At 45.9% G+C, this 134,680-nt stretch overlaps 2 protein-coding genes across 2 annotated transcripts; one reads left to right on the plus strand and one right to left on the minus strand.

Moving 5' to 3' along the window:
• Nucleotides 1-507: 507 nt before the first annotated feature.
• NIPAL4 (NIPA like domain containing 4) lies at nt 508-15,877 on the plus strand. Its single transcript, XM_060144125.1, has 6 exons — nt 508-744; nt 3,886-4,125; nt 7,581-7,637; nt 8,804-8,894; nt 11,110-11,270; nt 12,455-15,877. Exons 1-6 carry the CDS (start codon nt 708-710, stop codon nt 13,078-13,080), a joined length of 1,212 nt encoding a protein of 403 aa, XP_060000108.1. The 5' UTR covers nt 508-707; the 3' UTR covers nt 13,081-15,877.
• Nucleotides 15,711-104,381, minus strand: ADAM19 (ADAM metallopeptidase domain 19). The gene is made up of 23 exons (XM_060144122.1): nt 104,267-104,381; nt 101,543-101,628; nt 97,064-97,134; nt 70,638-70,716; nt 65,327-65,403; nt 56,112-56,304; nt 55,371-55,436; nt 50,556-50,627; nt 47,026-47,192; nt 44,788-44,872; nt 43,961-44,100; nt 41,659-41,836; nt 38,105-38,194; nt 35,444-35,639; nt 34,058-34,166; nt 32,648-32,852; nt 31,829-31,906; nt 31,607-31,715; nt 30,424-30,568; nt 29,499-29,583; nt 28,984-29,208; nt 20,156-20,308; nt 15,711-19,340 (listed from the first exon to the last, which is right to left on the minus strand). The coding sequence occupies exons 1-23, from the start codon at nt 104,331-104,333 to the stop codon at nt 19,287-19,289; spliced, it is 2,730 nt and encodes a 909-aa protein (XP_060000105.1). The 5' UTR covers nt 104,334-104,381; the 3' UTR covers nt 15,711-19,286.
• Between the last annotated feature and the right edge of the window lie 30,299 nt (nt 104,382-134,680).

Below are 134,680 nucleotides of genomic sequence, written 5' to 3' on the forward strand. Positions count from 1 at the left end.
ACAGGGAATATGTTTGATTCATTTTGGTCTCCAGTTACTTCATTTCCTTCTTTCATTCAATTTACCAAGCTTGTATCACCCATTCATTCCATATTTATGTATCGCCCTTTATTGAGCACCTACTATGTGCCTGTTGCATATTAGTGCCCCAGTGCAGATCAGACCTACGTTAAATTAATAAATAAGGCAGGGAGGTAGGAAGCCAGGAAGGCAGGCAGGAAGGGAAAAAAACCCAATGTCCTGGATGCCCATGGCCCGAGAGAGCCCCAACTGGCAGCAGTTTCCCCCTTTTAGTCCCCACGTTCCCACTTCTACCTCAGCCAGAAAAATTGAACCCTCTCCAGCCACCCTGGAGCCCATCAGCTGTCTAGGTGATGGTCCGGCGTCTCGAGGAGAGGCGGCGCCCGGGGACCCGCCCCCTCGCCTCCTGCCTGGGGCGAGGTGGTGACGCCCGCTCCGGGATCCAGGCAGCCTACGCGCCCCCGGAGGGCATGCGCCCCTCCGCGGGCAACTCGAGCACAGGGCCCCAGGCCCACGGAGTTGCCCAAGAGGCCGGGCGGCTCCTCCCCGGGGACCCTCCCCTTCTGGGGCGCGTCATTCTCCCCACCCCCGGGTCCGACCCCGGCTGCTCCTCGCACGCCGGCCAGGCGGGGGACAAATCTCAGCCACCTGCTCCGGAGCCGGGGAGCCGGGGCACCGTCCGCCCCATGGAGCTGCCGGCCAGCAACACCAGCTGCGAGAACGGTGCGTGAGGCCAGCGGGGACCCCGTGCGCTCTGCGCTTCGCCTTCCCTCCCTGCTGCTCCTTTCCTCTGCGTCCTCTCCTGCCAGGGGGACCGAAATGGGGAGGGGGTCCGCATGCGTCGTCCCCCACCCAGTTCTCAGGCCCGTCTTGGGAGGGAGCAGGGTTCTGGCTGACTTTCCCCCTCTTTGGAGCTGGGTAGCTGAGGGGGGAATGGGAGAAAGGGGGACGTGCGTGGGAGGAAAGAGGCGGGATTTATCGATTGGAGCGGGTCTACCAAGAGGGGTGTGTGTGTGGGGGGGTGTCTTTTATGTATAGCTGCTTCAGATTTTAGTACCTGCCCAGGTCTGTCCCCCTGGGGCTCATCAAAGACAGGGTAGAGGGCGCAGAGACTCACCACCCCCAAACCCACATCCACCTTTTAGGAAAAGGAGGGAAAGAACAACCCAGGAAAGGATAAGGAAAGATTCTGGGCTTTATGCTCAAGTTCTTATTATGAACCTGGGTAGTGGACTAGGCTCTTTACCTGCATTATCCCAGTTAATCCTTAACACAACTCTAGAAGGCAGGTAGATATTATTACCTTCCTGTCATCATTCTGGAAGTAGGGAAAATGAGGCTCTGAAAAGTCTGATGAACTTGCTCAAAGTAGTACAGTGGGGAAATGGAATATAGAACCAGGGCTCTTGGATTCTAAAACCTGTACTGTGCTCATCTCCTTTCTTGGTATTTCTCCATTTTCCTACCTGGTCTTGGTATGCAGCCTGTGGGATATCCCTGTTTTTCTAACTTCTTCTCTCCAGTGAAGCTTTCAAAGCGGACCTGTTGGGTGTTAGCTGGCTTTGGTTTTCTGAACAGTGATGCGGTCCATTTTCAGCCTCGTCTTCCCCTGGGGAAAAACATGTTCCCCAGTCTTAGCATATTCAGGAAGAGAAGCAGGAATCATCTGGCCCAACGCCCATTTGTCAAGATGAGCACGCTCCTCAGAACTGGATTTCCTTTGGCCATCAGCCCTCTCTCCTTTTCTTTTTACCCCTGTGGGAGGACTTGACTCAATGGAGGGCACTGTGCCCCTTGGATGCCTCAAGCCTCCCCCAAAGAGCCAGGCCCACCCTTTGGCTCCACCTGCTGGAGGTGAACCTTCAGGAGGGCGGGGGAAGGGGGTGGAAATGGGCTTGGCCTTCCTCTTGGGAGTCGCCCTCCTTGGCCCACATCCTCCCAGGTTCTGGCTCTTTTCCTGAACTCAGGGAACTCCCAGGATTTGACTCTTGCCCGAACTGAGGAACAGGAGTGAGCAGTCAGAACAAGTTTGATTAGGGACCCAGATGGTTTCTTGTCTCATCTTCTCTGGATTGTGACACAGGTGTTGGAAAGAGAGGTCTCCCACTGCAGAAGACACATGGGCGTCCCCTGGTGGGTTCCAGACCCAGCTCTGCCACCAGGCTTTTATGAGACTCAAGCAAATCCTTCCCCACCTCAGGGCCTCAGTTTCCCCAGCTGAAAAGAAAGAGGGTTAGACAGGATGCCTTCTAAGGGCTCTTCCAGCTCTGCTGTTCCATGCTTCTGTGCCATGGAAGAAAGGTCAACAGTGCCCTTCCTTTGTTATGCCAAAGTGCCACTCTGTGCTCTAGATATGCCAAAGCTAAAGCTGCCTGACCTTTTGGACTTTGGGCCCTTCTAGTGCAGGCCTAGAGATCTAGCTTGGTTCAAGGAGAAGTGCCTGGCCCGGGCCTACATCCTTGGCACACGAGCCTGGGTCTTTGTGACCCACAGTTTGAAAAAGACCTTCTACTACCAAAGGTCACAAAGTCAGATGCTTATAGGGGCCGAGCACATAACAAAAATGACTGAAGGGAGCCGCATGTGGACTCAGGGGAATCGCAAAGAGCACATCCTGTCTAGGGGTAAAACCACTGCTGAGCCACAGCTTACTGTTGCCTGTGGGACTGTGTGCCCAGCAAAGTAAGCAAAGGCAGCCCTGAAGCTGGACTTTCATGGGAAATCTCCTGATTTTTAAATGTTATCAGGGAGCTCATGTTTTAAGGTAACCTTCAAGAGGCTAAATGACACCCCATCCCCCTTGCCACCTGCTGTGTCTGTGTGTGTTGTGTGTGTGGGGGCGGGGGGCACTGGTGACTGAGAGCATGAACTTCGGTATGATATGGGCTAGGGAAGCAATTCTGGCTTCACCACTTACCACCAGTGTAGCCTTAGGCAGGTTACCAAGCTTAGCAGGGCCCCAGTTTCTTCAGCTAAAACCCTGGGCATGACCACTCTGCCGTCTCCATGATAAGGGATGCTCCTGAGAAGCCCCAGGGTGGTGGGCCCTGGGAGCACCAGAGGATTATTGCCTGTGCTTTGTACTGTCTCCTTGAACTTGGGCAGCTTAGTTCTTCTGACTGAGGGTCTGCCCCGCATGCCCAAGTTTGTCCTGTTGTCCTTGGTATTTGCCAGAAGATCCAGCAAGGGTGTGCTGGCTCAAGGGCGTGAGAACTGATTGACTCTCGTGGACTCTAGGACTTGGAAGGAGAGCTAAAGACAGATCCTGCATGGGGTGGCAGGGACACTGATCTCTCTGAGGCCTGAAGGAGGCCTCAGCCCTGACCACAAGCACCAGAGGTCTTCAAAGTAAGGCCTGGTGATGGTCGGTTCTGACAAGCAAGGATGCTCGTATTTCATCATCTTCAGGCCTAGGAGGGGCTGTGGGCTCCAGCCTCACTCCCTCCTGTTACCTGTCAGGACTCTGCACCAGGGCTGCAGTTAGGGATACGTAAGTGAAGAGGCCTCTGGGAGGGGAGAATCCCTGTATGATCCTGAGCTGTTGGAGGCCCATGTGCCCAGAGGCTGGGAGGGGATTCCTGTGGAGGCCGGGAGGTTGGATTCGATGAGGCCTGAGAGCTGTGGGGCCCTATGTGGTGTGTGTGGGGGGGTGGGGGGCATCCGTCTGACTTAGTGGTGAGGTGCTGGAGTTCTGGAGTCAGACAGCCTGTGTTCTTAGGCAAGGCCTCCATTTCCACATCTATGAAGTGGGAATCAAAGACAGCACTTACCTGACACGTGGTTGGAAGCACTTGATGAGTTCACGAAGGTCCCCAGCCTGCATGCAAACGCCGCCAGCGTGACTCTCACCGTGGTCTCCCCTAGGTTCCCTGATCAGCCTGCACTGCTCCTCCCAACAAGTCCTGTGCCAGATCGTCGGCGACCTCAGCCCCCAGGTGCCCAGCAGTGTCATCTCCAGCAGCTGGCAGGAGGGGTTCAGGCAGAACTACAGCTTCTACGTCGGCCTGGGGCTGGCCATCCTGTCCAGCTTCCTCATCGGCAGCAGCGTCATCCTCAAGAAGAAGGGCCTCCAGCGACTGGTGGCCTCTGGTGCCACGCGGGCTGGTAGGCTCCCGGGGGGCGGGGCTGGATGGGGCGCTGGGTGGCAAGCCCTCGGCCAGCCCCGTGAACCTCCCTTCACGGGGTCCACTGTAGCGGCTTGAGAACCTGTCCTAGATAGGCACAAAAGGCTCATTGTCAGTCCCGTTGGGAGGCCGATCCACCACCAACAGGAGACCTTCCTTTATAATCCAGTAGTTCCTGAGAACTACATGATCAGTTCATTGGGGTGAAGACAGGGAAAAGTCTCAGGGCCAAGAATCCGAAACCCCAGGTCTAGTCCTGGTTTTATTTCTTACCAGTTGTGTCATCACAGGCAAGTCACAATCTCCCTACAAAATGGGAATATAATACCTTTGCCCAGAACAATGTCAGACACGGGTGCGTCCTCACGTACTATCAATCTGAGCTCCTTTATAGGCAACAAAAGAATTACGGAGTCTCTGTCCACAGGGATTTGCTTGTTTGAAAAATTAGACGTGTATCCATGAAACGCTTGTTGAGAAAAGGACTCCTATGTTAAAAGATTTGTTCATTTAATCATCATTCATTGTGTACCAGCTGTGTGCCAGGTGCCGTGCTAGACCTGGGGACACAGTGCCCTTGTGGGGCATTGAGTTGAGTGGAAGAGACAGGCAAGTCGATAAACAGTTGTTCTGTAGCATGTTAAATGCTATCATGGGGAAAATGAAGAATGTTATGGCAATATTTTGGAGGGCCATGTAAAGCCAGGCTTGAGGGGTAGGGGAGGTTTTCTGTAAGAGTTGATTTAGAAGCTGAGACCTACATGGTGTGGAGATAACAAGGTGAGGGGAAAAGAGAAAGAAGTAGTATTCCAGGCAGAAAGAACAGCATGTGCAAAGGCCCAGGGGTGAGAGAGCATGAGTGATATTAGAAGCTGAAACTGTCTCAGGATGGCTAGAGCATGGAGGGGTAAGAGATGGGGTGAGGGCCAGCTCATGAAATGTCTTGTAAACCGGGCTCCAGAGTTTGAGTGTAATTGTAAGTGACAAAAGTTTTAGGCCAGGGGAGTGACATAGTTCGATTTACGATTTGAAAAGATCTCTGGTTGCTGGGTGCAGAGTGGATTAGGAGACAAGACTGGAGGGTGGGAGACCAATCTGGGGAGAAAAACAACAGAACTTGGGCCAGGAAATTGCAGTGGGAATGGAGACAAGTGGTGAAGTCCAGAGATAGATTTTGAAGGTAGGACTTACTGGGTTTGGGTTTGGTGTTGCCTGGCCCCAAGGGGAGGATGAAAAAATGAGTCAAGGTGACTCAGAGCGCTCTGCTTTGAGCAACCGGGGAGATGATGGTGCTATTTTCTGAGACAAAGAAAGCAGGAGGAGCAGGTTTACAGGAAGATGATGTGTTCAGGTTTGGACGTGTTCAGTTTAATGTTCTATGGGACACTGAGCTTTGGAAGCAGACTATTTGTGTTCCAATTCTAGCTCCTCAATTCCAGGTGATATGATCCTGGGCAAGAAAAATAGTTTTTCTGCCTCAGTTTCCTCATCTGAAAAAATGGGGATAGGAATAGTTCCAGCTATATCTTGTTGTGAAGATATGTAGTATGTTTAGAAAGATGCTTAGCATGGAGTAAGCACCAGTTATTAGTTTTACTGTGATCTAAGTGGGAGAGCCTGACAGACAGTTGGATACCCAGGACTAGAGCCGGGTGTGCTCTAAAATGGAGAGATGTGAGGTGTGGGCATGAAGTCAGGATCAGTGGTCATTGCTGCTCTATCTCCTCTTCTGGACAAGGGTTTGAAAGGCCAGAGACCTCCCAGAGTGCCAGAAAAATAGCTGCTTCCACTCAGAAGAGAGCAGAGCAAGTATCACTGACCATTCAGAAAGGCAGCTTCCCCGGAATCCATTTTTTCTCCAATCTGCTCTTTCAATATCTTCTGAGATTTCAACTCAGAGTAAAATGCTCTCAGAGCACTTTTATGGGAGATGCTGACTGCTTGCGGAACCTGATGAAAGTTAAAGACCATCTTAGAAAAAAAGGGCATTCACAAAAAGCAACATACAACTTTGGGATTTTCACAGAACTGTCTAAAACCCACGCTAATCCTCATCATCCTCATTGCTAATACTGAGTATTGACCATGTGCCAGGCTCTGAGTCCGTCATGTGAACAAAGCAGACACAATTCTTGGCTACATGGAGCTTCCATTTTAGTGGGGGAAATTTCAGAAAATAAATAGATCAAATTATAAATGACAAGTGTCATTAAGGAGAAGAACTGAGTGTGACGAGAGAGAATCCCGAGGAAACAATAAAGATAAGGGGACCAGGGAGGGCATTTTAGTGGAAGCAGCATTCAAGCAGAGACCTGTAGAGTAAGTGTAGATATAGGCAAATACTGTTAAGAAGACTATTCCAAACAGGGAAAAGCACATGCAAAGCCCTTAAGGCCAAAAAGAGCTCATCGTTTTTGAAGAACTCAAAGACAGCCTGACCAGCTAGACTGTAGTAGGAAGTGTGGCAGGAGAAGCCTTTGGAGAAGTGAGCAGGGTCAACACTATGAACAGGCTTTAGGGATTCTGGTCTTTATCCTAAGAGCATTTCGAAGCCACTGGCCAGCCAGAAGCTGAGGAGTGACATAATTCTTAAAAGACTCCTGGCTGGGTTTCCCCGGTGGCGCAGCGGTTGAGAGTCCGCCTGCCGATGCAGGAGACACGGGTTCGTGCCCTGGTCCGGGAAGATGCCACGTGCCGCGGAGTGGCTGGGCCCGTGAGCCATGGCCGCTGAGCCTGTGCGTCTGGAGCCTGTGCTCTATAACGGGAGAGGCCACAACAGTGAGAGGCCCGCGTACCGCAAAAAAAAAAAAAAAAAAAAAAAAAGACTCCTGGCTACTATGAAAGGAATGGGTTATAAGGGACAAGAGAAGAACCAGAGGAGTCCTAGGAGGCAGTTGCCTCAACCCAGACCAGAGGTGGTAGTGCCTGGGAGTTGGGTGGTGGGGTGGCAGTGGAGTGGACACACGTGAAATGCATTTTGGAGACAGAATCAGCAGGATGGAATGGATGCAGAAGGTGGAGTAGTGGGAGGGTCAGGAGTGATTCCCTGGTTTCTGGCTTAAGCAACTAGGTACACGGAGGTGCCGCTTACTGAGCTTCATTTGGTGGGTAGGGAGCATTTAAAAATCAAGAGTTCCATTCGGGACAGAGTTTGAGATGCCTGTGCGAGACCCAAGAGTTGTCAAGTAAGCAACTGGATATACATCAGGGCTAAGAAGAAAGGATCAGGGTGCATATATGACATAGGGTATCTAGATGGAATTTAAAGCTTTGGAAGGGATGAACTCACCCAGGACAGGGCCCAGAAGAAGGCCTGGAGGACTCACCACAGCTGACATATACTGAACCCTTAGAGACTGGCGAGTGAAGGTAGAGAAGGAAAGGTCCTGAGAAAGTACGGCCAACCTCTAACTTCATGCCCATTCCTTTCTACAGTGGACGGAGGCTACGGCTACCTGAAGGATGCAATGTGGTGGGCTGGATTTCTCACCAGTAAGTGGGATCTTTGCTACTAAGGACAGTGCCCTATTGATGACAGAGGCAGAGATGAAAGGAGGGGTGGACGGGGCATTTCTGTCTCTATTGTGCAAAATGTGAATCCAAGGCCCAGATTTCTAGGGGGAGAATCTAAACAGTCTTTGCAGGTAGAACATTTTACCTGCATCTCAGGCCACTTTCTCCATCCAAAGTCAGTCTTTCATCCATAAAGCATCTGTCCCCAGAGAGGTTTGCCACAGAGCTGGTAGTGATAAAGGTGTAATTTCTCAACTTCCCCTGAAATTCAGGGAGCTATGACTGCCCGCTGGAGTCTTCTGGACTCCTGCAGGGCACAGCCTGGGACTCCTAAGTCAGCTGCCCCATTCCACAGGCAATTGTTGGCTCACTTAGAACATGGCTGGTCTGCCACCTAAGGTTTGCCCACATTCACACATTCCTTTCCACCCACCCTCTCTGGCTTTCAAACCCTAATTCTTTGGGACGGAAAATTAGCCAGCTTTCGATTTGTAATCCCCTAAGTCAGGTTTTGATCCCTGTCTTAGCCAGTTATCACATTCATCATCTGCTTTCAAAGGGCAGACCCAGGTCATTCCCTACGAGCAGGGAGACAGAAGAGGCACTTGCAGGAGTCTGCAAACTGGAAACTCATATGGGGAGAGGTAGGCCCTTTGGGAATGTCTGACTTTCTAACCACCGGCCTGTCAATCTAGACTATCCATAACTCCTCTGGGAAAGACGGCTCCGTGGACCATTTGGTACCTGGAGAATCAGTAACTGTAGCTGTGTCTTTATTTGATAATTAACACTTTCTAGAGCTTACCTTGAAGATACAGACCAATCATTCGCAGTCCCTGAGATACACTTAACCGTGCCTAGGCTAGAAGCCAAGGGACCTCAAGAACCAGAAAGCACCATGTGACCCCGGACTCCAGGCCACCTCCCTATCTTTAACATGGGAGGATTTGGTCAGGATCATCTGGGCCTGACCTTCAGATCAGGTTCTGCAGGGAGACAGCATAAGGGTGGGGATTTTAAGGAATGCTGGTCTGGGATTCTGTGAATGATTGAACACTGAATGAAGCCGTCTCCACCCAGATTCATTTGGGCTGGAGATGGCACATCAGAGCCACTGTGACCTCTCTTCCCCCTTAACTTCCTAGTGGCTGCCGGAGAAGTTGCCAACTTTGGGGCCTATGCGTTTGCTCCTGCGACAGTCGTCACACCACTGGGAGCGCTGAGTATCCTCATAAGGTTGTTGTCACCTCTCTTGCTGTCTCTTCCTATTTTCAGTTTGTTGATGTCCGGAACTGCAGATGGGGTCAATTGCTACTTGTAGTCAAGGACCTGGGTCAGGCTCAGCTTCCAGAAAGAGGCAGTGTGCTGTTCAGAGCTCCGCACGCTTGGATGGTTTGCTGCCTGGGCGGTGAAGGGGCAGGCCAAGCCCAAACCAGGTGGAAGGGCTTCCCCTGCCGCAAGGCTGAATGTCTCATGTCAGTGTCAGCCTGCCCCAATAGGAGAAGCACACAAGTTGAAAGTACAAGCCCTAGATGAACCCTCCCTCTGCCACTTTGTAGTTACATGGCAGGTCACTTAACTACTCTAAGCCTCAATTTCCCATCTGCTAAGTGGGGATGTTCATAATACCTGCCTGAAGGCACTGATTTAAGGACTAAATGAGATGATGCACAGAAAGTGCCTAGTACAGAACAGGCGCTGAAGAATAATCCCAGCTAACATAGATTGAGGGTTTACTCTGCGCTAAATGTTCTAAACGTATTCCCTCATTTAATCCTCACAGCATCCCTACTAGTTAGAAAGGAGGGGAGACCTGAGGCCAAGAGGGGTTAAGCATCTTGGCCGAGGTCACCCAGGTCCCAGGAGGCTGGGCCAGGATTCCCTCCCAGGCAGTCTAATTTCAGAGTCTGGGTGCTTAACCACTAGGCCCCATGGCCTGGAAGATGTTTGATGGTATTAAAGATAGCTGATATTAAATGTGTGTGCTTCCCATTGCCCCGTTCCTCCCAAGCTACAAACACAGTTCCTCTGTGGGGGTCCTGAGCCCCATTTGAAGCTGGCTCTGATTGTCACCCTAACCTTGGAGCCCCGGTAAGTCCCTAGCCCACCACACCCAGTACCTGTAATTTCCTGTTTTGTTTTACCAGCTTGATGACAATTGTGCAGCATTTATGCAGTCAAAAACCAGATAGAGCCGTGACTCACATGGCACGGTTGGCTGATGTAGCTGAGATACCAGTATTGCGTATCTGATTAGTTTACAGATTCCCATCCCAGGAAGTTGGGAGCGGCAGGGGATCCTCCACTGTGTGACCTCTGCCTTTGCTAATGCTACCGGGTGCTGATGAACAGACATTGTGGGTAAAATGGTTTTGGGAGTTTTAGAGGAGAGATGGGAGACATTCAAAGGAGGTTAGACATCAATCCCCTCTTTGCTGATACCTTTAAGCAGGACTCATGAGGCTCATTGGGTTACCTTAGGTCAGCCAACAGGTCTTTGCCCTAAACTAATGCCACCTGTTTAAAGAAACAGAAGCATGCCCCAGCGATTGTACCTGTCTGGTCTCACCACCCTTCTTCCTTCACCTTTGCTGGCTCATTTGGAGGATGTGACGGGAATGAAAGTCACATCACCAAGGAACAGCAAGGAACTGGAGGTGTTTTGTCCAGAAAAGACTCAAGGAAGTCAGGAGAATTCTTCTCAGTGAGGTGTAGAGGAAAAACCATAGGCTTTATAATTAGACAGAACTTGAGTTCAAATCCTGGCTCGTGTCTTACCAGTTGTATGATCTTGCCATCATTTAAGCTTCTATGGGACTCAGTTTTCTCATCTATAAAATGGACATATTTTACTTCTCAGAGTTGCAAGATGTTAGTGAGATAATAAATGGGAAGTTCTTAGCACAATATCTAGTATGTAAAGTGTGCCCAAGTGTCACTGTGGTTGTTTATATTGGCATATACAAATGGAAGAAGGAATGGATTTGTTTTGTATGGCTCAAGGAATAGATATGGGATGAGTAGAAACTACCATATTTTGGGTTAATAACAGAATGAACCTACAGGGAATTCATTTGCCTTGTGAAGGGGGGAGCTGCTTGCCACCAGAGGTATACAAGCCAAGGCTGAAAGCCTCCTGTTTGCAATGTTAAGAGAAGATGTGCTCATTGGGTAGGAACTTAGACAAGAGTGCTTTGAAGGGCTCTTCCAACTCTTCTCTTTGGGGATATTGTCCGTCTCTAAAATGAAAGAAGTTCACATGTATGTTGTCGATTCCTCCAGCCCAAACTGTAACCCTCCCCTAAATAAGTTTCTATTTCACACATTTCCTAGGGGGTCTAGAAGAGCTTCCACGTGTGAGAGTAGTGAGCCCTTGCTCAGCCCTCACTTTTCTCCAGGATGCTGGGACTGGGCTGGCTGCTGTAATCCCTTTCTCCACTTTCACACGCAGTGCCATCCTTTCCTCATATTTCCTGGGAGAGAGTCTGAACCTGTTGGGGAAGCTGGGCTGTGTGATCTGTGTGGCCGGCAGCACGGTGATGGTGATACACGCCCCCGAGGAAGAGAAGATCACCACCATCGTGGAGATGGCTGCCAAGATGAAAGACACAGGTAGGCTCCGGGCTCCCAGTGAGCAGGAAGGCACTGGGCGTGAACCATGTTAAAGGTCTGACTGGGTTCTGGCCATCTCAGGTGCTGCCATGTGGAGGAGGAGGCAGCAAGCTCAGGGAGGAAAGCTGATGGGCTGGTACTGAGGCTAGCTTACAGGTTCCCAGCCTGATAGGTAGCGATGCTATTATTATGTATTTGTTATGTGCCAGGTACTGTTCTAAATGCCTTGTTTGCATTGTCTTAGTTCAGGTTGTTTTAACAGAATATCGTAGATTGGGCGGCTTATAAACAACAGACACTTAGTTTCACAGTTCCGGGGATCACGATCAAGTCCTAGGTCAAGGCCCGATAGATTTTGTTCATAGATGGCCAGCTTCTCGCTGTGTCCTCATCTGGTGTAGAGGGCAAAGGAGCTCTGTGGAGCCCCTTTTATAAGGGCAGTATTCCCTTCCTGAGGGCTCTACCCTCATGCCTGAATCACCTCCCAAAGACGTCACCTCCGAATACCATCCCATTTGGGATTAGCACTCAACATGTAAATGGGGGGGTGGCATTCCGTCAATTGCGTGTATTAATTTAATCCTACAAAAAAGCTCCTATGAGGAAGGTCCTAATATTAATCCTATTTTACAAAGAGGAAACTGAGGTCTTGGGGGTTTAATTAATAACTTGTACAAGTTATTAAAAAGTTGTGTTTCTGGAACTGGGACCCATGTTTGACTCCAGAGCCCACGTTCTCTTTTTTTAAAATTTTTGGCCACACCAGGTGGTGGCACGTGGGATCTTAGTTCCCTGACCAGGGATCAAACCAGCACCCTCTGTCAGAAGCACGGAGTCCTAACCACTGGACTGCCAGGGAAGTCCCAAGCCTAGGTTCTTTCTTTCTTTATTTATTTATTTTTGCGGTACGCGGGCCTCTCACTGTTGTGGCTTCTCCCGTTGTGGAGCACAGGCTCAGCGGCCATGGCTCACGGGCCCAGCCGCTCCGCGGCATGTGGGATCTTCCCAGACCGGGGCACGAACCCATGTCCCCTGCATCGGCAGGCGGATTCTTAACCACTGCGCCACCAGGGAAGCCCCCAAGCCTAGGTTCTTAATGAGACATCCCGTTGCCATGAGTGGAGGGCTCTAGAGGCTACTGGCATCCTCCCAGGTCAGGTTACCTGTCTCCATCCCCCACAAAGGGTACATCGTGTTTGCTGTGCTTCTGCTGGTGTCCTGCCTCATCCTCATCTTCGTCATCGCCCCACGTTATGGACAAAGGAATATCCTCATCTACATCGTCATCTGCTCTGTGATCGGGGCCTTCTCCGTGACCGCCGTCAAGGGTCTGGGCATCACCATTAAGAACTTCTTCCAGGGGCTGCCAGTTGTGCGGCACCCTCTCCCCTACATCCTGTCCCTCGTGCTGGCCCTTTCGCTCAGCACTCAGGTCAATTTCCTCAACAAGGCGCTGGACATCTTTAATACCTCCCTGGTGTTCCCCATCTACTACGTGTTCTTCACCTCGATGGTGGTGACCTCCTCCGTCGTCCTCTTCAAGGAGTGGCACAGCATGTCGGCCGTGGACATTGTGGGCACCCTCTCTGGCTTTGTCACCATCATCCTGGGTGTGTTCACGCTTCACGCTTTCAAAGACCTGGACGTCAGCCGGACCAGCCTGCCCCACATGCACAAAAACCCAACCCCGCCTCCCGCCCCAGAGCCCAGCATCGTTAGACTCGAAGACAAGAATGTTCTTGTGGACAACATAGAACTCTCCAGCGCCCCATCACCAAAGAAGCCCGAAGTATTTATAATCCATTCGTAAAGCTTGGAATACATGAGTGAGAGGGTGAGCCCTGTGGTACAGCCTGACTGCTCAATTTCAGAGCCACCTGGTTATTTTCAACACAGCTCTTACCAGTGGGCTCTCTTTTCTTGAGACGTTAATTTATACCTCACCGCTGTTTCCGGGAGAAAAGTCCCTACCCAGTGAGCAGTGGCGGCAGAACCTCCTGGAAACACAGCCTCAGTGACCAAATACCCTACTACACGTTGGTGCCAGCAGGTCCCCGGCCCTCCCGCCCTCCTCGTTTCCTCGGTGCCACCTCTGTGCTGTTGGGAAGAAGATAGGATTTGATCCGTTGAATGTAGCACAAGCCAAGAACTTCCCTGAAACGTTGGTCATCAGGAAATCCTCCGCACTGGTTCTCCTCCTGAGACGGATTCACTGTTCCTGAGCCCAAGACTGAAGTGCAGCTGGCCCTCCGAGGCCCGGAGAGCAACTCGCCGCGCCTCCCACCCGGAACCAACAGACACACAACTACCGTAAAATGTCTTGTTGCCTTTGCCACCTCATCTTCGGAGACAGAGGCGGGACCTCAGCTGACCTGCTTACTGTGAAAGCCACCTGACGTCTCAGGGAAACACTTCCACCAGCCCCGTTCCCGGGAGCAGCCAGCCTGGAGGTCAGCATCTGTTTCCATCCGCCCGACCCCTTCCCCACCCTTCCCTCTCTAGACACATCCTAAGGAGTCAGTCATGGAGACATTCAGGCAGTTATCTAAGAACTCAAAACAACACAACAACAACAAAAGGTGCTTGCTTCCCAGCCAAGCTCTGCTGGCCAAGCCCAGGGTTTCATTTTGCCTCACTCTCCAAAGAGAACAGCGATTGCACTGCTCTTAAAAGTAGCCTGGCTGTCGAGCAGAATGCACTTTCCTTTTCCTCAAGGAGTAAACCAATATGATTTGGGGAGATGGGGAGAAGAGTAAGGGGCAGTCAGGAAAGCAGACACAGGCTCTCTGGAAACCAGGGGCTAACTTTTGTGTTTACTCTGGTGGTGAACCAAGAACCCAGGTGGAAAAGGCTCTGGGTAACTTGTTTTTTTTTTTTTGGACACACTGCGCGGCACGTGGGATCTTATTAGTTCCCTGACCAGGGACTGAACCCGCACCCCCTGAAGTGGAAGTGCAGACTCTGAACCACTGGACCGCCAGGGAAGTCCCCTCTGGGTAACTTCTGGGCTGAAGCCTTAGAGGCTTGGCCAGTGGGATCAGCTTTGAACTTCAGTGACCAAGTCGGGGGGTGTAAGCTCGGCACGGGGTGCAATCTGGCTGTTGACCAGATCGCCACCAAGTCCCCAGCTCCACTGATGAGCTGCCCACACTGGGAAGCAGTGTGTCACGACTGCTCCACCACCACCTGCTTTGGGGACTGCCTTTGGTCCCCTCACCTTTGACCAGAGGCAGTCAAAAAACAAGAGCAGCTGGAGAGAGACATAATTAATATCCCCTCCCTTCCTGTCTTCTCTCCAGCAGCAAGAATGTGAGAGTTGATATGAGGACCATTGACAGGGAGGTAAGGGAGCCAGTATATCTGTAAAGAAGGAAGACCTGGCCCTCAGCCCCCAAGCTGGTGCAGAGCCTCCCCTGTGTAACTCCACACCCGTGCCTGTGTTTACGTCCTGTGCCCTAAGCATAGCCAAGCCCAGGCCAAACTGTTGCTGGCCTTGTAGCTCCAAGGAACAGACTGGCTTCCTGCACCACCAGGCTCAAAGCCACAGTTTTTAATGAATGTGGATTTCTCTCTGTAACTAAAATCAATGCAACATGTTGGATCTTGAGAATGACTGTAATCTGAAGGCCCTGAGAGCGTGGTCTGCAGGGTCAGGAATAAAGACCTCTGAGTGTGTTTACTTGATACTTACATCTTGGCTTTCCTTGGACACGGAACAATTAAAGTGGTTCCTCTAGTGCCGGGGGGCCAGTCCCCAATCTCTGGAGAGTTCTGGCTGCCAAGGAAGTCCCTCCAGTGCCTTCTACAGCCACGCCTTCAGTAGAGAGGGAAAGGCTGTTTGGGGAATAGCGTCAGTGGAAGACACCCATCCCATGCCTGAGCCCTTACGAGAAGCCAACCACAGTGCTAAGAGCTTCACGTGAATACTTTTTTTTTTTTGCGGTACGCAGGCCTCTCACTGTTGTGGCCTCTCCCGTTGCGGAGCACAGGCTCCGGACACACAGGCTCAGCGGCCATGGCTCACGGGCCCAGCCGCTCTGCGGCATGTGGGATCTTCCCGGACTGGGGCACGAACCCGTGTCCCCTACATCGGCAGGTGGACTCTCAACCACTGCGCCACCAGGGAAGCCCCATGTGAATACTTTTAAGCTCTCACAAATCCTCACGTCGATCTATATCATTCATGCCGTGAGTGACCCCCAGACCTATTAAAACTAGACTGGCCTGTGTCCAGGTGCAAAGACAAACAGCTCCCTCGACTGGTCATGGGAAAACCCAGGGCTTCTCTGTGGCTCAAGATCTTCCATGGTGGCCTCGCAGGCTGGACAGACGGTCTCTGTAGGAACTCTTCTGAGGAGTCCTCGGTGATGGATCCTATCCAGGCTGGCCAGTGCAACGTTAAAACAAAGAAACAAACAAGAGTTGCCAAACCAGACAACATTTCAAATGACAATTTAATTAAATACAAACAAGGAAAAAAGGCACCACAGCCCATTCAAGTATTTTGCATAGATATACAAATATTGTAAACAATTAATAGGTGGACGAGAGAAAAGAGGATCTGTTTTCTGTGAACAATCTCCCAAATAAAAAGAAAATTCACATTGCCCTGGATCCCAGACGCACACGTACGTACACACAGTGGATGCATGGAAGGGTGACGTTGGGGGCACTTGGCTTGGATTCTGCAGAACCTCTCCTTTGCACGGTTCCCTAAGGATGGGTGGAGCACCTTTCCAGTTGGCATACTCTTTGACTTTCTTGCGTGTCCAGTAGAGCTGTTACATACACATTTAACGCCATCACTGACTTTAGAACTGGTCCCCAATTTAAAACGCGCAAGTTTTCCATGCCCTCGGCCAAATAAGAACAAATTCTGACATAGGTAAGGGGAGGCTTTGTTCAAAAGGATTATTGCAAGGGGCCATGGCCACAGGGGGATGGGGCTATGACAGTACTGTAAGGTCTACAGTGAGACCCTAAGATCTGCGAACCTCTCAGAGCTGGGGCAGAAAGGAGCTTTTCTTTCATAGGGAGAAGTCAATAAGGCTAAAAAGAACCCACGGCAAGCAGGCAGTTACCACTGGAGCCTGGTACCTGGGCTAAAACTCCCACTGAGACAGGGAGAGAGGGTGCAATCCCCCTTGATGTCCCTTGAGGTTTACATTTCAGAGATGCCTCCTAGGCTCTTAAGGAAAACACACCTACCAAAAAAAAAAAAAAAAACCAAACGAACAAACAAAAAAACACACCTAGGGTTGAAAAACTGGCAGGAGGCTAAGTTAGCTTCTAAAAAGATGTACATAGTCTCCATCTGAACAGAAGGCTGGTTAAGTCACTCCACCAAGCCTCAGTTAGGCTCCCCTCCTACCCCCCAGACCCTGAGCATGGACTCACCCTTGGCCAGAGCCAGCATACAGCCCCTCCCCCAAAGGCTAACCACAGAGATGGTCCCTGAATGTGGTTTTTTCCAGCCATGCTCACTCCTTCCTATAAAAGGCCCCTTCCGTCTGAGCTGTGGGATGCTCATAGATCTTGAAGCTGCTCAGCTCACCTGAGCATTCTCCTAATGCAACTGCCCCCGCTCCTATCGCAACACTCCCTTCCCCAGTCTTGCAGTAATCCTTGAGAATAAAGTGCCTCTTTCCCTAAGTCCATGTTGGTTTCCGTCACCTCAAAGCAGCACATGGACACAGGAGGGGAAGAACGGGCTATGACAGCCAGGCTTGCTCCTGGGCAGACTCCCCGCCGGCCTGCCGGAACACAGCCAGGAGTCAAACGGTAAATAGAACCGGCTGCTGAAAGTCTTATCAAATTTAGAAAATTCAACCATTTTCCAGTTCACAGTACAATGTTTATGGGATGGAGGTGGTATTAAAAAAACTGAAAACAAAAACGGAAACAAACAGGAAAGCAACAATCCAGGTCTCTTTCTGGTATGGTTCCAGGGAGGGTGGATTTCAGGTTCAAAAGGCTCATGCAGCCACAGTGGCTGGGGCATTTTCACTTCAGAGCCTTCAACCTCCTGACGTTGGGGAGAAAAGCTGGACATGCCACAGGAATGTCAGTGAGGCAGGGGGTTGAGTTTAAGGGTGATTTCAGTGGAGAGGTGTTTCCACCGTTAATTTTCTGGGGCCCAGCCTCGAGGCCTGGGGCGTTTCGAGTAGCACACTTACATGGAAGGCCGTCCCCTGACCTCAGGAGGCAGCAAGGATGGTGGACATCGGCTGTGGGGAGCAACCAGGGCCCTTGTCGGCAAGACAGGGGTGTGAACATCACCAATAACACAACCTGACTACCTGAGGAAAGAGAACTTCATTTTCCTGAGCTCTTTCTAAATCTATCCCAAGTGCCCCCCCGCAGGTGCACAGCCTGAATATCCCACTTGTCTACAAACCCAAGAATATCTAGTGAGCACCTATTGTATACAGAGAACGATAAGGGGGCCCCGGGGTAGTGGTTGGGAGTGAAGACTCAAGCCTCTTCCTTGCACTGAGGTTTTCAAGAGCAAACGTCTGTTCACTGCAGGAGGCGGGGAGGCCCCAAGCTGCCCGCCACCTTTCTGGGGTGGGAGACCATCCCAGAGAACAGCTCCGGTGGTTCTCTGAAAATCCTCCCAGCTAGCAGAGCACCACACAGCCCCCATTCCCTGCTGCGGGGAGGACAGGACCAGAGGAAAGAACACAAGGAAGAGGATGAGAAAATGTCTGGCTGGTCCCGGCACAGACTCTGTTCCGTCAAGGCTGCTGGCTGCTGCTTCTCTAGGGATCTCTAGAGACAGGTCTGCTCTCTGCTCAGAAGACAACGGCCCTGCCTCAAGCCAGTGACTAGGTCTGGAGACAGGCTGGGGCTCCCAGGATGTCCACTCTCCTCCCTGCACCCACCACTGTCCCTGAGGACCTTACTCAGATTCAGGTCAGGGAGTAAAAGGAAGACCCACACTCTGCTGAGGTCACCACACACCATGGAAAGTAAAGCTACGACCCCACAGCCATGGCCCGAGTCTACCCGGGTCAACACTCTTGAGAACCAACATAGGAGATCCCGTGGCCAACCCGCAGGCAGGACCCTGACTTGCAGGTCACAGCACCAAGTCCCAGGAAGTCGGGACTGCTGGGGATTCACTCTTCACAGCACCACACATTAGGCGGGTCCCAGCGGAGAAGGAGAACTCAGAAGCGTGAGGCACTTGGAAAATGCAGAAGAGAAAACAAGGAGCACTCAAGAACAGTGGCGAGCAGAGTCAAAACCTTTGGCTTGACGGCTCAGAGGGGGCCGGGGCTGTGCTCCCCCTGCTGTCTACACTGCCTGCAAATAGTACCTGTCTGAGTCAGAGTGACCCTTGGGAGTAAGGGGATGCGGGGGCTTTGGTGGGGGGAGGGGGGCGGCGTGAGGAGGGAACTTGACGTGTTCACGTATGGCCACAGAGCCAGGAGCTGTGACCTCAACCAAGCCCTGGCTGGAGTGACCCCTCCTGATCAGTAAAGCTAAAAGGGACAGTAAGTGCCCAGCCTCTGTCCAGCCTGGGACCTCTGAGGAAGATGGAAGCAAAGGAAAGCTCTCATGCGTACCCTCCTCCATAGGACGTGGATGGATGGCTTCTCCAAGCTGAGTCCTGGCCTCAAGGGCTAAACAGACTTTTCCCAGCTGGGCTCGCCAGCTCAGACAGCCTGCACCAGCTCGACTGTCACCTCTGGGGTGAGGGGCCAGCTGAAGGGCGGATAGGGGACGAGCAGCCATTCAACCTCTTCGGCTCTGCCCTCCCTACCTGGGGCTGAATATTGCACAAAACAACACTTGGATGCCGTTGATGGTAGGCACTCTGGGCCTCTGTGGAAGCCGAGGTGGCACTGAGTCAAGGAGGAGATTTTTCAGAGATGCAGTCGTTCCGGGAGGAGGGGAGGGGGGAGGGGGGGCTCAGAGGTGGCCAGGCATGCTTCCTCCAGATTCCGTGGTCACGGCTCCTCTGTGGTGTTCAGAGCCCTCACAAGAAGGGAGAAGCGCCTTCAGACGGGTCTAGATTTTCGAGCTAGCCATCCCCACAGCCCTCTGTGACCTGTATTCAGGAAACTGCAGGGAAAAAAGAGAGGGAGAGAGACATCAGCTCCGTGCTATCGGTGGGGAGCTGTCCTCTGGCTTGTGACAGGTGGGCATGAGTGGCAGACTGTCACCTGAGAAGAAGGGTTTCCGCAGAAGTCTGTCCACATGTCTGCTCGTCCAGACCATCAACTGCAGTAAGAGGCATGGTGGCAGCCCCCAACCCCCAGCTGACAAGCCATTCCCCTCCCCCCTCCCAGCAAAGCTGCAGCTCAGTCTGCAGAGTTCCCAGGGCCTCGTAGGAACACAGGGCAGTGAGCCAGCTTCCTCACCTGCTCCCCTCTGCCCCAACTCCCAGGACTCAGACTAAGTCCCAGGACTAAGTCCCAGGGAAGATGTATTAAGAGGGGCCATTTGTGCACAGCCTACCATAGGCCAGCGGTTAATGTAAATTAACTGCCTTCACAGTAACCCGATGGGGTTGGCTATTTCTGCTTCGTAAAACCTCTTTCTAGATAAGGAAACGGAGACTCAAGAGAGTGATTTGCTCAGGGCCGCTCAGCTCAGCTCAGCTCATCAGTTGCAGACCCAGGTTTGAAGCTACCATAGCTCAGCCTCCTAAACATCACCTTTCACATGAAACCAAAAAAGGGGGTGTGCAAGGGTCTCACCAATTTAAGGGACAGTCATGCAGGCACCAAGAAATGCCAAGCTTCTGTCCTTTGCTTTTGTTCTGGAAGTTCAGCACTACATCAAGAAGCATGAACTGGTCTGTTTTCTCAACTCTTATTTTTGTCCCCTGGATCCCTCTGCCCCAGCTTCCACCTCGAGTGTTTCTGAAGACTCACCTTTGGGGTAAGCACAGCCAGGGGCCGGGTCTGCTGAGGTCTAGAGGCAGGGGGCCACAGAATGGAGACACCACCTGGCCTGGGGAGACTCTTGCGGCCTGGCACCGGGTTAGCCGGGAGTGCCTTCTGGGGCGGCCGAGGCCTGGAGAAATCCTGGGGAGAAAGCCACAAGCCTCACTCAAAGGCCAGAGGGGCCTGTTCGAAAGAAAATGTTCTCAATATTTTACAGGTCAAAAGCAGATGAGAAAAGGGATATACTATTTTAAAAGAATGGTCCCTCTGGAGCCTGTGCTCCGCAATAGGAGAGGCCACAACAGTGAGAGGCCCGCGTACCGCAAATAAATAAATAAATAAATAAAAAGAAAAAATAAAAAGAATGGTCCCATTTAAAAAGAAATTGTGTGCATACATGTTTACATGCTCAGGAAAAAGCCTTTTTGGAGAGCAATTTAGCAGTATCTATTAAGATTAGAAATGATCATTCTCTGACCTAATACATAATTTCATTCCCTCTGAGAACTATTTGCACAGGTGCACAAAAATGAAATTGCAAGGATGTTCCTTGCAGCACTGTATGTGACAGCTAAAGTAAACTATAAATAACTAAAATTTCCATCAACAGACAAATTACTAAAATTATACAGTGATATATAAAGCAGCATTTCAAAAGAAGGAAGTAGGTTGATACGTGCTGAGGTGGAAAGATGGTCAACAGTCATGGCAAGCTGCAGTACAAGCTATACAGGATAGTTTAGAGAAAATAAGTCACCCCACTACCCCCCACCAATGTAAATGCAGAGGTACAGAGGAAAGTCAGGAAGGATGAAGACCAAATTGATAACAGAGGTCAGAGGTTCAGAGTGGGCTGTGCATAGGGAGAGGGGTCGTCCAAGTGAACATTCAGTTTTTTTAACAAAGCATATATGTGTATTACTTGTGCAAATAAAAATAAAAATTGTAAAAAGAAGAAATCTTATTTTCCGTATTGTTTGTCTATGGGTGGCACAGTCTTTCCTTTGTGCTTTTACATTACCTTCATGTTTTGCCCCCTTCTCAATAAGGCCTTCCCTGATGACCTTATTTAAAATTATAACACCCCCAAACACAACAATACACAATCAACAGGATGCAGCAAAAGCAGCCTAAGAGAGAAGTTCATAGCGATACAGGCCTTCCTCAAAAAACAAGGAAAATCTCAAATAAACAACCTAACCTACCACCTAAAAGAATTAGAAAAAGCAGAACAAACAAAACCTAAAGTCAGCAGAAGGAAGATCAGAGAGGAAATAAATAAAATAGAGATTTAAAAAAATAGAAAAAAAAATCAATAAAACCAAGAGCTGGTTTTCTGAAAGGATAAATAAAATCGACAAACCTCTGGTCAGGCTCACCAAGAAGAAGGAAGAGGACCCAAATAAAATAAGAAATGAAAGAGAAGAAATAACTACTAACACTGCAGAAATACAAAAAATCATAAGAGAATACTATGAACCATTACATGCCAACGAATTGGACAACCTAGAAGAAATGGACAAGTTTCTAGAAACACACAGCCCACCGTAACTGAATCAAGAAGAAACAGATAATTTGAACAGAATGATCACTAGAAGTGAAGTGGAATCTGTTAAAAAAACAAAACAAAACAAAATAAAACTCCCTGCAAACCAAAGGGAGTGGCTTCCAGGATGGCTTCACTGAGGAATTCTACCAAACATACAAAGAAGAGCTTACACCAATCCTTCTCAAACACTTCCAAAAGATTGAAGTGGAGGGAACACTCCCTAAGTCATGCTATGAAGCCACCATCACCCTGATACTAAAACTAGACAAAGACACTAACAAAAAAGAAAACTACAGACCAATATCTTTGATGAATATAGATGCAAAAATCCTCAACAAAATATTAGCAGACTGAATCCAACAACATATAAAAAAGACCATATACCACGACCAAGTTGGATTCATCCTAGGGTCACAAGAATGGTTCAACATATGCAACTCAATCAATGGGAAACACCACATCAACAAAAGACAAAACTCACATGATCATCTCAACAGATGCAGAAAGAGCATTTGATAAAATTCAACATCAACTCATAATAAAAACTCTCACCAAAGTGGGTATAGACAGAACATATCTCAGCATAATAAAGGATATTTATGACAAACTCACAGCCAACATAATACTCAACAATGAAAAGCTGAAAGCCTTCCTGCTAAAATGTGGAACAAGAAAAGGATGCCCATTCTCATCACTTCTATTCAACATAGTATTGGAAGTCCTAGACAAAGCAATCAGACAAGAAAAAGAAATAAAAGGAAATTGGAAAGGAAGAGGTAAAATTGTCATTATATGCAGATGACATACTATATAAAGAAAACCCTAAAGACTCACACAAAAGCTACTACAACTGGGACTTCCCTGGCAGTCCAGTGGTTAAGACTTCATGCTTCCAATGCAGGGGGTGTGGGTTTGATCCCTGGTCAGGTAACTAAGATCCCACATTCTGTGCAGCACAGCCAAAAAAAAAAAAACTACTAAAACTGATAAATGAATTCAGCAAGGTAGCAGGATACAAGATTAACATACAGAAATCTGTTGCATTTCTTTACACTAATAATAAAATTATCAGAAAGAGAAGTGAAAATACAATCCCTTTAAAAATTGTATCCAAAATAAAAATACTTAGGAATAAATCTGACGAAGGAAGTGAAAGACTGATATGCTGAGAATTATAAAAAACATTGGCAAAGGAAACTGAAGATAATTCAAAGAAATGGAAAGATGCTGTTGGATTGGAAGAATTAATATTGTTAAAATGGCCATACTAACCAGAGCAATCTACAGATTTAATGCAACCCCTATCGAATTACCCATGACATTTTTCACAGAACTAGGGCAAATAATCATAAAATTTATATGGAACCACAAAAGACCCAGAGTTGCCAAACGATCCTGAGGAAAAAGAACAAAGCTGGAGGCATAACCCTCCCAGACTGCAGACAGTACTACAAAGCTACAGTTATCAAACAGTGTGTTATTGGCACAAAAGCAGACATATGGATCAATGGGACAGAATAGAGAGCCCAGAAATAAACCACACACCTATGGTCAATTAATCTCAACAAAGGAGGCCAAAATATACAATGGAGAAAAGACAGTCTCTTCAGCAAGTGGTGTTGGAAAGCTGGACAGCCACATGTAAATCAATAGTTAGAACACTCTCTCACGCCATACACAAAAATAAACTCGAAATGTCTTAAAGTCTTAAATGTAAGACATGACACCATAACACTCCTAAAAGAGAACATAGGCAAAACATGCTTTGACATAAATCGTAGCAATGTTTTCTTAGGTTAGTCTCCTAAGGCAAAAGAAATAAAAGTAAAAATAAACAAATGGGGCCTAATCAAACTTACAAGCTTTTGCACAGCAAACGAAACCATAAACAAAATGAAAAGACACCTATGAAATGGGAGAAAATATCTGCAAATAATGTGACTGACAAGGGCTTAATTCCCCAAATATACAAACAAACAGCTCAATATCAAAAAACAAACAACCCAATCAAAAAAATGGGCAGAAGACCTAAATAGACATTTCTGCAAAGAAGACATACAGACAGCCAAAAAGCACATGAAAAGATGCTCAACATCGCTAATTATTAGAGAAACGCAAATCAAAACTACAATGAAGTATCATCTCACACCGGTCAGTATGGCCATCTTCAAAAAGTCTGCAAACAATAAATGCTGGAGAGGGTGTGTAGAAGAGGGAACCCTCCTATACTGTGGGTGAGAATGTAAACTGGTGCAGCCACTATGGAAAACAGTATGGAGGTTCCTGAAAAAGCTAAAAATAGAGCTACCATATGATCCAGCAATCCCACTCCTGAGCATATACCCAGAGTTTTATGGTGTCATGTCTTAATTCAAAGATACACGCACCCCAATGTTCATAGTCGCACTATTTACAATAGCCAAGACATGGAAGCAACCTAAGTGTCCATCGATAGATGAATGGATAAAGAAAATGTGGTACATATATACAAGCGAATGTGCCATTTGCAGCAACATGGATGGACCCAGAGATCATCACACTAAGTGAAGTAAGTCAGACAGAGAAAGACGACTATCACATGATACCACTTATATGTGTGGAATCTAAAAAATGATACAAATGAACTTATTTACAAAACAGAAACAGACTCACAGACTTAGAAAACAAACTTATGGTTACCAAAGGGGAAGAGGCAGGAGGGATAAATTAGGAGCTTGGAATTAATAGATACACACTACTATATATAAAAGAGATAAACAACAAGGACCTACTCTATAGCACAGAGAACTACATTCAGTATCTTGTAATAACCTATAACAGAAAGAATGTGAAAGAGAATATGTGTGTGTGTGTATATATATATATATATATATATATATATATCTGAATCATTTTCCTACACACCAGAATCTAACACAACACTGTAAACCAGCTATACTTCAATTTTTAAAAATTGCAACACTCCCCCAGTCAGCATTCCCAGACCCCTTTATCCTAATCCACTTTTTCTTTTTTGGTATATATCACTTATCCCATTCCACCATACTATACAACTTACTTATTTTTTATTTCTGCCTCTCCATCCCCCACTATATAAGAAACAGGGGCAGGGGTCCTTTTCTGTTTGATTCAGTGACACAGCTCAAGCTTTAGAACAGTGCCTACTATATACAGTAAGCACTCAACACGTATTAGCTGAAAAAATAATAAAACTCTGCACCCGTCAAAAAAATTTAAATAACTATATTTATTCTGTGAGCCAAAAAAAAATTTTAAGGGGCAAAGAATGGATCTCATGCCACCACCCACAGATCCCCAAGCTGGTGGGGTGCAAGAGAGAAGCTGATTCCACAGGTGAGAGTTCCAGTGCCTACTGTCCTGGATCGCTCCCCTTCCTGAGAAGGTCACTAGCAAGCATAAAAATGGCTCAAAGGCAAGCATGGGGAGAGAATGGGAGTAAATCAGAGATCTTCTGAAAGCAGCTTCTCAGCCAGCAGAACAGTGAGAGCAGAAATGAAAAAGAGCAGCAGATTCTCATGACCAAAGCGCCCCGTTGTCCAGCGCCATCCCTTCCCGGAAGGACAATGCGATCCCACACGCTTCCAGCCCAGAAAGCTGTCAAATCAGTGGCTGCTGGAGGCCAGGACAGAGACCTTCTGGGGGAAGCAACAGCTGGGGGCAGATGTCAGGATGCCGTGGGGAAATGCTGTGCTCCCTTGGCTGCTTTCTGTGCCAAACGAACAATTCGTGTGTGTGCAAGTGCACACGCAGGGCGGGTGATCTGGGCAGAAGCCTCATCAGCATGGCAACACTGGGCCTCCCAGAGCAGGGTCATGCCACTGGCCACGTCTGCTTTGACCCAGCTCGGCTCTACCAGGGGCCTCACCCAGCACTGTTTTCTAGAGGCAGAAACTGTCCTTGAACCGCTCTGGCCCACTGCTCCTGTCCTCAGCGGGTGGCACCTCCATCAGTCAAGCTGCAGAAACCAGACACTGGGCAGTTGTGTGGGGGGGTTTTTTTTGGGGAGGGCCGGTTGTCATTCCCTCCCAACCCTCATCAGCAACTGTTCCCCTGTCTTTTCTCTTCTACACATCCCTCATCAGCTTCACCCCATCACCGCTGTCACCCCCCCTGCTCCAAGCTACCATCACCTTTCCTCTGGACGCTGTTTAAACTTGTAACCCCTGCACCCAGTCTCATCCCTCGGATCACAATGCCGCTACAGTGAGCCTTTCATTCTTTAAAACTGATTTTTTAATTAAAGTATAATATACATAAAAAGAAATGAGTCATACAAGCAGATGAATCATCAGAGTGAACACACCTATGTAATCCTCACCCAGGTCAAACAATGGAAGATTAATAGTCTCAGAAGCATCTCTGGGCACCCTCCCAGGCACTGTGCCTCCCTCTTGCCTAAATGTAGCCCAAAGTGAGATCCCTGTAGATGGCAAATCTGTAGGGAAATTTCCCTGTAGATGGAAATCCCTGTAGATGTCACCCATGCTCCACCACTGCCCTGTTCCCATCAAATGCAGACCAAATTCCTAGTCCGTGCCTGTGGCACAGTCTGGCTTCCCCTGGCTCTCCATCATAGCTCCATGGGCCCCAGGCAAAGGGGCCTTGAAGTTCCTTCCATCTGTGGGCTCTCTCCATCACAAAGCTTCCCTACCATCAGGTCCCTGGTCCAAGAACCTCTCCCACCCCTCACAGCCTGCTCACCCCGCAGGTCTCAGCTCAAATGTCACCTCCTCACGGAAGCCTTCCCAGATTTCCCAGGCTAAGTCAAGTCCCCCATAACTCTCTTTGTAAGAATGCTGAACCTCTCCTTCATAGCACTTACCACTACTGTCACTACATGTATACCAGTCTCGTCCCCAGCAAGCTGTGAGCTCTGTGAGGCGGAGATGGCATCTGCTTTGCTAACCACTGCCTAGTACAGAGTAGAAGTTCATACACATTTGTAGACAGAATAGAAGAGGTTACGAAGCTTCACCCTCCACCTCTCCAGAGTGGTCCATGTCACCAAGCTAGGAGGTGGTGGAGCTGAGATCTGGAGAGCGTGAATTCCCCCAGGGCAAGTGGTATCTCAGCTCTGGGCTCCAGGGCCTAAGCCAGGACCTGACCCACAGGGTGGTGAAGGGTTTGGAGTCAGCCCTGGGTGCAAGTCCTGGCTACTCCACTTACAAACCGCCACCTTGGGGTAGCCCCTTCAACTCCATGAGACACAACTACCCAACACCGAAAATGAGGGCAGCAGAAACTCTCTTCTTGGAATGGTTCTGAGGAAGGGGGCGGCGCCCCGATTTAATCCCCGCCGCCTGCTCAGAGAAGCTGCCTCCCACTCCCCGCCCTTGAGAAACCCCCATCTGGGCCCGGGCCCAGCAGAAGCCATGCTTGGCATGTGTTTTGGGATAACTTCCACCGGCCAGGTGGCCCTCTGAGCTCTGGATTCCTGCCAGCAGCCACCAGGGAAAGTGGGAGTCAGGGCGGGATATGGAGCCTCCAGGCTTCCTGTCCCCCCAGCTGGAGTCCACTGCCCCTGGAGACCCCTCCCCCAACCTACTGTGCGGCACCTTGGGGTGAGGCTGACACCATCTCCACTGAACAGGCCTCCAGTGTGGGTTTTTTAGGACCAGTGGTTTCAATGGACTGCTCCCTCCTCCTACACCTCTGTTCTTCCCACACCCCTGTCTGCACGTGGCTGCTTTCTCCCCTCTTCCTCCCTTTCTCTCCTCTTTCCTTCTGTTATGGGCTGAACTGTGCCCCGCCAAAATTCATACGTTTCCGCTCTAACCCCCAGTACCTCAGAATGTGACTGTATTTGGAGACAGGGCCTTTAAAGAGGTGACTATGTTGAAATGAGGCCGTTAGAGTGGGCCCTAATCCGGTCTGACTGGCGTCCTTATAAGAGGAAATGTAGACACAGAGAGACATCAGGGTGCACGTACACAAAGGAAGGACCATATGAGGACACGGCAGAATACAGTCATCGGCAAGCCAAGGAGACAGGCCTCAGAAGAAACCAAGCCTACTGGACTTCCAGCCTCCAGAACCATCAGAAGATAACTTCCTGTTGTTTACACCACCCGGTCTGTGCTGTTTTGGCCGCCCAAGGAGGCTAACGCACCCTCCGTCTCCTCGTCCCTCCTCTACTCCTCTTGCTCTTTTCCCTTTCTCCTTCCCTCTTCTCTCCCTGTCAGTCTTTCCTTTCCCTTTCTGCATGGAATTTTCTATCCCCCCGCTGCCCCAGATGAGAAAAGTGGGATAGTAGCAGCTTCGCATCATCAGAGAACCAAAACTGATGCTCTCGGCTCTGCTAAACCATGACACTGCCATGTCCCAGGGACCCCCCCAAGACCCGGAGCCAACCACAGTCCTTAGGGGCAGAGACAGCCTGGGCCCCATGGAGCCCTCTGGACTATGCCCAAGAACAGCAGTCCCAGGAGGAAAATGGGCAAGTCCCCTACCCCACCTGAGGCGCTCCACACCAAAAACACAGGCCGCTCTGGAAGGCACCATGCCTGGCCACCGTCCTGGAAACATCTGTGTCTGTGCTACAGGAACTTCTGCCAGAAGGTAGAGCTGGAGCCATCAGAGCACAGACACACCGGGTGAACAGACTGCTGGGCAGGCAGCTCTGCTTCCAAAGAACACCAGTGGTGGGGGGATAGCCCAGCCCCTACTCAGCCCTCCCAGAGGCCCGGCCCCTTGACCAGCCTCCCAGACGAGCGAGGCATCACCACCGTATGTCCCTCAGTAAGACTTCCCAACTAGTGCAAGATACCAAGAGGCACAATTTGGTGGAATAAGTACTATGATGAGAGAAGTACAGAGGCACCAAACTCAGGCTTGGGGGTCAGAGAAGGCTTCTTAGAGGAAGTGGCATCTAAGAGGAGACCTAAGGATGAACAAGAGCTGGCCGTGCAAAAGGAAGTATATGTGGCAGAAGAAACAGCATTTGCAAAGGCCTAGAGGAGAGAAAAAAGACCATGGGGAACTGAAACATTAACTGAACATTCACATTTGGGGTGGAAGGTGGGTAGTGGCTTGTCACAGAAGAGGCCAACCAGGAAGGAAGTCCTCGGTAGTGTATTTCCTCATGCTCATCACCCTCACGCTCTGTGTGCCCTGTATCTACCAGAATGCAGAAAAGGCAGCCAGCCCATGAGCCAGCAAGCTCCCTCTTCCCAGCCTCTGTCATTCCTCATGGCTGATGGCCTGAAAAGTGATGCTTCCGGCCCAGGGTTGCTGAGAAACCACTTACCTGGGAGAGGATGCACTTTGGTGCGGGCGGCACTGGCCGGCTTGGGGGAGGCCTCCTGGATGATTCTTTCCTCTCTACTGGGGGTCCGGCCCCTGGGGAGTTCCTAGCAGTCCTGCTGAGGTGCGCTGGCAATGGCGCAGGTGGGGACCCACCATGCAGATAGTCCGCAGGGGGCCTGGGAGGAGGCTGGGAGGGCTTCCGTAGGGTTTCAGGGGTGTTGGTCACCTGTATGCGTAAGACGAGGAATGCCTGAGACACAGGAACCCTTAATGCACTTAAAAAGTCAGGGGTGGTCTTGTGTGTCTCACTGACATGCACAGAGGCCTAGGATCCCAGAGGTCAGATGCAACGTTTAAAGTCATTAGGGGATGGCAGAACCAGCTGACCATCTCTCAAGCCAAGAAAGTGTCTTTTATCACCAATCCCGTGGGCCCACAGAGGCGCTTAGGAAAATCTAGCAGAGTCCTGAGGGACAAAGCTCAAGTGGCAAAGTTCATGGTGCCTAAAGCCCTTACCTTTCGCTTGCCCTGGGGTGTCTGCAACTTGAACGTTGGGTTGGCGTGGCCAGTTCCACTGTTCTGAGACACCCTGAAGGGACAACTAGTAACAAGGAAGGAGAGAGGAAGAGTAAAGGGGTGTTGTTCATTGAGGATCAGTGCCTGACATCCCTCTGACCGAGGCATGGCAGTGAGCAGCTCAGTCATCCCAAGTCTGCTCTGGTGGAAGTGGGATGGGTCCTCCTGAAGCCCAGCTCCCTAGGCATGGACACGGTGGCCAATGGAAAACTCCCAAGGAAAGACAACTGGCCTCATACAAAGCAGAGTGTTCCTCAGCACCTTTCCTTCACCCTTTTAAGACCTTTCTCCCCCAAGAAGACGAGGATGTCACCAGCCATCAACCAATCTCCCTCAGGCGTCGTGCCAGGAGGACCTGGGATTTAAAATCCCCTCCGGAAAAAGTGTCATCTAATAGAGGACTCAGAGACTATACACCTTCAATATTCAAAGGAATGAACTGCTTAGGAAAAAAAACTACTCTGTCTTGAGCTGATGTCCAGCCACCCCTGTGATTGACGAGCTAGTCAGTTTTTCTCTGTTGCCTCAGTTTCCTGCCCTTTAAAATGGGGAGCAAATCAATTAGATAGATACACGCTAGCAAAGAGGTTTCATTTCTATTCCAACTTGAATTGGTGGGGGCATTCTGCTGAGAAGGATTCTGAAGTGATGACCAGGCTCAGCCAAGCTTACTTATTAATAAAAATCAGCTAGTAATGTCTGCCACGGTCAAGGAGCATGGCAGCAGCGGAGAGAGCGGCGTGTACCTGGCATTTGCCTTCCCCGAATTAGACCCACCACCACCAACTTTTTCACCAGGTACTGCTTATGGAAAGCTCTGTGATCTCCAAGTGGACCCCAAATCCTTCACGGTACCCCATCATACCTGAACTGTTGCCTCAACTTGGAAGGGAGGGCTAGGGGCTTGAGGTAGCCCAGTTTGTTGTTCTGTTTACAGCAGTGGTACATCAGCATGAGGACTGCCAGCGCAAAGATGGCCGAAAACACACCGGCTACTACAGGACCAGCACCTTCCAGAAATAGAACCCAAGTGAAAGACTTAGAAGCGGTCTGAGCTTTAGCTGTGGATTTCAAATAATGTATTTCTGACACTCTTCAGATATTTGATCTTCATTTACATTGTATTACTTACTTTAACTTAAAAACTATAATAAAAAAACACATTATGTCCCACTGGGAAGCCACTATTATTAGCTTAAACAACCAGGTCAACTTGCTTGGCACAGATCTCATAATAAAGCTTCTCCGGCTACTTCTGCCTAATTGAAGAGAGTGCCTTTTAAGGCAAGGAGTTTCAGCCCTATTATTATTTACCACTAGTTTTCAGCCTGAATCATGATGTTCCTGGACACAAAGCAACCAACACAAAACACTGAGAGTCATAAATTGACGTAAGATTAGAACTTTCACACATAATCCACAATTTCACATTGGGTTTCACCAAACTGCCTCAATGTTCTCACAAATTATAAATCTAAATGCACAAAATATATAGAGACCAGTGACCCACTACTTTTATGTTTTACATGTTGAGGTTTCTTCCTTAAAAAAAAAAAAAAAGTTCTCTATTACTTTTTAAAAGCTTGGAAACCAAAGAGCTAGAATCCCTTAGATTTCCACTAAAAAAAACTGTAACATTTTCTGAGTTTCTGGTTCCTCATTTGAAGCTTTGTTCATCCAAGGAGATCTGAGCCACTATAACGTGCCCTAGGTTCGTGATTATTTTTAAGTGGCCGAGAAGGGGTAGTCGCCTCCACCGCCCCCCAGAAAGAATGTGATTATTCAGTAACCTGTGGTCTGTCTGAATCTCTCTCTAAGCAGAACCATGCCCCTCAATAGCAGGGACAGAGGAAGACCAACTGAGGCCGAGCCCCACACCAGGCTGCTAGCCTGGGCCACTCCTCCCACTCGGTCCCTCTTGTTCTCTCATCTACAAAATCAGGAGAGTGATGCTGACTCGTCCTCTCTCTGCATCATGCCACCCGCCCCCATGGCACCCACCCCTCCTCACAAAGGTGGGCAGAGGCCCACACAGGCCAGGCACTCACTCTCGGGGGGCATGGGCCCGCTGTCGATGCTGCCCCCTTGGCCCGGTGTGTTGCAGAAGGGCGGGGCCCAGCCCCGGAAGCAATGGCAGTTCTGATTGTTGTTGCAAACCTGGAGCAAGGGCAGGGCAGAGGCGTCAGCACCCTGGAGAGCTCTGGCCTCCCATAGGGCCTGCCCCCTCAGTCATCATGGCAGAGGAGCCCCAAAACCCCAGGCACGCGTACCCCATGGCCGTGACACTTCTTCCCACAGCCTTCTGTTTCGAAGAACGAGGTGTTCCTGCACTGCCCCTCGAAGCAAATCTGTAATGAGGAAGAAGCCACTCAGTACAACGGAAGGGACACTGGTTGGCAATTAGGAGACTGGGGTTTTGCACTCAGAACTTACGGGACTCAAAAAGGCAGCCTACTTCAGGTTATTACTGTGAAAAATTAAAAACAACCTAAAGAGCCAAGGACAGGATGGCAGTTAACTAAATTATGCTATCACTTGTGTGATTAGGGAGAAAAAACCAAATATTATATTTTTAATAAATATGTGTTATTCCACTCTATATTACTATATGTTGGTGATATGTTAATTACTTAATTGTATATTAATAGGCACTAATTGAAATATTATACTTAAAAATAATGACCATGGTGACAGCTGTCTGCTTTGTGCCAGGTAGTATACCAAGTGCTTCAAATGTTTTTTATAACATCATTCTCATAGTAAACTCTGAGACGCGGCCATTATTTTCCCCAGGCTTCCCTGACTCCTAGTCTAGTCCACTTCTCAATTCATAAGATAATTAATGATAAGGACAAAAGAGATAATAGCCAGCCTTCTAAATGGTTTACAGGGATTATCTCGTTTAATCCTTATAACAATTCTATGAGGTGGGTCTTGCTCTTACTAACATGCTTATTTAACAAAGGAAGCAAACCACAGGGCCAGAGAGGTTGGGGAAGCCGGGACTTGAGCCCAGGCACCCTCGCTCCAGATTCACACTTTAGTCACTGCAACCCAGCGACTGAGTGAGGCTGGAGAAAGGGACTCACGTGGTGATGGCCGCATTTGGTCCCGGTCATCACCAGGCCTGGGTCCAGCATGTCACCCTCCTCCTCGGGACCTCGGTAGACGTGGGTGCCCCGACATCGGATCTGCCTCCCGTTCATGATGATGGTGGTGTCGATGGGCACTGCATTGGACTCCAGGGGCCGGGCCTCAGAACTCTGACACTGGATCTTCCCACACTTGGCATCTCTGGGCCCGAGAGAGAAGGAGGGAAGGAGATGGAATCAGAGGCAGGGGAAGAGCTGGGGCACCCAAGAGCTTCAATCTTTCTTGACCAGGACAGCAGGCTTGGATGGGGGAGAGGCAAAAGGGCAATGAGTGTGCTGTAGGGACTCAGCAGGAAAGACCCCATGTGGACTGAGACCAAGGATAGGATGCTAGATCTTTATCCCCAAGCAGATCGAGGCCAGAGAGCTGGCCTTGGAAAGTCCTCTTTACTGCAAGGACAGCTGCCTGACCTGAGCAACCTGCCCCCTTATGCTCCTTGCACCCCCATGCACTCGAGTGCTGCAGCCAGAAGCCTGGTGTCATCCCCGACTTCCCATACTCCCTCCCTCCTATACACCTACTCTAATTCACACCACCATCCTTCCTCACCTGGACACCAGGAATCTGTCTCCCTGCCTCCAGTCTTGCCCTATAAGAGTCTAATTTCCAAACTGCTCTCAAGCCAAAGTCCAAACTCCCCTAGCCATGCATTCAAGGCTTCTCATGATCTGGTCCCTGCTTAACTAGCTAGGCTCATTTCTCAGAAGCCCCCTCCCCACTGCACCCCAACATTATACTTTAACTATATCAAATTGTTATCAGTTCTTCCTACCAAGGATTTTTCTCTACTCATCTCTCTGCCTGGTACACTCTCCCAGGTACCAGCGCCATTCCCCATCCTGTTCAACTGGATAATTTCTCCAAATCTCAGCTTAGGCATAACTTCCTTTGGGAGACCACCTCAACCCACTAACACTTCCATTATTACACCGTATTGTTATGTTCCATGTACTCAGCACAGTATCTGGCACATGGTAGAGCCACAATAGATAGTGGATGGGTGGGTGGGTGGATGGATAGATGTTTGAAATGAATGGGTGAATAACAGGCTGTTCAGATGAGGGTATAATTCGTACCCTGTGGAAATGACCCAAGAGGGCTGATGCCCCACCCTACTGTAAGAAGGCCCCAGAAGGAGGTTGGACCAGCTTTCTAGGAAGCATTGCCATCTGTGCCCTCCCTCGGACTCCCTTGGGGCTGAATGGCACATTGCCAAAAGGGCCTGGAACAGATTTATGTAAAGGCCCAGTTTGGGGCCAGCCAAGCTGCTGAGAGGGCGGGAGTGAGGACGGAGCAGGAATTGCTTTGTCACCCTCATCTCATGGGGTCTGCCCTATGGTCATCACCTCATGTTGCACTTCTTGTATTTCCCATTCATGTCCTTCCCACAGTTTCCAAAGGTGTCCCCTGCCACATTAACCTTCTCGAAGCAGAGATCTGGAGCGGGCCGGGCTCCTGGGTGGGCAAGAAACATTTATCAGTACACTAGCCAACGTTAGCAGAAGCCAGAAGCCCCCAAAGGGCAGAGCTAGCCCTTGGCAAAATCAGAAGGTTAAGAAAGTTTTAGGGGAGGGAATACTCAGCCTGTTCTTTCTTTACCCCTATCAGTTATTCGACCCCCACCTCCTCAAGACCTACTCATAGAAAAAGGTTTTACATCAGTTCTTTATACCTTATTGGGGTTTTATATCTGTGGGAGGTTTGTGTGCTAAGCCTTCTCTCTAATGAAGAAGGCCTGTCCCACTTCAGGTTTTTTACTAAAGGTAATACCTGCACAACATTTTAAAGAATAAAGCATGTCTTTCAGTTTTTTCTACCTAGTCATTCCAGTTCCTACTTTCCTACAACCTGGTGAAGCAATCTTAATTAACCATGTATCTTCTAAAGATAATTTTATCTCTACCGTCTAGATACAATTCTTGTGTATCTTCTAGAGATAATCTATCTAATAAAGAGTGGCAGCATAGTCTATTCACTGGTCTGCATCTTGCATTTTTCACTTAATTTATCGCGAGAGATTTTTTTTTTAATTCAGTACATACAGAGCTGCCTCCTTTTATTCAGCTGTATAGTGTGGAGGTACCAGAATTACTTTAATTGGTCCCTACTGAAGGATTTATAGGTTGTTATTGGTATCACTAACAATGTTGCAATGAATATCGTTGTAAATCTGTCTTCACATAAATGTGCAAGTGCAAATGTAGGATACATCCCCAAGGAGTAGTGTGGATGAGCCCAATGACAGGTGCACTTAAAATTCTGGTATCTCCAAACAGCTTTCCATTGGGTTTGTACCTACCTGTTTTCCCACACCCTCCACAACTATATTATTATTGTTCTTGTTGTTATAGTACTATTACCTTATAATATTAATTCTTCAGTCTTTGCCAATATGATACATGAAAAAAATCCCATCCCTCAGTTGTTATAATTTGCTTATAGCTTAAGGCCATTTGCATTTCCTTTTCTGTCTCCATCCTCTGCCATTTCTGTTGGATTATTCTTATCCACTCACCCACTCTGAGAATTTAAAGCATCAAAGAACAAGGGAGAACACTGCCTACTGCCTCTCCCTGAAAGTCTACCCTGAGGCAAGGGGTTTGAAAAAAGGTAATATCTGGAGATGTTGTTTTAAAGCCAAGGATTCTAAGCTACCCAGAGTGCCTGAAGGGGGAGGCTGGCTAGGAAGCAGTGGGGTGGGAGGAGGGCCGTTCCCCCCAGGAGAGCCTTACCAGGACCCCACAGCTGCTGGCACTGCTCCTGGTAGGTAAGGCACATGCCATTGTAGCAGTAGGCCTGGCCACCCTCGCAGGGGGTGCCGTCCCTCTGGTAGAAGTTGGTGGGGCAATGGGGGGACTTGCCCGTGCAGAACTCCGGGAGGTCACACTGCCGCGCCTGCTCACGGCACAGTGTGCCAGGGGCCAGCAGCTGAGCCGAGGAACGAGAGCAGAAAAAAAGGTCAATCTGCCACCTGCCCTCAACCCTCCCAGCAAGGGCTCATGAGCATCACTCTCGTGGAACAGAATTTCCCATTACCATTATTTCGGAGTGCTTTTTACATGACCTCATTAGCTCAAATCACCATCATTCATCTAATATGAATAGTGACTTAGGGTTTCGAGGTGTTTTCACAAATGCTAACTCTGCATAGCAGTCTTAAGAAGTAGGTAAAAAATAATATTTATGCGACAATTTACACTTTACTAAGTGCTTTAGTAATCACAGCTACTTTATGGAGCTCCCACTTAAGTGCAGTACAAATATTACTTCATTTAGTTTTCATGATAGTCCTATGTAATATAATTATCCCTATTTCACAGATTATGAAACCTGAGGCAAAAGAGGTTAAATAATGTCTCCAAAGTCTCATGGTTAGTAAGTGGCAGAAGAGCCAAGCCCACTAATACATATGTAGAGATACATACACACACACACACACACACACACACACACACAGAGTAGCATTCATACGTCTTTTTTTTTTTTCATTCATACATCTTTGAATTTACAAAGCACTCTGGCAATGATACATCCCCGTTACTGAGCCAAGCGCCAGGCTAAGTATGTTACACCTACTCAAGTCATGAGATCCTCACAATATCCATGAGCTATATATACTGCTATTTGCCTCATTCTGCAGATGAAATAACCTGATCAATAGCACACCTTGGGCAACTGGTAAACACTGAGTTTCCACTTGAGTCTTCCAGCCTCCCAGGGTGGTCAGAGTTATTAGTACTCTTCCCGTCTTACAGATAAAGAACCTAGGCTTGGATGGGTAATCGGCTGCCCCAAATCACACAGAGGGCTTGAATTGAAGGCCTCAGACTCCAAGCCTCATCTTTTCCCACACACTTCTCTCCAGGAACTCCTTTTCAAGATCCAAGCTGATATCCTGGGACTGGGAGATGGGCGCTCTCCACACTCACTCTCAGGCCTCAGCCTGAGAGTTGAGGACCTGACCCCAGCTAGCACAGCCTCCCTGGGGGACGCCGGGTGCATCCTAGAGTCAAACCAGATGGCGTGGGAGTTCCCCTGAGCCAGGCAAGGAGAGCTACGTCTGAGAACAGCGCCCCTCCACACTCCCGGGTGACTCCACGCCACCCACAAGGCCCTCCCAAGACAGAAGGCAAGAATGGGCCAGCTGAGCAGCTTTCTGACAGTCTCAGTTCAAGGGTGGCCTCAGGATGCATCTCTCCACCTGAGAGCAAGATGGAGGCGAAGAGGACCCACCATGGAGCCAGCCTGCCTGGGTTCAAATCCCAGCTCCTTAACCAGCAGTAGGACCTATGTTTATGCACCCGTGAGGGTAATAACCCTCTCGTGGTTATTGCTAGAAGGTCATGCTAGAAGGAATGTTCTAATAAAGTACTTGAACAGTATGCAGAACATCATGAGCCCTCAGCAAGTGGTAGGTGGAAGCACAGTCCACAATCCTATCCAAAACCCTGGGATCAGATGGGCTTCAGACTTTACAGATTTTAGAAAGCAGACACTACACTGATGTACATACATATGTGTGTGTGTGTGTGTGTGTATATATATATATATATATATATACACACACACACACACACACGTACACATTACATATGTATGTTACATAACCCACCAGTAAGGCCTAGGATTATACTTTTTAATCACACACATTAATATTTCTGCAATGAAATATAATATTCACTTTAAGTATGATTTTTTTTTAAGACTGTAATTAGACTCATGTCAATTCAGGTCAAATTTTGCCACCAATAAGTTAAAAAAATTTTTTTGAGTTTTCAGAACTTCCTAAATTTCAGAATTATAGATAAGAGACTGTAGACCTATAGTAATATTAGTGGTAAAAATGATGTGATCTTTCACATCAATATTAAGAGAGTGGGCTCCAGAGTCAGGTCAGCCTGGTTCAGCCTCCTCCTGCTGTGTGACCCCAGAGAAGCCACTTATCCCTACTGAGCCCCAGTTTTCTCATCTTAAATTGAGGATATTAATACACATCTCATGGGGCTTTTATAAGGATTGAATGAGATGACATATATAAAATTCTCTGTACCATGCCTGGCACCTAATAAGCAATTCATTAATGTTAATCAAAACTGTGATGAAGACTATTATGAGTTCCAAATAAAATCAAGCCTACTCTTTCTGGACACTTTTCTTTTTTTAACCTCCCATCTTCCAGGAGGCACACACAGCCCTCTGGGATGATCTGGACTCAGTGAGGCCCAATATAGAAAAAAGGTAAACTTTGTTCAAGGGCCCTTTCTAGCTCCATGTTTCTGAAACTTTGATGCCACCACTTCCCCAGGATAGAGGCTGAATCCTGGCCATTACCCCACAGCAGACTCTTGGACTGTTAGGTCAGAACCCTGGGCAGGGAGGAAAGGGCCACTTACCTTACACTGGTGACAGCAGGAGCCATGGGCACACTCTGCCCCCTCTCTCAAGGTGCAATTAGAGGCATTGCAGCAGGGGTTATCACATTCCTGGGGAGGCAGTGGGAGGGGGCGTGAGCCTCTGGGGCAGCAGGGCAGGGATACAGGGGACTAGGCAGGGTGAGGGCCTTTACCCCCTACCCTGCCCCACAGGCCCCTGGGAAGTCTCCACCAAAAAATCACTTTATAGCTTTATCATTAAGGTAATATGTATACATCGTAAAAACACACATATGCATAATCATCAGTAACACACAACTTGACACAACTACATTTTGTATTTTTCTAAGCACTTTCCTATACACACACATAGACATATACTCATTTTATAAAATCATAGTATCCATACTGCTTTTTTTATTTTTTATTTTTATTTATTTATTTATTTTTTGGTAAGCGGGCCTCTCACTGTTGTGGCCTCTCCCGTTGCGGAGCACAGGCTCCAGATGCGCAGGCTCAGCGGCCATGGCTCACGGGCCCAGCTGCTCCGCGGCACCTGGGATCTTCCCGGACTGGGACACGAACCCGTGTCCCCTGCATCGGCAGGCGGACTCTCAACCACTGCGCCACCAGGGAAGCCCCATGCTGCTTTTAACATAATATGCCCATTTCTCCTTGTAATCATGGATTCTTCTAAAACATGGTTTTTAGCATAGTATTACATTATATGGAAATTCTGTGATTTGGTTTTCTCATCCCCAACACAACATCTAGAGACCATGTCTTCTACTGCTGTGCCCCCCACACTCCTAAACCTTACTATCTGATAAAAAGAGGCCATCAGGAGTCAGGGCATGCTGGAACAATTCCTGAACAATTTATGTCAGCCCCCGGGCCTGCTTCCCCAGACTTCTCTTGCCATCTGCTGCTCCTCCTCAACCCTCGCTGGCCTGGACCCTTCTCTAGGGGTTCCATGCTCTCCTCTCTTCCTTCCTACCCTACGGATCCTGATTTGCTGACATACAGAATGAGATTTAAAAAGAGGACGGGACTCCCCTGGTGGCACAGTGGTTAAGAATCCGTCTGCCAATGCAGGGGACGTGGGTTCAAGCCCTGGTCTGGGAAGATCCCACATGCCATGGAGCAACTAAGCCCACGCACCACAACTACTGAGCCTGCGCTCTAGAGCCCGTGAGCCACAACTACTGAACCCACACACCACAACTACTGAAGCCTACATGCCCTAGAGCCCATGCGCCGCAACAACAGAGCCCATGCGCTGCAACTACTGAAGCCCAAACATGCTAGGGCCTGCGTGCTGCAACTACTGAGCCCGCATGCTGCAACTACTGATGCCTATGGGCCTAGAGCCTGTGCTCTGCAACAAGAGAAGACACCGCAATGAGAAGCCCACGCACCTCAACGACTGAGCCCACTTGCTGCAACTAGAGAAAGCCCGCACGCTGCAATGAAGACCCAACAGAGCCAAAAAATTAATTAATTAATTTTTTAAAAAAGATGACTTTTATCTACAAAACAGAAATAGAGTTACAGATGTAGAAAACAAACTTACGGTTACCAGCGGGTAAGGGGTAGGATAAATGGGGAGATTGGGATTGACATATACACACTACTCTCTATATAAAATAGATAACTAATAAGAACCTACTGTATAGCACAGGGAACTCTACTCAATACTCTGTAACAGCCAATATGGGAAAGGAATCTAAAAAAGACTGGATATATGTATACATATAACTGATTCACTTTGCTGTACACCTGAAACTAACACAACATCGTAAATCAACTGTACCCCAGTAAAATTGGAAAAAAAAAAAAAAAAAGATGATGAGATGCCCAGTGACTCCAAATGTCCCTATCACACCCCTACTATAGACACAGGCCCATCCATGGGTCCCTCACAGCAGGATTATGAGGCACAATTATGCCCATTTCACAAAAGGGGAAACCGCAACTCAGACAAGTCCAGTGGCTGCTCAAGGCACATACCTGGCAAGTGTTGGAGCCGAATTCAAGCCATGTCTGCCTGGGGCCCACCCCGTGCTTATTAACCATATCATAACCATCACTGTCCAGGTCTGGCTTGTTGGAGAGACACATGCCACTGCCTGACTACAGATACTCATCCACCTGTCTCCCCCTCAGGGAAGGAATAAGGGCACTTTGTTTCCATGAATCTCCTACCACCCTGGGCTGCAGGTAGACCTGTGTTCCTTCCCTTCTAGCACACCATGTTTCTTCTCACCCTAAGGCACGGTTCCTCCTCTAGCTGAAATGTGCCTTGGACTCCCTGCGCTCCTCGCTAACGCCTACCTCAGCCTTCGGCTATGGGGTCAGAGGTCACACTCCCACCTGAGTAGGGCAGTTCCCCTCACATTACATATACTCCTAGCATCATGCCATTGGCCCTCCTAGCACTTACCACAGTTGTATTTATACGTTTTTGCAATTATTTGGTCAATGTGTGTTTCCCCCACTGGACTATACCCTCCATAAGGACAAGAACCATGTCTATTTTTTCTGCCTATCTATTTTCCTATCCCTGGCACATGACATAATACCACATACTCAGTAAATATTTGTTGAATGAGATGCTCCTCTGAATATAAGCCAACTGGCCAAGCCCACTCACAGTCTGCTCTTCAACCCCACCGGGCCCTCCGTGATAATACAACTCTCTCCTTTCTGAAGGGTCTGGGCTGATCTCTCTGAACTCGTGGTGCGGATGGTGAGCCTTTAACTAGTTCTTGTTTTATTACAAAAGTTACGTGCTGGCATTAAAAAAAAAGTCAAACCATGGAGAGGATTAGAAAATCAAATAGTCTTATCCCACATATACAGACCCTCAATCTCACCCGCATAGTTTATTCTGAATACATAGAATACTCACGCATTCTCCCACAAATTATTTTGCATGTTAACGTACATATTTTCATCCTTCAAAAAACAGATATGAAACTATTCAGTTCTGCTTTCTGCAGAACAGCGAGCATCTGCTAAAAGTGAGAGAGTTATGCTGTACGCCCACTACTCTCATTCTGAAGATTATAAGGAAGGAAAGAGCTTGTACACCAAGAGTTCTGCTCCTTCTTCCTCCTAGAAGCCCCTTTCAGACTTGCCAGTACTTCCTACATCCCCTTCCTTTCAATCATCTCTTCTCCAGGCCAAACAGCATGAGCTTGTTACTTTAAGCATCCTCGTAAGGCCCAGGTTCAAGTTCATATACCTGGCTGCATGGCCTTCAGAATAAATTCAGTGCAGCTGGAGGGCCAAGGAGGCCACCTGTGGCTTCACTGGCAAAGACTGTGGTTTCTGGGTAGACCTGATACTCACAATCTGAACATAAACAATGTCAACTTCAAACCGGGAGAGTCCATAGACATGGTCCATATTTAAGGCTTACCCCCCACATCTTATTTGTGACGGGGCCTTTGACAGCCACGTGTGTGCAGGAAATGCCTATGACTAATTTTTCGCTTGCATTCTCTTTAACCTTGAGATTTGAAGCCAATGCAAAGTCTTCCCCTCCCACTAGCACCAGCACAACAGCTTACCTCCTCCTCTCCACAGTCACACTCTTCCCCATCTTCCAGGTACCCATTTCCACATCTCTGGCCTCCATACAGCGTCCTGGTGTCTGGCATGTTGGAGAGACACATCCCTCCTCCTGACTGCAGATACCTGTCCAGCTCCTTCCTGTTGCATCTATTGAACACTCTGGGAAAGGGGTGCCTGGGAGAAGAACAAGGTTGGAATTAGCTGGGAGTCTGAGCATCAAGCAGCCAGAACAGCATCAATCCTGCCGCCCATGAGGCTGATTCCAGCTGGACTCAGACCCCTATAGTCCCATATGCACATATATTCTGCCCGCCTAGAACATCACCTGTACATTAACATTCTAAGAATTAAGAAATATTAACCACCCCATAATGCTTTTTTTTCTCACGCCCCATGGAGGATTTACTTGAGAATTTGAAGCAACAATTTCAGCCGTTTTCATGAAGGAGTTGCAATAAATAAAGGATAACTAGTGTGTCACAATAGGTCTCTTGAGCCTTAGAGCTGAATAAAATACCAGCCAACCCAAACTCTTCCTGAAGCTGATATTAGATGGAGATTTTCTTAGAACAGAAGACCAGGCCAAAAAAGGCCAAGTTCAAGGGTTTAATTTCTTTGTTGGGCCAGTGATCTGATCTCTGTTCTAAGGATGCAGGCAGCACTCCAAACTCAACCAGCTAACTCACAAACACGTGGTCTTTAATCACAAGAATATAAAAGGTCCTGGATCCCGCTATTGGGAAAAAGAGTCAAAAGCCGCACACTCTCTGGCGGCAGGTCAGTACCACAATTTGGGTCTGTAAGGGAAGAGTTATCCTGATCCCAATTCTCTAAACCAACTAAAGGTTAAACACTGGAGGGTTTTCTTCAGTTGTCAGGAATGTCACAAAGAACTTGTTACTAATAATTGTTAAACTATTGTTTAACAATTGTTTAACAATAATTGTTAAACTACTAAATTTTGTGAACAGCTTAAAAACAAATATAACTCTCTCAACCATCTGTCTACAGATATGCTTTTTAGATTGAGAGAGAAAGAGGTGGACTTAATGGTGAGCTCACAGGGATTTGAGCATGACCCATGGAGTTGTCCCCTGCATGTCAACATCATCCTTTGTGTGTCACTTTCTCTGAGAAGTGAGGAGAAAGCAATGGACACTGGAGCTCCAAGAAAGCTGCATCTCCTATCTATCTATCTATCTATCTATCTATCTATCTATCTAATCTACTTATGTATTTAGGCTGCGTTGGATCTTCACTGCTGTGTGCAGGCTTTCTCTAGTTGCGGCAAGCGGGGGCTACTCTTCGTAGCAGTACGCAGGCTTCTCACTGCGGTGGCTTCTCTTGTTGCAGAGCACAGGCTCTAGGCGCACGGGCTTCAGTAGTTGTGGCACACGGACTCAGTAGTTGTGGCTCTCGGGCTCTAGAGCGCAGGCTCAGTAGTTGTGGCGCACAGGCTTAGTTGCTCCGCGGCATGTGGGATCTTCCCGGACCAGGGCTCAAACCCGTGTCCCCCACATTGGCAGACGGATTCTTAACCACTGCGCCACCAGGGAAGCCCCTGCATCTCCTCTTGGAGACACACCATTCCCTAAGAAGCATAAGCAGACCCTAATGGTTTGGGGTGGGAGGAACACAAGCTCCCACCATGGTGCCTTCTGAAGAGTGACTAGGGTCCCGGAAGAACCCAGTGTTCTCTGCTGTCTGAGTCCAGGCACTGACTTTTAAGCAACTCCAGAATTCTCTTCCAAGGCTCTGGTTTAAAGACCCCTCGCAGCTACAGGGAGATGGAGCTGCCTTGTCCTTATTCCTTGTGGTAAACACAGCCTGTAAATTCCCTGAGGAGTCACTGGGGGGGTGTGGATGCTCCCCTTCCCTTTCATTGTTCTGGAGGCCACCTCAGCACATTCAATCTGGCCCAAGGCATAACAGCACTGACCACACTTCGTTCACATGGAGGGATTAAGGACTGTGGCTGTTATAAATGGGTTCTCAGCAAAAATTCATGAAGTGGAAAAGACACACGTGGTTATGCCAATTTTATAGCTAAAGAACCCCAAGACAGAAACTAAGTATATCTAAGGTTACACCACACCAGACTTCCTGCTAGAAACCTGTGCTCCTTCCACACGATTGTTTTCTTGGTCTTCTTCCAATGCTTTTGTTGTCAAAACCCCCTTTTTCTTCAATGCCCCCGTTAGTATAACAGAGGCTCCCTGGGCTGGGAGCAACACGGGGGCCACGCTGGCCTCTCGTGCTCTGCCGTCCTCCCCGTCCTCACCTTCCTGCTTGACTCACCCGGTGGCGGCTGCCATGATGCACCCACCATCCGCCGCGCTGGCGGAGCAGCAATCCGCAGAATCATGGCTCATGCCGAAGTTGTGGCCCATCTCGTGGGCCATGGTGGCAGCCACGCCAATGGCATTCTCAGAGTGGTCCTGCTCAGGGAGACAGTTCAGGTCAAGGACATCTCCCCACTACAGCCCTGCCTCTCCTTTAGCCAAGCCTCACAGTCCTCCACTGATTGTACAATTGCTGTGCGTACAGGCTCGGTGACTAAAGCCCGTGCTCTTAACTACCCTGCCGCATCTGTCAATAAATACAGGTGGATGGAGGGGTGGACAAATAAATGGACAGCAGCCTCCTTGCTGTCTACTTCACAGGTCAGACATGAGTAGTCCAAACACTCCCACAAAGTCAGAGAGCACTTCAAAAGAGGGCAATAATTTCCTGTGACTCTGAGACAGGCTCTTGCTCCATAAAGATATACAGAACAACACGGGACTTCAGATAAAAAAAAAAAACATTTCATCTCTGTATCTTACAATTTCTCAACCCCTGATCTGGAACATATAAGACATCTAGTGATGTATGATTAACGTAATTGCTTCAAGGTGTCTCCTGAGCTTGAAAATTGGCAATAAATTACAATAAATGAAAATTCATCCCTGAGTACCTCCACCTCTTAGAACGTAATGCCTTCATTTTAAACAACGGCCCTTCTTTATGTTCAATCTCTTTTTTCCCGCAACAATTAATACAAAATTATTCTTTATAAGATGACCTCCTGTCTTGTGGGGCAGTCCTCCGCCTTCTGCAGCATCAATATATTGGCTGAGACTCACCATGTTGACCCCTCCAGACTGGTACACAGAGCACATGGCCATGAGGGGGGCCAGGCCGATGGTGGTGCCGTGGAAAGACATGCCCCTGCAGGAGGGAAGGAGAGAGGGTGACTGGAGTGGGGACCGAGAGGGCTGTTTCCATGTGCCCAGGAGTGGGTGGCCATCACAGCATTCCCTGGCTCTGCTGACATTCCCAGATCATTCCCAAGGGGACAGATCCCACTACTCTAGGCCAGCTGGACAACTTCCAGGTCACCACCCCTCTCACTTCCTCTCACCTACTCTCTCACTGCTCCAGAGAAACAGAAGAGAGAGCAAAAGTTCACTTCTTCCCACAATATGCCCGTAGCCCCATTCCCTGGAAGGAAATGGGCAGGGCTTGCAAAGCTGCATCCCATTCCTGCTGCAGAGGAAAAGGTCAGAGGGTGGGGATGAGGGAAGGGTGGCACAGGTTCTGAGGCTGAAGTGAATCATGCCCACTTCCGCCAGTTGCCAGGGTGCCCTGCCATATCCCTGGCTCTGTGGTATGTGTATGGGGAGGGGGGGTCAGGGCAGCAGCTGTGGGGGCTGATGCTTCATTCCTGCATCACTCTGGGGCCAAGGAAACAGATGTGTCCCATCAGGAGCCTCACAAAGTGCAGCTGGGTGCAAGGATGAACTGTTTCTGCCTTTGTTTTGCAACTGTGCTCTTAACCTGCCAACAGCCAGCTACATTCCCCCAGTTTAATACACGCTTTTCTCAGCTGTACGCATCCAGGGCAGGGGCAAGGGAATGAATAAAATACCAGTGTTTTCGTGCATACCACAAACATGAAATTTATTTAAAGCATCTACATGGACGTTCATTACATCATGCTTTTGTATCTCTGTGTTTGTCTTCTTACTTAGACCATGATATCTTAGAGAGTCAAGGCTATTTCATGTATTTTGGGGTCATTAGAACTTAGCAAAGAATCAGACACGTAGTGGGTGCTTAATACATGCTTGTTGAATTCAAGGCACACTTATCTTCAGAGAAACACTCTGCAAAAAAAATACATGCAGGGCTTCCCTGGTGGCGCAGTGGTTGAGAGTCCGCCTGCCGATGCAGGGGACACGGGTTCGTGCCCTGGTCCGGGAGGATCCCACGTTGCTGCGGAGCAGCTGGGCCCGTGAGCCACGGCCGCTGAGCCTGCGCGCCGGGAGAGGCCACAACGGTGAAGGGCCCGTGTACCGCAAAAACAAAACAAACAAACAAACAAAAAAAACATGCAAAGCTCTATGACGCCCTACTGGTTATCTGATAAACTCACACAGGGCTCCGAGGAAGTCCTACTGGAAATTGGATTCAAGGTCTTGCCCAAAGCAGAACTCCAGGCTTTCAAAGATCAGGCCAAAGTTTTGGTAACCAAAGACTCTTCCTAGGTAAATGTGCTATCATGAAGTAAGCACTTGGGTTTGTGGTACAGCTATTTCCCCGGTCTCTTTTAAAGAGTAAACAAAGGTTTAAATGATTGTTGTTTCAGAGATATTTAGGAAACAGGAAAAAGAAATTGGTTTTATTATGTATGTGCCTTTTGTTGTAACTTCCTGAGAATACCTTTGGAAGTCAACACTAATAAATACTAGATAATCACCACGGGGGACTCTCACGGGCCACCGCGACCCCCATCAGTTTCTGCTCTTTTCTCTCTGGGGATTGAACAAACTCCAACACATCCGCCCTCTCCCCCCACGTCTCCCTCCCCCCAAACACACTATTCCTGCACCACCTGCCACTTGACTGTCTCGCAGTCGACCCTGAGCCCCTGGGAATGACGTGAACGACAAGCAGAGGAGGCCCCTCTCCTGTGCCTGCTTTGGGCGATTAACACCTGTTCTAGAACAAAGCGCCACAAAGATCAAGGTGAGCCCCTTAGAAAGTCTATTTCAAAGCAGCCATGACCAACAGTCACTCACTTCCCAAATACACACCCAACTGTTTCAGAGACTCAACTAAATATGTCTAAGGCTAATTGTCTTATTTGGGCTGTAAACACTTCTTGGGATTGCTATGACTCAGGCTTTTTAATATTTTCCTGCATATACTGGGTACGGAGCACACGCCTGAGGAACACTTCGTTACCTGGACTGGAGAGTAAGGATGGCTTAGTCCAGCCAACCTTCAGCACTGGGGAGAAAAGGGCAAACAGCACACGCACTGCAGGCAGGGGCTTTGCAGCCAAGGCCAAGGCAACACATACGGAAAAGGCTATTTACGTGATTAACTGTGCATTGTCATGGTTCTTCCAGGCGAGCAGCTTGCGCCTCCAGCTAAGAAAGGACCAGAGGGTAGAGTACGGGTTCTCCGAAACTTCACACATATTTCCATGAGTCCACACTTCCAAGCCCACGAGGGCAATCCGGATATTCAAGGATCGGTAAAACTGAAAACACACAGAGAAGAGAGTCACAGCATCATCTGTCAACACCACTTGAGGTTATGAGCCCCTTCCTAGCCCAAGCGCTCAGAGCACAGATTCCAGATTTCTCTTCTATACATGCCTCCAAGGGGAAGAGGGAACACGTGTTGCTCTTCACCTTCTCAGAAGGGGGACATCCTGAGACAGGCACGACATCCTAAGAGAGGCTCTGCCCCTGGTGGCAGAGCTGGGGTGACTTAGCTTAGAGAAGTGAAGACTGAGATAGGACACAGAGTTGCTTTCAGACATGCACGGGGTTCTCATGTGGAGAAAGGATCAGCATTTTTGCACATGAGCCTAAAGCGGGGCTCAGTCTATAGGTAAAAAAGACAGGAAGACATTTCATTTCAAACAGGAAAAAAGCTTTCAAAGTGAGCTAAGCCACGCTGTCATCTATAATAAGGACCTTTGGCCCAGGTGTCTGGTACAATTATCCCTCCCAATTCCTTTACGGCCCTTATCATTTTTATACATGTCTAAAAAGTTCTCTTGTATATGCATTTTCAAAACAACTTTATTGAGGTATAATTTACATATCACAGAATCCACCCATTTTAGGTGTACAGCTCAATATTTTTTAGTAAACTTACCAAGTTGTAAAGTGATCACCATAATCCAATGTTAGACTATTTTCATCACACCAAGATCCCTTATGTCCACTTACCATCATTGCCCATTTTCACCCCCAGACCTGGGCAATCACTAATCCACTTTCTGTCTCCACAGATTTGCCTTTTCCAGACATATTCTATAAATGAAATTATACAATATGTAGTCTTTTGTTATTTCTTTCATTTAGCATGTTTCTGAGATTCATCCATCTTGTAGCCTGTATCAGGCTGCCATTCCTTTTTATTGCTGACTAGTATTCCATTGTGCGGATATATTAATGGATTTATTGGAAGACGTCTCCGACTCATTTTGGAAGTAAATGGGTGTAAATGAAATACATGTAGATAGATGTGCTTACTTTGAAAATTTCCTTCCCCATCACTGGGGGTTTTTGGGTTTTGTGAAGGATGCCATAAGCAGGTTGCAAGCTTTAGGTTGCAAAGGTCCCAGATAATCTTCAGGATTTTGTCCAACCCAGAGATCCTGAAATTCTATACACGAGCCTTGATCCTTGGGCTCCTTAAGGCTAGAGCTACGCCTAACTTTCATGACACAGTATATTTCATCTCACACACACATAGCAGGAAGAGGGTTTTCCTTAAAGCAAAGTACTGGAAGGCGTAGGTACAAGGAATTCTTTGACTGGCCTATCCCAGAGAATACTGAGACAGCAACTTAAAAAAAAAAAAAAAATTGCAGGTAAACCTAGGTCATGTGAGCAGGAGATGCCATCTTAATTCGAAAGTGGCAGGTACTGCCCCAAGGTAAATATAACAATCATAGCACCAATGTTTATCAAGTGCTTTCTATGTATTAAGCACTGAGGCCTAGAGAAGTTCAGTAACTTGCCAAAGTCTCAGCAGGAAGCTGGCAGAGCCAGGATTAAGGTCCGGATTATTAGACCTCAGAGTCTAATCATGATGACACTACACTGCTGAAGTGCTACCATATTTACACATCCAGAGAATCAACTTGCCCCCAAGAAACTGTGATGTAAATGGGCTCCAGATTCAGCAGAGTATCAGTTGATTTCAATGGAAATTTTGATTTTCCTGTTTTATGCTAGGTCAATCATTACAGAAAATAAAGGGTTTGGATTTCAAGTTGAACTTGCTTCACTAGGGAGCTTTTTGAGGACTTAAACTTGGCTTTTTTCACAGTTAAGGAAAAACATTTTTGATTGGGTTCATGATTCAGCTGATTAGTGCAGTGCATTCCAGTTTTAGTTCCATAATAGTTCAAGTAGGTGGGTCAGCAAGCCTCAGAGAAGTGAGTTTGCCTTCCCTAACCCCAGCCGGGAGTGACTAACCTCAGCTGCAGATGAGATAACCGAGACTGCTTCACAGAGCAGACCAGCTGGCAAGGCTGGGGGCCTTCCAGCAAGGATGTGGTTTGCTAACGCCTCTCTTCTCCTTCCACTTTTCACCAGCACCACTGGTTCGATCACCCAGACCAGCTGCAGAATCTACATAGCGGAGACCCAGCCAAGTCTCCCACCTGCAGCATCTCCAGAACAATAGATGTCACATGGGGGATAACATGGTCTACCCCCAGGGAAACAAGCTTTTCTTGTTTTCCCAGATGCTGAGTGTTTGGGTTGTGGGATCATTTAGATGTTATTGCTGAGTGAACTGAAGGCTAGAGAGAGGACTGGACTGTGTCCCTGGAGTCCTTCCTTCCAGGAAATGCCAGTGTTTGACTTTCACCAGGCACCAAACACCGACCAGCGTTTCCAGAGTCATCTACGGCAAAAACACAGGGCATAGACCTGCCCATCCAATGACTTCAGTACACTACCAAATTTGCTTGTAAATCCCTAAAAATATTTGTTCTCTTCCTTATCCTCTAATATTTTTTTAAAAAAAGAAAAAAAAAATATATATATATATATTCCCCCTTGAGACCTGGGATCCAGGAATCCCTAGCAGGCCCAGAGTTAAGGTTCAGAAGTTCTGTGAGTGCCCTGAAACTGTACAATAAATGTGATCAGATTCTCAGAGACCTGCGATCCCAAACATTAAAATCTACTTTTTAAAACTATTTACCACTCGCCTATCAAGAGGCCACTGTCATTCTAGGTTACCTCTTCTGCATTTTGCACTCTTTCATATAAACAAAGTATTTCCAAGTCCCAGACCAGCCTATTCTAGTAAAATTCAAGAATCTGGGTATTTCCTAAGAGCTTGTTTAAAAGAGCCTGACCTAGGAAAGTTAACCAACTGCATGGCTTTTCTAAGAGACAAACCCAAATGATTTTAGAACTGTTTTACAGATGGAGATTACACAGATTGACCCCAAACCACCCACTCCTCAACTTTTAAGGCAGGGATGAGGGGAAGGGGGTCAGAGGACAGCACTCTGGGTCCTCACCCCTGCTTCAGCTTAGAGGAGCCTGTTGTCATCGGACTTCTATATTAGACATTGGAAAAAGGATTCCATCAGAAAAACAAAAACAATCCAAAGCTCTTGATTTAAATCAACCCCTCATTTTGTAAATTAAAAAACAAAACAGCAACCCAAACAAGACAAGTTACTTGGCTAGGTCCATGCACTTGACGGTCTTGTCGTGACCACTGAGCTTCGGCTGCATCGCTACTGCCTCCCAGAAGCTGGTGGGGCGGCCAGTCGAGCAAGAGGCAAGTCAGGTGTGATCTCCTGTCCTGCAGCTCCTCTAAGGTGCTGGCACCTTTCCCACAAGGACACACCTGGTCTCACCTTATCAACGTAATTGGCGATCTCCATGAGCTTGTGTTTGGTGGCGTCCTGGTCTCGTCGATTCTTCTGAAACTAAATGGGGCAAGCAGAACTAGGTGAGACCCCAGAACCCTTCCCAGGACCCCTCGTGTGCCCCATTACTGGTCTTTGAATTCCTTTTCATTTTCTTCCGTCTTCTATGACGACTATCTCCCTGACACATAGTGTCAGCTTGGGAGGGCAGAACGTGGGTCACATCCATCTTGGTACCTCCAACTACTAGCTCAGTTCCAGGCACACGGTAGGCATGTTAGCAGTTGTGCAGTGAACTGAACTGTCTTCCTCCAGCCTGTGAAGCCAACCTTGTTCTCCTGTCCTCCTAATTACAAGGCCTCCTGCAAACTTCCACTGGGGCTTAGAAGAGGGACCAATCCAATCCTTGCCTCGGTCATCACCCCAGCATGGAGCCGCCATCACAGGAATCTCACAAGGCCTCCGTGCACGTGATCAGTCAACATGGTCAAATTGTTGCTGAACAACTGCAGTGTGTAAGGCACTGCACTTGGTGCGGGGTAGGATACAAAGTGTGTGGTCCTGGTCCTAGCCTTGAAGGAGCTTCAGTTAAAACACAGAGCGGACCAGAAATAACAACAATGGCAGATGCTATATTTAAGGAGTATGAAATAGAAACGGGCTGAGAAAACCTGCACAGAAATAACTGCAACAGGAGGCTGCGTGAATGACACAAAATGAGTGCTGGCAATGAGGATCATAAAACCTTGGGAAATAGGCTTCATCCAGGCACGATACTCAGATCAACTAGCAATGCCTTCCACAGTGAGAAGAATTCTAAGACTGCAAGGGGCTCGGCAGCAAAAAGTGCTGTGCTCCATCAGAAATATCTGCCGTGGGCAGCAGGAGGGGCACATTTCTGTAGGTAGCCTCACTTAATCACGCCTGCTTCAAAAGGGTAGATCACGGGCTTCCCTGGTGGCGCAGTGGTTGAGAGTCCGCCTGCCGATGCAGGGGACACGGGGTCGTGCCCTGGTCCGGGAGGATCCCACGTGCCACGGAGCAGCTGGGCCCGTGAGCCATGGCCGCTGAGCCTGTGCGTCCGGAGCCTGTGCTCCGCAACGGAAGAGGCCACAACAGTGAGAGGCCCGCGTACCGCAAAAAAAAAAAAAAAAAAAAAAAAAAAAAAAAGGGTAGATCACTTTCAGCTGCAATGATGAAGGAAAGCTTCACAGCATAAAGATAAAACTTGCTACAACTGAAACCTAAATTTGAAAATGATGGGTACGTCCTATATGCTGCCATTGTTACACAGAACCTGGGTACCTATCTGATTTACCTTGTGTACACACGATATATGTTACTTCAGTCCAAACCTTCACGTCCTTCCTCCACTGCATCCCACAAGAATATACAAGAAAGAAATGAAAAGAACAGCCAAATAAAACACCCTGGGATATTTGTCCAGATGGGGGTGTGTCTCAGCCACGATAGGGGGAGAAACGCACCGTTTCCTATTCTCCCACTGCTTCTGGACCTTCCTGGGCCTCCTGGGAACCGTGACTCATCAGAACTGCAATCGTCTCACTTTCACCATTGCTTTCTATGGAGTTAAATTCAATGTAAGATCCTGGGACTTAGACCTTTCCAAGGTGTTAATCCTGAAGTTTCTCTTTACTCAGTCATCCCATTTCTAAACTCGTCTCACAGGCACAGAAAGTGCTGCAGCATTTAGGGAGTATTTATTAGAACATCAGAGTCAGACTTCATTGTCTTTCAGATATATTAATCCTATCTTCAAACAGCTGCCCGATAATACCACCATAGTTTTAAGGAATGTACCATGCTATCCTGAAGAGCCTCAGGCAAGAGTCAGCAAACTTTCTGCAAATGGCCAAACTGTAAATATTTCAGGCTTTGCAGCCATAAAGTCTCTACCACAACTACTCAACTCTGCCATTGTAGCTCAAAAGCAGCCATGGACAACACATGCAGCGGTAGGCATGGATACGTTCCAGTAAAACTTTATTTATAAAAACCCGGAGTGGGCTGGATTTGACCATGGGCTATAGTTTACAGACCTCTGATGTAAAGAAAAGAGTATCTCCCACTTACACTTTCTGGGCTGACACAGGCCTTAAAACACGGTGCATCACCTGGTCTTTCCCAGCTGCCCCACATTCTGTCTGTATCTTGAAAAGTCCTTGGCATACCTGTTCTCACAGCTGCCCTGTCTCCTCCTCCAAATCCCATCTTGCTCTTCCCCCACCTGGATCTCCCATTTCACCTAAGGAATGAATAAACTGAGAACCACCCCCAGGTGCTCCCACCTAGGCCCAGGGAGCTGCATGGTCATTTTTACTGCTGAAAACCCTCTCTCCAGGCAGCAACCCCATCCACGTCTCTGCTCCCTGTGCTGAGTCCAGAAATCAGAGGCGAAGCCTGGCCTGTCTCAACACCAGGTTATAAATCACAGATAAGGCGCCCTCCTCTTCCCTGTCTGCCGTCCTCTCAGATTAATTAATTGTCAGGCATACATTTCTGCCCGCGGAGGATGAGAGGCCGCTTGGAGAGGGAGTGGGGGAGGAGGTGGTGAGGGGGGCAGGGGTTTGTGAGCCTGTGAGCCCAGCCTGGCCTATTACTTCCCCACCCACCCCTGCCCAGGACCTGAGTAGTGAGCACATCCCCCATCCACCATCCCCTGAGCTGCATGAATCACGGCCTGTGGGCAGCACCTATGGGGCGCTGCTGGAGACCCTCCCTCTAGAACAGGAAGACGGCTCCATGCACAGCACAGCTCTGGAGGCACCTTGGGCGCACGCTTTTCCTTTCGGGGGTTTGCTGTGACCCTGGAGGTCAGGAGACTGAAGATGTCCGATCCTCACCCCACCCCCGCCTCTCCAGCTTTCAGACTCACACCCAGTGGGTTTTAAATCCCCACACCAGGAGTCCTCTGGTGAGAGTGCAAGGCCGAGGGGGAGCATCACCCCACCTTTCCATTAGAGCAGCTGTGTTTCTATATGCTTAACTATCGGGGTCCCAGGAGCTTTCATCTGAACAAAGGATTCTGCAGCACACACAAAAAAAGGTTCGAGACCACTGTATTAGAGGATCTCAAGATGTCCCGGAGCCGGGGAAGCTCAGCTCTCTTCCAGCAACCCTCCCACTGTGGCAGTTCTGTTAGGCAGGGGCCAGCGCCATTAGCATCCCCCATGACTGCGCAGCTGCTGCTTTTAAATCACTTAGGATTTTGCTCCCCACACCACTCCCCCATCCTACACACACGCCAGTCTTTGGAAAGGAAAACAAAAGGAAAAAAAAAAAAAAGAAAGGCTGCTGGAAAAACCAATACTGACACCAATTAAAAAGCAAAACTCCTCTCAAAGCAGAACAAGATGTTTCCTCGGGGCTTCCCTGATGGCGCAGTGGTTAAGAATCTGCCTGCCAATGCAGGGCACACGGGTTCGAGCCCTGGTCCGGGAAGATCCCACATGCCACGGAGCAACTAAGCCCGTGTGCCACAACTACTGAGCCTGTGCTCTAGAGCCCACTAACCACAACTACTGAGCCTGCATGCCACAACTACTGAAGCCTGCACTCTAGGGCCCACAAGCCACAACTACTGAGCCCGTGCACCACAACTACTGAAGCCTGCACTCTAGAGCCCACGGGCCACAACTACTGAGCCCACGCCACAACTACTGAAGCCTGCACTCTAGAGCCCGTGCTCTGCAACAAGAGAAGCCACTGCAGCGAGAAGCCCACGCACCACAACGAAGAGTAGCCACCACTCGCGGCAACTAGAGAAAGCCCGCACGCAGCAACGAAGACCCAACGCAGCCAAAAATAAATAAATAAATAAAATTGAAATATATGTGTGTGTGTGTGTATATATATATATATATTAAAAAAAAAAAGATGTTTCCTCGGCCTGGGAAAGCCCTTCACCTCCGCGTCTCTGCGCAGTTAACGACTCCGTGTCCTTGCAGACACTCAAGGGCCACCTCCTCCTGCCACTAACACTGGAAGGCAGCTCTTCCAGCGCGAAGTCTAGTATTCTTCCCCCTTCCCTGCACTGCCTCCAGGATCTGTGCTGTGGGATTGCTCCTCTGGGGGAGCTGCTAACTAACCCATTTGGATGGTATGTGACAGATGGGAACTGTGATGAGTTCTGTCAGAAAGGGAGCCCCAGGCGAGGTGCAGTGTGAGAACGTGGGGAGTGCTCAGCTCATCTGACCTTCCATGCCCAGAAGATATGTCAGTTCCGTGGTTGAGCCACTACATAAAGTGAGAATGAGGTAAAATACGGCTAATTTAGGCAGATATGGGCCGTAGGGCCTGAATCCATTCTTTAGGAGTCAGCTTCAACACCACTGCCTTGGGAAGCTTTTCCCAATTCATTATCTGCACTCTAATCCTCTACAGTAAACCATCCTATAGCAGTCATCACACTTGGAACTAGAGAGTTTTTGTGCTGCTACTGTAAACCCTGTGATGTGAGGGGCAGGTCTATCTCTATTCTCCCCAAGAATAAGCACCAAAACCTAAGGGTCTTCAGACCCAGTCTAAGAAATGTTAACCCAAATAACATCCTTTATCCTGATGTTCTGATTAATGCACTGAGCTGGAAGAGACTTCTCCTTGTTTTTTTCCCAACTATGTTTAAAATAGCAAAAAGAGCCCTTGGTCAGATTTAAGGTCAAAATCACATGACAAACCGGAAAAAGAGGAATGCTTTAGTATTTCCCCAAAGCAGTTTGAAGGCTGGAATGGAAGCTATCAAGAGAGCAATTTTTCTGCTAAAACCCATTGCCTCCCCCTTACCTCTTCATAATCAGCCACAAGGTAAAGCTCCACATACTTCATGGAGTGTAAATCTTCCCTTTTCATCTAAGAAAGAGACATAAGCAGATCAGAGCTATAGAAATGGTGGACTTGACCTCATTTCAAAAAACTGCTCAGAAATGGTGCAGTTAATAAGCAGCGGCCCTCCTTACTAAATCTGTACCTGGGATCTAGAGACAACCCCAGCTATGGTCTCTTCATCATCACCCTCACTACACCTTCCGCCCGCCATCTTGGTTATCGCGGGAGGCTGCTCTGGGACAGCGGGTCCAGTCCTTTAGTCTCCAGAAATAACGAGCTGGCTGCCTAGTGCAGACAGAACAGAGGCTGACATACCGTGAGGGAACATGCTGACAGTCAAGTTCCCAAAAGACATTTAAACTACATACCTCTATTTTCGGTATAAATAAATACAAGCATTTTGTGCACATGGTTAAGTGGCTATTCCAAAAAGGGAGGCGTATATTTTTTTTCTCACATTTTAAAGTTTCTGAAATCAGCACCTTATTTTAAAGGTAGTAATGTTTTCCCCCAAAGCTGTTATTCTGTCGAAAACAAGGGTTTCTCACACTCAACAATGACTTAGACTAAGAGGAAAAAGCTATTTCCTCCTTCTTAGCCATCTCCCTTTAATTTAGAAATACTCCTGGATCCAAGGTAAGGGTCCGCAGAAGGGACAAGCCTATCCCCAGGCTAACTCCTGTGCTAAGAAAAACTCACCCTGCGAGGTCGCTTCTTGGTCTGGTTTGTAAACGGAAGGACCCAGTCCCTGGCGGTGGGCTTGGAGTGCTCGAACCCACAGTTCCTGGGGGGAAGCTTGAGATGTTCGGATCTGTAAATAAGGTGGTAGCCCTCGCTGTCAGGGAGGGGCTCGATGATGTAGCTGAGGTTACTGCTCACCATAATCAGTCCTCTGTTGACGGGAGAAATAGAATCTCTGGTCAAAGATTGTGGTCCTGGAAAAGTCCCTTGCTCAGGCCTCAGTTTCCCCCTATAAAAAATTTCACAGTTGGTTTTGATCATTGCTTCGTAATCTTATTATGGGGTCGTGCACTCCTTGGTGAGAATCTGACGCAAACTCAGACTTCCTCTCCAGAGAAATGCCCATGTACGTGAGATGTGGTGCACGGTTTCAGGGTACAAAAGCATATCACAGAGAAGCTTGAAGGTTCTAAAAGGGCTGGACCAGAGACAGTTCATACTCATAAAGGATGGCAGGAATAGGATTCCAAAAAGCCTCCCAAACCCAAACACAGCATACAACAGATCACAGGTCAAAACTTGATAGACGGAGAAAAAGACAGTCTGGTGACTGGAGGAAGAATGCTGGCCTGAGGATGAGGAGACCCAAATTCTAATCTTAGCTCCAACATTAAATTGCCAAATGCTCTTCAACAAACCTCTTCAATCACTCCAAGCCTCAGTTTCCCCAAGTGTAAATGCAAATGATAATTTTCTAACTTCACAGGACTCTTGGGATGATTAAATGGAAAGACAAGTGTCCTTGCTCTTGGAAACCAAAGCTAGAGACATCACTGATGGCATGCCTACCAGCCCCAATTTCCCTGTGTCAGCAAGGCAGCTCTGCGGTGAGGTGACACCCACAACCAAGCATGTGTGACTACTCTTTTCTCTGGGTTACAGATACTAGCCTTGAGCTCAGAATAAATATGTGTGTTCATTCATTATATTTTTTCATTCATTGAACCCTTACTCTGTATTAGATGTAATCCAGACATAATCCCTGCCCTTGTGTAATTCACATTCCATTGGAGGACAGACATTCATTCCACAAATACTTCCGGAGCTGCTGCTATGTGCCAGGCATCGTGCTAGTTGCTGAGGACGGACTAGTGAACAGGACAGACAAGATGCCTGCCCTCACGGAGCTTAGAGTCTGAACATGGGAATAAATCACTACAGTATGTTAACAGAAAAGGCAAAAAGCTTTCAACGCCCTTAACACTGATGTTGGATGCTGCTGCCTGGGGTGCTGCATCAATGAGGCTTCTGGGCGCTTTATCTGGACTCGGTGAGAAAGAGTGCACAGCTTATCACCAATCGCTATCACCAATAATCAATGGAAGGGACAGCAGAGGCCCCCGTAGCAGGTATTTGCCATCCTTGACACCGTGAGATGAAAACTAGAGCAAGGGAATGTTATCAGGGCCCTGGGGAAGGAAGGTCCCAGCAATGTACCCCAGGGACCCCACAGCATTTCGTGTGCTCCGAAACCTCAGGCTCTATCCATTCAGAAATTTCAAAAGGTAAAGTGTAGCCAAGTCAGTCTTTGCCACTCCAAACTGGCAGGACCTCTCTTCGGCTGTCTCATCTTCCATCCCTGCCCCCAGCACCTCCGGATCCCCGCCCAGGTTTTGCCCTTTGGAAAGAGCCTGTGATGCTCTCAGGAGAGACAGCGCCAGGCCCTGATCAGCAGCAGTCCTTCCTGGAATCCATCCCTGGTTGACCTCATTCCTGTGCCAGGGAGCCTGACGACTTCCCGGCTACCTCATCCAGGCTGACGCAGCAATCCCAGACCAGCCCCCCAGCGGGACGCCCAATGGGCTGCCTGTGCAGCTGGGGGTGAGAGTGGAACAAACAGCAAGGGTCACATCCGCTCCTGAGTCCGGACGGGAAAGGGCAGAGGGCAGAGCTGCTGTGGGCATCCTGTTCTCAAGCTATCTTCTCATCTTGGCTGACCAAGGCCCCTCCCCGTCACCTCAGTTTCCCCCAATGGCTACAAACACTACAAACCAGCCGATGGCTTTGTGTGCACTGGGTTGTGGCTGTGGAGATAACACCCAGTGGGTGGAAAGTTCCAGTGTAGCTGACCAGGCATCACTTGAATAAGCCTCTAGGCCGAATAGGACAGAGACAACACAGAAGTTTGGTGCACAGTGAACAACAATCATGGTGGTTATAAACTATTGAGTCTTTACTATGGACCAGGCACTGTGCTGAGTATTTTATTATTCACACCAACTTCTATGATCCTTACAGATATTATCCTCATTTTACAAACGAGAAAACTAAGGCTCAGCGAGGTTAATCAACTGACCAAAGTCACACAGGCAGTAAAAACCTAAGTAGTCTGGTTCTAGGTCCCAAGACCTTAACCATGACCTCACACCGCCTCTGTCACCAGAGCCCTGTAGAGTAGCTGTAAGTGACAAGAATCAGCAACTCTCCTCTGAGGCGTGATCAGCCATTACCCAACTGGCCTGTCTGAAGTAAGACACCAGCTGGGAGAGGCAGTCAGTCCAATTCTCATTTTTAGACACCATTTTTTGAGAGTTAACTATATGCCAGGCACTGTGCTTATAATTGTCATTCTTACATCAACGCTGTAAAGCACCATTATGGGTCCCATTTGATAGATAAGGAAACTGAGCTCCAGAGAGATTAAATAACAAGCTCTCATGGGTATTCTGGGGCCAAAGATTTAAGGTCCGGCAGACTCTGGACCCCATGCCCTTAACTTCTATGCTATCTGCCTCTATCAGTGAGTTCCAAACCTAGGGGTCAGAGATCTTAGGATCAAATCTCCCAGATCTATCCATTAGAATATTCTCCAGGGTGTATTAGAAATGGAGATGTCCAGGCCCCACCTAGGAGATGCAGGTTCTGTAGGCCTGAGCAAGTGAACAAGTCCCATAGGAATGTCCTGCACAGCCACACTCAGGAACCTTGACCTGGAGCCCAGCCTCTGGCAGGGCCCTGTCTTTTCACAGAGCTCTAAGCAATTCTGTTCCAGGGAGTGGGCAGATTATAACTGGAGAAACACAAGCTCAGAAGGACATTGAAGGTCCTTCCAGCAATACGACTCTGCGGCCGCTCCCCTCCCCTGCCCCTGCTGCGGCTGCTGGTAACGCGCCTGTGTCACAGTTGCCACCTTCCCGACTGCCAGGGGATGGAGAACAGGCTGGCGCAAGCCCTAGCATGTCACAGCGAAGCCCAGCTTTGAAAGTGGGGGGATTTGTGAGAATCTACTTCCCAGGGCCCTTCACTGTCACCAATCCCAAGCCCTGCTAGCTGCCCTCCCCTGAACACTCACCAGTCATTTCTCCTTCTAAGTGTCTCAGTTGATCTAATTTGCTAAATGTAAGCACTGGCAGAGCTTAGCGGGGGGTGGGGGTGGGGTGGGGTGCGCGGGAGGGGGACCCATGAGGTTGGGTGGCCAGGACCTCACACGATATTCATTGTTGAGAGCGACCTCACACGCTATTCATTGTTGAGAGCTTGATACAAATGAAATTGTACAGAGGAACCCTGGCAGGGCAGGCCAGGCAGGCAGCAGGTTTAACGCCTGAATGACTACAAGACTCGCTCAAATGCATCCTTCCAGGAACTAGGCAAGAACTGCTTCTTAGGCATTTGTCCATTCAGAGCTGAACCCAAGGGGACACACCCTACATGCCTACATCCAGAGCTGCCCTAAGAGGTAATCACTCTGTCACACTTCTTTCCTTCCCCCAAAATCTGCATGCAAGTGAGAAGGAGTTACAGGGAGCTTCAAAGGCAGCACAGAGGTGACGTGGTCACACGGGTGATGTGGTCCCTCTGGGATGGGGTGGCAAGCCACAAGTGGAGAGCACGGGCTCGGGAGTGGGACACACCTGGATTCAAATTCCGGCTCTGCTGTCTGCTAGCTTTGGGCTAAGTTACTCAACAAAGCTTCCCCTCTCAGGGCTGCTATGACAGTTGACTGAAGTAAGAGGCAATGTTTACTAATAATTAGGGTAATATTTTAAAAGGATAGCTAATAGTCATTGAGCATGTATGATACACAAGGCAGGGTACAAGGCATCTTATTCAGTAGCCATTCAGCACATATGTATTGAGCACGTACCGTGTGACAGGAACAGTTCTAGGCACCGGGGATGCAGCGTGATAGGAAAACAAAAAAAAGTCCCTGATCTCAAGGAAGTTGCACTCATCACCTCATGTAAATCCACCAATGATGTCACTATTGTTGCTCCCATTTTACAGGTGAGAAAACTGATGCTAGGGAACTGAAGCAACCTGTCAGGTTTTATACCAGGAACTGCCTGGCCCCAGAATCTACACCTGACAAAACCTGATGCTGCCCTGTGAGCGCTTACTCTATGCTTGACACAGAGGTAGCATTTCTTATCTGTTCTGCAGAAGGAAGGCCAGGTATTCAAATGGGAAAGGGCCACGCCTCTCCTTGGCAAAAGGGCAGATAGGCATGGACTAGCTCCTTCTGTCCCAGGCGCCCCACCTCCTGGAAACTCTGCCCACTCTCTCTGCAGCACAGAAATTTCTACACTGAAGAGTCCTTTCCATGATCTTGTCTACCCTGCTTTCTCAGATAAGAGGAAGCAAAGCCCAGAGAAGTAGGAACTTGCCCAAGGTCACCTAGTGAGCTACTGTTAGAGCTGGGGGCAGATCCCAGGTCTCCTGACATCCAGGCTCCTTACTCATGGGCGGAGCCATGACACCACCCTCAGCCTCCCACCCAGGACTCAGCAGCCCCCCTGCACCGTAGGCATCATCTAGAGAGCTGAGCTGGCCAAGGCAAAGACAAGGAGGAAATGAAATGAAACAGGGGGAGGAAAGCTCGGAGATCACACAGCCGGGAGGTATGGAGCTAGATCTGAAACTCAGGTCGCTTGACTCTAAATTGTGAGCTCCTTCTAAGCCATCACATAACGTTCACACACATCCTCCTGTGCACACTCTTAATTTCATATCCTCTCTCTCCCTCTCTCTCCCACAAAGTCTGAGTCCAGGGACCTGGGGTAAGGTATAACCACAGTGAGTATGGGCCCCAGGGTTTTGAGGACAGATCTGCTATAAGAGTGATGCATCAGGGCTTCCCTGGTGGCGCAGTGGTTGAGAGTCTGCCTGCCGATGCAGGGGACACAGGTTTGTGCCCCGGTCCGGGAAGATCCCACATGCCGCGGAGCGGGTGGGCCCGTGAGTCATGGCCGCTGAGCCTGTGCGTCCAGAGCCTGTGCTCCGCAACGGGAGAGGCCACAACAGTGAGAGGCCTGCGTACCACAAAAAAAAAAAAAAAAAAAAAAGAGTGATGTATCAAATAGATGACTACAGGTGATCTACTGTATGTATTTGAAAGACTTTCTATGTAATTAAACTTGCCAGACATTAGTACTTAAGATACTATACAGCCATGAAAAGAATGAGCTAGATCTATGTGTGCCTACGACATAATGTTAAACTGGAAAAAGAAAAAAACAAATTACAGAATGGTATGTATAACCCTATAACCAATCTTCCTTGGATTAAAAAATCATATATACACATAATTATGTATTTCAATTATGTATACTCCCCAACAGATTACAGATGGGGAATGAGATTGATTGAAAGGGCAGGACAGGATAAAGAATCTTCACTTCTTTTAGTTTTATGCTCCAGTATTATTTGGATGTTTTTTAGCACACTCATTAGTTACGTAATGATAATCTTCAAGCACTTTCTTTACAAACAAAGTGACCAATCAGGTTTAAAAAATGTTTTTACTGCAATCAATACCTCTCCTGCTGATAGACAGTGAGTTGGACACACATGTGCGCACGCGCACACACACACACACGTACACGCACGCCCAGTGTCTGTCAAATCCCACAGGTTCCGTCAAGGACACCTCAACCCAGTAATGTCTAGATTTCTTCACAAATAATCGTTGCTCCTAAAATTTATACTTTATGTTAATTTGCAAAGCATTTGTGCACACAAGACATCGTATAGGACATTTAGATGAGTCCTTCATAGGAGACAGGCTTGGGGAGTATGGACACTAAACACCCCTAGGAAATGGTGTGCCACATCGTTTCATTGGTGTAGCTTATAAATATCCAGAGCTGCCACTCTATTCTCGAAGGGGTCAGGGGCCTAAACAAGATTACAGAGCATTATATTACATACCCATGTTCCTTTCTGGAAGGAAGATTTCTAAAAGGATACACAAGAAACTGGTAACAATGGCTGCCTCTGGGGAGGGGGGATTCGGGAAACAGGAAGCGTACTCTTTCATTGTACGTGCTTGTATTATTTGAATGTATTTTTACTATGATCCCATATTACCTCTTCAATTAAATTAGCCTAAAGAACTGCTTTGGAGAGAAGAGGACGCCCAGCAACAATCTAGAAACTCAGCTGGATTCCTCTGTATTTGTATCATCAGCCTGAAGAGCCCACTTGGTATAAATCCTACCTATTTTCTCCAATCACAAAGAGCATGTTTCCAGGAGAGAAGCACAATCGCTCTGGAGATTTTCCATTGCAGCATCGCTTTATGAGCCTTAGTGGGGGGTGACTGGAGTGTTCCGCGTTCCGCGGGTTTGAAGCCTGCTGCTGCTACAGCTGCTCCTACTCCAGAGTCTGAATCGAGCCATCTGCCAGGCGTCTCCAGCTCTTAAATCAGTCGGGCCCACAGACACCCTCGGTTTCTTAAGGTGTATAGTGAGAAGGCTGGGAAAATAAGGCGGGTGGACCCCATAAAAGGGAAGCGTGCAAAATAGAAACACATGGACGGCTCACCCAGTTCCCCCCTATCAGCACAGCTGTGGGAACGATGTACAAGAGGCCAAGCCAGACTCCCACTGCCCCAGACCAAGAGGACAGAGGAATAGGCAGAGAGAAGCAAGTCACACCCGCATGTTCCCTTTCCTCCTTCTTGGGACAGATGCTGTTCACTTGCAGACTGCAGACGACTGGGCCCGTAAACACCACTGGAAGGCCAGTTGGCTAGGCTCAATCAGGTCACTTGAGCAGGGGATTTGGGGTCTCTGTTATGGCCTCCCAGCCAAAGCTTGTTTCCTGCCTAATCCCCTCCGGCCAGCTCACCATGAAGCCTTACAGATGAGACATGGCTCGATTTACAAACAAACACGTGGGATCGGCAGCATGATGGGCCTCACATTGGCATGCGAGCCTGGGTGAGTCTTAGCATGGTTTCACTGTTATAAGATGATAATAATCCCGTCTGCATGCTGTGGCGTTAACACAGCACTTAACATTCTCTACCATGCCTATCATCCATGCCCACTTTACAGATGAGAAACTGAGGGCTCAGGAAATTACTTTTATATGCCTGTCTTCCCTCCACCCGTGTAGGACATGGGCATAGAGCAGACACCCACTGTTAATTTGCTGAATGAAAGAAACAATCATTGGCTCAATCGATCAAGAGAGAGGAAGGGTACACAGTGGAAACACCTCCTACTGGCTCATGAGGGCCAACGTGTGCATATCTGCCCAATGCTGCCTTCAGTAACATCATGTTGATAGCTTCGAATTGGTCATGGTGGGAATATTTTTACCAGCATACTGGCAGATGCTACATATCAGTGCTTTTTTTTTCTTTTTGTTTTCATAGAGCTAGGTTATCAACACACTGGGTATAGGTACCACATAGTATAGGCAATTAAAACCCAGGCAATTAGTATAGGCAATTAGAACGCAGGTTTTTCAGATCATCATCTCTTTTCCAAAAGGAGGGGAGGGTGGGAAGAGTCTAAATAAATGATTTTTATTACTCCAACATACATGTATAGATCTTACTATATGCAAAGCACCAGGGTAGGCTGGAGGAGAGAAACAGATATTGAGATAGAATTCACATTCTCAAGGAACACATATTCTCAGGTATAAACTATAACGTGCACACGTATCACCTGGGGATCTTGGTAAAAATACAGGTTACAATCCAGTAGGTCTGGGTGGGACCTAAGATACTACATTTCGAACAAGCTCCCAGGTGATACTGATGGTGCCCCGCTGCGGGCCCCGCCCAGGAAGCACGGGTCTGGGAGGTGACTGAGTGCTTGTATATACTGGCCAGTTCTAAACGTTAGATATCTATTAGCACGTGCAATCCTCACAACACGACAGATATATATTTCCCTTATCCACATTTTACAAAAGACACCATCAAGGTCCAAGGTCACCCCTCTGGTCAACTGCTACTTGCTCAAAGCCAGGTCGTCTGGCTCAGAGAATGAAGTCACTCTCTTTCCAACACGCCCCCTCGTTGGAACTTTTCAGTTCATTTTCTGTCTTGAAGATTATCCCTGCTTCTCCCTTCTCTTCCTGCTCTTTTCACTAGCTGCCCATTTCCTTTTTTGCCGCCTATAAGCACTTCTACCAGAGAAGAGCAAAGGAGAAGTGGGAATAAATGCTCAAATTCATCCATTTCAAGTGTATGAACCATGTCTTCTATTTCCTATATCCTGGTGCTTTGACACTGGGACCTTGCTCCTGCCCCCAGGGTTAGCCACTTCCTACAGATGGTAACTCACCAGTGAGCACAGCATGCCTTTCCAATGGGCTTCTCACTCTCTGGGCTGCCCACCTCCCCGGGCCTGTTCACCCCAGGGCCAGGTACCAGACAACTAGGGACAGCCCCATGCCCCAGATCCCACCAAAATTATTCAAACTAGCCAATCCTAAGCCTGCTTACCCTGCCTTTCCTGTTCCTTTCCACAGAAACCACAATAAAGACTCTTGCCCACATTCCCTCTCCCCCGTCTGCCTCCTGACTGACCCCTGTGCTGCCCTGTGCCCCAGCCCCAGCATGGCGTGCCCCTCCTCCTGGGATCTTGAGTACTATAAAGTGTCTTTTCAACGGCAGTTGTCTCCTGCTCTGTGGGCTTCACCACACCTAAATAATAATAAAACCTCAAGCTCCTCAGGAAAGAGTCTGCTCAATCCCCAGTGAATCTGTGGGTTATCTATTATTAACATTATTATTTTTACCGTCACCATCATCAAAGGATTACTTCCCTTGTCCCTCCCAAGCTCAGCCCTTCTCAGAGCTGGCTTGCATACATTCTCAATAGACAGCTTCTCAAAGTCCCTGCCCAAGGCCAGCCCCGCTTAGCTTAAAGAATTCCATTGCTGGGGAGAGTCTCAGGTGCGCCCCACCCAGCACTGTCAGGGCCTCTTACCTCATTCCCCGGCAGGTGCTGAGCGTGACACTGGACTGTTCTGCCTTCCTCACCGTCCCATGGTAAAAGCAGTGATCCTAGCGTGGAGAAAGCGGGTGGTCAGACCACAGGATACTGATAAGCATGGCAATGTTAGTGTCTCGTGAAAGTCAGGGATGATTATATAGCTACCCTAAGCTTACAGTCTGCAAAGAGCTTTCTAAGCCACCGTTTTATTTGACCCTCGCAATGTTCCTGGGCGGTGGGACAGGGTGGATGCCATCATCCTCACTGAAAAGATGAAGAAGCTAAGGCTCAGAGGAGAAAAGAGATTTGCCGCAGGTCTCACTGCTAGTTGGGGAACCCAGGATTTCAGATCTCTTTTTTTTTTCAGAGAAACAGTTTATTTATTTATTTTTGGCTGCGTTGGGTCTTCATTGCTGCGTGCGGGCTTTCTCTACTTGTAGTGAGCGAGGGCTACTCTTCGCTGCATTGCACGGGCTTCTCATTGCGGTGGTTTCTCTTGTTGTGGAGCACAGGCTCTAGGCACGCGGGCTGCAGTAGTTGTGGCACGTGGGCTCAGTAGTTGTGGCTCGCAGGCTCTAGATCACGGGCTCAGTAGTTGTGGCGCATGGGCTTAGTTGCTCTGCGGCATGTGGGATCTTCCCGGACCAGGGCTCGAACCCGTGTCCCCTGCATTGGCAGGCAGATTCTTAACCACTGCGCCACCAGGGAAGTCCCTCAGATGTCTTTCTATGACACGATGCTGGCCACAGGAAACACTGGCTTCTCAAAAGCCTGCCTCCCCACTAGACTCACATCTTTGACCCCCCGTAAGGACTGAACACTGTCCCCCGCAAAATTCATGTCTACCCAGAACCTCAGAATGTGATCTTATTTGGAATAGGGTCTTTGCAGATGTAATTAAATTAAGATGAGGCAATACTGAACTACTATTCTTATAAAAAGAAGAGAGGACACAGAGAGACACACACACACAAAGAGAAAGGCCATGTGCAGACGGAGGCAGAGATTAGACAAAACTAGAAGCCAAGAAGCACCGAGCGTGGCCAGGAGCCACTAGAAGCTGGAAGAGGCAAGGAAGGATCCTTCCCTAGAGACGACAGAGGGAGCATAACCTTGATTTTGGGCTTCTAGCCTTCAGAACTACGAGAGAACACATTTCTGTTGTTTTAAACCTCCAAGTTGATGGCACTGGTCTATCCCCCATCCTCCCTGCTCCCCCTGAATCCCTACCCGCCTGGAGCAGACTTGATTTGGCACCTGTGTCCATGGACGCTTGCAGGTCTGCTGCTGCTCTCTAGCCAGGGCATCTCACGGCCATCTGGTCTTCCGAACCCGGCTGGATTCCTCATGGCTACAGACCACTCTGTGCTAGGCCCAGGACTAGGCCCCGAGACACAACAGTGAGCAACAGACACAGCTCCAGCCTTCGCAGGACTTAGGGTCTTGTGAGAGCCAATATTAGTTTAAAAGCCATACAAAGATAAATTACAAATCATGAAGAAGGGCTTGAAATAAAGTTCGAGGTGCCAGCAGAGTTTGATAAGTAGGGTAGCCAGAGCATTTATGAGGCAAACCAGGACCCCGCTGAGAGTGATAAAGTGCTAAACCAGACAGACTGTTCCCAGCACACCAACGGGTGATAACAAGGGACACATTCCTACAAGCTTCTTCCCAAAAGGTCAAAAGAGACAAGCTGGTCTGAAGAGAAAGAAGGTAAAGTCTCCAGGGCAGAGCCAGGTTCTTAAAAAGGGCTTAAGAAGGATGTAAACTGCGTAGCTGCAGACACAGAAGCTTTATCTTTCCCCACCAACATCCTGGGCCTGAGCAGGGCCAATTGGGAATCTCTGGCATTCACCTACATAACAACAGTCCGAGTGACCCATCACCAGGACCACACTTGATTGTGGTTGTTCCTTGGTCCCCAGCAGGCAAGCATGTGACCCAGGAGACAGCTAACCCATTCGGCTACATTCTCTGGTTCCACCCTCTGCTCAGCTCTAGGCATGAGTATAGTGCAGCACACTTTACAAAGGGCTGTCACACACATCACCGCATGTGATGATAATGCCTGCCATTTACTGTTATTAACAGTAAGAGCTAACATCTACCCAGCTCTTGCTCCTGGATAAACAATTTACATGATTTTTTTCCCTTTAATTCTGACCACAGCCTTATGAGGTAGATACTCTCCTTCTCATTTTTTAAAAGGGGGAACTAAAAATTGGAGAGGTTTTAGGTCATTCACAGGGCCACACGGCAAAGTGGAGATTCAAACCCCAGCAGCCTGACTTCAGACTCCATGCTCTGTCTCTCTTAGCAAAAGCAGACCCAGCAAAGTGCATGGAACTTAGTTTGTCAAAGCTCTATTATCTTCCAGCACCAACCGAGACTGAGGTACTAGTCTAAGCCTTGCCTCTCACTGGTTATCTCTACTTCGGCATGTTCCTTTTTCTCTTCTCCCCTCAATTTCCTCATATGTAAGATGTGGCGTTGGAAGAGATGTTTATAAATTCCCATAAAAATCAGTGATTCATCTTACCCTTCCACAGCCCTGACAGTCAGATCTTAGTATATCCAATTTTCAGATGAGGAAACTCAACACTAGTGTGGTCAAAAGGGTTTTTCAGGTCACACAGCTAGTTAAAGCCAAGACTAAAACCCTGGCTTCAGACCCCAAACTCTGCAACTCGTTCTACTGGAACACACTCACAGACCATTCCCCCAGTGATCTGACCTAGATCAGGGCTGGAGCCCACAGGCCCAGCAATGGGTTGGATAAGGTTCCCACAAATCCCACTACCCCTGGCCAAGTTTGGTAGGAGAGTGTGATCCGCAACATTTGGGTCAAGCGAGGCTAAGTGGTTTATTCCATTCCCATTTCTCTTTGAGTCTTCAGCTCCCAAGTAAGAAAGCTATCTGGAAGCCCCCTGGGGCTGGGTGGGGGGCTTTGCAAGAGCCTAGGAGCAGGGGACGTAAGAAAACAAAGAGGCATCCCATGCTTCAGGCGAGATGTGCTTCTGTGCTTCAGTCAACGAGACCTTCAGGAAGGAGGGGCTCTCTTGGAGGGAGGGGAAGTTCTCTCACTGTCCTCTGTGTCTCAAAGGCCCTCACAACATCTCTGCCTAACCCTGAGAGCACAAAGAACAAGTACACAACAGCCATGAAGTCATCGCATTCCTTCCCAGCTTCTCAGCCTGAGGGGGCCACCCTGAGGGGGCTTTCGTAGCAGGAAGCATGAGCTCATGGCAAACTCAGAGCACTGAGACCCATTCTTCAGCACAGAAGTGCAGAAGCCAAGCCCAGAGGAGGGTGCTTTGTGAGGTCATAATGGCGAGGGGCTTTTGAGGCATGTCTGTCCCTTCCCCACCGAGCTGGAGACAGAGAACAGAAGTCTCAAGGGAGGAAGAAGTTTCAACCAAGGGGCCTTGAAGAAGGTGTGGAGCCACAGCTGGCCAGCCTTCCCAGAGATGAGAAGACAGAGCCTACTTGCCTCCCGTGGGCACCAGCCACTCCCCCCACCCCAGGAAGGTCTTGGTGAAGAAGGCAGCCCTGATCTTCACACCCAACAGTCCAACATAACCCCTCAGCTACCGAGTTACTACAGACCTCTTAGACCCATCGAAACCTAACTGTCCTGTGTCCCTCTCCTCATTCAAGGGTGATCTGATAAACTCATCTGTGCTGCTAACAACTGTTAGTGGCTGTCATTGTCTTCTAGGCTTTTACACTCCGGCAGGGCTACTGTAGAGACTGGATCACGTGGGAACCTCAGGGTCATGGGAAGCTGTGGGAGGAGCCCATCGTGCTGCCTACACACCACACCCCCCAGATACGCACACCACAAAAGCCCATGACATCCAGCCCCAAAGGCAAAAGACTGCTCCTTCTGCTGGAGTCTGTCTTCCCTTCTCCTTCACCCCTGCTCTTTGGCACAGAGTCTCAGAAGGGTCACTCAAGTCCAGAATGTCTCAGCTTGGGCACTATTGACATTTGAGGCCAGATAATTCTCTGCTGTGGAGGACTGGCCTGTGCATTGTAGGGTAATTAGCAGCATCCCTCCCCACCAGATGCCAGTAGCATCCACCTCCCAGTCATGATAACCCAAACTGTGCCTACAAATTGCCAAGGGTCCCCTCCTTTGTTGGCTAAAACAGTCAAAGAGACAAATAGAATATTTTAGGGTAATTGCACCTGATTAAAATTGGTATAAATCATCACGAAGCGTATTTCCTTTGCTTTATGTTCATTACCAACATATTTAACAAAAATTTAAGGAAAAGAAATGATTTAAACCAAAATCACTCCTAGTGGAGAACCACCACTCTAGTCCTACAAATTCTAAAAGGTGCCCTGTAGGAAAAGCTAGCAAACCATGAAATGTGTATGATTCATGACCTTAAATGTCCACCAGTGACCAAATGGTGTGGTGGAGCAAACTAAAAGACTAAAACTGAAACACCATTTTTTAAATGACGAATCTCTGTGCAAACAGCCAAACTCAACTTTGAGGGGAAAAATACCCAATATGAAGATAGCAGCAAAATAAGACAATCTTCACATCCTAAAACCACATTAAAAAGGCAGAGTACAGGGCTTCCCTGGTGGCGCAGTGGTTGAGAATCTGCCTGCTAATGCAGGGGACACGGGTTCGAGCCCTAGTCTGGGAGGATCACACATGCCACAGAGCAACTAAGCCTGTGAGCCACAACTCCTGAGCCTGCATGACTGGAGCCTGTGCTCCGCAACGGGAGAGGCCGCGATCGTGAGAGGCCCACGCACCGCGATGAAGAGTGGCCCCCGCTTGCCACAACCAGAGAAAGCCCTCGCACAGAAACGATGACCCAACACGGCAAAAATAAATAATAAAAAATAATTAATAAACTCCTACCCCCAACATATTAAAAAAAAAAAGGCAGAGTACAAAACCTTACATGTCCATATGAAAAAAAACCAAACACCTGATTGGGTGAGATGACAGGATTACCAGTAAATCATTTCTCTTACTTAAACTTTTGTTAGTATGTGGGTAATTAACATAAAGCAAAGAAAATATATGCTTCACAATGATTTATATCAACTTTAATCAGATACAACTTGCTTAAAATATTGTTTGTTTCACCATTTTAGCCAGCAAACGGGAGGGTACGCTTACGAAACAACAAATTCATATTTCGTGTCTCCTGCTCACTCCCTGGGTCTCAGTCAGGGAAACAATTGAGGGACTGTCTCCACTGAGCATCTCCTCACTTCCTAGGGGTGGGTCTGGGATAGGGCATCTGCTTGACAGATATTGACCTGAACTTACCTCGGATTTCAGGGTGGTAGTTCGAGGGTTGCCACTTGGAGTATATTGGGTTTCTGTGTAGGCTGGAGCAAAAAGGTGCCTGAAAAGAATAAAAACAGGCATTTGTCTCCTTAGATGATGGACTTCACGGTCCTGGGAACAGCAGCCAGTGATTCTAACTAAACTTGGTAGAGCCACCCCAAGCGTCTCCACACAGAAGGAACTAGGCAGTCCTATGGAACGGCTCAAGGAATAAAAAGAAAAACAGAGTGAAGTTTGTTATGAACTTTGTGTTCATTGGGATCATCGCTTAAGTCAGCCACAACCAGATAGAGTTAACCACAAAAGCAGTTATCTCAGATCTTAACTCGTTCTGGGTCCTGGGAAAATACATGTGCAAACACATTCACAAAATTTCCCAGGGTCTATGGACCCTATTGTGTACCTTGACTGATTATTTCTCCAGCGTATCCACCAACTTTTGGTATCAGCACACCAATTTTTCTTTAAGGGAACCCCTATTCCCTGTTGCATGTTTTGGTAAGACTGTCAATCAAGGTATCCTACCTGGCCTTGGCCAAGGGTGGCCCTCGGCGCGAGCCAAGCCAATGGAGCAATGCTGCAAGAACTTAACAAATGGGAGCTATTCATCTGCTCCTGTTCCTGCTGCATGGGTTCCAGGAGTTTCCTTTGCCCATCTTTTCTGAGACCTAGTGGTTCAGATCCCCTGAGACCTGGTAGTTTTACGTGTTACCCTTCCAATATTGTTTTTTCTTTCCTAAAATTGGACATTGGTTTCTCTCTTGCCACAGACCTCTTGCAGCTGGGGTTAAGAATCCCTCACCAGGGCTTCCCTGGTGGCGCAGTGGTTGAGAGTCCGCCTGCCGATGCAGGGGACACTGGTTCTTGTCCCGGTCCGGGAAGATCCCACGTGCTGTGGAGCGGCTGGGCCCGTGAGCCATGGCCGCTGAGCCTGCGCGTCCGGAGCCTGTGCTCCGCAACGGGAGAGGTCACAGCAGTGAGAGGCCCCCGTACCGCAAAAAAGAAAAAAAAAAGAAAGAAAGAAAAGAAAAAAAAAGAATCCCTCACCAAAGGCAAGGTGACCTCAAATAAGGCTTTTAGAATTTCCCTGAAAGTTAAAAGACAAAAGAGCCAAATGGACGCTTCAACTAGCTCAGCCACGTTAAAAGCAGAACCAATCTAAAGAAAATCGTGGTCAGGGGGCAAAGTTTGTAATGGAAGGCACCACTAAAAATTGAAATCTAACAAAGAAGAATTAAGTGGATCTATATCTACTAATGTGGAAAGATGTCTAAAATGGAGTTAGATAAAGACAATAAATTTCAGGAAAGTATGTACTTTTTAAATCCCTTTTAATGAAAAAGTAACAGCAGTACACACTATTGCATGCATCAACAACAGCTGGAGGAGGGCACGCCCGTGGTTAATGGTGGTTATCTCAGGGAATTACGGAAGATGTTCACAATGTAAGCTGTATAATATTTCTGAAAAACTGGTTGATCTTAAAGAATAATTATCATGTATTTATTCTGAAAACAGAAAATCTAATTTGAAACTGCTTTTTAAATAAGAAGATACAAGCTGAGGCCAGCATAGAAAGCCAAAGGGACCTGCAGGGACCACCCTGGTTTTGTAAGAGGTGACATTTCCCACAAGAGAGGGTCACTGAAGAGGATCTCCAGAGTCTCTCGGAGTCACTTCCAGCTCTAAGTTCCGGGACCCCAGACTCTCAGATTCCCCTCCACCCAAAGAGTGCAGTCGGAAGGCAAATGCCACAAGGGTTGTCTCTTGCACTATGTCAAGCCCTTCAACGTGCTGGCTTGGACGAGAAGAAAAGAAACCCAACAGGGAGATGTAAAAACAAAGCAAAACAGAAAACCCAGCTTGTGTAGAGAAACTCCAATTCACATGCAAAGCTTGGGTCAGTAGCTAACTTGCCAGATTCTGTCTCCCTTTCTCTTTCTCCTTAGCATCTAACCAGTCAAGGATCGAAGGGAAGAGTCACCCATTTGTCTGAGCGAGATAAACTGTAAGCCCCAGGAGGACAGAGGCCAAGCTGTTTTGCTCACCAGTATATACTGGTGTTTAACATGTACTCAGTGAAAGAATGTGTTAACTAATTACTGAATGAATGAATGAGTGAGTCGTTGAGCATACTAGGAGCTTAGAACATGGTCTGGAGTCTGAGAGACTAAGTTCCAGTGCCAGTTCTGACATGTACTGTCTCTATGGCCATGAGCGAGTTGTTTTACCTCTCCAAACCTTTGTTTCCTCTTCTGCAAAATCCCTTCTACTTGACAGGGTTGTCATCTGAGTAAAATAACATAATGCATGAAAAGAGCTTAAAACCAGTCCTGGCTCAGAGTGGAGCTCAGTAAAGGTTAGTGATTATCATTATTGCTTTCAACAGGGATTATGATGGGAAGAACCCAGAAAAACTGGTGGAATTTACCTATTTCCTTTCAATTCCCCCCAGCCATTAACTCCCCAGTATATCACTTGAGAGAGGTGAAAAAACAATGAGCTCATTCCTGCAGCCCATTTCCTTGGTCTGCTTTCACAGACTGCATAATGGACGGCGAGTCAGGAGTTCAGAATTTAACAGTCCATCCTGGATGACAGTAGGGAGACGTGAGTTTTCCCACAGTAATGCACTCCTGGAAAACACACTCCCAGCCTCTTCTGAGCCTTAGTGGGGGGGGAATATTCATCCAGTGACACCAAGATGCTCCAAAGAGAGCAATCCAGACTGAACCTCAGAGGAGTCCACATTCTTGGTCGTTTCTTGGCCACACATCCTCAGAAGGGTAAGCATCTTTCTGCACCTTCTTATTCAGGAGTTCTGCCACTGTCATCATAGGACTCTCAGAGCCTCAGTGCTGAGAGGGACCTCAGGAATCATTAAGCCAAACTCACTAGACTGTGGACTCCCTAAGAGCAGGGAGCACGGCTGCCTTGTTCAATGCTTCTCCCCAGCTCCTAGTACCAGGCAGGTTTATTCTGTGGAAAAAGTGGATGAATGAATAAATGAACGAATGAATGAATCTTCTACCTTGTGTAGGAATCTGCCAGATGGCCATTCGGCACTGGACATCTCCAGTGACAGGGAGCTCCTGAGAGCACCCACATAAAATAGTTAGAGAAAGTTCTTACACTGAACCAAAAACTACCTCTCTCTGTAACCTGCACCCACTGGCCTCATTCTTGTCTGCTGAATCTACAAGAAACAGTCTGCTCCCTCTTCCACCTAACTGCCCTTTTCAGGACCAGCAGCATTAGCGTCACCTAGGAACTAGTTAAAAATGCAGATTGTAAAAAAAATATATATATATATATATGCAGATTGCCAGGCCCCACTGCAAACATCCTTGCACACAGAAACTCTGTGGTTGGAGCCCAACCATCTGTTGTTGTAATAACTCTCTGAGTGAGTCTCGGGCAGAACCACCACCCTAGACCACGAGTTCTCAACATACTTTTAAAGCAGGCAAACTTCAGAAATATCCACTTGTCTCACTACCCAAGCCTCCATCACCCTTCTACCTCCACCACACCCTGGATCATTCTGAGCTTAAGAAACCCTGAAAAGTTGCCATCAAAACAGTTCACATGCCTTTAAGTGAGAAAGCATTTCACCTTCACAACATGCCTAGGAGGACACTGCAACCTCGGAACTGTAACTTGTCCAAGCTGTCATGGCACAGTGTCAGAGCCGGGTTTCAAAGCCAAGTCTGTTGGGCCAGACCATACTTTTTAAGCAGTTCTCTACTCCGTCTCTATTAGAAGGTAGAAGCATAAAACTCAAGCACTGCCAGCAGTAGTCCAAAGCACAATTTGACGGTGATGACAGCAGCCTTGAGAACATGTGATGCCACAAAAAGGAGGCTCCTGGGTCTTAGATGTGAATACATGCAGAGAAGAGCCGTAGGGGTAAGCAAAGCACAGGGCAAGATAAAGAGGACAGACATGTAAGGACGTCAGGGGTCGTTTTTTTTGGGGGGGGTTGTTTGTTTTTTTTAATAACAACCCTTTCTCCAAATGCGGTTGCGGATGTTGACCAGGAGGGTCATCCTTCCTTCTAAAAGCAAAAGGAAGGGTCATGTTCCATCACCACTATCTGTGCAATTGTACCGATTCACAAGACACTGCTTTCACACGCTCCCCATCGCCCCAAGCCAGGCCCATCTATGCCTCCAGTCCCTGGTGGTGCCTTGGCGCTGCTCTCGGCACCAAAGACACTATCCCCTCAGAGACAGGGCTGCAGGGCCACTGAGCAGCCCAGCTCAGCCCAGCCACCCCTTCTCCAACCACATCTTGTTCTCATCTCCTCTCTGACAAGGGGCTGGCTCAGCAGATCTGCAGGAAGCTGTCTCTCACCACTGGAGTGTGCTAGGATTTTCAGGAAACGAGTTGTGAGTGATGTGCATCCAGGAAGAGAGAAGGACTGTCCAAGATTTCCCACCCTGCCCCCTCCTTTTTCTGGCTTTGATGGAAAAGCAATTTCTGAAGAAGTGCCTCCCACCCGTGCCCTCAAGGCTCACAAGCCCACAGGCAAGCAGAGATCACACATCATCCCAATGCTAATAGCAGCCGGCACTGCAGTGCTCCCTTTGGGTGAAACTCAGGTTGCCCAGACCCCAAAGTCCTCGAGCAATCTTCTGAATCTTTGTATCTTCTGCATCCCAGCTGGGAAAATAAGCTGTCCCCCAAATACTGGACATAAAACATAAGGTCACTCTCCAGGGAGGGACAACAGAATTGCCCTTGGTGGCTTGGTAACTGTACACGCAGCCACACCCCCCAAAACACACTGCAGCTCCAACAGCCCTGACCCACCTTTCCTAAGGCTCACAGCCTTCGAATCCAGAACCGTCCCTTTAAGGACTACGCACTGTCAGACTAATTTCAAATGCTTCTCTAAGCTTCCCTAAAACCCCCTCTAGGGAGAGAGAAGCAGCAGGACTAAAATTTGCAAAACATCTTCCGGAGTCCAATCGCCCCATCCAGCATGCTGCTTCAGATAAGCAAATGGGTGAAGACAAAGTCAAAATTTCCAAACTACCTTGAAAAACAACCCTACCCAGATATGCTCAGCATAAACAAACAGCACTCTGCTCATCCCAGCGGCTATGTTTACTGACTCCTCCTTCTCCCAGGTCTTGCTCCATATCTAGCTCTTTCAGGAGTATTGGGGGCACTTATACACTGGTGATGCTTGGGAGGTACAGCCTTGCTGGTCCCTCTTATCTTCTCTGGAGGAGCCTCACCCTCACCCTGTCCATCCATGCGGGTGATAACATAAGGCTCTTTCATTTCTCACTTATACTTACAATGCTGTCATAATGGGACTCAGCCCAGTAACACCACACCCGGAAATGCTGTTAAAAAATATAAAATCCCAGGCCCCATCCCAGCCCCACTGAGAATTACATTCTCTAGAGAAGGACTCAGAAATCTATATTTTTAATAGTTTTTCCAGGTGATACTTTTTCAGTCTCTGGGAATTCTCCGCTCTACCAATTTTAACATTTTTAATTCTTTTTCTTAGTTCTAGCCTCCTAAGCACCCAGTCAAAATCTAAAGATGATATCAGCACAGCCTAGAGGGAAAGTCCCGGGCTCAGAAAGGTTTGGTTCGAGCACCAGCTGCATTACTCTCTACATGACTGTCATTTCAAACCCTGCAAATGAGGCAAAAGATCACCGTAATGCCTTTCAATGTCATACAAGAGCACCGTCAAATCACAGGCTCTGGGAGCTCTATGGTTCTTTGGACTCCATGGGGGGAAACGTAGCTTTGAAAGACTATTTACAACTAATTAGGGCAGCTCTTGTAAAACTCTGTAAAATCAGATGTTAACTTGTAAAACCCTAATAAGATACAATAGAGATACAAATGATTTCCATCTAGCAGAAAAGATAACTCTCAAGGTTATGATTTTATTGCCCATAGAATATTAACCAGTTTTGTATGTAATTTAGCAATGTTATCTCAGCATTCCTTCCTCACTATTGAAAAAATATATGTTTCCTTTATCTATCCAATTTTTAAACCAGTTTTATCATTTTGTTGGTTCCCCATTAATTAAACAAAACTTTGACAAACGCTCACTATCTGTATTTGTATGAGAACTGTTTTCACTTGAGCCACATAAATTCTGGTTTTTTTTCCTAGACTGAAAATGAACAGGGTGATAATTATGATCTCACAGCCCCACTGAGAGGATCAAATGAGAAAATACATTCAAATACTAGCTAGGACGTTTATGAGTTCTGTGAACTTGGGCAAATCGGCTAGCCTCTCTGTGCCTCAGTTTTCTCATCTATAAAATGGGGGAAATAATAGAATCTACTTCATAGGGTTGCTAGACAATGTTAGGAGAGTGTCTGACTATGAATATTTGCTAAATAAAATGAACAAATGTGAAAGAAATCTTTGCAAAGTATAAAGTATTTCTTTCTACAAATATCAGTTAACATTTTCTCCGGGACTATCTATGTGCACATGTGGTAAAACTTGGTAATTGTTAACCAAGATAATGGGCTTCTGAGAGTTCATAATACTAGTCTCTCTCCTTTTGGGTATATTCAGAAATTTTAATATTCATATTTTTTAACTAGCAAGGTGATACTATACACATCACAAGCTATTCAACCTCAGTTTCCCTTTCTATCAGTTGGAAATGGTGATGCCCAGGACAGGCAGACATTGGGAAGAGCTTTTGAAAAGCAGAGAATGATATTCTAATGTAATGGCTAGTGCCTGCCCATATTTGGGACAAAATAACAAATTCAGTAAGTAGTGTTTTGTTGTCTTTTGTTTTCAAAGAGCAAGAAAGAAAAGGGGAGAAGAGACAGCTCAAGCTGTCTCAGAACCAAGATTTCCAAAGCAGTGCTCACTCCACCTCTGACTCCAAAGGAATGGAAACAAACCTACATGCCAAAGGCATGGCCCTAAAGCCAAATAAGGGGCCCACAGGCAGAGGCATTCCTTTTTGAGGGAACAGAAAGTTTAAGGAAGCGGGAACTTTAAAGGTTGCTCCTGATGTAAAGAGTAGGAGATCTCCTCCTACTCCAAGGACTCACTTGAGCAAGCATCATCGCTGCTAGAGGCCCAGGTCCAGAAGCAATGCCGCAAAGCAAGATGGTGCCACCCACAAGCCTGGCATAAAGCCGAAGCATGTTGTCTTTAATCTTCTATTAAGGAAGTGTCCAAACAATGCATTAAATCAACACTCCTTGTCACCAAACGCATCCCATTACATCTTCTCCCAGTCCCCACGAGACCTGGCACCCTTCCGACCAAGCCCTGGTCCTGTGTTTTGCTTTTGTGTTGTCGACCAAAGGATGTTTGGATGAGCACTGTTTACTCCTTTGACCAGCAGGGTCTTTATTTAATCCTCTTCAGGCCTCGCTCTTGGCTGCCTCCACGAAGATGGAGTAACCCCTCTGTGCAAATAGGGCTGACCTCTTGGGATCAAGATGCTTAACTGTCAGGGACCCGAGAGGCCCTCCAAATGGCTCACCCAAGAAGAGTTTACGGGTTTGTTTTGCAGTGTCCTGTAAAGTACCCATTACAGGCACTTATTAGAATTGGATAAGAACAGTTCAGGGAAATGGGGTACTATGTTTACTACTTCTGAGAAAAATAAAGAAGTGGAAACCAGTTACCACGAGCAACCAAACCCATTTCCAATAGCAACAAGTTTCTGGTAAATCACCACAGTTATCAGATTAACGTGAAGGGAAGGGCCAATGCAAGAGGCAATGGTTCAGTTGTACAGATAAACTTTGGGGATAAGACACAGGAAAAGTGAAGAAAAGAAATCTCTAAGATCACAGGACTTATGAAAATATGCTTAGAAAAAGGGGAGTAGGTGGGCTATCCCATGAATAAAAGCAAACAAAGAAAAAGCAAAGACCACAAACCAACCTGCCCTAAATGTGGGTTCTTGGTCCCTTTTAGGCTCTGATTAAATATCCCAGTAACTCTGATAAACCTTGACCAATGTTTCTTAGCATCCTAAAGCACAAATCACAGTGAATGCACAAGTCAGGAAGGTTAGAACTTGGAAAGTCCTCCTAGAACGTAGTGGACATATGTTGTCCTGCACTGCCCAGCAGCCCTGCCACTTTCTCGGGAAAACAGTGCCAAATTTACATTTAGAGAAATGTTCCCCTCTTGCTGCATGCTGACTGGGCCCACCTGGAGTCAGTCATAACAAGTCAGGACCATCAGGTCTCATTTCACTGAATTTCTAGATGAGTGACACCGGTAAAAATGGCTGGAGCTGAGACACACCATTGGTGGTGCCTGAAGATGATGTTGAAATCTCAGCCTCTGCTTACTGATGCTGAATCGAACCTCAGAGACAGAGTTTCAGGTGAAGTAGAAAGAATAGTGTTACTGCTGTGCCAGGCAAAGGGGACCACAGCAGGCTCCTACACTTGAAAACCATGTATCCCAATCCAGACGGATTTTTTTTTGTTTGTTTTTTTTGGCTGCTTGGGTCTTCGTTGCTGCGCACAGGCTTTCTCTAGTTGCAGCTAGTGGGGGGCTACTCTTCCTTGTGGTGCGCAGGCTTCTCATTGCGGTGGCTTCTCTTGTTGCGGAGCACGGGCTCTAGGCACGTGGGCTCAGTAGTTGTGGCTCACAGGCACTAGAGCGCAGGCTCAGTAGTTGTGGCACACGGGCTCAGTTGCTCCGCGGCATGTGGGATCTTCCCGGACCAGGGCTCGAACCCATGTCCTCTGCATCAGGCAGGCAGATTGTTGACCACTGTGCCACCAGAGAAGTCCCCAACCTGGATCTGATGAGGGGTTTTATAACAGTGGTTCAAGGGTGGGGTCGCTGACAAGATCAGGGTGTACACACAGGCCTGCACTCCCTTAATCCCAGGTCTCAGGTCTCCTAATCTTGATGAGCTTCTCGGGTCCCTTTAATCTTGCCTCAGGCAGTTTCTGGGCTGCTCCTCCCTTGATTAGCAGCTGTTCGAATCTGCCTTTTGGAACTCAGGGAAGGTCATGGAGGCTGGAGTCTGGCCTACAAGAAATGGGGAACAAAAAGGCCTCCGTGCCCGGGAGCACCACAGGGTCCTGCTCGGTTTCAAAGAGACTCTCTATGAATTCCTAGACCCTGTCCTTTTCAAGCCCTAGTCCTTCAGCTTTTCCCTCACTCTATGTGTTGCCTCATACGCTTCCCATAAAGTTTTTTTGGAGGGGAGGGGGACTGCTGAATAAATGGCAGAGTCTACTGCAACAAAAAATCTTTACATGTCACCCTCTCTGTTCAGTGCTTACCCCCATTCCATTCTCATGGATGAAAAATTTGAAAAAGAGCAAAAGCAACTTCCCAACATCACAGAATTATATTTGGCTTCTAAACTCGTCAGTCTAAATGAACGAAAGCTACCTAAACATCAGCATCAGCAGTAGACAAGCCAAGAGTTAGGCCATCCAGACACTCCCAAAAGGCAGAGAGGAAGGATGTTCATGCAAACTCATCAATGAACGCTTTTTAAGCAGCATAATATGGTACAAACTGCGGGGCACGTGGCCTCGGGAAGACCAAGTTCCTCCCGGCTTGAATTCATCACGTATTTGCTCTGGATTCTTGGCCAAGCTGCAGTGCCTCTTCGGAACACCCGCTCCACAAATATTTAATGGGGGCCAATCATGTGCCAGGCACTGTGCTGGGGGACGTGAAGGAGGCAAGCACAGCTTTCCTGCCCTGCGCATGGCATCTCGCTCATGAAGATGAGAGGAGGCTGAAGGGCGGCAGCTTTGCCACCCCAGACATGCCACTTTAGCATAAGGATCATTCTGAGCTGAAGGCAACTGAGAAGAAGCAGATACAAGAAAAGCTCCTTGCCCTCCTATTTGCCTAAAAGCGGGTCATCAGTTCTCAAAGGTGTCTCTCCTCCTCTCTCTACCAGGAAGGACAAAAGTTAATCACCAGAGACAACTTTAGACCCCGTCAGCCTGGAGACGGCACCAGAGGAATCCACACAACAAACTTTAAAAACTAGCCTTTATCTATCATTTCCCAAATATTTACCTTCCCACAGTGTATGGCCTTTAGAAGCCTAAAACCTCTTTCCTTTTTCCTACCATTTCTCTACAAACTTATTGTTCTTTGTTAAAGATGCTATAGAAGCCTCAATTCTGTGTCACTCATTTTTCTCTGGGTATCTCCCATGTATACATGTTAATAAACTTCTGTTTGTTTCTCTTTTGTTACAGGGTACCCAGCCGAACTTAGAAAGGAAGACAGAAAATTATTTCCTCCTTTCCAAAGTCATCTGTGAAAGTACTTTGCAAACACTCACAGGCCACACAGAAGGTAGGTATTACTCTTTGGTCCCTAGAAACCAAGTCTCTATATTACAACCTATCTTCCTTCCTTCCTAGAACTGCTGCAAACCACAGCTGCAATCAACTTCCAATTTCCCCTAACAAGCTGCCTACACAGCTTTGGAGGAGGGGTGCCTGTGCATGTGCGTGTGTGCGTGCGTGCGTGTGTGCGTGCGTGCGTGCGTGTGTGTGTGTGTGTGTGTGTGTGTGTTGAGCACAGAGAGAAAGGGCCGCCTAGGGATCCGGAACTCAGTATCTTCAACACTGCTGATCTCCTTTTCCACAGCCATATTCCTATCACCACATAACTGAAAGGCCAGTTTAACCTTCGCATTCTTACCCAAGCCCCAAAGCCAGCATCGATAAGAGATCAAGAGTTTCTAGAATACAAGGGGTCTGACGTCTTTCCCAACACTTAGATCTCCTCCTTCTCTAGCACTCCAGTCTTCCTCCAAAGGAATCCCTTTCCATGACTTGTCCTTCCTTTCCTGGGAAGGGGGGCAGGGGGGCGGCCTTGGAAAAAGAAACCAAGCCTGATATAATGCAGTCATTATAGCCCCTTTGGCCCATCTAGACCTCTCTCCAGGGAGACTGATGCAAGAGGAGAAAACGTGGGGGCTGCCAGTTTCCTGCAAACCCGTAACCTCGGGGGTAAAAGAAGGAGGAAAAGGGGGCAGTGGGGCACATGGGAGCCATGGAGAGGACTGGAAGGGAGCCATAAGTACAGAAGTCATAAAGACCCATTTCTCCTTAAACTGGCTCAGGAAAGCCTGGCCCAGCTCCACCCACTCAATGATATCATTGTTTTCAACAAAAGCTGGTTTGAGAACCCGAAGGGAGACCCCCAGCGAGGCCTCACCAGTTCCTGGGAGATCAATCAAGTGCTCAGAATTGTAGATAAGGGGGGAAGTCTATGTAAGGGTGCAAATTACAGAGATAAGCAGGGTAAGGACAGACTTCGCTTCTGCCAGGACTTTTAGGGTCACGGAAAGAGTATGGGATGCTACTTGTCACATAGATTTTATCAGTGGATTCCCCACCACCAGAGTTGATGACTGGAGATTATTACCTTCAACTAATGAGAAAACTAAAGATCTGAGAAGTGGCTTATCTGAGGTCCCACCACAAACTAAGGACAAACACGGGGACTTGTACCACTGTCCTGCTACTTACTCAAGCCCGGAACCTCAGATTGGCCTTTGAATCCATCCCCTTCCTCAGCTCATATCCAACCCATCTCCCAGTCTCCATGATTCCACCCTATAAGTATCTCTGGAATCTGTCCCCTTCTCTCCATATCTGCAACCACTTCCCTATATTAGATCACCATAATTACCCCCTCAGATTAAAATAAAGCTTTAGAATGGGTCTTTTTACTATCGCCAGTCTTGCCCTTTCCAATCCATCCTCCACACTGTAGTCTAAGTAATTTTTCTCACATGCACTTTGGATGCTGTCACTATCTGGCTTTTAAAATTTCTTCATCGGCTCCCCATTGTCCTCAAGATACACACCCAATCCTTTTAAGGAGCCTACAAGGCCCTTCGAGGACTCGCCCCTGCCTACCTGGACAACCTCTTCTCTCACCGTTTCCTTCCTCCCTCTTGCTCTCTGCTCTAACCACAAAGAACATCTTTTCATCATCAACAAAGGCCTTAGAGCCTTTGTTCCTGCTACTTGCCCTGCGTGGAACCCATCCCCCTCGTATAAGCCACAACTCTACCACCACCCTACTTCTCCTTTTACTTCGCTTCCTCCTAGAAGCCTTCGCAGGCCCTCAATCCAGGGTAGGTTCCCCTTCCCCATGTTCCCATGGTACCTTCTACTTCCCCCAACATAGCCTGTCCCAGACTGTTCAGTAATGGTTGGATTCTCTCTCTCCTCCACTAAGCTCTAAGCCTCATGATGGCAAGCTGTGTTTGCTTGCCGTTACTCTTCCAGGAATACCCAGGACCTAGCCCAATGCCAGCCACCAAACTGGCATGCACAATACTTGCTAAATGAAGGAAGAGAAGGTAAGAGAGAAAGGGAGTTAAGAATTCCCAATGAGTAACCCAGAGCTCAAGCCCTGGAGACTCAATACACTGGAGACTCTTGTCAGAAAAACCACGGGTTCTCTGACCCAATACCTACTCCCAGTTGAGTTTGAGCAAGACCTGCAACTTGCTCCGGGGTGCCCAAAAGCCTATTCATTTAGCATCCAAGGTATCAGCCAGAGGTCTGTGTATGTCACTGAGTTCTAAATAGAGGAAGAGTAAAGGTTACATTCTTAAAATCAGAGTATCTCCTGGGCAAAATGTAAACGTGGCTTCATTCTCGGGACAGAACCAGTCCGGAGGCCTCAGAACTGGCCTCCTCCTGTAGACATTTCCCAGGGGATAATCACGCTCCATGTCCTAAGCACACAGGTTGGAGAGTAGAAATCCAGCTTCCAGGGAGTCTGGATGAAGAGCCTAGGCACATCCTTGAAGATGAAAACAGAGGTCTGGAAGGTGGGCACATCTTCAGCACATCTCCCAGGTCCTAATGTAGATCCGTCCTGCCCACCAGACCCTGCTTCTCAGGAGACTCCCCCAACTCCCCGAGTTATGAAGAAGCCATCTTTGCCTTGGGCTCAGCCCCTTGCAGTCCATGGCTCCATCCGCCAGGTACACCTCCACCCACTGGGCTCAGCCCAAATTTCCCTTCGACGGCGAGGGGTTGGGGAAGAACTTTTTCTCATCCGAGGTGCAGAAAACACAGCTCAGCTTTAAATTGCACCTCAAGCCTCTTTCCTAAAAATACCCCATCTACCTCTCTGACAATATGGTTTTACCAGAGGCAAGAGAAAGCCCAACTCAAAGTCAAAAATAAGAGAACAAAAAAATTTGAACTCTAAGCCACTCAAATCCTCAGGTAGCCCAGCTGTGGAAGGGAGAGAAACCCCTTTCCCACTGCCACATACCACTCTTCTGAATTATAATGATTTGGCTAGCTGGAATCCTGAATTCCTAAGAGCTTATTAGCACTCCAGTTTTGGTTCCCCTAGATCCAGACCAAATATTTATATATTAATTTCTCAGTCTGAATTCCTTTCTCATTCTTCCACTCATCTCTCTTCCCTCCCTCATCCGAAGCCTCCCCTCCTTGCTCCCACAAGACAGAGCTCCAAGGTACCCTCCTGAGGGAAGTTTTCTCTAACCCCCAGGGAGAAATTCCCCCTTCCTTACCGCCCCCTCTGCACTTTACTTTTAACCGGTATTAAGTAAATTTGTAACCAACCTCGGATTATGCTGTTTGAGCATTTTCTCTCCCTTAGAGAGTAAACGGCCAGAGGGCAAGGATATGGTCTTTGCATCTGCTCCCTACAGCACCAAGCATAGGACTTTACACGCAGGTGCTCAATCAATATTTGCTGAAATCAATACTACAAAGCTACAGTAATCAAAATAGCATGGTGTTGGCACAAAACAGACATATGGATCAATGGAACAGAATAGAGAGCCCAGAAATAAACCCACACACCTACGGTTAATTAATCTTCGACAAAGGAGGCAAGAATATACAATGGGAAAAAGACGGTCTCTTCAGCAAGTGGTGTTGGGAAACTTGGACAGCCACATGTAAACCAATGAAGTTATAACACACCCTCTCACCATATACAATAATAAACTCAAAATGGCTTAAAGACTTAAACATAAGACCTGACACTATAAACTCCTACAAGAGAACATAGGCAAAACATTCTGACATAAATTGTACCAATGTTTTCTTAGGTCAGTCTCCCAAGGCAATAGAAATTAAAAGCAAAAATAAACAAATGGGACCTAATCAAACTTACAAGCTTTTGCACAGCAAAGGAAACCATAAACAAAATGAAAAGACAACCTTCAAAATGGGAGAAAATATTTGCAAATGATGCAACTAACAAGGGCTTAATTTCCAAAATATACAAACAGCTCATACAACACAACAACAAAAAAAACAAACAACCCTATCCAAAAATGCACAGAAGACCTAAACAGACATTTCTCCTAAGAAGACATACAGATGGCCAACAGGCACATGAAAAGATGCTCAACATCACTAATTATTAGAGAAATGCAAATCAAAACTACAAGGAGGTATCACCTCACACCAGTCAGAATGGCCATCATTAAAAAGTCTACAAATAACAAATGCTGGAGAGAATGTGGAAAAAAGGGAACCCTCCTACACTGTTGGTAGGAATATAAGTTGGTGCAGCCACTGTGGAAAACAGTATGGAGGTTCTTCAGAAAACTAAAAATAGAATTATCCTATGATCCAGCAATTCCACTCCTGGGCACATATCCAGACAAAACTATAATTCAGAAAGATACATGCATCCCTATGTTCATAGTAGCGCTATTCACAATAGCCAAGACATGGAAACAACCTAAATGTCCACTGATAGATGAATGGATAAAGAAGATGTGGTACACACTGCTATTTTTAAAATAGATAGCCAACAAGGGCCTACTGTAAAAAAAATTAAAAATTAAAAAAAAATTTTAAAAGAACTATATATGTCAGTAAATGTTAATAACATAAAAGATGTGGCATACACACACACACACACACACACACACACACAATGGAATACTACTTAGCCATAAAAAAGAACAAAATAATGCCATTTGCAGCAACATGGGTGCAACTAGAGATTATCATACTAAGTGAAGCAAGTCAGAAAGAGAAAGACAAATACCATATCATATCACTTATATGTAGAATCTAAAATATGACACAAATGAACCTATCTATCAAACAGAAACAGAATCACAGACATAGAGAACAGACTGGTGGCTGCCAAGGGGAGGGGGGGTCGGGTGAGGGATGGAGTGGGAGGTTGGGGTTAGCAGATGTAAGTTTTTATAGAATGGATAAACAACAAGGTCCTACTGTATAGCACAGAGAACTATATTCAATATCCTATAAGTCACAATGGGAAGGAATATTAAAAAAAAGAATGCATATATGTATAACTGAATCACTTTGCTGTACAGCAGTAATTAATACAACACTGTAAATCAACTATACTTCAATTTTTTAAAAAATCTGCTGAAATCAAACTTGTAGAGTGGAGTCAAGTTAGCTCTGGTTTATAAGGCAGGAGATCCATCAACTGATGAACAGATAAACACAATGTGGTACATATATACAGTGGAATATTATAAAGCAATAAAAAGTAATGAGGTACAGATGCATGCTATATAACTTGGATAAAACTCAAAACCATTACACAGTGAAAGAAACCAGTCACAAAAAACCAATATTGTATAATCCCATTTATATGAAATACCCAGAATAAGCAAATCTATAGTGACAGATAGCAGATTAATGGTTGCCTAGAGCTGATGGTGTTGGGGGAACGCTGTGGGTAACCAGTCATATTAGTTTGCTAAGGCTGCCTTAACAAAGTGCCACAAACTGAAGAGGTTTAAAGAACAGGAATTTATTGTCTCACACTTCTAAAAGTTAAGCCTAAGATTAAGGTGTTGGCAGGGCCATGCTCCCTTTGAAGGTACTAGGGAAGGATCTGTTCCAGGCCTCTCTCCTAGCTTCTGGCATTTCCTTGGCTTGTGGCCACATAACTCTAATCTTCATATGGCATTCTCCCTCTGTGCATGTCTGTGTCCAAATTTCCCCTATTTATAAAGACACCAGTCATATTGGATTAGGTGCAATCCTACTCCAGGATGACCTCATCCCAACTAACTACGTCCACAATGACTATCTCCAAATAAGGACACTCTGAGGTATCAATACAAGGGGTTAGGACTTTGACATATGAATTTGGGGGGGGGACATATTCAATCCATAACACTGCTAATGGCTTCTTTTTGGGGTGATGAAAATGTTCAAAAATTAGAATATGATGATGGTTGCACAACTCTGTAAATATACTAAAAAACATTGAATGGCATATTTATATAAATGGATCAGCTGTATGGTATGTAAGTTACATCTCAATAAAGCTGTTAAAAAAAAAAGCAGGAGAGTTGGGTTTAAAGATTCTGCCCAAGCTCAATAACCAACCCATTGGTGAGAGTGTGTGAAACAAATTCTCTCAACACAGGTGGTGGATTTAACTTACAGAGAAGCCAAAGGCAAAGTGCCTTTATCTACCTGTTCTGTGTAAATTCCCTGTGACCCAGTGATTCACATCTAGGAGGTGATTCTCTAGAAGTACCTCTCAAAGAACATGAAGGTGTCCACTCCAGCACTATTTGTAAAAATGAAAAAAAAAAAAGAAAAGAAAAAAATAGTTTGAATGCCCATCAATATGGGGTGATTAAATTGATCATGACATCTTGATTATTACTGAATCTGAGTGATGGGTATAAGGGATTCATTATATCATTCTCTCTACTTCTATGTGCATTTGATAATTTTCCATTATACGAAGTTCTAAAAGTTAATTATGGCATATGCATACAATGTACCATCATAGAGCCGTATGATCTCAAAAATTTACATGGAAATGTATCCAAAATATACTCCCATACTGTGCTGTATGAACGTAAAATGGTACAGCCTTTGGGAAGGAATCTGTGGAATGGGAGGTACAATTTGTCAAAATTTAAAACATTTTAGACATATATGCTATATGACCTTGCAACTCTATTGCTAGGTATTAATCCTACAGAAATACTTGCAAATGTACTCAAAGATTATGTATAAACCTATTACTGCAGCATTATTTGTAATAGCAAGAAATTAGAAAACTGTCTATTAATAGGCAAATTTTTAAATTCCGGTTCATCCATTCAGTGGAATCCTATATCATCATTAAGAAGAATGAAATAGGTCTATAATTATGCTAATGTGGAAAGATATTGAAGAGATAAAATAAAAAAGCAAATTATAGAATGGTACATAAAGTATGATCTCATTTATTTTAAAACTCTATTACTTATGTAATTTTTTGCTAGAATTTTATTATCAAAGTTTCAAACACTCCAAAAGTTCTTCTGTAAATTTTTAAAAATAATTGATGATTGCCCATGTTATATTTCCAAATGAAAAAAAAAATAGGTAATAAAACTTAGGATATAGTATAACCCCATTTGGATAAACTTACATGGAAATTTATACAGGGTTAAAATAAAAATCCATATGAAACAGTAAGTTCAGGGTAAATGTTCACTCACTGGATGCCAGCTATCATTGTTATCTTAAGGTAAACAGCCTGATGGTCAAGGGTTCCTCAAACTCAAGAATCAACTCTCGACTTCCTCCAAGTACACAGCTTCCCTTCGCTCTGACAAGGGTCCATCTAAGGCCAACAGGGCAGCTGACAGCTTCCTCCCATTCATTTTACCCTGTGCTCCTGCTGAAGGGCCGCCAGGAGAAATAAGCTTGAGACAAAAGAAAACCATGGACATCCTTCCTGGCTACACAGGCAGCCCTGGCTGCGGGTCCCTGAAAGGAGATAGAGCCGGAACTGGTGAACAAATCCCAACCTCCTTATCAGACAGCTCAGAACCTTGCCAAGGGAGTGCCCAGGCACTGATTCTGCAGGCAGAGACAAGAGGTACAGTTTGGCCGCCTGGAGAACACTGCACAGCTGTATTCTCGAGATACAGTTAGGTCAAACTGGGCACGGCAGGGGAGCAGAATTGAGTTTCCTCCCAGGGGCAATGGGTTTTAAGGTCATCTTCCTAATTACATTTGGAAACCAGCTCAGGGGAATTCCCTCTTACTTCATTCTTAAATGTTTTTCCCATCCTGCAAAATACAAATAATAGCAACTATTTATTGGGCTCTCACAGTGCACCAGGCACAGTGTCCTTTAAGAGAACTGTGTTACTGAATATCACATGACACCTGATGAGGTGGCCACTATTACGAGCCCCATGATGTGGATGAGGAAACTGAGACTTGCATAGGTAAGCAACTTGCCAAAGCTTACACCTCCAGGAGGTGCAAGGAGCCAGCCTGACTCCTATGTGCCTGGATTGCAGCACTACAGTCCACTGAAATCCAAATTCTAACCTAGGCCTAGGGAAGGCAGGAGGAAAGGGAAGAAGTAGGGCAGAGTAACAGAGAAGTAACACCAGTGTTCATCGAAGAAGAGCATACCAAGTAAGGACAGGGCATCCAAGAGGCAGTATGAGGCCACAGCTAAGACCCCGGGCTTGGAGTGCCCTTCCCACCCAGATGTCCTTGCACAAGTCACACTGCTCCATGCCTCAGGGTCCCCATCTGCCAAACAGGACTAACACAGGTACCTACACCTCATAGGGTTGCTGGGATGATTCAATTAGAGATTGCACAACAGAGCCTGCTACATAGGCATCTCCTATGTTGTAGCTATTACTACGGTTGACAATATCATTCTTCCTATCTGACCATCATTCCTCAGCCAGAAGCCGCCTGAAGGCAGACTGTGCATCAGACAACACGAGCTGGAACTTAGGAAATGCTGATGAACGGTAACCACACATGCTATGTCTCAATATGTTTTTCTCTTGCTACTCTTACTTGAAGACAGTCACAGGGGCCACATGCAATGCTTTGCGTCACCAAGACACTTTAGAAAACATCCGTTCTTGACTCTGCATTAATGAAACTTAGCATGTACTGAAAACCAGCTTATTTACGTGCCACGAGTGATACTACGCACAGCGTAATACATTATCGCTGGGACTTTCCTGGTGGTGCAGTGGTTAAGACTCCGCGCTCCCAATGCAGGGAGCCTGGGTTCGATCCCTGGTCAGGGAACTAGATCCCACATGCATGCCACAACTAAGAGTTCACATGCCACATCTAAGAAGCCCCTGTGCCTCAACTAAGGAGCTGGTGAGCCAAAACTAAGGGGCCCACCTGCTGCAACTAAGATCCGGCCCAACCAAAGAAGTAAATAAATAAATATACATTTTTAAATACATTATTGCTAAGGCTCACAAACCTGGTGTATTTGTTTCCTGTGCCTGATGTGTAACAAATTACCACAAACTAGGTGGCTCAAAACAACAGAAAGCTATTCTTTCACGGTTCTGGAGGTCAAGAGAGTGAAGTTAAGGTGTTAGCAAGGCTGCACTCAGTCTAAGAGATTCCATTCCTGGCTTCTCCCAGCTTCCAGCGGCTGCCTGTATTCCTCGGCTTGTGGCTACATTACTCCCATCTCTGTGGTCACACTGCCTTCTCCTCTTCTGTCTGTCAGCAAATCTCCCTCTGCCTTCCTCTTACAGATATACTTGTGATTGAATTTACAGCCCACCCAGAAAATCCAGAATTATCTCCCCTTCTCAAAATCCTTAATATAGTCACACTTACAAAGATTCTTTTCTGCCACGTAAGACAGCATAGTCTCAGGTTCCAGGAATTAGAATGTGGGTCTCTGGGAGGGTGGGGAACATTTTTCAGCCTACCTCATCCCACAATGAAGTTATTTCCTATTTTCTATGCAGGACATAGAGTATAGTAAGAAACAGACAGACCTGAGTGTGACTCCTGGATCTGCCTGACATTGAGTGAATTACTCAAATTCCTCACACTTGAGTCTCCCCATTTATAAAATATGAATACTAATATCTTCTAAAAAGAGTTGCCATGCGGATTAAATAAGATGGCATGTGAAGTGCCTCTGCACAGTGCCTGGCTCTCAGTAAATGCTCACTAAGGAGTGAGCGTTATCGTGAACACAAATGAATAAACAACATTCAGAAGGCAAGTGACTTGCCGAAGGCCACCTAACCAGAAAGTGTCAGTGCCTGGAACTGAATCTGGGTCTCTCTGGCACCAAAGCCCAAGCATGTTCTACCCTATGGATTAGGCATTTCGGGCTTATGTGCTCACAGCCTTAAGAGGCAACACATCTAGGTTATTTCAATTGTAGATGCTACTTCATACTCTCTTCCGGCTACTGTACAGCTGCATCCCTTCAGATCACCACTTCTAGTTACTGAGACTGACTTTACACAGTCTACCCTAAGAAAGCAATATCATGTTTCCAATGATTTAGAAATACTGGAGACCCTGCTTATGCAGGGGTGCGGTTAAGAGTTTGGCTTGTACAAAATCACATCAGATTGGCTGGCAATCCATTTGGTCTGCAACTCCAGGGGTTCTGGACAATATGGGAATTATAACCGAAATCAATCTCCACCTACAAAGCTACAATTGGAAACTGCATTTCAAACAGGACCATGAGGTCTCTCTGGGGCAAGGTGCCTAGCCCAGCACTTAGAATTTAAATCCACCTAGGCATTCGCTGCCTCAGAGTCAACGCAGCAGGGTTAATTCCAGTTCCTGATACTTCAAAAAAATGTTTGAAGAAAATTTCAGACACTCACAGGGAGCTCTCTTCAAATTCTCATGTCCCCACCCATCCATCCAACCGTTTCCTCGGCACCGGTCTCCTCGGGTTATACAACATCGGCTGCGGGGAATGGGGAGCCCAGCTGTGTGCAGAGTTTGTAGAAAACATTCTGAATACTTTAGCTCTGCCAAATACTTGGTTAAAGAACGATATCCTCTAATTTCTTAAGCCATGTGTATTTTAAGTGAAATGTAATCCATATGTCTGTGACTCATTTAAATGCACTTCAGTGAAGCATGGTTCACCAAGAGCGCTGGGATATGTCTAAGCCTTTCTTAAGCTTCTCTTTGATCCAGGAAATTGAATTCTGCCAACGACAAATGAAGCTCCTGACAAGAGAGGGTCTAAGAGAGCTGTCCTTTATCCTAGATAAGATGTTAAAATCTATTCCTCACCCAGGAGGAAGCCGGGGAGAACTCCACAGCCTGGGTGATATGCAGAGTTTTGCTCCAGATCAGCTACGCATTTCCACCAGGCCTCCTTGGAAGAGAGGTGCGGCAGCAAGCGGTGGTAACTAACCTACCCCGTCTATTGCTGAAAACACTCCTCTTCTGCCTATTTCTCCCCTTCTTGGGTCCTCCAGTATTATACAACTCAAATAGGGATGAAGGGGAAAAAGCCCAGGAGCTAGATCACTCCATTAGCAGTGAATGTTAATTTTCCAGGACAATTAATTTTGTTGCTTGATTTCCAAGACAACAAAAGCAGTCTCCACCCCTAAGATATCTCTGAGGGACTGGTAAGAAGTTAAAGATATGAAGTGAGATGAAAGTCGGAAGTAGTGGTAGGTACAATCATCAGTAAACCTCCAAATGCCTAAATTCTGCCTTGACCATTACTATTCCCCATGAGGTCTGGAGGTAGATATGCACACAAAAGAAAACAAATATCCATTCTTATTAGCTAGCCTTATACAAACAGGATTTCTCTTTCGCTGAGCTGGAGCACAATGAATGGGGTGAGACCAAAGGACATCTCTCCTTTTCCCAAGCCAAAACCTAAATCTGGCATCATTTGGACTCAAGGAAGGAAGTCTACTGAAGAGATGAGAATTGCAGAATGTGCTTCAGAGACTAGCAGAGAGAAGTATATAGATGGCCGAAGATCCTCTGGGCACAGCGCCCACTGGCTGAGCTGCTCATTTGCTTTTGAAGGTGATCTTGTAATGCAGTAATTGAGCCAGTGAGCATCCTGCAAGCAGGTTCAACAGTTCAGTGTGCCCTCCTCTTGGGAGAAAGTGGAGAAGGGAGAGAGCCAGGGCCTACATCTCCCTGGAGGTGACCAACTCCCCAGATGCCTACAGCTAAGGAAGATTCCATATGATTTCAGCAAACAAACTGTTGTCCAATAGGCAGTCCTCAGAGCCTGGGGGAAATTACGTGGAGAAAAAAATATTATGGATTTATACCTCAAAATTGTGGGTTGTGGAAATAGCAGCCTATAATTTCTTCCCTGTAATTTCCCTTCTCGTGCTTATGTTGCCTAAACGGTGGGTCCTGAGCTATCAGTTCATCCCCAACTTCAAGGTCTGTGGTTTTGGGGGTATTTGCCTTTATCCCACTGTCCCCTATTTCCAGGAATGTCTACAGAACTGGAGAATAAATGCCCTGAGGCAGGGACCTCTTTTCCATTTTCCACTTATGTGGTATCCTTTCAATAGGTAGCACAGGAAAGGCTTTTAGAACCCAACTGGGACAAAACCCTCATTCGACAGATGAGAAAGTTGAGGCCCAGGAGGGCCAACTGGCTTGTTGACCAATTCCACATTGTCTGTCTCTGAGCTCAGTACTCTCTCCACTGTACCATACAGCCCTAATCACAAGTCAGGTTCTCCTAACGACAGCTATGTACCAACAGTGGCAAATGATGGATGGGTGTGAGTAAATGTAAGACTAGGGAACATATCAGAGCAGAGTACTACCTTCATCACATACAGGTGAGTCTATAAAAACACGTGTGGAGCAACATGTAGAGTATAATCTCATTTCTGCTCCTCCCTCAGCACAAAAACAGCAGCCTGGTGTGCTTCTGTGTGATTGTGCCGATGAGTATCTACGTGCGTGCTCTCACACGCAGAGAAAAGGTCCATGGCAGGCTCACCAACTGTTCACAGGGGACTCTCCTTGTGGGTGGGAGACTTTCATTCTTTCACTCATTATATTCTGGTATTGCTACATGTTTTACAATGAGCACGTACTGCTTTTGCAATTTAAAAAAGCACAAGCTAGAAAAAACTAGTGGCTGCCATTTACTGGGTATGGAGTACAAACCAGGCACTATGCTGACCCCCTGACGGGCACCATCTCATTTCATCCTCCCAGCGGCTCTACGGTGTGGGACTCTTATTATACCCCAGATAGGGAAACTGAGGCTTGAAGAGGACGTACGGTTAGTAAATGGCGAGTCAGGATCTGAACCAGGACCCTCCAACATGAAAGCCGCATTGAGGTTAGCCCTACGATGTCACTCTATTCCACCTGCACTCAACAGAGAAAAGTGTGTGTGTCCCCCATGGGAATGTCATCCGTTTATCCCGAGTTGCTTCACAGCAGAAAAAGGGTGCCAGCTGCTGTGCTATGGAACTAAGGCACCTTGGGGTGTCTGCTGCCTGAGCTGAAGGCCCATTTGCTGTGCCCCTCTCTCCTGGCCTAACCCCCATGTTCCTCCATCCTCACCATGCTTGGCTATCTCTCCATGTGTGAATTCCATTAGAGGCCTGCTCACTGCTATTTTGGGCCATGCATTAGCACATGGGCTTTGATTAGACGAGAGAAGGCCAGACACTTCAGGATGATGAAAAAGAAATTAGAAATGTCCTCTCCCTCCCCTCAGAGTCCCAGAAGCCCTTGTCCACAGCTCCTAGGAGGCCTGAGAATCCAATATATGAGGAGACGTACGTGGGGGCAAGGGGAGGGAATGGAAACCCCCATAACCTATTAGGACCTTTGAACCCGGCTGTTCTTGCTCCTTGGAACTGTCATCTCCCCGCTGTCCACGTGGCTCACTTCCTCGCCTCCTTCAGGTCTGGACTCAAATATCAATTCACCACCAAGGCCTGCTCTGGCCGCCGTTCCCAGCACCTCCCTCCTGAACCCCTGCTCTCCAGAGCCCTTATGTTCCTTTTGTTTCTGCCACAGCAGTTGTCACTGGACATACTACACATTCACTTGTGTATTTATTGTTCCCCTCCACCGAAATATAAGATCCAGGAAGGCAGAACTGTTTTATTCACAACTATATCTGCAGTACCTGCACTGGTGCCTGGAATGCTACAGATGCATCCAAGAGGGAAAAGATAAATGAATCAACTGAGGAAGCTGAGAACCAGAGCCTGAGGATCACTTAGCACAGGGCCTAGTTTCCCCCTCAAATATCATGGGATTATAAAAACTTTATAATTTTGATAAAATGTGAAAAATCAGAAAAGCAGCACCACCACCCCCCAAGCTGTTTTGAATCCAGACTTGCACGCACCATGAATGAGAGGGCTTTGGGAAGTAAACACACTAGGAAGTCATGTGCAGTTGGAGTTCCGCTTGCTAACACATGTTCAAAAACAAAAAGCCCAATTTAGACGAAAATAGCAGGAAGCCATCCCCAGGGATACCTGGTGAGGTCATATTGCTTGGCTCTGCTGCTTCCACTTTTGTCAAGTCTCCTGCCTGCTGCCAATTCAAGGACGCCAGGAATCACATCCAGGCCACTGCTGATCACTGGGAAACAAAAGAGCTCCAGGCAACAGACAACAGAACCCCATCTCCGGGCTCTCCCCTGGAACCTCAGTGTGGGACCGTAAAACATCACAATAGTAGTCAACTACTTACTGTGTTCTCTGTAAGCACTTTGTGTACATCACTGTACTCAACCCTCACAACCACCCATATGAGGCTGGTGTTACTAGTCTCATTTTATAAGTGGGGACACTGAGATTCTAAAAGACGCAGCAATATGCCCCAGGTTACTCGGCTAGTAAGTTGAAACTGGGTTTCTGTGACTCCAGATCCAAGAACACAAATGATCCTCATTTCACCTCTCTCGTTTACTTGCTGTGTGGCCTTAGGCAAGTGCCTATCCTTCCCTGAGTTGAAGTTTCTGCTTCCATGCATAAGACTGCTGCACTCAGTGTTTTCTATGGCATCTTCACGCTCTAACTTCCTATGACCTCTTGCAAAGAGTCCAAAATACGAAGGAAGGATGAGTCCTGGGATCCCTGCTTGGCCAGTCCAACTCCAAAGGATTTGCCCATGACACTAACCCCATCACGTAGGCAGCCCAGGGGAAGCTGAGGGGTCAAATGCCCCAGTTGGTGGCAGAATAGGACAGATTAGACGGAGGTGGCAATAGGGAACAACAGACTAGAGCTAGAGGGTTAGGGCCATGAGAAACTGAAGAAGGCCCCTGAGAGAGACTAAAAACAGACCCTCTGGGGGCCTTTCCTGCAAGACCAAAGGAAGACAATGCAAGGAGAAATCCCAGGCAGATTTCTGGGCCTGCACCCTCTGCAGACACAGCCAGCTGGGTCTATTCCAGGGAAATGGGACAAAAGGAACACATTCTTGGGCTGGTTTTACTCCAGGAGTAAGGTAGGAGGAAAGTAGCAAAAATGATTGAGATGCCCATCTTTCTGGCTTCCCGAAGGCCACCACATTCTGGAGGCAGAGGAAAGACTTGGATGAAGCCCGTTACTGCACAGGCTGCTTAAGTCATACTTTTACTGCACTTCCGACACCACTCATCCTCCTCTGCGAGTGTCCAAAAAGCCCAAATTTGGAATAATTTATATTCTTGCTTTCCACCCAAGCTTAGCAGTCATTCCCATCCTCCTGGATATGGGAAGGTCCCTATCCATCGCTTTCTTGGCAGGGATGCGTGTGATTACTCATCTGCTTCCAAGGGACTCCGGAGGCTGCCAAGAGGAGACAGGCAGTTCTGAGAGCCATGCAGCCTTATCTGCAAGGTCTGTGCGGCAGAATGTAAGTGGGACTGTTGGTGGGGAAATATCAGAAGCCCTCAGAGGACCCCGGCCAAGTAAGGAGAGCTCTCCAGTGGCCAGAGCAGATTGGGAATGGCCAAAGAATGGGCAAAAGACACAGCCGTGCCTTATGTCTATTCACCTGCTCAATAACGTGAATCAAGATACAGCTGCACTTGATGGCAAATCCATGTGGAAATATTTCTGAGCCAGGCAGCCACCCAAGAGGAGTGAGGTTAGGAAGATGGAGGAACCAGCCCGATGAAGCCAGGAGACTGCTGACCATATGCCCTTATTGGCAGGAGCTCAGATGCAGCTGACCCAGAATGGACAGAGCAGCCAGGGTGTGAGCATCAAATCCCAGAACACTCCACCTTGCCTCTCTCCTTTCTGCTGTTTTCCTCTAATCTCCTTCACTTCCTGCTGTGCGCTGTGCTGGAGCTAGTAAGACAGCTGCCAAAGTCCTCCAGCCCATCCCTCCCTTCATGTCTCCCACATACACACACTCACACACACTCACGTGCAGTGAATTATAAGAGGCCCCAGAAATACAGCCTGAGGAAATTCAAGGAAGACGTTAAACAGTCCACTAATTTCACAGCAAGTCAAGAGACTGTGGAAATGCTGGCTCTGTAAGATGCTCCCCACAAAGGAACCCTAGCTTGAGAGCTTGGGTCACTTCGCTAACTGTTTCCTTCCAAAACAGCGGCACCTGCGTCCGGCACTGACATGCAAGTGGGTTGTTTCATTTCAGACAAAGGAGAAGTCCACTTACTCATTCTTCTCCAGGTCCAGGATCAGTTCTCGCCCCTCAGCCATCACCCTGAGCTCAGCTTTGAGTGGATGCTAAAAGCAACAACAAAAGAATGTCAGTTCCTAAAAGCAGCGGACGAGGCTACCAGGAAGGGGGCGCACGATCTAGCACAGGGCTCTGACCTGGATCCACAGGAAGTGGATCGACAAAAAAGGCTCAATCTCATTTCCAGCCCAAACATGAAATATCTTCACTCCCAGAAGGACCCAATTCCCCTCCCCCATCTGCATTCTCCTCAAAGACAAAGGAGAGAAACTCCAAGCCGAAATGTGGTTGTAAGCGCCTGCATGCAGGCCTGGTAAAGGCAAACCCTGAAAAACACGATCTTGGAAGACAAATTCTGAGTGGAGTTAGATCTGGCTTCAAGTGCTGGCTCCGACACTATAGTTGTGAATCGGGCACATTACCGAACCTCCCTACAACTCAGTTTCCTCATTTATAAAACAGAGGAGTAAGAGTCAACTTTATGGGGATCTTGTAAAGACTAAGTGACATGGTAAATGTAAAGAATTTATTACAGTGCTTGGCATACAGGAAGCCCGTTACATGTTGGCTGTTATCTAAAGTACCAGGGAAAGCCTCTTCATCATGGTCTCGTATTTTATTTTATATTGGCTCTCAGTTTGGATACCCCTCAATCATCTCAGAGGAGACAACTAGAAGAACCTCCTACTAAGGTTTTAAAGGTCTGAAAGATACATTTTACACACAGGAGAAAATTTGCTGAGGGCCGAAGTAGCTACACACCCAGAATAGACCATTTAAAGTATCATACAAATGGCCAATAAGCATAAAAAACATGTTCAGCATCACTGGTAACTTTCCCTCACCCAAAAAGATTTTTTTAAGATATCTTTTAAAAAATCAAAGCAACACAGATTTTTTTTAAACCATAAATCACAATGCAGTGGAGTATACTATAGAATGGGCACTCTCACACCCTACCAGTGAGAATTTCAACCAATACTGGCTCACCGGAAAATAATCTGTCAGTATGGACCAAGAGTTTAAAAATGTTTAGGCCCTCTAACTCAGAAATAGAAGATTCTATCTGAAGGGAACAAATGGAAACACAGGCAATGGTATATACACAAGGATGCTCATTACTTATAATAATGACTAATGAAATAGAACCTAATGTCCAAAAATAGGAGAATGGTTAAATAACTGATAATCCATTCACATGACAAAACATTACACAGTCACTAAAAATGATGACTTTCAATAATTTTTAAATTATCAAGAAAGTACATATGATAATGATTAAGCACAAAGGTTTAAAACATAACATTGTATGTTTTATTCATTCACACTTTTGTAAAGGGACTAGAGAGAAATAAACCAGAAGGTTACCATAGTTACTTCTCAGCAGTGAGAACATGAGTTAATTCTATTTTCTTTTGTGCATTTTTCCATGTTTTTATAATGGCTTTATATATATATATATATATATTTTTTTTTTTTTGGACTGCGTTGGGTCTTCACTGCTGCACACAGGCTTTCTCTAGTTACGGTGAGTGGGGGTTACTCTTCATTGCAGTGCACGAGCTTCTCACTGCGATGGCTTCTCTTGTTGTGGAGCTCTAGGCACGTGGGCTTCAGTAGCTGTGGCGTGAGGGCTCAGTAGTTGTGGCTCGCGGGCTCTGGAGCGCAGGCTTGGTAGTTGTGACGCACAGGCTTAGCTGCTCCACAGCATGTGGGACCTTCCTGGACCAGGGCTCGAACCTGTGTCCACTGCACTGGAAGGCGGATTCTTAACTACTGCCCAGCAGGGAAGCCCAAGCTTCTACCCCTTTTAAGGTTGACCTCAAAGCTTAGTTCTGGCATGTATGAGAAAGTGGGTCACCTGCTTTGCCACCTCTGGTTGGCGCCTGCCTCTTCCAAGCACGTTTCTCTTCTTATCAACTTCAAACTCCACTTCCCATTAGGGTCCTGGGCATCCCTGAAACTTTTGTGCCACTGAGGGCTCTGATGAGATCTGAACATTGTGATCTAGGATGCTTATGCAACTCTGTCCTTTGTTATTTTTTGCTAATTTATCCTACTCACTTCTCTTAACAAGGGACATTTCAAAAACATGGGGAGAGGAAGCTAGGGGGATGTTTACCCAATAACTTTCACTAAGAAATTCACTTCTCTGTTTCTGATGCCTATTTCGATTCAGCTCCACCAATACCTATTTCTGGTCGCTGGTCCTTTGCCACTTCACTCTGGGGGGGTCTGGAGCAAGGGGCCTGCCCAATCACATTAAGCATCAGAGACACAGTCCCAAGTGGGCATTTGAGGAAAAGCGCACAGCAACAGAGCTGTATCAATCCCTTATCCAAGAGGTAGGTGGCCAAGAGTCCACACAAAAAAATGAAAGTTGACACAGATCAAAGCACTTTCACTTCTCCCCCAAAGAGACACAAGCTGCAACATGAGTATGAACATTTATTTTTAAGTGGGTAATCCAAAAGTACTTCTCTAGTCTGGAAGATGCTCAGACACTGATATTTAAGATATGATGTTTCCAGGGGACATTTCAAGCAAAACAATGAAATAGCACTGTAAGGATTTATGTAGCTTCCCTGTCCAGATTCACTCAGTTTTTGTCTTGCAACTCCACTCTGTGCTAGGAAGGGGCAACATCACCTCTCCCAGGAAGTGTAGGAGCTGACCCACTGCTTATACTTCCCCAGGGCAGGGTTAAAATGCCTTTCTCTTTTGAGCTAGATTACACAGATCTTCAGCTCCACAGGGTATTGGAAATCTGTCCTATATATCTGTACCCCCCTTAAGACATAGTACAATATTTAGCATATAGTGTTCAACTAACGTTTGATGAATGAAGTAATTACAAAATGAAAATAAGATGCCTGAGTGAGACCTACCTCTCCCTCTCTTGACATTCATTCATTTGTTCTTCAACAAATATTTATGGTGCCAGGCACGGTGCTAACTATTCCTACAAAATACAATGACCCAGATTCTGGGCAGACAATGGCTGGGAACAAAGACAGGATCTGAGCTCCACTTTGTTTCTCAGGCCCTTCCTGAGGATGCCCAGCATCCCACATCTGGAGGGAACAGAGAGGCGTCTATAAAAGTATCAGATCCATTCCTCGGACAGTAATGGATAGGTTGGAATATCCAAGATCTTAATTTTTAAAAATAACCTTCTCTAGGACGGCCATCCATTAATTTGTCTAGACTTTTCCTGAAGCTATTTTCAGTCTCTCCTACTTTTTGATGAAATGAACGCCATACATTTATTGTCTTTAGGATAAAACATCATTTGCTTTCATTTGTCCTAATATTTCTGCTGTAAATTCCCTTATTAAATCCAAACTGGAGCATTTTGGGACATGTCTGTATTACTCTAGGCATAACTTCATGTATTCTGGGCATTTCTACTCTCCATTTACCTTTCCAGACTCAAGGACCACAAGTCTGAAATCTTTCCTGACACAGCTCTCTCCTCTCTCTGCTACCGTAATCTGGCTCTTATATGTTGCCCAATAAATCACTGACCATTTGAACCCAAAGGGCTCTTGTTAACTACCCCTCCTCTCCAGCCCTCTTCCTTCTTATCCCATCTAAGCCCTATTTTATAAATGAGGAAACTGAGTTCAGAAAGTGAAAGGTCCAGTAGCTGGTTACTGACATGCAGCAATCACATCTTCCTTTCCAGTTCTTTCTTGTCTCACTTGAGCTATAAGAACCAGAACCAAAGACTATCCTAGATGCACAGATCCTTCCTGCAAGAACAGGATAATGTTTTCTGTCTTATTCCCAATCCCCTTTATAAAGCCTGTGCATTCTGCTGGTGTCATGGCCCAAGGAGCCTACTGAATTTTAAGATTATTGGATTTGAAGACAGATTCCTCAGTACAAGGTCTCTACCCTGCGTCTTATTTTAAAAATAGTTTGGGTTATCATTTTTCTCTCCAAGTATATTATCTCATCAATAAAGTGAAGCAGGGACTTCCCTGGCGGTCCAGTGGTGAAGACTCCGCACTCCCAATGCAGGGGGCACGGGTTCGATCCCTGGTCAGGGAACTAAGATCCCGCATGCCTCACAGTGTGGCCAATAAATAAATAAATAAATGAAGTGAAACACATATTATGCAGAGCAAAAACTAATGACAAAATTTAATCAATCCCAGCTGAGAGTCGGTGATTTTTGTGACACATATTTGCACTTAGCTTATGTCAGCATTAACGTGGATTTTCATTTCCTCAACTACTTGCATTTAGAAGTGTTTCTAGTAGGTTGTCACACAACGAAGGAAAGCCCCATCTGGGATTTCCAAAACTGGAACACAGAGCAGAAAGAGTGGGCCAGAAACGGAACTAGTGGTGATAACTGGGCTTCCAGGAAAGTTGAGTAGGTGACCTCAAGCCTCACAAAATGGAGTTGTCAGCTTCTGCCTGTGAAAATGAGATTCTTTGTCTTACCTTTTCCCTCAAGGGGCTTTCTGCAGTCTTCCACTGAGGTATTATTAGTTCATGCTGTGGCTGGGGGCTGCCTTCCCCACTTCCTCCTGCCAACACAGGAAGCACACCATTGGAATCCCAGACCTCTGCACCCTAGCTAAGCCAGGCATGCACTGCCAACCGGAAAGACCCATATTGGGTTGTCAGGAGACCTGATGGATTCCAGGCTCTTGGCACTCACTATGGGTCAGGCACTCTGCTAGGTGCTGATAATACAGTGGTTGGTCTGTGTATACTTCACAAAGTTTATCTTCTAGAGATGGGAAGCAGACAACACAAATATTCTCCAATGGTACCAGAGGGTCATGAAATAAAGAGACCCTGAAGAGGAGGTACCTATTTTAGAGAGGATGATCAGCAAGGATGGCATTTAATTGAGACCTGAGGGACCAGAAAGTTGCAAAGATCTAGGGGACGGGTGTCCCAGGGAGACAGGTCAGCAAGAGCAGAAATGGCCTTGGCCTGTTTAAGGAACAAGCAGAAGTTAGAGGTAGCTAGAACGTAGCAAACGAGAGGGGAAATTGGTAGATATGGTCAGCAAGACAGCCATGGGTCTGATATCACAGAGGGCATGGAAAGTGTCTGGATTTTATTATAAATAGACTTGGAAGGCACTGGAGGGTTTAGACACAGAGCAATATGATCTGTATTTGGTTTTTAAAAGATCTTTCTGCCGCTGGGTGGAGATGGAGAGGGTGGAGGTGGGGGAGGGAGGCAGGAGTGCAAGTAGAAGCAGGAAGGCAAGGCTGGAGACTTGCAGGAGCCCTAGTGAGAGTTGCTGGTGGCTCAGACTAGAATGACATCAGTAAAGAGGAATGAAGTGTTTGGATTCTGGGTATATCTGAAGGCAAGCCCCTGGGTATTATTTCCATTGAGTTTCAGTTTTCTCATCTGTAAAATGAAGACAATGATACCCACCTGCCCATCTCACAGCATTACTAGGAAGAGTTACTGTGAAAGTGCTTCCCAATCCGCAAAGCATCATCACGTTAACCTGAGCTTCCTAAGGGCAAGTTTGCTTTTTCATATCACTTTCTACTTTCCAAATGATTCTCACCACCCAGTTCTCTGTACTCAAGACAACCCTGGGAGCTAGGTAGGAGGATTCCTATTTTTCAAGAAAGGTGAATTGAAATCTGTTTGAGGAGACTTGTTCCAGGCAGGGCAGACCTCAAACATTGGTCGCAGGCAATCTTAATAAAGTGGTAATTGCTCAAGACCTAGGCAAATTAGTCTCCGTAAGAATAGGCCAAATCCACAGGACTCCTGGGGTTGAAGTGAGGACTCCAAAATTTCTTCTTTCTAAACCAACCACATCAATCACATAGCATACAATGAGTGACACAGAAGATGGCCATAGTTGTTCTGTTAGACTGGCCCAATTATGAGTGATTAACTTTCCTTTGAGATTACTGATATGATGTGTTCTCAATCAAAATAGAACCTAAAAAATAACCTCATTAGAGTAGAATTAGTTTCATCATATTAGTAAAAATGAGAAGCAATTCATTCATTTACTCATTACATATTTTCTGAGCGCTTAACTGTATGCCGAATACTATGCTAGGTGCTTGATATTCACTGGGGAATCAGGCATAGTTTCTGATCTAGTGGCTCTGATCAATCTAGATTCTCTGCAACAAAAAGGAATTATGCTATTCAATGGAACATTCAAAGGAATGAAATGATCTTTATGATTGCAAAAATTATTGAAAGCTAGGCTCAATAACAGGAACACAGTACATCTTAAGAAAAACTATTCAAACCTTGGAAATAAGGCAAAAAGAGCAAGCAGGATGTCCTTTCAATGTCACATTTGGAGCATTGTTTAATGGGCCTTCCCACATATTAGTGAATTATCTAGAGGAATGTACCTTTGTTTGACTTTTTTGTTTCCTATTAATTAAAGGCTATACTCTGTGAAATTATCTGTTAACTGTAGCTTTCAGTCTGGTAGAGATGCAAATGACTTCAGTATAGTAGAAAGATAACTAAGAATTATGGTTGTTTGGCCCCATGGAGCACTGACCACTTGTGTATCTGTCCCAGCACAGGATTTCAACATTCTTTCTCCAATGCTTGTATCACTCCTGTTCCTCTAATGCTTTGAACTAGCTTTACCATTCTATTCACTGCCTCATTAATGAATCAAATCAATCTTTGCCAACCTTTCATCCTATATTTGTATAAGAGTCATGTTTTTAACTTTTTGAAAATTATACTTCTGCGATTTCTTGAAGGAATTTATAGTCATTGAAACCATGTTTTTGGAGAATGTAACGATGTGGCAAATGCTCATAATGTGAAGTGGCTTATGCAAGACACAAAACAGTACCTATGGTATGGCTCCAATTTTACCAAAATATATTTATAGGCACACACACAAAGACTGGAGAAAAGAGGAGAGACTAGGAAAGCAGCGGAAAGAAAAGCCAAAAGCAGAAAAACCGAGGAAAAGGAGAGAGGGAGGCAAGCCAGGGAGGGACCGACTGTTTTCTGCCTGCTCCGGGTCTCCCGCATCTCCACCACCTCCCCTGGCGCACAACGTGGGAACAAAGCCGGGGCTCCCGGCCTGGGGGCCGGCGGGGGCGCTGCCCCGAGGAGTTGCGGGGGGCGACTCCCAGCTGCCCAGCTCCCCCAACCCACCCACCTCCAAAGCCCCCCGTCCCCCGCCCCGCTACTTACTTCTGGTCCACCCCGGCAGGGCGAGCGCCAGCAGGCAGAGCTGGGCAGCGCCCACGCCCCGGGGCATGGTGGCAGCTGGCCCCTCGCGCACTCTGCGTTCACCAGCACGCGGCCATGCCAGCACCCTAACCAGGCCGCGGCGCTTCTGGAACCCACAGTCGCCCCGCAGCTCCCAGCCCTGCTCCCAGCCATTGGCCGGGACGCTCCGCCCCCGGCTCCGCGGAGGAGGGGCGGGAGGAGCCAGGGGCGGAACCAGCGCGACCCCTGGGAGCCAGGCGAGGTGGGGGCGGGGGGCGGTGTTCGGCGGTGCTCAGGTGCTGGCGATCAGGGGAGGGCGAGTCCGAGCCGGAGGAAGGGTAGGGATTCACTGTGGGCGTGGCCTGAGGAGGGTCGGGGGCTTGGGTTTGTAGGAATTAAGCTGGACCCCTCTGGGGACAGCGGCCCATTTCCTCTGTCCCGCACTGGGCTAGACGCCTTGGGTGACACTCAGAGGCTACTCACCCAGCACCGTCCTCTAGAGGCCGCCACGCTTGGACGCAGGTTCTGAAAGAGTTAACCTGGCACAGAGAACTAAGTGCTATATGGAATTGTTTTCTTAGCAGGACACAAATCAGGGATCCTTTCCTTCTGACTGGGAGGAACGGGGTGGTGAAAAGAGGATTCCCAGAGGAGAAGACGTCTGAGTTCAGGAGGAGGCGAAATGGAGCACCAGGCAGAAAACGCGAGACAAACAGACTAGGGCGGGAAAGTCCATGGGCTGTACTGGGGAAAAACTGGAATTTGGGATGGTTAGGATTTAGGGCTTTGGAGGGAACGGAGGGAGATGAGACTTGAAAATAATAATAATGACTGTCACTTACTGAGGGTTTACTGTTTGCTAGAAAAAGAAAATAATAACTAAGACTGATAGAGCGCTTCCTAAGTGCCAGACACTGTCTTCAGCACTTTACATGTCAACTTATTTAATTAATCAATCTAGGAAAAGAACTACCTTTTATTGTCCTTTAATATGTGCTGGGGACTCTCTATACATCATCTCTTTTCATTAGCCCAATGATCCCCTGGGGTAAGTACTAAGAGTTTCCTGGTTTAGAGATAGAAAACCAAACCTGAGAGGCTAAGTAATTTGCCCAAGGTCACACAGCTAAAGTCAGAGTCTGGATTCAAGTCCACATCTGAATAACTCCAGAGCCTCTTACAGCACACCTTATTTTACAGATGGGTAAACTGATAATCAGAAAAAACTGCCTTGCCTAAGATCCCTTAGCAAGTTTTGGCAAAGCCTGTTTCTAAAGCCTCAGACCTCTTGTCATCTATTCCTTTCACTGAGTCTCCTTCTTCAAACCCAGGTTTGTACAGTTAAACAAGATGCTGTGTTTGGGGAAGGAAAAGGCACTCCTGAAGATTAGTAGGTATGTCTGTTGAAACCACTGGACATACATAAAAGACACTGCTCTTGCCATTGATGTATTTAGAGGCTGTATTATTCTGTTCAAGCTGTCATGACAAAAAACACAGACTGGATGGCTTAAACAACAGAAAGTTATTTTTTCACAGTTCTGAGATTAAGGTGTTGGCTTGGTTGGTTTCATACAAGGCCTCTCTTCCTGGCTTGTAGAAGGCATTCTTGCTGTGGCCTCACATGGCCTCTTCTCTGCTTGTGTGAAGAAAGCAAGCTCTGCTGTCTTCCTCTTCTTAAGGACACTAATTCCATCAGACAGAGCCCCACTCTTACGATCTCATTTAATTTTTATTACCTCTTTATAGGCTCGATCTCCAAATACAGTCACTGGGGGTTAGGGGTTCAACATATGAATGTGGGGACACAGTTCAGTCCATAACATTCTATCCTGTGGTCCCCAAAGTTCATGTCCTTCTCACATGTGTCAACTGAAAAAAATGCACAATGCAAGAGTTGTGAGTTAAGTTTATTTCGGGCAAAATGAGGACTATAGACTGGGAGACAGCATCTCAGGTAGTTCTGAGGAACTGCTCCAAAGAAGTAAGGGGGAAGGTCAGAATTATATATGACTTTAGTGAAGGGGTTACATACATCAAGCACACATTTTGGCAGAGGTTTGCTAGTCAGGAGGAGCAGATGTCACTGTTAATGACTTTAGTGCTTTTCTAGACGTGAGAAGATGCAAGAATTTGGGCTCATAAAATCTTCTCCTGAAGATATCTAACTATCTAAAGGCCTGTTCTGCCAGTTTTTCCCAGAGCACGGAGTGCCTCATTCCTGATCTCCACCCTGAACTCCTTTCAGGAGGTGTTGAAAGTCAGCGACTGCAGTGGCTAGGGACTTACTTCCTTCTTGTAGAGGCAGATGGCAAGTGCCAAGTTTTAGTTGATGTGTGCAATTACCCCATCCCAACAGCCCCCGAAGACTTAACCCATGCCAGCATCAATTCCAAGCCCAAGGTCTCATCTAAATCAGATATGGGTGAGATTCAAGGTATGATGCATTCTAAGACAAAATTCCTCTCCATCTGTGAACCTGTGAAACCAGACAAGTTATATGCTTCCAAAATATAGGTTTAGGGGGACATTCTCTTTCCAAAAGAGAGAAATCCGGAAGAAGAAAGGGGTGACTTCCCATGCAAGTCCAAAACCTAGTCCAAATTCCATTAGATCTTCAAGCTCTAGAATAATCCTCTGGCTGGATGTTCTGCCTTCCCAGCCCACTGGGGCAGTAGTGTCATCCCCACATCCCTAGGCAGTGGCACTGCCCCCTCTGCTTTGGGCAGCAGCCCCACCCTGTGGCTTCTTGCTTCAGTCCTGCTCCTGAGGCACTGGGCAGGGGAAACCTGGCTCCCTGAAACCAAGAGGGGGTCCTACCCTCTGAAACCAAGAAAGAAATAGCCTTGCCCTCTGGGCCTGTATGCTCTATGCATACAGTGGGAATGGCAGCCCTGCTGATCTCTGAATCACCTTCAGGGTCGTTCTTCCCTTTTCTTAAAGGATAAAGCACATTCACAGCCAAATAGCTCTATTGTCCTGTCCTATAGAATCCCAGTTCAAAAGCCTTCCTTTATTTTGTCTTATCTCTGTTCTCTGCTAGCATAATCCCATCTCTATCTCTGGCAGCTGCAGAGATGGCTGATTAACGGTTTGAGTCATCTCATTATCAGGTGATTGTCCAGCCACACCCTCAGCATCTTCTCTAGAACATGTGCTTTCATTTTTTGCAATGTAGATGGGCTGAGAAGTTTCCAAATCTTCAAGCTCTTGTTCCTTTTCGCTTAGAATTCCTTCAATTTATCTCTCTCCTTTTGTATTTTACTATAAGCAACAAGGAGAAACCAGGTCACACCTTTAACATTTTGCTCAGGAATCTCCCCATCCAAATATCCAAGTTCGAAACTTGGAATTTCTACTTTCCACAAAACACTAGGACACAATTCAACCAGATTCTTTGTCAATTTATAACAAGGATCACCTTTCTTCTAGTTTCCAGTAACATGTTCTACCTTTTCATCTGAGACATCACCAAAATCACCTTTAATATTCACAGCTCTACCAACATTGTCTTCACAATATGTGTCTTCTCAAAAATGATAGCCGCTTTCTTTAGAGTACTTCTCTTTTTTCCTGAACCCTCACCAGAATTGCCTTCAACATCATATTTCTACCAATAGTCTCTTCAAGGCAATCTAGGTTGTTTGTAGCATGGACCTCAAAGCTTATCCAGCTTCACTATTTACAATAGCCAGGACATGGAAGCAACCTAAGTGTCCATCTACAGATGAATGGATAAAGAAGATGTGGCACATATATACAATGGAATATTACTCAGCCATAAAAAGAAAAGAAATTGAGTTATTTGTAGTGAGGTGGATGGACCTAGAGTCTGTCATACAGAGTGAAGTAAGTCAGAAAGAGAAAAACAAATACCGTATGCTAACACATATATATGGAATCTAAAAATAAAAATGGTTCTGAAGAACCTACGGGCAGGACAGGAATAAAGATGCAGACACAGAGAATGGACTTGAGGACACGGGGAAGGGGAAGGGTAAGCTGGGACGAAGTGAGAGAGTGGCATGGACATATATACACTATCAAATGTAAAACAGATAGCTAATGGGAAGCAGCCACATAGCACAAGGAGATCAGCTCCATGCTTTGTGTCCACCTAGAGGGGTGGGACAGGGAGGGTGGGAGGGAGACACAAGAGGGTGGGGATATGGGGATATATGTGTATGTATAGCTGATTCACTTTGTTATAAAGCAGAAACTAACACACCATTGTAAAGCAATTATATTCCCATAAAGAAGTTTAAAAAAAAAAAAAAAGCTTATCCAGCTTCTACCTATTACCCAGTCCCCAAGCCACTTCTACATTTTTAGGCATTTGTTATAGCAGGACCCCACCTCTTGGTACCAAAATCTGTATTAGTCTTCTAGGGCTTTGCATAACTGAACACCATAGACTGGGTGGTTTACACAACAGAAATGTATTTCCTCAGCTCTGGAGGATGGAAGTCCAAGATCAAGGTGTTGACAGGGTTGTTTTCTGGTAAGGCTTCTTTTCCTGGCTCCTAAACAGCTGCCTTTTTGCTGTGTCCTCACATGGCCTCTTCTCTGTGTGAGCATGCAGAGAGAGAAAACCCTGGTCTTCCTCTTCTTTTAAGGACCCTAATCCTATCAGACCAGGGCTCCACCCTTATAACCTCATTTAACCTTTATTACCTCTTTATAGGCCCTATCTTCAAATACAGTCACATTGGGGATTAGGGCTTCAGCAGATGAATTGGGGTGGGAGGGAAGACATAATTTAGTACAGAACAGGGGCTCTAGCCCTAGAGCCATGAGACTAGAATTCTAGTCCCAGCTCTCTCCAACCAGCTCTGTGACTTTGGGTAAGTCACTTCTCTTTTCTAGGCCTGAGTTTCTGACCCAATGGCCTGGGAATGGTAATGGCTACCCCAATCCATCTCACTCAGGAGCTGTGAGAAGCTGTTGAGATAATGGTGGTGAAAGTGCTGTGCCAGTTAAAAAATATTGAAGTATCAAGTCTAACTCATTCTATGGACAATCTACTTGCAAAAGGCATCCAAGCTCCGTATCTGAAATTTGCTCCCAATTGCTGGCACTCAGCTGAACAATATTTAATCAGCATGTGCCCCTGAAAATTGGGAAGTAGCTCACAAGAGAAAAAGTCCAGTGGTTTCCGCACTGACCAAAAAATGATTCCCAATTCTGTCTCTCATCTATGCCCTTCCACACTTATACACAGAAACATATACACAACTTTTGACCCCCAAAAGACTTCCCATTTATTTGTAAAGAATGTATTTGTTATTTATAAAGAATACTACATCTCTACATAATCTTTAAAATATTCATGACATTTAATCTACTAATTACATTTCTGGAAAACTAGCCTAAAAAAATAATCTGCAGGGCTTCCCTGGTGGCGCAGTGGTTGGGAATCCGCCTGCCAGTGTAGGGGACGTGGGTTCAGGCCCTGGTCCAGGGGGATCCCACATGCAGTGGAGCACCTAAGCCCGTGCGCCACAACTACTACGCCTGCACTCTGGAGCCCGTGACTCGCAACTATTGAAGCCCGTGCACCTAGAGCCTGTGATCCGCTGCAGGAGAGACCACGGCAATGAGAGGCCCAGGCACCGCGACGAGGACCCAATGCAGCCATAAATAAATAAATAAATAAATAATTTTAAAAAAATAATAATAATCTGCAATGCACACAAAGATTTATGGACTACAATGTTCATAGTGGTGTTATTTATAATAGTGAAAAATTGGAAACAACATAAATGTCCAACTGTGAAGGAACAGTTAATAAATTATAGAATATTCATATGATGGATTATTATGTGGCCATTTATTTAAAATAATGTTTGCAAAGAGTTTATGCTCTGAGGTTAAGGGAAAAAAATCAGTGTCCAAAATTACAAATGTAAGTATGATCTCAGCTATGTAAATAAAAGACTAAAAAAAACACTAGAAGGAAATGTGCCAAAATGTTAATGGCAGTTACCTCTGGATGGTGAGACTATGGATGGATGAAGGTTTTTTGTTTGGTTTGTTTTTTTTGGTTTTTCTTCATCATTTTTTGTTTGTTTGTCTTGCCCCTTCCATTTTCTACAATACTTCTCTACTTACGTGTTACTTTAGTAATGGGGGTGGGTGGACAAATGGTAAACACAGGAAAGAAACACAAAAGGAATAATGGTTTATCCTGGTCTCTTATGCAGAGAGTTTTGCATACTTGACCTCTCTACACAAGCTTGATTCTCTCCTCTGATGTTAGGGAAACTGAGGCAGAGTTAGAGCAACCAGTTCCAAATTTCAGGAGTCCAGGTGACCGAGGTCACTGTTCCTTCTAGCTACAGTATAATATCCTGGTTAGGAGGTGGCCACCCTGCCAGGTTTAAATCCCTTTTCTGTCCTTTACCAGCTGTGTGACAACAGGCAAATAAACTTTTCTGTGACTTTGTTGCCTCATCTATAAAAGATGCTAATAATGATAGTTCCTAGATCATAGAGTTTTTGTGAGGCTTAAACGGATGCTTAGAATAATACCTCTCACTTAGTAAGCAGTTAACACATGCTAAATGTAATAATTCTCATTCTACTGCTAATAAGTATGGGGGTGGGGACCATATTCATAATGCTTAACTTGTGCTTTTAGTTGTGTAATGTGTGAAGAGTCTAATTATATACTGATTCCTTAATTATTATCAAAGATAATGATCACATTATATTGTAACTGTCTTTTTCTTACCCCACATTCACGACATTGTGAGCCCCTCATGAACAGGAGCTAGACCTTTTTCTTCTCTCATCCACCCCCTGCATCTGGAAGGCACAATAAATGTTTAATTAAATTAATTATAAATTAAATAACTAATAATAATTCTTTCATTCTGGCTCAGCACAGACTTCCAAGTTGCTCATGGGAGAATTTTCTTCATGGGCCCTTACTGTGAAAATAGTGTTGGCCCTGTGATAGCTTTCCTTTGTAAATCATTTTCCCAGCAACTAGCTCTTTCTTTTTAAAGTTCGGTTTATTTGAGTATGATTTACATACATTAACATTCTCCATTTTTTTTTTAGTACACATTGCTATTAGTTTTGACAAATGCATATAATCTAATAACCACTTCCACAATCAAGATCACCCTCCTGTCTCCTGTCACTCCTAACCCCTGGCAATCACTTATCTGTTTTATGTCCCTATAGTGCTGCCTTTTCTAGAATGTCATATAAATGAAACCATACAGAATGTAGCCTTTGGAGTCTGGCTTCTTTCATTCAGCATAATGCATTTAAGACTCAGCCAGGATGCTGCATGTATCAATACTTCTTTCCCTTTTTATTTTGGCCGCGTGCGGCTTGTGAGATCTTAGTTCCCTGACCAGGGATTGAACCCGTATCCACTGTCCCCGGCAGTGAAAGTGCTGAGTCCTAACCACTGGACCTCCAGGGAACTCCCGATACTTCTTCCTTTTTATTGTTCAGTAGTATTCCATTGTGTGATTATACCCTAGTTGTTTACCCATTCACCAGCTGAAGGGCATTTAGATGGTTCCAGTTTTTGACGATTATGAATGAAGTCACTATAAATATTCAAGTTTCATGTGAATGTAAATTTTCATTTCTCTAGGGTAAATAATTCAGAATGGACTTCCTAGGTCTTGTGGTTAAATATATGTTTAACTTCATAAGAAACTACAAAAAATATTTTCCAAAGTGGCTGTATGATTTTGCTTTCCCACCAGCAATGTATCAGAGTTCCAGCTGCTCTGCATCCCGGCCACAATCCCGTCAGTCTTTTAATTTTAGCCATTCTAATAGATGTGCAGCTCCCCAACAATGTTCTTGCTCTTCAAATACTCCTTGAGGTAGCAGGTTAGTATTACTGGATCCATTTTGACAGAAGGAATTAAAGTCTAAAGAGGATCTTTTACCCAAGTCTCTTGGTTATATTCAAGATTTTAGTCTTTAATTTTGAGTTTTTACCCACAGAAAAAGCAAATCTCCCTAACCCATGGGAAACCCATAAAGCTCTTGGAATCACTCATTCAACCAACAGCATTTATTATAGGCCTGGCCTTTGCTAGAATCTATCAATACAAAGATTTCTAAGATAAGATCTCCACTATAACAATTAGGGCAGGAGGAGGTGGGGGAAAGAGTGAAGGAGGTAGAACTGACAAGTAAATTAAAGGGCTGGTTACAGACAGTGATCAAGTTTCTTGATGTGTGACTTGGGTCTCTCGATTTCCCAACACCAGGTAATGTCTCCAGGATTGTGGACCATCATCATCATTATCATCATCATCATCACCATTAAGCACCTCAAATGGTGCTTAATTAAGCACCGCGCCTATATTATCTCATGTAGTTCTCGTAACAGTCCCATAAGAGATACTAGGTCAAACCATATGAAATTATTGATTTTATAGGTCATAAAGAGTCAAACTTTGTCAGTGTAATATGGTTCAACCTAATAAATAATAGTTGTAATTGACTGCACAAGGCTTACGATGTGCCCAGTGCATTATTCATTTTATCCTCAGGATAACCCTCTATGGTGGGTACTACTGATATTCCCACTTTATAGATGATGCAGCTGAGTCTGGAAGCGGTGGTGGAAGGGTAACTTAAGCACAATCATGCAGCTGCTAAGTTGGAGACAAAGCCTGAATTCAAACTGAAATGTGGGGAACTTCAGAGCCACTGAAGCCATAGTGGTCCATATCCATACGTATCCACGTATACTCTGGTATTATTACAGATGAGCAAACCGAGTGAAGAGGTGAAGTTGCCTGAGGTGACTGTGGGATCTACCATGCCCAAATTTGTAGGGCATCCTAGCTTCAGATTCCTGGCCAAACTGCCTTTTTCTCCTCATCACCTGCTTGTCACTCTGGAAATTGGGCTGAATCCAGGCCATCCTCAGGTGCACTTCCATCAGGGTAGTGACCCCATAGCCAGGAAAGAGGCATTGATACTTGTTTGCTCTCACTAGACCCTAAAAGAAATATATTTTTTATTTAACAAACTTTATTTATTTTAGAGCAGATTTAGGTTTGCCACAAAATTTAAGAGACGGTAGAGAGAATTCCTTGTACTTCCCCACACATGCACAACCTCCCCGCTTCTTCATCCGTGAAATTTCCTTGCTTTGACGTCTTCTCCATCTAAAATTAATATAGCTCCTTCTGATATCTTTTTTTTTTTTTTTTTTTTTTTTTTTTTTGTGGTACGCGGGCCTCTCACTGCTGTGGCCTTTCCTGTTGTGGAGCACAGGCTCCGGACACGCAGGCTCAGCGGCCATGGCCCACGGGCCCAGCCGCTCTGCGGCACGTGGGATCCTCCCAGACCGGGGCACGAACCCGTGTCCCCTGCATCGGCAGGCGGACTCTCAACCACTGCACCACCGGGGAAGCCCCTCCTGATTTCTTTTGGATAGTGTTAGAATGGTATATTTTTCTCCATCCATTTAATTTATATACATATATATACACATATATATGTATATATATACACACACATATATACATACATATATATGTATATATGTATAGGGTTTCTTGTACACATGTAATTGGTCTTGTTTTTTGATCCACTCTGATGATCTCTTTTTTTTTAATTGTTTTTTGATCCACTCTGATGATCTCTTTTTTTTTAATTTAGACCATTGACATTCAAAGTAGTTATTGATATAGTTGGATTAATACCTATCATATTTGCTACTGTTTTCTATTTGTTGCCTTTGTTCATTGCTTTTGGGGGTTTTTTTTGTTTTGTTTTTTGTTTTTGTCTTCCACTCTTTTCTGCCTTTTGTGGTTTTACTTGAACACCATATATGATTCCATTTTCTCTCTTTTCTTAGCATATCAGTTATACTTTTTTTTTACTTTTCTTAGTGGTCCCCCTAGAGTTCACAACACACATCTACAGCTAATCCAAGTCTACTTTCAAATAACACTCCACCACTTCACAGGTAGTATGAGTACATTATAATAACAGAATAATCCTAATTCCTCCCTTGTATCATTGCTTTCATTCATTTCACACACACACACACACACACACACACACACACACACACACACATATATACGCTCTGATGTTTTGTTCTCAGGTGATGCTGATGCTGTTGACAGGAGCACATTTTGAGAGCCATTGCTTTTGAATGTCATTGAAAGAAACTGTAGTAATCCTCTTCCCTCATTTCCAATTTTTGGATAATTTTTATCAACATTAAAAAAATCAGAACATTAAAAATAGGCAGAACACTCTGACATAAATCATAGCAATATTTTTTTGGATCTGTCTCCTAAGGCAAAAGAAATAAAAGCAAAGCTAAACAAATGGGACCTAATTAAACTTAAAAACTTTTGCACAGGAAAGGAAACCATCAACAAATGAAAGGACAACCTACTGAATGGGAGAAAATATTTGCAAATGATGTGACCGATAAGGGGCTTATATCCAAAATATATAAACAGCTCATATAACACAACATCAAGAATACAACCTGATTTAAAAATGGGCAGAAGACCTGAATAGACACTTTCCCAAAGAGGACATACAGATGGCCAAAAGGCACATGAAAAGATGCTCAACATCATTAATCATCAGAGAAATGCAAGTCAAAACCACAATAAGCTGTCGCCTCACTGGTCAGAATAGCTATCATGAAAAAGAACACAAATAACAAGTGTTGGTGAGGATGTGAAGGAAAGGGAACCATTGTATACTGTTGATGGGAATGTAAATTGGTGAAGCCACTGTGGAAAACAGTATGGAGGTTCCTCAAAAAACTAAAAATAGAACTACCATATGATCCAGCAATTCCACTCTTGGGTATATACCCAAAGAAAACAAAAACATTTATTCTAAAAGATATATGCACCCCAATGTTCATAGCGGCACTATTTACAATAGCCAAGATACGGAAACAACCTAAGTGTCCATCAACAGATGAATGGGTAAAGAAGATGTGGTATATATATGTACAATGGAATACTACTCGTCCAGAAAAAGACTGAAATTTTGCCATTTGTAACAGCATAGATGGACTTAGAGGGTACTATGCTCAGTAAAATATGTCAGACAGAGAAAGACAAATAATGTATAATAAAATTTATATGTGGAATCTATAAAACAAAACAAACTAGTGAATATAAGAAAACAGAAACAGACTCACAGATATAGAGAACAAACTAGTGGTTACCAGTGGGGAGAGGAAAGCAGGGGAGGGACAAGATAGGAGTAGGGGATTAAGAGGTACAAACTACTATGTATAAATTAAGTAAGCTACAAGGCTATATTGTACAGCACAGGGAATATAGCCAATATTTTATAATAACTATAAATGGAGTATAATCTTTAAAATTGTGACACTATGTTGTACCCCTAAAACTTTATTCTATTTCAGAGCAAATTTCTTTACATTAAAAAAGTTGTCGATACACAAAGAAGTGTGCCATAAAAAAGATATTTTAAAATGTGGAGGAAATGATTAAGACTGTCCACTGGATGCGGGAAGGGGACTGTTCTATAAAGTCTTTTCATGATGCTATGTAATGACTAAGATAAATCTTGAAGAATCAGTAGATATTTTCCAGGTAGACAAAATAGTTGTGAGTAAAGAATGTTTCAGGAAGAGAAAGCAGTATTTATAAAAAGCATAGTGGTGTGAATCCCTCTTCATTAAAACAAAATTTATGCAACCAACCTTTACTGAGTTCCCACTAACTGCCAGGCTCTGGACCAATCAGGGAACTGCAGGAGTTCAGATTGGCTGGCATGCAGGCAGCCGAAATGGGGTAGAAGTTCAGAGCGTAGGCTCTGGTGTCAGACTTGAGTTCAAATCTCAGCTCCAAGTTGTGCAAACTTAGGTAAGTTATTCAATCTCTTTGTGCCTTGGTTTCCTCATCCATCGATACGTGCAGTGAGTATACACGAGAAAATGTATATAAAGCACTTTGCCCAGTGCCTGTGTGTGATCACATGTCACCCACCAATACGTTCATGTTGTTAATTTGGTATAAATGAGTACATATTACTTGTATGGGTGTACAAGATAATAAACTTTTTGTAACCACAAAAAAAAATCAGGAGTTAGCTTTTTTTTTTTTTTTTAAAGTCTTGATCCTGGCTTCTCTTGAAAAGTTAGAAGGTTGGGCAATAGTCAACCTACATTCTCCCATGGTCACCACCACCCCAAGCCCACATCACTCATTTATGTTATAGGCATTCGATTTTGCTATTCCTGTAAAACATGGTAGAGACATAAGGCCCACTTCTGAGGAGGGGCACGAGCATAGCTAGTTAATCCTCTCTGATTAATTCACCCAGGGCTGGCTTCGCGGAAGTATGACTCAGGCAGTCTGCACAGGACCCTTGTCTCAAAAGGTCCCCATGCTTGGCTTAATACCTTGCTCCTGCTATCTTGAAATTCTTAATAATTCTTGGACCAAGGAAACTGCAATTTCATTTTGCAGAAGGACCTGCAAATCATGTGGCTGATCCTGCAGCCACCCCACACTTAACGTTAACCCTCTCAGAGATGGTCAAGGAACCGAGACCTGGTATGTACAACTCCATCCCCAGACCCACTGTGTTTGGCTCATTGATGGGTATGTGGTTCTAAGCTGGACCAATAAGCATCCTCCCCAAGACTCTTGACAACCCTACCAAAAAGTTGCTTTCTTTTCTTCTGAGATGGTGAGCAAAGTAAATTTGGAGCTGTGGGTGGTCCTTTTACTACCCCGTCAGGAAAGAATCTGTCTGAAAATTAAGCCAAATAGTGGCAAAAGATAGAAAAACAGAGGGGGGGTGGGGGTGTTAATAATATTATTTGAACCTGTGGATGCAACCATATCTGAAGTGAACCTACCCCCGGAACTTCTCAATTACTGAGCCAAAATTTTCTATTTTGCTTAAGCTTGTCTGAGTTAGGAGTCTGTCCTTTGTGGCTGAAAATGTCTCACTAACATAAAGGCCTTCTCCATCCTAGGCACTGTGCAAGGTGCTGGGATTACAATAGTGGACAAGACACATGTCATTCCTATCTTCGTGGTACTTAGAGTCCAGTGGGAGAATGGCAATAAGCAAGCAACTACACAAATAAATAAAATATAATAATTACACACTGGGATTTGTAAATAAAAGGAGCTAAGAAAGAGAATAAGAAAGGAGGACTACTTAGCATGGTTGGGAAAGGCTCTCGGTTGAGTGTATTTTAAGCTGAGAGTCAGCAATAAGAAGAACAGAGGGAAAAGACTTCTGGGCAGAGCAAACAGGAACTGCTTTTAGGTTTCAAAGGGCTTGATTCATTCAGGGACTGAAGGAAGGTCTTCATTTGTTCATCTGTTCATCTATTCAACAAACATCTAGTAGGCAGTGACATGGTGCTAGGCACTGGGAGACAAAGGGAAATAAAAGCAGTCCCTGACAAGTTGGCAAGATACATTGAAAGATGTAAAAATGTTCAAACCATTCAATTCTAGGAATTTAGTCAAAAGAAAAAAAAAAGGAATGTCTGAAAAGATATAGCTACAAGGATGTTCATTACAGAATTACTTATTTTTTCAACTTTTTGTTGAAGTACAACATACATACATGTGTTAAGTGCACATATCATAAATATTCAATTCAACTATTTTCACAACCTAGATACACCTATATAATTCGTATGCAAATCAAGAAAAAGAATATGAGACCAGAACTCCAGAAGCCCCCTTTTGCCCCCTTCTAGTTACAAATCCCCTTCCCACCAAGGGTAAATGTTAGCCTGACTTCTAACAGTATAGATTAATTTTGCCTCTGTTTATACTTTATATAAATGGAATAACACAGTATGTGATTTGCAGTTGGGTGGCGGGGTTGGGGTAGTTGGGATGCCCTGTCTTCTTTTGCTTAACATTGTGTTTGTCAGATTCACTATATTGTTCATGTAGTTATAGATTGCTCATTCTGTATAATATTCCATTACTGGAATGTCCCACAAATTATTTATCTATTCTGCAATTTATAGACATATGGATAGTTCCTAGACTGAGACTATTATAAATAATACTGTTGTGAACATTCTTTTAGTTAATGTATGTCTGCATTTATTTGGGGTATATGCTTAGGAGAGACATTGCTGGGCCATAGAATGTTGGGTCAGAGTATATGATCCACTTTAGCAGATATTGCTAAACAGTTTAGCAAAATGATTCCACCAATGTACACTCCCACCAGTTTTGTAAGAGAGTTCGGGTTTCTTCAAATCCTTGATAACACTTGATAGTTCCCCTTTTAAAAAACTGTAGCCATCTGGTAGTGGTATCGAATTGTGGTTCCAACTTTCATTTCCCTAATGATTAACAAGGTTGAAACTTCTTCATATGATTATTGGCCACTGGACGTCCTCTTTTCTGAAAAGTCTATTCAAGTCTATTCCCCATTTTTCTACTGAGTAGTCTTTCTTTTTCTTATTGGTTTGCAGGAGTTCTTTAAACATCTCGTCTATAAGCCCTTGGTCGGATATATGTATGCAGATATCTGCTTCCACTTTATGAAGTGCCTTTTCACTCACTTTTGGTCAAAAGAAATTCTTAATATAATACTAATATATCCAAATTTATCAATCTTTTTTATGGTTAGTACTTTTTGAGTCCTATTCAAGAAACTGTGTCCTACCCCAGGATCAGAAAAATGTTCTCCTCTAAAACTTTACTGTTTTTATTTTATATTTAGATCTACAATTTATCTGAAATTCATTTTGTTTATAGTGTGAAGTAGAGGTCAAGGAAATTTTTTCCATATGGCCATGGCTCTCAAACTGTGTACCAAGTACACAGTGGTACCTTGGGTGCCACAGTGAATTCACAGGGGTGTCATGGGATATTTTACATTTTTGAAGGCAGCACAGTGACATCTGTTGGGTACCATATAAACTATTAACCTGAAGTAGTTCACAGTTTCATCATTAAATTGTACTATGTTCCCTTCAATGACATCATATTTTTGCAAAGCTGCGTTTTTCAAAGTTGCCGTGACATAAAATAAATATCACGTGAAATCAGGAGATGAGAGTAATGGTGTTCAATCTGATTCTAACACATGATAATCTCTGCAGTGCCCAATAGGAGCACAAGTCCATTAGCAAATATTGTGGTTGCTTAAAAGTAAAATAAAATGTTATTTTTTCTTTTAATTTATGTGTATTATATAAATACTCACTAAGTTGTTTGGATCTAGCTACTTAATAAACAGAATTATTAGGTATTTGTATTTGGGCCTAGAGGTGCCATGAAAAAAATGACTGAGCCATTAAATGTTCCATGCGTCAAGAAAGTTCGGGACCCTCACTGAGGCAGAGCCTAGAGCAGTCCCAGGATTCTCACCCTGGTGTTTATGTTCTGTGTGATCCCCTCCTCATGAGTGTACGTGGTACTGGTGACTTGCTTCTAACCAATAAAATATGGCAAAAGTGATAAGATATATGTGATTATGTGTACGTGATTATGTTACTTAAAATTGTAACACTCAACTTCAAAGGACTCTCTCTCTCTCTCTCTCTCTCTCTCCTTGGCTTTGAAGAAGCAACCTGTCATTTTGTGAGCTACTCCATAGAGAGAACCATGCAGCAAGGAGGTGAGGGTGGGCTCAGGTTCTCAGCAGCAAAAAACAGGTCCTGAGTTTGGCAGCCTGCAAGAAATCGAATTCTGCCTATAACCACATGAGTTTGCTTGTAGCTCCTTCCCTAGTTGAATCTCTGATGAGACTGCAGCCCTAGCCAACATCCAGATTGCAACTTTGTGAGACCCTGAAGCAGAGGGACTAGTTAAGCCATGCCCAAACTATTGTCTACAGAAACTTTAAGATAATAAGTATGGGGGGGGGGCTTCCCTGGTGGTGCAGTGGATAAGAATCTGCCTGCCAGTGCAGGGGACATGGGTTCGATCCCTGGTCCGGGAAGATCCCACATGCTGCGGAGCAACTAAGCCCCATGGGACACAACTACTGAGCCTCCGCTCTAGAGCCTGCATGCCACAACTACCGAAGCCCACGTGCCTAGAGCCCGTGCTCCGCAACAAGAGAAGCCACTGCAATGAGAAGCCCGCACACCGCAATGAAGAGTAGCCCCCGCTCTCCGCAACTAGAGAAAGCCCACGCGCGGCATCAAAGACCCAACAGAGCCAATTAAAAATAAAAATAAAAAAAAGTGTGGGGACTTCCCTGGTGGCGCAATGGTTAAGAATCTGCCTGCCAACGCAGGGGACACAGGTTCGATCCCCAGTCCAGGAAGATCCGACACAGCGAGGAGCAACTAAGCCCGTGAGCCACAACTACTAAAGCCCGCGTGCCTAGAGCCCATGCTTCGCAACAAGAGAAGCCACCACAGTGAGAAGCCTTGGCACCGCAACAAAGAGTAGCCCCCGCTCTCTGTAACTAGAGAAACCCCGTGCGCAGCAACAAAGACCCAATGCAGCCAAAATAAATAAATAAATTTATTTTTAAAAAAAGATAATGAGTGTGTGTTGGGAATTCCCTGGCGGTCCAGTGGTTAAGACTCTGAGCTTCCACTGCATGGGGCACGGGTTCGATCCCTGGTCAGGGAACTAAGATCCCATGTGCCACGTGGCACAGCCAGAAACAAAAGCAAAAAATAAGATAATAAGTGTGTGTTGTGTTAAAGTGCAAGTTTGTGGTAATATTGTTACATGGCAATAGGTAACTAATACGCTCGCCTTGTGGATATCACATTGACCAGCCTCATTTAATGAAAATACCATTCTTTGCAGTGTCACCTCTGGCATAAATCAGACACAGCATTTTTTATAATAATGAGAAGTAGAAGCCACCTAAATTTCTAATAGATTTTTGATGAATAGATCATGATACATTTTATCCACTTGACAGAATAATAGATGGCCAATAAAAATCATGTGGAAAAATAGCTAATTACATGGGAAAGTTTTCACAATATATAATTAAGTGAAAAAAATGAGTTATAAAATCGTATGTTCAATTATATCCTAATTGTGTAAAAGGTGAGTTTTGTGTGTATCTGCATTATAAAAATGGTGTTAAAGTGTGAGTTTTGTGTGTATCTGAATTGTAAAACTGGTGTTAAAGTGTGTTTGGGAGAGGAAGGATTACAAGTGTTTAACAATCTTTTTGTGTGTTTTTAAAATTTTCTATAGAGAAATTGCCTACAAATTTCCTACAAAGAGAACATACTACTTTTATACACACAAATTCATACACGTATATTATTTAAATCAAAGAAAAGTCCCTGCCTTGAGGAATTTACAGGGTTGTAGAAGGAGACAGACTACAGACAAACAAGGGCATATAAAGTTAGAGATTGTATGTTCAGGACCATTTAGAGATGCAGCTTGAACCATCTTAACACAAAAGGCTCATGGGCTGGGATTGGCCCTGCTTGGGTTATATAACATAGTTGGACCAACTGCAATTGCTGGAATATGGGGTTCTAGGCCAGGATCATGAGGTCACTCTATAAGCCTTGCCTGTCATCAGCACCACGTGGAGAGTTGCAGGGGAATCTTCCCAAAGGAAAGAGAGTACCATGAACAGAAGCGGGATGAGAAAGGTGACAGTGAATGACAAGACAAGAAGCTGTCAATTTTGCCTGGAGGAGCACGGCAAAGGCACAGAGGAAGTGATGCTTAGGCTGAATGTTCCAAGGTGAAGAGGTGTTTCCAGGTATCTGGGGTCAGGAGGGCATCTGAGGAGGAGGGAGGGAGTGATATGAACAGAGGTGAAGGGAGCCAGAGAGATAGATAGAGACCAGATCATCCGAAAGTGGCTTCTGTATCAGGCTAAGGTATCTGAGCCTTCATCCTGAGGATAATGGGGTGTCCCAAAAGAACTGAAGGCAAGGACCAATGTGTTTGATCACCTTTGCTTACCTTGCAAGGTACAATACCCGATGCATACTACTATAAGCAAGAATAGTTAATAATATTTTCTCTCTCCTGCACTAGCCTTCATGAACTCTCCAGTGACTGTGAGGAGGATACTTTGAGGAATCTTTTATAATAGACTCCGCTAAACCAGTGTGTTTCCATGTTTTTGACCATGATCCTCAGTAAGAAATACCTTTTACAACAGAATTCAACTGAATTATGTTTAAAAAAAGAAAAACACTTCCCTAGACTATCGAATTCACGATGGCAGTGACAAAAATGTACGACTCTTTTGATTATCACTATAGCCTCTATATCTGGCACAATACTTGTCCTATGGTGGGCCCATAATATTACTATTATTACTAAGTATGTATTTACTGAATGAATGAATAGATGGACGTTCGATAAATGATTCAAAATGCGTTGCAAACTACAAAGAGTTATACAGATACAAACAATTGCTCTTAGCATCCAACTCAGAGCTGGATTTATGAGGCTCTATGTTAGATCACCAGAGCAGGCAGGGGGAGGGGATGCTGAGGGCAGAGTAGAATTTGGATATAATGCCAACAGTGGGTGGTGCCCCATACACCCCACTGGAATGATTCATAATACTTCCTGGGCCAGGGTCCCCCTTCATAGCCCCACTTCCTCTTTAACAGACCGTGAGTAATTTCAGTGGCATACTGAGACCATGATTCAGAGACTGGAGATGAGAGGGTTTGAAGATTCCCTCTCAAAGTGAGTGCAACAAATGCACAAGGTAGTCTTCTTCACTGATTAGGGGACCTGGGTTTTAAAAAGCCACTGCTTTAGATACCTTGAAAGTGCGTTTGGCTCAGGAAGGGTAGCCAGGGACCACTTAAACCCATCATATCCTCCCTGCCTCTTGAAGCTTATTGACCAGTATCATTTGCAAAGCCCTTCTCTTGTGTTCTCTGTAACCAAAGTTCTCTAACCAAAAGCCAAGCCAAGGAAACAACTCTAAAAGGAGTTGTTTGCCCAAATATTAGCAATGCTAACTGGGGCTGAGAAATTACTTCCTCCCAGTGTCAATATTCCTGCAAGGTTTAAGGATTAGAATCCCATTTGAAGAAGGGCTGGTCAGAAGAAATAATGATTTTCTGTCATTTTCAAAGAGCCAGAATCTTTTGTGATGAATGAAGTCATCATTAAAGATCTTTAGTTCAGGATTGCACTAACAATAATTTAATAGTTATAGATGACTGTGGGGGGAATTTCCAATACCAATCATATAGAGCCTTTTTCATTCAAAAAGCAAGCCAAGGGCTTCCCTAGTGGCACAGTGGTTAAGAATCCGCCTGCCAATGCAGGGGACACGGGTTTGAGCCCTGGTCCAGGAAGATCCCACATGCCGTGGAGCAGCTAAGCCCGTGCGCCACAGCTACAGAGCCTACAGTGTAGAGCCTGCGAGCCACAACTACTGAGCTCTCAAGCCACAACTACTGAGCCCATGCGCCACAACTACTGAAGCCGACGCACCTAGAGCCCATGCTCCACAACAAAAGAAGCCACTGCAATGAGAAGTCCGTGCACCGCAACAAAGAGTAGCCCTGCTAGCTGCAACTACAGAAAGCCTGTGTGCAGCAATGAAGACCCAATGCAGCCAAAAATAAATAAATAAAATAAATACATTTATTAAAAAAAAAAAAAGCAAGCCAAGAGTTAAGACAATGTTTGAAAGCTAAGGTTCAAGATTAAGGGACTTTGGGAGCAAGACCTGGGTTGGATTCCATTCTCTCCCCTATACCTTTTAAGTAATCACTTTGGTCAAGTTAAAGAACATACCTCTCTAAGCCTCAAATATCTCAGCTATAAAAATTCAAAGGTACTCTGAGGATTGGAAAACAAATGTGGAAAAGAATGTAGTGCTGTACCTGGCACATCATGTGTTAGATAAATAGTTGTGGTAGTAATGGTGATAATGATGATGATGGTGGTTGTGATAACCTTTATTATTTTGTCCTAAAGCAATATGAAGAGATATAAGATCAGGTTAATACTCAGATTCCAGTTGGAAAAATAAGCTGGATTCCCAAATAACCACAGTACCAAGCAGTATTCAAGAATGAGTATCACATTCCTATCTTCTTGAATTTATCCAAGCTGTTCCATCTACTGGAAAAGATGTCTCACACCATGTTCACTTCTTCAAATATGGCCTGACTTTGTTTCAAATGCTGTTATTCTATGAGACTGTCCTTGATCACTCAAGTCAAGGAAGCTCTCCTGTAAGCCCCCCGCCCTTCATTTGTGAGACAGTCCTCCTGCAGCCTTTCAATAAACACTGCTTTCTACTTGAGTTAATTTGAGTGAGTTTCTGCTTCTTGCAGCCAAAAGAGCTTTGATTCAGATACTGCCAACGCATGTGGTTTCAGACATATTGAGTGTGAGGGTGCTGGAAATGCAAGGGAGGATGGAAGCAAGCCAGGCAGAGGGTAGGATGTGGGAGTCACAGGCTGATCATCAAAGATGGTTCAGAACCCATGACATCTCTAGGGAGGGAAAGAGAGATGAGAGAAAAGACTGGAAATATGACTGATTTCAAGAAGAACTTAGATAAATTCTTGTCCCACTAAACGAAATCACACTACCACCGAGCACCTAGTGTGTGTGGCTGAGCACTGCCTAGGCACCAGGAGAGAATGCAAAGTAGAGTAAACACGACCTCTGACCTTCAGGAAATTACACCTACAACTTCTACTGAGCACAGATGAAGTGCAAGGATGACTATCTTGCAGTTCTTTCTCTTAGAGGGTCTTAAAGCATGAGACAGAAGAATCAGACAAGATCATACCAAATAATATATTCAAAAGTGCTTTAGCAATGGTAAACAGCTTTGTATATATAACTGATGTTAGTGTTCAGTCCACAGTTATGGAGGACCTACTGTTCCAGGCACAGTGGCAAATCTTTTATACATATTCTTTGAAGGAAAAAAAGTACCCTAGAAGTAGGTGCTATTATCCCATTTTACAGATAAGGCAATGGAACCTCAGAGAGGCTAAGTCCTTCTGTAAGGTCATGAGGCTGGTGAGTAGCAGAGCCAGAAGTAAATGCACATTTATGTTTAGCAGATTGTTGACAGAAGGAGAAAAAAATTATATTTTCAATAAGTGGTACTGGAACAACTGGATATCTGTACGAAGAAAAGGGAATCCTGGCCTTTACCTCACGTTGTATACAAAAATTACCTTGAAATAAATCATACAGCTAAAAGTAAAGCTAAAACTACAAATTTCTAGAAGAAATCACAGGAGAATATATTCACAACCCCAAGGTAGGCAAAGATTTCATGGACAGAATACAAAAGTATAAACCATAGGAGAAAAAAATGATAAATTAGACTTCAAAAAAAAAGCCACCAAACGTCTGCATTTCGAAAGAATGCAGAAACAGCAAGCCACAATTTGGAAGAAAATATTTGCAATGTAAATATCAGATAAAGGGCTTGCAACCAGAATAAAAAGAAGGTAACTCAATCTTTTAAAAAGGACAGAAGGTTTGTAAAAGATGATACATGAATGGATAACAAGCACAAGAAAAGATGTTCAACATGATTAGTTATCAGGGAAATGCAAATTAAGACCACTGTGAGATACCACTTTATACCCCTGAGAATGACTAAATTTAAAATGACTGACAATACCAAGCATTGGGGAGGATGTGATGAAGCACCTGGAACTTTCAGATATTCCACTTTGGAAAACAGTTTGGCAGTTTCTTATCAAGTTGAAAATATATGGGACTTCCCTGGTGGTCCAGTGGTTAAGAATCCGTCTTGCGATGCAGGGGACACTGGTTCAATTCCTGGTCGGGGAACTAAGATCCCACATGCCGCAGGGCAACTAAGCCCGTTGCGCCACAACTTGAGAGCCCAAGTGCCACAACTACAGAGCCCACCTGCTCTGGAGCCCGCGTGCCACAGCGAAGAGCCCACACGGCGCAATGAAAGATCCTGCATGCTGCAACTAGGACCCAACACAGCCACCAAATAAATAAATAAATATTTTTAAAATATATATACTTATTCTATGACACAGCAATTTCACTCCTAGGTATTTGCCCAAGAGAAATGAGTGCACATACAAAGAGAGTTTTACATGAATGTGCACAGAACCTTCATTCATAATAATCAAAAAATGGCTAACTCAAAGGCTAAACAGATCATGGTACATCCATAGAATAGTATATTACTCAGCAACAAAAAAGAACTATTCATATATACAACAACACTGATGAATCTCACAAAATTTCTGCCGAATGAAGCCGGGAACAAAATACTACATTCTCCGTGGTTCGATGTAAATGAGATTCTGGAAAAGGCAAATCTAAGCTGCAGCGGCAGAAGGTACATCGGTGGTGGCCTGGGGTGGGGAGTTGGGGGGTGGGCATTGCTTGGAAGGGGCAGGTAAGAATTTTCTAAATCTTGATTGTGGTGGTGGTTGTATTGGTGCACACTTCTGTCAAAATTTATTGAGCTATTTGTACATTTAAAATGGGCACATATCACTGTATGTAAACTCTACCTCCAGAAATTGTTTTTAAAAGAACCTTAAAACATGGCGAATTGTTCCACAGGCTCTGCGGCGGGGAGAGGGCCTCCTCAGGTAGACTTGTTGTGGAAGACGTGGAGTTGGCATGGGTGGGAAACCTTCCGGAAATTATTTAGTTTATAAGTCACTCTCCACCTTGCCAAGACTTTTCACACTCTTAGAAGTTGCAGTCCCTCCTCAGGTCCTGTCAGACATGGAGTGCTGGGCCGGCGGGAGCAGGGCTGCCCAAAGGATAACAATATGGAGAAAGGGGTCTGTTTTTTCCAGGTACCTCCCTGAACCTAGGACACATCATCTGACTTAGTTCTGAGTTCCCCACAAAAACCCTCACGGCCTTGCTCCTCCTCTGGCCTCACATCTCTGCCTCACTTCCTTAGAGGGCTTGTCTCTGTCTCTAGCTCTCACTCAGCAGCCAGGGGCCCCTCACAGGTCCTTGGGCAGAACAGAGACTGCAATAGCCATCAACTCTGAACCCTTTACCTTCTCCTTCAGGGAAGCCACAGGAAACATTGGATAGAATAAATCCCGCCAATCACGAGCATTCAAACATTCTCATAAGTACTGTTCTTTTAAAAAGCTGGAAAGTTGGGTTGAGGAGTTTGGGGTTATTATTAGCACCACACACTATAAAAAGGAAATGCCACCGATGATCTTAGATGGCTGTATTTTTATATGGGATAATTCAAGCTTCCTTCTTAGAGTTTCCAGTCATAAGAAATCCTTAATAAAAATACTACCTCAGGTCGTACCCTCAAACCCAGCTCAGCATTGTTGAAATCCGTTGGGACTATTCCAGTCAGGACTGACTGGGAGAATTAGGATTGCATTTTTAGCCCATTCTTATGGCTGTTCCCTTCTGAGCTGCTCAGGTCTGTCCTACCAGAAGAAAACAACCAATTAATCAACCTATGTATAAATATTTATTTGTAGTGACCATGTGGAAGCAGCATGGCAATGGGCTGATCTGCAGACTCTTATCAGACTGATCTGAGCTTGGTCCCTGTGTTGCATAAGGCAAGTTGCTCAGCCCTTCTGTGCTTCCTCTACGAAATGGGTCATTGTGAACCCTGTGAGCTAATGCCTAATGTCTGGCACTTAGTAAATATTCAGTAAATGCTGATTCATTATTATTATGTGTTCACTCATGCCTCTTACCATGGGGACTGCAAAAGTGTGGTTTTGCCTTTGGGAATTCTATATTCCATTTTGACACTCAAAACATACAGGCAGGAGAATAAAAGAACAACAGAAGTAATGAAATCTCATGTTAGTGAAGTTGCTAAGAAACGTGCAATTTAGCCTTTCAGATATTGCTGGCCCCCTGCTTTGAGCTTTATTGGAGAGGAATTTGTCAGTGTGTGTCAAAAGCATTTAAAATGTGTTTGTCCTTAAGAAAGCAATCTGTCTGTCATGGAGGACTGACACAGGAGGACCATGCCATTTCTGTATGTAGACTAGATAACTTTAAGGTCTCTTAGAGCCCCAGGAGTCTGGGGCATCTTTAAGTGAAAATATTAATCTGAATTTGGAAAGTCATAGGGGTTAGGGGTACCTAACTCCATGTATTCAGTTTAGTTACGCTGTAGCAGATCACTAATTTTCCATCTTATTTCACAGAACCCAAGGCATGACTTGGGATTCACTGACATAGAAAATAGTCACGGCAGTTGTGTTTCCATTGTATTTGCACCCATCACCTCCCATCCCAAGAAGAAGGAATAAATCTGCAGCTGTTGTTTGAACTTCTGCAATCTGAAACAATTTGAAAACCACAGCTGTTAGAGGCATAAACCTGATTCTGGCTTTGTCCTTGATCCACGTCTCATGTTTCATGGAACTCACCAAAGCCACGCTCTGGGGGTTGAGTCAGAGAAGGCCCCTTCTAATCACCAGCCTCCCAGAAAACAGAAGTGCTGAGTGCTTATTCCTGAGGGGACTTTCCAGCGTGAAGCAGAGCCCGTTTGTGCCTTGGTTCAGTGGAACCACACCCCTGAGAGGGGTGCTGATATTCCTAAAGTCCTACGAAAAGTTCAGCTACTACCCAGCTTTGCCCACTGGCAAGCAGAGATGAACACTATGGCAAACACCAGCATCTGGCTCCCAGCAGCCTGGCTATTTGGAGGAAGGGGCAGTCTGGAGGGCTTTAGTGCATCTCAAGTTAACCACGCTAGTCTACCCTCACTTCCACAGAGAACAGCAGGCTGTATTCAGGCATCTCAGCGACAGCTGTGCCTTCCAAACCAAAACGTTGTTCGGAAAGATGATCCAAATGTGGGCTATGTGTTTCAGTGGGATTAGATGGGACTTTCCTACTCAAATGGCCCTTTGTGTGCTTCTCAAAGACAGGGTATTAACCTCACGCGTGCTAAAGCATCATGGATGACTTGGAGCTCTCGATCTACATTTGGCTGGCAGTCAGAACTGAACCATCAAAATGCCTGGGTATCTGATGGACAGTGCCTGGCTTATTCAGACTTGGTTCTGATGGAGCGGGTGGATCCTGGGGCTTTTGCTCCATCCAGGTTTGATAAGCTAAACAAGGCTGGAATGCTGTTACAAAGTTCCTCTCAAGGCAGCAGAATTCAGTGTCCTGAATCAGTAGGCTCTATTACCATTTTTGTTTATATTCAGCATCTTTACCTACTTCCAGATCTACTCCGACCTCTGCCCATTTGTTGCAAGGTGTGGTCTCACCCAAGACTGGGGCAACCGGAGCACAGGGCCTCTGCTCGAGTCACTTCTCCCAGCTCCTTAAAGTCACCTGCTTGGTCTTCTTGCTTTCTCAGTAAGATCCCTTGCAAGTGTGAAGTGCTTCTGTCTTCATCAGTGCTTTGGACTGTCTTCCCAGGCCAAGGGGAGTCAGAAGTTGACCTGCTCTATCTTGCCTGTTACAGGCTTGCACCATTATATGACAAGAGTTCAACACTCCCAAGCTGGAAGTGGGGTGGGATTGCCATTCTCCTACAAACCAGAGTGGAGAAGGGGCTGCTTCATCTTCTGGTGAAGAACTGAGCTTTTAGAGGTTCCAGAATGATTCAGATGTCTTGGTTCCCAACAAAAGCTGTGTGGGAGACTTAGGCTGGCCTGCTGCACTGATCCCTTGACTAGGCCCAATGGCAAACAAGTTATCATGTGGGAGGAGCTAAGCTAAGTACCTGGGGTGTCACCAGAAGTCATGAACCCAGAATCCAGGCATTATAAACCTAATAAAGGATTCAAGGGAACAAGCACTCCTCTGGCCTGGCAGACCCTTCACTCCACATGCTGAGTCTCTTCACTCAGTGTGAAGAAGGGGCTGAGACTGAGATGTGTGGGCTGCTGGCCTGAGACAAAGTGAGGTCTGGGGTTGAGGTGGAGAGTGGCTGCATCTGCCATCATGGAGCCCTGGTTCTATGTGCAGCCTCTGCCCTGCTCGCTGGCATTGGCAACAGTGAACCAAAGTGAGAGCGACCTCAGTAGAATGGCACATCTTCTCAGTTATTCCCAGACACAACCAGCCTTTGTGCTCTGGCCTAGCTCAGAGGAAATAAGAGAGCCTCTTAGAAAGTTTAACTCCGGGACTTCCCTGGTGGCGCAGTGATTAAGAATACGCCTGCCAATGCAGGAGACACGGGTTTGAGCCCCAGTCCGGGAAGATCCCACATGCCGCAGAGCAACTAAGCCTGTGTGCCACAACTACTGAAGCCTGCATGCCTAGAGCCCATGCTCCACAACAAGAGAAGCCACTGCAATGAGAAGCCTGTGCACTGCAACAAAGAGTAGCCCCTGCTCACTGCAACTAGGGAAAGCCTGCGCACAGCAACGGAGACCCAATGCAGCCAATAAATAAATTTATATATATATATAAAAAAATAAAGTTTAACTCCATGGAAACTTTTACAAGGTCAAACTTTTTAAGCTCTGGCACTGAATTTACTTACAGGAATCTATTCTAAACAAAAGAATTTGTTGTCCTCTCCATGTTGGTAATCACAATACATGTCAGAAATAATTTAAATTCCAATAGAAAGGGATTGATTAAAGGGATTATGTTATATCAATACAAGTAAACCATTAAAAGTTGTATTCTAGATTAGTTCTTCCTGGTAAAAGTACAACCCACCACCAAGAAGTTTTCTGATCAAAACTCTAGATCTAACCACCAATTTATAGAAAATTCAGAGGACAGAGAAGCATGTTAAATGACAGCAAGGGAATGCAATCAGGAAAATTCAGAATGCAACTACTCTACAAAACAAACCTAGTTTCTTCTTCAACAATAAAATATACAAGAAAAATAAAAGACAAAATGGGAACATACAGAGAAAGAGACTTAGGATATATCTGAACCAAATGCAATGGGAAGACCTTTCTTGAATCCTGACTCAAACATACAGTTGCAGGGCTTCCCTGGTGGCGCAGTGGTTGAGAGTCCGCCTGCCAACGCAGGGGACACGGGTTAGTGCCCCAGTCCGGAAAGATCTCACATGCCACGGACTGGCTGGGCCCTTGAGCCATGGCCGCTGAGCCTGCGCGTCCGGAGCCTGTGCTCCACAACGGGAGAGGCCACAACAGTGAGATGCCCGCGTACCGCAAAAAAAAAAAATAATAATAATAATATTTGCAATTTGCTTTTTAAAACTCCATGGGGGGTGGGGGCGGGAGGGTAGGAAAGTATAGAATTGGTGATTGTCAAATGTGAGTGATAGGTACAGAAATTTTATGATAGTATTTACGCTTCTTTTTAATAATTTTATTTATTTATTTATTTTTGGCTGTGTTGGGTCTTCGTTGCTGCACGTGGGCTTTCTCTAGTTGTGGTGAGTGGGGGCTGCTCTTCGTTGCCGTGCACGGGCTTCTCATTGCGGTGGCTCCTCTTGTTGCGGAGCGTGTGCTCTAGGCACCCAGGCTTCGGTAGTTGTGGCATGCAGGCTCAGTAGTTGTGACTCGTGTGCTCAGTAGTTGTGGCTCGCAAGCTCTAGAGCACAGGCTCAGTAGTTGTGGTGCACGGGCTTAGTTGCTCCGCAGCATGTGGGATCTTCCCGGACCAGGGCTTGAACTCATGTCTCCAGCATTGGCAGGCAGATTCTTAACCACTGCGCCACCAGGGAAGTCTTATGCTACTTTTATATAGTTTGAAATTTTTCATAATAAAAAGTTTTTGGAAATCATGTTGTGGAAGAAATCTTGTGTCATGGAAAACTGTTTATGGCATATTACATTAAAAGAAAGAGGGAGTTGTATCTTAAGTACTATTATGATCTCATTTTTGTAACTCTGTGTATGTGTGAAAAAGTCTGCAAAAATATATGAACCAAAATGACTGATGAACTATGATTAATTCTGAATGACTGAATTACAGTGATTATACTTTTTTAGTGTGTTCACTGCTATAAATTTTTATAATAATCATTATTACTCATATATAAGCATGAAATAACAATGAATATATTTAAAATTAGAAAAAATATATGCATAACTATATTTGCACAGAAAAGTTATGGGAGGATAGTCTTCTAGGATTTGGGGCTTTCCTGTGTTTTCCTAATTCACTGAAAAGAGTAAAATTTCTTATAAAAAGAAATTTAAAACAAAGAAAAGTTGGCTTCATTTTAGGGCACTGAAATGGTTCTGATCACCAATTCCAACCTGGGGCAGGGGGGCCTTTCCCACACCACCAACAGGCAATTCTCCATGACACTGGCTGGGTATTCTACAATGTAGCTCAATTCTGACACCATCCACCTGGAGATAATGTCAGACCCTACAGGTGAAGGACTCAGTCCCACAAGACTGCTTCCACCCTACTTCAGACACCAGTCATATCCCCAGGTTACCACCTGTGTTTCCGACTGACCAGGTAGAGAATGAAGCTTCCCAGTGACCCTCTGCTAGGATTCAACCAATTTGTTAGAGTGGCTCACAGAACTCAGAGAAACATTTTATTTATTAGATTACCAGTTTATTATAAATGGTAATAAACGGATATAAGTCAGGACCATCCAGATGAAGACATGCATCAGGACAAGGTATAGGAAAAAGGGCATGAAGCTTCCATGCCCTCTCCAGGTATGCTACTCTCCCAGCAGCTTCATATATTCAACCTGGACGCTCTCTGAACCTCATACTTTGGGGATTTTTATGGAGGCTTCATCACATAGGCATGATAGATCATTAACTCCATTTTCAGCCCTTCTCCCTTCTCAAGAGAATGGGGGGCGGGGCCGAAAATTCCAAGCTTCTAATCATGGCTTGGTCTTTCTGGTGGCTGACCAGCACTCATCCAGCCGTCATCCAGGAGCCCACCCAGAGTCACCTCATCAGAACAAAGACGCTCCTATCACCCAGAAAACTACAAGGGTTTCAGGAGCCCTGCATCAGGAACCAGGGTCAAAGACCAACTATTAGAAAAAAAGATGTTCCTAGTCCTCTGATCACTTTGGAGATTCCAAGGGTTTTAGAAGCTCTGTGCCAGAGACAAAGACCAAATCTGCATTTATTGTTATAAATCATAATATCACAGATATTTTAAGAAAATGTTTGAATACGTCATAACTACCAATTTATGCACTCTATTTCTGTACAAAGTTGAACAGTTCCCTGGCAGACCTGAGTTCTGTTCCTCCACAGAGGAGATGTTTGATGTGGGACAAGTCAATTGTTCCTGAGTCTCAGTTTCTTCCACTCACTTGGTGGGTGGCCTTGGATAAGTCACTTCACTTCTTTAAGTCCTCAGTTTTTTCATTGGTTAAATAAAGAAAACAACTATTTACAAGCTTGTTATGAAGACTGAGATAATCCCATAACATACCAGATACAGTTGCACATAGTAGGTGTTCAGTAAAGTGTAGCTCCTATCTATTAATTAATCCAACAAACATTTATTGAGCATGCAATACACTGCAGGCACAGTGCTAGGTATTAGGGATAATTCGTCAAGCAAGAAACACAATGTCCCTGTTCTCTTGAAGCTTCTAGCCATGGTTGGTGGGGAGAAAATAAACAAGGAAACAAATAAATGAGATAATTACATTTGGTGATAAGTGCTTTGAAAAGAAAATTATTTCTGTGGTTATATTTACTATTAGTGTAAAAACCTTCCTGGTCAATCTCTCTCTACTCCTTTATGTTTTAGGAGCCACTCTCAACTTAAAGAGAGCTCAACAATGACTTTAATTGAGCTTGGAAATTCACTGAACTATTGACTCTTAAAGCGACATGAAGAAGACAGAGAGAAAAATGAAATGTTGGTGAGAGGAAAATCCTGAAGCTGTACCATAGCTCCCAAATGCCATTTGTGAATCATTGCCTGGTGGGATTCAGAATTACCTGGGGAGCATTTTAAAGATACAGACTCCCGGGGCTTCCCTGGTGGCACAGTGGTTGAGAATCCGCCTGCCAATGCAGGGGACACGGGTTCAATCCCTGGTCCAGGAAGATCCCACATGCCGCGAAGCAGCTAAGCCCGTGCGCCGCAACTACTGAGCCCGTGCTCTAGAGACCATGAGCCAGAACTACTGAGCCCGTGTGCCACAACTACTGAAGCCCGCGCACCTAGAGCCCACGCTCCACAATGAGGGAAGCCACCACAATGAGAAGCCCGCACACTGCAACGAAGAGTAGCCCCCACTCACCGCAACTAGAGAAAGCCCACGCACAGCAACAAAGACCCAACACAGCCAAAAATAAATAAATAAAATAAATAAATTTATTAAAAGAAAAAAAAAAGATACAGACTCCTAGTTCCCATCCTCAAATATTCAAATTCTGGAGATCCAGGAATTTTTGTTGTTGTTGCTTTTTTTTTTTTTTTTAAGTTCACTGGTAATTCTTATGGGCAATCAATCATGGGAAGCAGTGCTTGTCAGGCAACTTATGAATTCCATTAGTCACTGAAGCTGAGAATACAGAGCTGTGTCTGTTAGTCTGCTGGCCACCATATA

The sequence above is a fragment of the Lagenorhynchus albirostris genome, chromosome 3, assembly GCF_949774975.1.
Source record: "Lagenorhynchus albirostris chromosome 3, mLagAlb1.1, whole genome shotgun sequence".
In the NCBI taxonomy this organism is placed as follows: domain Eukaryota; kingdom Metazoa; phylum Chordata; class Mammalia; order Artiodactyla; family Delphinidae; genus Lagenorhynchus; species Lagenorhynchus albirostris.

Coding starts and splice junctions, on each gene's coding strand:
- NIPAL4 (XM_060144125.1), top strand. CDS start 708: ATGGAGCTGCCGGCCAGCAACACCAGCTGCGAGAACG. Junction 745..3,885: donor CAACACCAGCTGCGAGAACG/GTGCGTGAGGCC, acceptor GGTCTCCCCTAG/GTTCCCTGATCAGCCTGCAC. Junction 7,638..8,803: donor GTGGGCTGGATTTCTCACCA/GTAAGTGGGATC, acceptor TTAACTTCCTAG/TGGCTGCCGGAGAAGTTGCC.
- ADAM19 (XM_060144122.1), bottom strand. CDS start 104,333: ATGCCCCGGGGCGTGGGCGCTGCCCAGCTCTGCCTGCTGGCGCTCGCC. Junction 44,873..47,025: donor GACAATGCACAGTTAATCAC/GTAAATAGCCTT, acceptor TCCCTCCTGCAG/GGGCATGTCTTTCCACGGCA. Junction 35,640..38,104: donor CCTGCTGTCACCAGTGTAAG/GTAAGTGGCCCT, acceptor TCCTCGGCTCAG/CTGCTGGCCCCTGGCACACT.